Raw genomic sequence first — 144,179 nt, forward strand, 5'->3', positions numbered from 1 at the left:
TAATGTTACACAAAAAAAATTATTGCAATGAATTTAGAGTGCATTTTTTGGCTTTAGCCAAAAATTCTTTGGAAATTTATAGTTATTTCCTTTGAAAGATTCTTTAATTGTTGGAAATTCGGCTTTGTAGGCAGGCCGAAAATATTGAGAATACGTTTTTTTTTAAACTCATTTCGTAACAACGAAGTTAAGAAAATTCGTAGCACGTGCAAACAAAAAACAAACAGAATGCGACAATCCACGCTCGCTGAGTAATTCCCTTGCTGCTGAAGCGAACGCGAAAAAAATAATCTGGCGCCCACAAAGAAAAGAGTGGGAGAAACAAGTTCAGCACATTGGATTGGCTGGTTAAGCGGCGAGTTGGGAGAACCCGCAGGTTACTGGATTCGAAGTAGTCGGTACTTGGCGGTAAAACACAATGCAATTGGCGAAAATTGCTAAATTGGCGAAACATTTTTCAATTTCGACAAAAATCACTAAAAACACTTGAGAAAGGAAAAAAAATCGTAAAAAATGGATTACGATCGTAAAATCGTAAAGACAAACGCATTTTCGTAAAAATACGAAAAATTAGTAAAAGTTGGCAGGTATGGGATACGTATATGCTCTCATTCACAAAGCAGAAGTTATCTAATTCGCAAGGTTTTGTTTTAGATATAATCTAGAGAAAATTCCTTTGCTTGGGACGTCCAAAATCACTTTTTTTTGTTCATATAACAAAGTATAAAGCCAAGTTCCATAAAAATCGTGAGAAATTTTAAGAATAAGAAAAAGTCGGGAGACATATATTGTAAATCGTGTTGGCGGGAGAGCAGTCGAAAATCGGGAAAGTTGGCAAGTCTGCAAAGGCATACAACCGTAACCACTAGTGTTATGGTGTGGGGTACTATTTCTTATGACAGCAGATCATCTTTAACAGCTCAATGATATGTTGATACCATCCTGCGGCTGATTGCATTACCCTTCATGGCATGTCATCCTGGGGCCATTTTCCAACAAGATAATGCCAAGCGACATACCTACCGCTCTGGACTGTCTCTGTGCGGTTGATACTCTTCCTTGGCCAGCAAGGTCACCAGACCTTTCACCAATTGAGCATTTCTGGGATATGGTAGGCTGCCAGACACGGGCACCACAAAATATCGCAGATGTGGGACGAAAACTGATGAATGCCTGGCAGGATGACATTAGGAACCTCTACCACTCCTTGCCTCGACGAACTCCAGCATGCATTGCTGCCAGAGGCAGTTCGACCAATTACTAATTTGAGCACTCAATGGGTGATCGTGAATAGGTACTATGTATGACCTTGATTTTTTATCATTTTATTATCTGTGTATGAGCTATACACATATTAAATTTCATCAAAAACAACCACTTCCTTCATGGTGCTTCGATTTTTTTTTTGCAAAAGAGTGTATATTAAAAAAATTGCTTATTTTGTGAAATAATATTTGAAAGCACTAATGAAATTATTCTTAAGGTTTAATTGACAAAATTCATTAATAAAAAATACAATAGAGATTATTTACAGGAAGTAACAAAATTTAAAGTGAAGACTGAGTGTGGTAAATCTCTAAGCACGGAGTCCTATATTGCATGATCCACAAGCATAAAATATTGCTTTTTTCTTTGTTTTACCACAGTTCATTCACCTTTTTGGGGTTTCCTCACTCTTTTCGTATATACAGAGGGTACGAAAATTGGATACATGCTGATATAGACCTAACAGTAAACCATTTTACTTCTCAATAACTTCCATAGTTCTCGAAAGTCGACTCATTCAGTTTCATTTTAAATTGGAGAAATGGCATTTTAATGCCATATTTTTGGTAAAAAGGAATGTTGGAGTTATATATTATCATTTTCATCAGTCCCAAAAGCAATTTTTTGTACCATTTTACTAATTTTCAAGAACATGAATAGTGTTCTCATTTTGAATAGTGTTCTCATTCCACACCACCCTCATTTTTGTTGTAATCTATAATACATTTAGGTTTTAAAATGTTCTCTCCAGTAACTCTATCTATTCTGTCAGATTTAGCCATTTTTTGTTAGCATAAAAAGACTTTTTTTTTAAGGGAATGATGATCATGTTATCTTGCTGCATTTGCAATGAACTCATCCTTTCCTAGTTTTCTTCCTGAAAAGTCATTGGGCTTTCTTTCTTATGTTTTTAATACTGTTCCAAAGTATTCCACAAGTGACGGGACATTGAAGAAATGATCCAAATATAAATTACACCCTTTCTCATGTAAATGGCTCACCAATGTTTACACTACTTTTTCTCATTAATACCCACTGTTGCTTAACATTTCTTTCCCACAATAAATTATTAAATTCCATACATAACCAGAAGCAAAAGGCTTTCATCGATGCAAATATTTTCTTCAGGTGTGTAGCTTCTTTTAAATTTTCTATGATTAGTTCTAGTTTTACCAAATTTTTAGCACTCTATCTGAGGTGAAATGCAAAACTTTTAAATGTTTAGGAACATATCTCTACGCATGATTTTATTGAAAAATGAAGTAGCAAAGCTTTCATTTGCAGTGAAATATATTTTCGAATTAAGACTTCTTGATAATGCCATCAGTATTATCATTGCAAGAAACACTTTTATATTCTCGGTACATACATTTAAAAATATGGCTGGCTTAAAAGTTGACAGAGCACTTCTTTGAGCAAAACTCTTTCTTTCTTCAAGAATCAAATTATTAGATCATCATCAAAGAAGATATTAAAGAAATCAATTTCTTGCTCAGCATTCACTATAAAATTTGTTCCCAGTGTTCCAATAAATATATGAGGATGTAATTCCTCAAATGCTAGAGTCCAACATTAAGTATAGATTTAACGGGGAAGCTGAAAAGATGTACTCAGTGAGCCCTATCTCTGACAAAATGTCTGTATCAGAATCACTAGAAATATAACTTTCTAATCCTTTAGAAAATGAATCATTATGCTTATCTATGTCATTAATCGACTCATTTACCATGGAAGTATATTCTTCCTCTTATAAATAATAACACTTCTCACCATAATTAACTGGAAACAAAGTTTTTTGAAATAAAAAGGAAGGTACCAGAAATATAAAAGCAATGCAAAGTGTAACAGAACCCTAGACAGTAGTGGAAAAAAGAATAAAAAAAGGATTCGGATTAATATGAGAAGCGCAAATGCTTCTAGTATAACATGGCGAGTTAAAGAACAAAGCTCTGTTTACATTACACTTTCTCTCCTCCCTAGCAACAGCTGATGAGTAAAATAGCGAAGTCTAACAGAAGATATATACAAAGTGAAGGTCAGTATCATAAAACTACATTCAGTTAAAAAGTAATGGACACAGGGTGCAATCTAGTGGTCTTTAATAAACATTCCAGCTTTAAGTCCAAATACGCACTGCTTGTCCTTTGAATTCATTCTCGAGGAATGCATGGTTGGGATGCCATTTTGCATATATGAAACACCCAACCAGAAAGGAATAATTCCTTAGACTGCACTTCAAATCAAATAAGTTTTATAGATCCATTTTTGTTTTTTCCCTAATTTTCATGTTTACATTTTAGCTGAGATTGTGACCTTTTTTTTTTTTTTTTTTTCCCCAGTTTTACAGATTTGAAAGCTATTTTATTAATGTATAATGTAATTTTTCTCACAAATCTAACTTTGAAGTCTATGAACATGTGCTGTATATGAAAATCAGTGCCAATATTTTAGTTTTTAACCTTAACATTTATTTTTTAAATTATTATACCAATGCCTGTCAGTCAGTACAATTTCTCCTTTAAACTTGCTATTTTTCAAACAGTAAAGTAATTTGTTTAGATGCAACCCTTTGACTATGAATTTAAAAAAAAAAATACCCCATTTTCTATTCAAGTAAAGAAACTATGTCATTAAATAAGGTAAATTTAGCATTTGGGAATTTTTTGAAAAAAAGGTTTTCAAGCCAAAGGCTGGGCTACACATGTCCCACATATATCAATCGACTTACTATAAGCACACTATTATTCTGAAAAACTTTTTTACATTAAATAGATTTTACATCATATGGTACAGGGTAAAAGCATTCTTTACATAACCCAACATTACACATTAACAACTCATATTTGTTCTTTTCTCTATGTTCATTTGTGTACAATGAGCACAGTAGTGTCTTGATTTTCTAACTATTGGAAGATGATTACTAACATTCATGAGACTGTACATACTTTTTACCCCAGCAATAATTTTTTTACTTTTAGTGGGACATATATGTCCCATTAGTAGTCAAAGGGTTAAAAGACGAATTATCTCTATGTTTTACAAGTATAACAGTGCAACTGATAATTAAATATGTAAATTAACTTTTTTGTATCAAGAATACATGCTATTAATACATTGAAATGATGAATTTTCAGAATGAAATAAAAATGTAAAATGAATTGTCAGATTCACGGGTGAAAAGAAGTTATGCTTTACAAAAAATGGATGTTTTCTCTAGCTTATTGGGTAAAAAGAACTCTTATTTTACAATTACACAATTATAAAAGCTGATCTTTCTCTAATGATATGCGACATAATAAGGTATCTGAATGCAAAAGTATGGCAGTATATGTACAGCAAATTATAGCAAGCTTTTATATATACATTTAGTGGTTTGCATTTAATATACTAAATTCATACTTAAAATTATAGACCAAGCCATATTTAGTAGCAATGCTAAATTCAAAATATATAATAAATGTTTATTTTTTTAGCTTATCATCACAATTTGTCGAGTCTTCTGAACATTCATTTTCATCACTAACTGTAGACCAACCACCATCGTCAGACTGTGATAAGGCACAAGTATTATAGTCAGGACTCTGCAGTTTTTCACATGATTGATTTATGCTACAAACAGATGAATTTAACAATTCATTTTGTTCAGTCACATTGGAAATATGACCAGATGATAGTTTTGAGTCTGCTTGTAAATTTTCAGTGTTACACTCAGACTTCAAGACAGAAGAACTTTTTGTTTGCTCACTATGTATGATTTCAGAAAACTCCTCAGTGTTCTCATCTGCACCAGTAGGCACATTACCAGGCTGGGTACCACAAGCAGAATCTTTGATATCTTCATCACACAAATGAAGTTCAGTCAATACTTCACCTGCAAAATCGGTGCACTCATCACAATGTAATTTAGAAAGCGGTTTCTTATCAGGCACTGAGCTAGAAAATTCTGTGCTTTCTTCTGAATGGTCTTTCTGAGTAACTTTTGCTTCAGCATGCCCAGACAAAGTCTTAGATGTAGAACAATTTTCGGAATGTTCAACTTCAGCTGCAGGTCCTGTAGTAACATGTGTAGCAAGTAAACTATGACTTTCAGATACTGAAGACAATTCAATTGACAAAGTTGGAGATGCATTTTCATCTTTTTGAACAGTCAATTTATTTGCATACACAGTTTCATTGTTTGCGTGAATAAAATCTGAATCTTTAGAAGTTTCAGATCTGAATGTAGTGTTTTCTTCTAATGGCACACCTTTACTTCCTGACTCATTAAGATTTGTTTTGATACATTCATTATCATTCTGTATTGAACTTATCTCTCGCTCCTTTTTCACAACTTCCTGCTGGAAGTTTAGTGATTCTGCTGCATTAAGAGAAGCAGCACTGAAATTTTCTGTTAAATTATTAATGTCTTGTGTGCATGAGGAATCCACTTCAGCAGCAACATCATGCTCAATATTTGGATCAGGCAAATCTACAAATTTATTTTCAGGTTGATAATCATACTCTGTATCAAAAGCAATATTTTGAGCATCTGATGAATCCAAAGTTAATTTTTCATAATGCTGGTTGTCATCAGCCTCATCTTTATTTTTCTCAAAGAAAGCAGTTTCGTTATTCCAAGTTCCAGAATCAGACTGATCAATATTGGCCCATTCATCATCTGTATCAACAAGAGCATTTTGGGCTTTACAGTCATTAAGATTTCCTCGAGGGGAATGCATATCAGGAGTTGATTTTTCCAAATAATGTACATCACCATCAGTTCCAGCCTTATTTTTATTCAAGAAAGTAAGTTCTTCATTCCACATTCCAATATTAGATTGTTCAGTACTGGTCCATCCATCATCACAGGACTCACTCACATTATTCCACGATGCCTCATATGATGTAGATTCTTCCACATTAACAGTTTTATTACTGCCATCTTGCTTAAATTTAGAGCTTCTTTCATGACTGTTACGGTCCTCAAAACGAGAATACCCTGATCGTTCATTATGGGCTTTATACCTAGATTTACCATAACTATATGATTCAGAATTCCTCTTATCGGACTTTACGTCTTTCCCATAATATTTATCATTTTGAACTTCAGAAGTAAACCCAGGTTGCCACCTGTTTCTTTCGTTGAAGTTTTTTCTTCGGTAATTACCTTGTCTTACTGAATCTGATTCAGCTATTTCTTTAAAGCTTTCTCGAGTCGTATACCTATTTCCACGAGCATTATAGCTCCCACGTCCCCCACGTCCAGATTTCTGTCCATCAAATTTACTTTCCCTCTCTCTATATTGTGTTTGATCTCTAAAGCCAACATTACTTTTGCCTCTTGTGGGTAATTCATTATGCCATTCATTTTTAAAAGAATGATCACGTTTTCTGTCTTTATCGTGGAAATTTCCAGATTCATATTTTCCATGAAATTCTTTGTTAGGCTTATCATCAACCCATCTATTAGGTATAGATTTTACCCACTTTTCAACCCTGCTTTGTTTTTGCTGAACATCTGTTATTTCAACATCGTCCCATACAGAAGAATCAATGAATTTTGATGTTTTGGCAAGATTTACTTCAGGTTCTTGCTCAGAATCACTAACACTTGGAGATGAGGAACTAGCTGCATAAAGATGCTTTCTAAATACATTTGTTTCAACATAATCAGATTTATTTCTTGAATCAAACGGCCTAGTCTTTTGAGAAGATCTAAATGGTGGTGGTCTGGAAGGTCTAAAAGACCTTCCTCTTGATCTTCTGGAATTAGAGCTTGCTTCAGAACTGTAGTTGGATTCACCATATTTATAGTTATTATTGTTTCCATAGCTTTTCTTATCAGATGCCGAGTCTGATGCAAAGCGCCGCCCAATATCTCTATTTACATTTGACTGAGGTCTCCATGCATCATCTCTCCTGTCAAACTTCCTGTCTTTATAATCTACATAGATAATAAAAAGATTAAATTTCTACATAATTCACAAAGTAAAATTTAAAAAAATACAACCAAAAATATTTCTAGTAAAACATTTAGGTTAATTTTGACAACAATCTCATTTAAAGTAAACCCCTAAAATGAAAATATTGTTTTAAACCATATTGATCTTCACATTAGATGATTTACAGCCAATAGATAAACAACTCATTTCAAAGGCAAAACATTATGGTGATAGATCTAATATGAGCATCCTGCACCTGTTGCTAATCAGTTTTTTACCTAATGAAGTACGGATGCTGCCAAGATTTCTAATTTTGTCTGGTTTATTTGACTATGGCAAAGCATGCTACAGCTGTCTATCTAAGGGAAGATTCAGCCATCCCATTCGCCTACAATAAAACCATGTCAAACTACTAGGATTTAGTAATCTTTACCATTTGGCCACTGATGAGAAGAAAATTTTTTAAGTACCTAATACCAGCAAACTGAATTAGCAGTTCCAGCACACCCCACACAAATAATGGCTTGGTTTTTAAGATATCTGTAGTCTAAAATAATATGAAAAATCTATGCTTCATATTTTGTGAACCATTCTCAAATGATCTGAGGAGCATAGTAGGATGCATTTCCAGGCTGAAAATGTGTATTTATGAGGGAACAACACTTCTGAAAAATGAGAAATCTGGTCTGACATGTATGCACATAGTAAACAGCAAAATGTACTACACACATGTAAATGGACTCACGATTTTCTAATAAAACATAGATTGCCAATAAAACTGTGCTTTTTTTTTTTTTTTTTTTTTCCCCCGCAGTGTACAGTTTGTGTGGCTTGGGGGCACTTCAAAATATAAGTGAACAGATATTCCTCTCATGAGATCGAATAGTAGAAGAAGAGAGGTGAGAGACTGCCAAATCTGTTCATGTAAATTGAGATGGAAATTCCCCTTTCTTATGGGTGTAATTTGGTTGCTGCCAGTAGTGAACCTTGGGCAACATTCTCAATAAGATATAAACACCAATTTATTAGTTCATAAATATTATGCAAAAATGATTTAGTTTTTATCAAAATCAGATATATGCTTAACAAACTGAACCACAATGTCAGACCAATACATTTCTAGTTCTTTTTCATGATCTAAGCTACAGGTGTGGTTCAGTATGTGCTAAACATGAAAACTTAACAAAATGCAGTTCATCATAATTTACAAAGAATAATTAAACTCCCCCAATAAAATCACAAATTTCTACTTTAATTCTAAATTACGGCATGTGACGAAAGGTAACTGCATAATTTTTAAGACATATGCAAGTTCGAGAATTTGATAACATTGGAGAAGTTCTTGTATACATTACTACAAAACTTAAACCTCATTATACAAAGTTATAGATACTAATGTGATGACTATACCTTCAATCAAACTGCATAGTTTAAATAAATATTTATTGTAATTCAGTCACCATCTGGATAATGTTACAGGCAGTAAGATTAAAAAGCTACATGAAAGCCTCACAGAACCAATGTGGAATTTGGGATCAGCATTATTGCCAGGTTTTGGACAATATTTCAAACTGAAGAAGGTCTCAGTCCCTCTGCAATTGTTCAAGATTGATATTAATGTAACCTGATATAATAAGCCAACTTTGAAGGTGCAAGAAAAAATATATGCCTCCATATGATAGCCTGAAACATAAGTTATGCAGGGTTACAATACTGAAGACCAACCATCTGTACAGGCCCACCAGCGGCTGAGCGGTAAAAGCCACGGAACACTGGTAGTTTAGTCTGGGGTTCGAGTCTCGGGGAACGCGCTGGCTGCATGGGCGTTTTCGTGGTTTTTCCCATGTGCAACATGGATACAAACAAGTCTCCGTTTGAAGGACCTCCACTGGGCATCCCTCCCCTTCTGTGTAGTGCATAAGAGCGGAGCACGTAATACACAAAGACAGTATGTGACGGCATCAAGATTAATGGATTTCTCAGCTACAATGGTACCATGATAGACCATTACTATAATAAAAAGATTACTGAATGCCATGTTTAATTATTTCATAATACTACTTGCAGCACTCTTTTTAATGGCTGTCATGTCTCACTTCTCTGAACCAAAACAGTGAGCAAACTCTCGGAGAGTTCACTCCTTAAATGCTGTATCTGGCTCACACACGGTCGACCAATTTGAATGATTTTGTCAGGCTCGTATGTCTTTTGCACTTCATAAAACAAACCAGCAAAAACTTTTCTGATTTTCAGTTTTGTTATGCTACTTTATATGCAGAAATGATCTCAGATGATTTCAGAAGTCCTGAAAATTTAACTTTACATTAACCACTTGCCTGATTATCCCCAGTTATCTCGGGTTTGTATATATTGCAGTTAATTATTATCCCGAGAAAACTCAGGCGAAGCAGAATTTGTTAGTACGATTTCTTTTATCACAGTTTTACTCGGTCTGGAGGAAATGAAAGGAAATATTCAGCTTTGATTAGCAGATTGCCAAATTTTGTTGGTTGTGCGGTTCTTTTGGAAGGACTGCTCGTGTGTTTCCCTATTGTATAGTATACGTTGGCTTGTGGATTAGTAATGTATAAAGAAGGATGCATGCGTTGGAAAAAATAAAATAATGGCGATGATGGAAGATAGCGAAAGCGATGACTTTTCAGATAGTGATTATGAAAAGGTGGTGAAAAAATCAAAAAAAAATCAAATCCAACGAGACAGTGTACTCTGTGCTCCCGTGAAAGTGATTTCAGCGGTAAGCCAGTAAGAAAAGAGACCAGATACCAGTGTAGAATGTCAGGTATCACTCTGTGTTGTCCCTTGTTTCAAAAACGATCATACAAAGATTAATATTTAACTTTTTTCGGTTTGCCCGAGATAACTCGGGATAGTAAAATAATATTAAAAATAAATGCTTTTGCACCTTCAAAAAAATTAAAAATTCAACTTTAAATCTACATATTTTGATTTGTTTTGTTGTATTTAATAATAAAATAAAAAAATGTGATGATTTTTTGCAAGGGAAGCGGTTAACAACTACTTGTTCCAGAATGAGCAGAAAAAATTTTCTACAGCTTTTTTGCACTTACTTGTTATCTCACATATTTTATTTAAATAAACAGCATCTTTACAAAAAAAGATGATTTTAGCACTGAAAAATTTTAACAGACTTTCTTTTTCAGAACTCCAATGTTGGATCATGTATGCCATGTGTCAGGTTTTACTATATACAGAAAAATTGTTAAATAGAGAAAACATCATCATTGATCAGGTAGTATGCAATTGTATGTAAATAATATGACCATCTTGCATGTCAGTAGCAAAAATGATTTATATTGCACATGTAACTTTATAATGTAAATGCATGCACAAAAGCTTTCCAGCTAATCTTGTGCGTACAAAGCCAGCTAAAAATAAGCAGGAAATGTGTATAAGCTGTTAAATATTTTTAAGCAGCTAAAAAACTTAACTTCACAAAAAATATGCTAGTAATGATACCAATGGATTCAGAATTTTGTGAGCAATATTTAAAAAAAAAAAAAAAAAAAAAAAGAGAGAGAGAGAGAGATTTTTGAAAGAATTTTGTGAAAAATACACTGGTGTGCAAAAATTAAGGACGAGACGGTTTTTTCAATATAACTTTGTACAAAAGCTTTCGAAATCAACACATTTAATACCGTAAGATCCCCAATACGCAAGGACATGAGTAATGTAAGCAACACTTACTAAAAGAGAAATCAGAGGGATAAAAAGAAGCTTTATTGAAAAAGTAGCATGGAGCACAATGCGACTGAAGGCCGAAACATCCCCGTTATGGGTGTCCAGCAAGAAACATCCGGTCTTTAATAGGGGATATGATCTCCCCTGACTGTTAGGCAGGTTTCACAGCATCTGCCCATGCTGAGAATGAGGGTGTCAATGAGTTGTTAAGGCATTGCTGCCCATTCGTCTTGCAGCGCCAATCGAAGCTCCAGAATCATTACTGGTGGTAAGGTACGAGCTGCCAAGCGTCTGCCTAGAAAACCCCATACATGCTTGATGGGATTGAGATCCGAAGATCGTGCCGGCAAATCCATACGTTCAATATCCTCACTCTCTAAGAGCTGTTCGGCAGCTACTGTGCGATGACATGGTGCATTGTCGTCCATGAAAAGGAACTGCGGACCCATAGCGCCTCTAAAAAGACGCACATATGAAAGAAGAATCTCGTTACAATAACGGGTCCCGCTGACTGAACCTGCGTCGAAGATGTGAAGGTCTGTACGACTACCAAGCATGATGCCTCCCCAAACGAGAACACCGCCACCTCCATACCTGTCCCTTTCAATGATGTTGGAGGGATGATTGCGGCCTCCCCGCTCTCTCCAGATGAGTATGCGATGAGAATTGCTACTCAGACTGAATCTGCTCTCATTTGTAAAGAGTACTCGTCCTCATTCATTGTCTCTCCAATTCCGGTGTTCCCTGCACCACAGAGAACGCCTTCTCCGATGAAACGTTAGAGGTACACACCGTACAGGGTGACGTGCAAACAGACCACCACCATGCAGTCTTCTGGCCATGGTAAAACGCGATATCGGTCGTCCAGCCGCCTGTGTCTAGCGATTTCTCCCGCTGTCTGCCGCCCGTTTCTTCTCGCCTGTAAGGCAATATACCGGTCATCTGCGGGTGTGGTTCCTCGTGGACGACCACTACTAAACCCCCGGATAGCTGTTCCTGTAGTTTGAAATTGTCTCCAAAGTCGTGAAATGATGCTGTGAGCAATTCAGAACTCTGCAGCCACACTTGTCACGCTGCGGCCTTCCTCCAACTTCCCAATGATTCGACCTTGGGTAAAAGCATCCAGATGTTGTCTAACAGATTGATTATTTGCCATTTCTCGCTGAGGCAGTAACTTGGTGTGATTTTAACTGCTATACGGCGTGCAATCTCTTTGCCAGAAATACTGATCTTACACCGACAACATGCTTTATACTACTCAGACACTCCCCCATCATTACGTCTACCTGCATATCTGCGCATGTGCTACCGTACATCACCTTACTTAATCTCCTGATTGGTCTTTCTGTCCGCTCTGCCTCTTCATTTAGCTGATATGCTAATTTTTCGACTTCGTCCTTAATTTTTGCACACCAGTGTATGCAAGAGTTGAATGGTTAACCCTTTGTTGCTCAGTATTCCACTACATGGAACACGCAACTTGAATCGCTTCTGAAACCGTTAAATTCAACCATAAATGGATAAAAATGCCTTTATAATATACTTCGAACTTCTCTTTTTAAATAGTAGATGACAGCATATCACAAGGAGACCCAGAATTTTCATTCATGATGTGTCATTTAAATCCACTTTTTTCCTAGTAAATTTCTATATTTGTTTTGTGATACAAAAAAATTTGTTTGAAAAAAAATTCAGTGTAATTTTGATGGCTGTTCTCTATATTATTTGTTATATATTTTATGACATTTTTCACACAAGAAGCATGCGCAGAATCGTTGAATAAAACAGGGTGTTCCATTAGTGGGAACACTGCGCCTTTAGCAATCTCATGCTGTTACGCATCAGATCATCTGAATCAGAGCATGAAGATAGCAGTGATACTGAGATATACATTTCTGAACCACTTGTGTAATCCGATGATATGTCGGATGAAACTCATTTATTTGATGAGAAGGTTGACAATCCATCTCACCCATGCGTTCTACACAGGCTAAAGTTTTTACTTGGAATTCTAAACATATTGTTGCACGGAACAGAAGGTGCACAAAACAAGTTTTGTGTTCAAAACCTGCAAAGTTGGTTTGTGCTTTTATCAATAAGATGTGACATGCTTTGAAAATTTCACGAAGCAGTGAAATCGAAAAATTTGTAAATATTTTTGTATATAGGACTTGTGCATATACATATATTTATCTCTTTTATCCATATATATACAAGAAAGTTGTGTATATGCAGAAAACCATATATACAGCTATAATACAGTGTTTTTTCATTAATATACATAAGCTTCTACTCATTTCCGTGCTTCACTGCAATGCTCGCTCAGTCGCACTTTTAAGAGCTCTGGTGGTGCAGTGTTCCACCTCATGGAACACCCACAGAATTGAAACAGTAAATGCAATTTTTACAAAATCTTACCTATATACTCCTTTAGGCCTAGATAGACTGCATAGAACTTTTCTTGTTGAAATACCGAATTTAAGGTATAGTGCACCACAAAGGGTTAAAGGTGTCTGTCAGTTCAAAAGACCTGCTTGCTCCCCACATCTGAGGGACATAATAGATGACACATACGAGATATTATAAAAACACCAGCTGCCAGTCTTTTAGTAGAACACAAACACAGATGTAAAGTACTAATGGAGCAATATGCACTAGAAGTTCTTAAATTACTTAATAATATGTGTGCGTTAGTATTATGATAGTTGCATCACAGTTTGAGTCACACAACCTCCATTTCAAGATGTTAAATTGCCTCAGTATTGGAAAGAACTCTTCATTCATTCACTACTTATGCCAAACACTCATGTATAACCTTCCTCTTAAGAGAATTGCTGCGGTAATGTTCATTATGACATTTTACTGATATTTCACTAAGATTTACCAATTACTCATACTTCAGTTTTCAAATGCTTTATTTTTTTTTAAATTAAGCAAACAACTACACAAATAGAAATTGAGAGTCTTTTTAAAACTAAAAAATAATAGTGTCTCCAAATCATAACTGAAGAATGTCATTATTATAACTTCCTTTCTAGTTGCTGTGAACACATATTTTTTCAAAAAGGAAAAAAAAATCATAATTCTAGATCTACACTATCACTTCTCTGGTCTGTTATTTTTCATGGCTGTTGGCTATTATCTTGCATTATGTATACATCAGGAAATAAACAGCTTGCCATATTTGATTCTATATATGCAGTTTTCTTTACACACGTAAAACAGTCATACAGCTTTAAGTTAAGCACACATGAAGTGCGAAACCACACAAAATTAAAATTTTCTTTCAATTTTGATTTAAAAAAAAAGAGCTAAGCCCAATACTTAAATAAGAATAAATGCATAAACTGAATTTTAAAAGAACTACACTCCCAAATAATTAATACTTCAAACTGGCATCTGTTGACAATTAAGAAAAATAAAAAAATTCATCTGCAATTTATTTATATACTGCTGAACACAAATCAGCTACAAAATTATACATTAATTTACACATCACATAAAAATCAATATAAAATGAATGTCCTTACCTTTCCTGTTTGATCTAGACTGTAAACCACGAGGATTTGATGAGTTCCAGTCTCTAATGAAAAAGAAATACGTGCAAAAACTTTTATCCTTAAATATCAGTATACTAATACAGTACTGACATTTCAGTATTTATAATGATTGCTATCAGCATGGCTTTTCACTTAGTACTTTACAATATACACAAAAAGCTTTAAAAGACAGCAACACAAATGATTTAAGCATGAATGCAGTTTATATTTCCCTGACAATTTAATACAGAATGACTACTTTAACCTTCCAGCAATCATGTAGGTCTCGTGGACTATGATCAATACTTGCTGCATTAATTTCATGAAAATTGTGGCAAAATTTTTTATTTTCTTGTAATCTATTCTTAGTTGCATACAGTTGTAATTGAAACTTTACTGTACATTTTCTAGCAATTAAAATTCCACCTTTTTGGGTAGAAAAACTGGACATTTGGTTTTTCCAAGTTGAAGCATAGTTTTCAATTGCTAATATTACCCAGGATAAGGCTAAATTTAACTATCTTGTTCCACAACTGGAACTCAAAAGTAGTTGAAAATATATGGGATATAATCCAAAGGGAATTAAAGATAAATATGAAACAGCAAAAGAGACTTTAAGTACTTTTAAAGAAAGCGAGGGGGAAAAGTATAAAATTGCTTACAGGAATTTCTCTTGGCAATATGAAACCAAGTCAATTACTGTCTAAGATGAAATCACTTGCTGGAACAAATATAATGTATAAAGTTCTGCAAATCTTGCAGCTTGGCAAATTGCCAAAATAGACAACTTATCGATAAGGGCAGATAAAATATTTGAAATAAACTCAACGACAGAAATCTATTCTACTGGTGCATACAATTTTGAAATGAATACTGTGCTTGATAAAATCTCTAACTTAGAAAAACAAACTTTGGATCTAAATGTTCACAGACAGTCTATGAACACTCTGGCTGTAATTCAAGCAAGGGTCTTAATCATTGAAGGAAGAAATATAATCCCAATGGATTATATTGATACTATCACTTTAAATTTGGTGATAAATGTTATGGTAATAAATGTAACAGCCCACGCTGCTGGAAGGCATCAGAAAACTCCAAACAGCAGAAGATTCAACATCAGGTTCTGCTGCAGATGAATAAAAGTTTGCCGAAAATACTAATTATTCATTACTGGTAAAATAGGCTGGTTTATGCTTTCTTGTGACTTATACATTATTCCGGCAACATCAAACTATAAAATATGTAATTCTTAATTATATGCTGCAAATGAAACAATAATACCCACTTAGGTTTCAAAATTTTAACTCTAGATTTAGGGCTGCATTGGCCATTCCAATTTCCTTTCGAAATCGCTAAAGTGGATCGAGCTAGTTCAGACACAGATATATTAAGCAAATTTAAATTGCTTATTGATATACATAACAGAAAGTTAATAGATGGCATCACTAATTTATTCAAAGTCATGTTATGTGCATAAAAGGTATGCATATCCATAAGCATGATTGATAAAAATACTAAATTTGCAAATTTGCTATTACAGTATCCCAATCTGACAAAACCAAACGATAATATACAGCACTATATCGCTACTAAAGTCCATCCTGTTTTTTAAAAGTTTGCCGATTAGATGGAAATAAACTAAAATTGGCTAAACAGGATTTCAAATTTATATTAGAAAATGACATAATTAGTACTTCAAAATCTCGATGGGCCAGTCCACTTCATTTAGTTTTCAAGAAGGAAAGAAGTTTTCGATCATGCAGGAACTATAGGCATTTAAATACACAAACAATTCCTGAATATTAGCCTATCCCCAGAATAGAGGATTTCCAACATATATTAAAATAAAAGAAAATATTTTCAAAGCTGACTGATTTAAAACTTACTTTCAGATTCCAATTACGGAAGAACATAAAAAGGACATGATAATAACACCATGTGGGCTATACGACTTTAAGGAATGCCCCATTTACGTTTCAACATTTCTTCAATGAAATGTTGTTCGGAGTCCGAACATCATAATCAGAACATTATCATCTCGCATATTTAGATTTCTCATATAAATTTGAATTTAGAAAGTTCTCATCAAAGCATGATTCCACCATTGTGTAAAAAATACATGCACATTTGTCTGTTGTAATTTCCCAGTATTTCAAGAGCTCACAAGTAAGTCTCAAGTTTGTCATAGAAGGATATAATTTTTAGCTGGATTATACAAAGATCATTAATTTAAACAACTCACTGACATATGCTTTTACCAAAATGTCATCTCTACCCAAAGAAGCTTTTAAACTATCTACAGCCTTTACATAATTTACTCAGGTGGTAGGAAACTGGAATTTGTTTTAAAAGCCATATCATAATCTTTATGAATATGTTCAAATTGACTCCAAAAAGGACATCCATTCTTTTAAATTGGTATCAAACTGTCTGAAGCAAACTTTTCTTTGAACTACTGGCTACTATAAACTTAGAACTACTAGTCTACTATAAAAATACCATATCATATTGTAAAACTTTCATCATATATAAACACTGCCTTTTTAAAATTTAAAATGTATTTTTGACAATCATACATATCCAATATGCATACCTGCCAACCTCTAAAGATAAAAATTCAGAAGAACATGAAGAATTAGTATCATGCTTTGATATTAAAAAAAAATAATTTATACAAATAGAAAAAAGAAAATTACTTACATTAGTAAATCTCAATTAAACTTACATTAGTAAATCTCAATTAAGTAGTAACTAAAAAATTTATTAGGAAACCTAAAACAGGAACTTAATGTTACACAAAAAAATTATTGCAATGAATTTAGAGTGCATTTTTTGGTTTTAGCCAAAAATTCATTGGAAAATTTCCTGTCATAACAATTAGTTTCCTCATAACATTTAGCAATTAAAATGTGTTGTAGAGATTTTGGTGAAATTGAAGAACGAAACATAATTTTGTTTTTCTTCACAACACTGAAAACTCTCTCGCACTCAGCATTACTGTGTGGAAGTACGAAAATAGCACATAAAACTCTTGCTAGTCTATCATATTTTGCTGTTCCATCAGCACTTTACACTTTCTTTCAGATAGAAAAACACATCAATCCAGGGTTGCCACTCAAACAGGAGAATGAAATTCCCTGACTTTTCCAGGTTTTCCAGGTGTGTTTCAAGAAAATTCCAGTCTATCCGCGTAATGTACATTGGCTGTGCTAAGAGGTAAATTAATTATGGTATTACTTGTATTGTGTAGCAAATTCACTTAATTATTCAATAAATCCCAGAGGACATTTATTCTTAATTATTCTTGGTATACTTTGTTTGATAATTTTGTTTAGTTTTCCACTTAAGAAACTTAATAAAATTTAAGATATATATATATTGGATAACAAATGTATGTTTTATTTAATTATTACTCATGATCATCACCAGTTTAACATGAGGTTAATCCGGTCCTTATAAATCACAACGCAATGCTAAATAGTTAAGTTAGATTTTAGGTAAATTTAATTTGCGTGAGGTATGTTCTTAAAAGGCACCTTAACACTTGAAAACACAAATATAATTATAATAGTTGTTGCTTTCTCCACTGAAGATTGAGATTAGAATCTTCCCAATCTGGAATAAAATAAGGCTTTTTTTGCAGACATTCTGCAGCTAAACGAAAGAAAGAAATCTATTTTAATAAATTGAGGTATTTTATATTTATTTCGCAGCATACATAAGGAAAAAATATGTGCATTAAATTTCGTGATGGTATGTCATCATACTGCTATAATTAATTTCAGGATTATGCCAGAGAAAATTTCCTGAAATTTGGAAATATTATTTACTAATAATAAATAAATTTAGAGGGAAGAAGCAACATTAAATTATATGAATAACATAAAAATAATTACTTAAAAATTGAATTAGAATAATCAACGATATTTTAGGGAATATAGTTATATTACATGGCTAGCCTAGATGACTGATTACTATTTTTTTATTTTACTGCAAAGTGGCAAAGTATTTATTAAAAAGAAAAAAAAAAAAGGTTTAAAAAGATTTTGCGGTAAAATTCTAGTATACAGTAAGGCTTTGGCACGATTTTGAAAATTGTCGCCAAAACCAAAATGACCCATTTACTGCGCATCAAGATGTCGCCAAATCCCATTATTATCTAACCAAAGAACGTCTACGTAAAGAAGAAAAGGTTCCATACAAGTAAAATGCTATTACGTCGCTAGAATGCGGAGGGAAAATTTGCCAAGGGATTTGGCGACGGAACCTGGCGGCCAGAATTTCCCTCTCCGCGAGGTGTACAGGAAATTGAGAAACACGTGTTAAGAAGAAACGCTTTTTGACAAAAAGAAAACTACGAAAATCCGTTTTTAAATTATTGCGAAAAAATCCAAGAAGAAACGTTTTATCAAAGGACGTTTCTTCTTGGATTTTTCGCAATAATTTTAAAAACGGATTTTCGTAGTTTTTTTTTCCCCTGAAAATAACTAATCCATGAATTAATTTACTTGCGCCAAAAAATATTTTCTTTTCCTTTAGAGTTTAACCACTTGCGCTAAGACTAAACTTCACGGTGCGGTGCCGTGCGCTACAATATAACAAGCCGTAAAGTGTCTTATTTACGCCGTTCCTCATCTGCGAGTGCAATCCAGAGCTGTAACTCGAGAAATAAACAATCTCATTGTTAGGCGTCGTGTGCACCACGTTATTTTCATTTTTGCGATAAATGCTTATCGACGTGGTGTTCACGTCGCTCGCGGTTCGAGACAAAAGCATCTTGACATGCGTGGCACGTCTTTTTAAGCGCAAGTGGTTAAAGAAATTTTAAACGATATTCATTTTATGAACTCTTGATAACGTGACCTTCGAACTTCGACACCGGTTTCGAGCTTTGGCAACAGATATATCAGACATGCACAGCTGTTTTCCCTCTATGATGGAACGGAGCCACAGCCACGTCTGCTGCAGAGAGGTTTTCCTTCTTTACAATACATATTCTTTGATTCTAACCTCCATGGTACCGTATACTAGGATTAAACCCATTTTGTTTTATACGAGAATAGGTACTTTCTTTAGTTCATGCATTGCACATGCGATTCTCGAGAATATTGGAAACCAAAAGTTGCGGGAAAGTTGATTTGCCTTTCTAAAAGACAATCAAATTGGAGCTGCGAAAATTGGCTCTATGCCAGCTACCCGAATGACACTCACGTGATACATAATTCGCCAAAAAAGTTACCTCTTCCGACGACTTTTCCAGATTTTGACAAAAATAGTTAAATTCCCTGACTTTTCCCTGAATATTTTGGTCAATTTTCGAATTCCCTGACTTTTCCCGGTTCTCCAGGTTTTCCAGGTAGCGTGGCAACTCTGTCAATCAGAAGCTGGTCAATATTTAATGGTAAAGCAGCTGCAGCTTTTTCTGCTACCAAATTAATTAAGTGGCATGGGCATCCAATAACAATTAATTCATTTTGTTCTTTTTTGAGGAAAGAGGCTACACCCATTTTGTCATCCACCATGACATGAGCATTATCTGCACCAAATGAAATGCAGTTTGATATTGGGATGTTAAGTTGTTTCAACTCATTAATTACCAAGGAGGCAAAATTTCCCCTCGTAGCATCTCCATTTAACAATGGAAGACTCAAAAGATGAGTTTTCATTACATTAGAAACATCACAGAAATATGTAACAACGATGGGGTAAAGCTTCCAATGAATTCTGGAGTGCAGCTATCATTTTACTTGTGCATCGCAAGCAATTTCGTTCACAATAAAAGATGTTTTCGTGCGAGCACAAGCATATTTCTGAGCAATCTTGGAGTCGGGAACATCCGTCTCAAAGTTGACCAGCGTGATCGGCAGTGCTTAGCGGCACGTAGTGTTCGATGAGGAATGCAGTAAACAAACACTCTGCCAAAATGACATCGGCATTCAAATTCGTAGCTGAATTTGAAAAAAAAAAAAAAAAAACATCCACTTTCTTTGACGTTGTCGAAGCATTAAATTCATGCTTTGCTTCACAATGTCGCTTCTTCCACCGTGACTTATTATGAGATCACACACGCACACGTTGCAAAATGCATAGTTATTTCTTTGAAGGATTCTTTAATTGTTGGAAATTCGCCTTTGTAGGCAGGCCAAAAATATTGAGAATACAGTTTTTTTAACTCATTTCGTAACAACGACGTATTAAGAAAATTCGCAGCACGTGCAAACAAAAAAAAAAAAAAAAAAAAAAAACAGAATGTGACAATCCATACTCGCCGAGTCCAAGCTAAGTACCCTTGCTGCTGAAGCGAACGCGAAAAAATAATCTGGTGCCCACAAAGAAAAGAGTGGGAGAAACAAGTTCAGCGCATTGGATAGCCTGGTTAAGCGGCGAGTTGGGAGAAACCGCAGGTTACTGGATTTGAAGTAGTCGGTAGTTGGCGGTAAAACATGATGCAATTGGCAAAAAATCGCTGAATTGGCGAAAAATTCTAAAATTTCGACAAAAATCACTAAAAACACATGAAAAAGGAAAAAAATCGTACAAAATGGATTACGATCGTAAAATCATAAAGACAAACACATTTTCGTAAAAATTATGAAAAATTCGTAAAAGTTGGCAGGTATGAATATGCCTAACTTAGCTTTCAAAATAGCCATCACATTTGAGCACCTATTCCTTAACTTTTGCATTAAAGGGAAATATCTATCATCTTTTACCTCAAGGATGGCATCAGAAATATTTAATAATACTTTTTGCAAAACATCTACATATCAAGCTCAGGCATGTGATGCAGTTTAAAGATGAACAAAAAGTACTACAAAAGAATGTAAGTATTTATGTAGAGAACATAAATACTTTCATTTGTTTCAATAAGCTTTTATGTTTCCTGTAAAAGATGTTATTAAAAAAGGCCTTTGGAAGTTAAATACATAGTTTAAAATACATTCAAATCATCAAAAAATGGCATCTGCAAAAATATGCATTTAATTCTTCATTTATAATCTACAGTACTTACTCCTCAGTTTTTCCACGGTCCCATTCTCTTTCATGAACTTTAGTTTCAGTTACTGCCACATTATCAGTTACACATTTCTCTTTTTTTTGACAGACCTACCATATATATATATATATATATATATATATATTTGTAAGTATTAACGTCAACTTCAGATTAAAAAAAAAGTTCAAATTTTCATGAAAAATAATTAAAAGTATATGCATGAAAGTGCAAGTTGGCAAAAAAAGCTGAACAATGCGCGGGCACAAAAACTAATTGCGCGCGACCTAAATAAAACACATTTTAACATTCATTAGTAAAAAACAAATAGCTGAAAACAAAAAACTTATTTTACACTACAATGAAGTCTGCAATATCATTAGTTTAAAATAACATATAGCTGACTATCATAGCAGTATTTATTCAAAAAAGGAGGGAGGGATAATGCACTGTATCTGGACTCTATTCTTGCTGATTTGAGATAAACAATATCAGTGTCTTCTTGGATAAATCATTAAACAAGCCTTCAAAAGGTTGTTAACTAGCTGATTTTGCACCAGAATAATTTTCGAATTCAAACATGTATATATAATTTTAAATATCCTTTAAGAATACTTTTAATCGTGATTTGTTTGACAGAACAAGATCATCCTTCATCTGAAACAATCATAATGATGCAAAATGCATTGAATTAAAAAAAAAATTAAAGGAACTCACTTGATCAAAACAGCAAATGATAAAAACTTTCTGCTTACAGTAGTTTAATGGTAAGTAATAAAGTCGTTAAATATTTCCAAAGCTGGGAAAAGGATTGCACATGCAAAATTAAGAAATCAGTGCCATACAGTTATAAAGCACAATGCTGAAAAGAAAGAAAAAAAAAAAAAGGAATAAGTCAGCAGAAAATGATTGGGAATGCAATAAATAGCTACAGAACACATACGAGTCCCTGATTCTAGTGTAAACCAAACACGGAGGATTACCAGCCTATAGACAAAAGGAAAAAGAAAAACAGCTACAGACAGCATCTACCAAAATACCACATATATCACTATTAAACTATTCTTCACGGTTCGTACACATTTCCTTATATGAAAATTAAGGACTTTTAAGGACCATCAAAGAAAAAATTAAGGACCTATCAGCAAACAAAAAAATGAATATAATAAAGCAATTATCCATACAACCGACTTCATGCTTGTAATTTCACTTTAAGAAACTAACAGAAGTGTGTATTATGCTCTATTATTAAATTCAATTTAATACTTACCATAAAACAATTTTGAAAATTAAACTAACTCCCTACAAGTTATGAAGTAGATAACATTAAATTAGGAACATAATTTCTTTAAAAACATGTATAAGTGTATTTTACGCTAATAACAGTCACTATTTTAGAGATTTATATGATTATTATTTAACTTATTTGATATTTATTTAAACACAGTCAACTACTATTATAATCACAATGTAAGAATATTTTGCAGATTAAAATAACTGATTTGTAAACATACAATTTATTTCCTTGGTTTTTTGAAAGATACTAGAATAATAAACTGTACAATAAAAGATACAACACATTTGTGCTTTTTTTTAAATCTGAAATCTTTTCAGCTATTTTAACATCTAATTTATTTATGTCTATTTCCTTTTCTTTAACTATTCTTCTAAGTTCATTTGCTTTGATAAACAAATCAACGTTCCTGCTGGTCTCAGCTTCATCTGCTAAAGCATCTACATCTTCATTAATACCTTTAATGTCCCTTTGAAGAAATTTTTTCTTCTGCTTCATATAATCAATTTCTTCCTCAATAATATTTCTTTTCCTCTTTGAATTTTCAAATTTAGTTAAAGATTTTTGTCCTTCTAAATACTGCATATATTTAGACCTTGCAGAAGCTGCTGCTGATCTCATTTCTTTATTAATTTCGATATTAAAAACACCTCCAGAAAATTTTATGTAATCAAATACTGTGCATTGAAAAATGTATGATGAGTCACTTAAATTTTCAATTTCAATTGCTTTATTTACAGAGAATCCCCTTTCCACAGAGGACTGTTCATGTGACAAGATAAGAATACTTGTCACAGTGAATACTTGAATAGTGAAAATATACATTTTTTACTATATATATATATATATATAATTTATTTCCTAAACAATATTGATTAATTGATTATATTATCTCCTAAGTTTAATTAAAGTAGAATTATTTTAAAAGAGTGAATCCATACTGGTAAGTTATATTTTGAAAGACATATCTAATATATATATATATATACAGTACAAAGTCCGAGATCCGGACATCCAATATCTGGACCTCAAAGCCACCACCAAACAATTTTTTAGGGCTTTTTTGAAGGGAAGGGGTATGCTTTACACAAGTGCATTAGATTTTTTTCCTCATCACAAAAAAACATGTCGGAAATCCCGATTCTTAATTTCAGTTTGGCGCTAAATAAAATATCTCATTATTGAAGAAATAATTATTTTAGCATAAATTTGTGTGATTAGTAACTTGACTCCATAGCTGCGTATCTGCTTGGCATAATCTCGAACCGAAACATTTGTTAATTTTACACCAACTAATATTTTATATCCTTGATGCCGAAATCGCGAATCATTATTTATTGTATTTTGCTTTTATCACCGCATGTTTTCAATGGCAACTTGAGTGGTGAATCATGCAGCGACGCCAAATAACAGAGTATCATCCAATTACAGATTTAAGTTTAATGCGCTAAAATATTGACAAGGGGAGATTTAGCAGAAATTTATTTCCTTATGCTAAAAATAGATTTTGTTAATGATACTCACAGGACAAACGATTATATTTAGTGCTATTTGAATTAAGAATAACTGATTTGTTATTCACATAAAGCCAGAACCAGCGCCAGATCTCGCATGGCCGCACCAGGCGGCAGAATTTAGCGAAGTTAAACAGAAGTTTTTCATTGCGATGACAATGCCCAATCATCAATCAAATAACGGAGGGCGAAATCTGTAGCATGGTTCTAAATCCAGAAAAATACAGCTACCGATAGTGAAGAAAGTAACAGAGAGGTTACTGAACGAGAAAAAATTTTGATTGACAAGTTATTCGGAATTCTCGACACAGCAATTACAGGACTTGAGCAATGGAACTTAATAACTGAACAAGAAATTATATGTCTATAGTATTAGTCTAAAGTATTAGCAGAGAAAACAAATCAAACAACTCACACTGAAAGAAATGTTTAATAAAGTAAACATATAAATATTAAGCTCTTTTCTTTTGTAAATTTTGATACCCTTTAAATCATAAATGCTTCATTATTTCATATTTTCAATTTTATAATTTCTATGTGCCATCTTAGTAGATTTAAAATGATCTAATATCCAGAAAAATCTCAAATCTGGGATCGCCGAAGTCCCGACGAGTAAAAACCTTGGACTTTGTACTGTATAAATATATATATATAATATGGAATGTATATTTTCAGTTAAACTTCTACCCAATAACTTTAGTAATTCATGAAAGTTAATTTTGCGTCTAGTTAATTCAGGAAAATTAGTTTCAATTAGTTGTTTTCAGCTTTAAAAATATTAAAAAATTTTTAATTAGTTAGTTATTATCAACTAATAATTGTATCGCCATTAGCAAAAATTATGCATTACTATCAACAACATAGGTTTAAACCAAATGCTTAATTGTCTATTGAAGCTTCAAAACATATTTCCGAACTTCACTTTTTCTTGGCTAGCGTTACCGAATTTGCCCTTGGCGACCTAAAATCGAAATGGAGCCAACAGATTTCCCGCGAAATCAATAACAGACCCTCTGCAGAAATAAACTCATAATCCCGATATCCCATACATTTTACTATATGTGCAAAAGAGAATAAACTCCGTAGAAGGTGATAACAAATTAATTTATGGCTTAATTGAAACAAACACAGAAATTAAGCTAAGCAAAACCATGTAAAAACAAATTGAAATGATAAAACGAAACTTAATTTTCATGTGAATTTTCAGCGCTGACTCTCCCATTCTAGAAATTTCAATTTGTTTCAGACAAAGACCACATTTAAGGATTGCCATCCATCAATATCCAGTCTTTGTAGTCAGCTTGATGAAGCCACAGTTTATTGAAAATGCACTTTCCAGGCATCTCGTTCCTATTGGCGTCGGAAGGGTTGTGGGCTTCCAGGTTGGGATTGCTCTAATTTTGGCAAATATTTTCAGAATCCCCCCTTATTTTTTCTCGAGCACCTTCATCATCACTTTCGCCTCTTAAAGAACTTCTGGCTTCATGCTTTCGTCACAATCTGCCTAAATTTATGGATAACACCTGTTTCGAAAGATTGGGTGAATAGCCAATCAGACACCGATACTTTCATTCTGGTAGCTAATTGTTTTTTTTTATCGTTTGCAAGGCAAATCCGCCAACAGATCGGTTAAGAGCCGTGTAATTTTAATTCCATATTCATGAGAAATTGTAATTCACACTTAGAATGGCAATCATTAGAAATGATAAGGAATGTCAAATGAGCAAAATTAAGGACCGTTTATTCATTTTGGCCAAAATTAAGGACTTTTAAGGACCAAAAATCATTTTTGAAAAAATTAAGGACTTATAAACCGTACAAACCCTGTTTCTCGGTTTTCGAAAGAAAGAAGGTTGAGCTTAGCTTAGAGTAAGATTTTTAATCTGCCTGTTTCACTGATAAGAGTGACCATTGGGGTGATATTACGTCTGCCAGTTCGGCTGTCTTTCAGGTGTTTATTTGGCGGAGTTTTTGGCAATGCGAGAACTAGTTGTTGAATCAACGCTTTGAAAAGTGAGAAACTTTTGCAGTGCGTAAGGCAGTGGGTGTAAAAACAAGTTTTTTTCACAAATTCTGGCATGAGTGGGGAAATGTGGCAGACTTTCATATCTAAAAGGAAATGTTTTCTGGAAATTCACTCTTTTCACATTTGTCTCTTGGATAAGGTATATGCTGTCCCGCTTAGCTTCAGCTTTGGGAAGCTGAAATGAGACTTCCCGATATTACTAAGGCTTCTTTGCTCGTTAAACTCTGTCAGGAGGTTTCATCTTGTTTTGCCATGAAAATTTAACAGTTTCAACCTGAGGTTCTCACCTGTTGAGGATACGGCATTAGTCTTATATTAAAAATGTACTTCTACAGTGGCTTACTTCACATTTCAACAACAACGAATTATGTTAATCTTTAGAAATTCTGCTTCACCTTTAACAACCAATCATAGTCAGAGAATGCTTGCCTTTAACATCGGACGACTGCATCGAACATCTAAGTTTATCGAATAAATAGAACAATTTTAGCGAAGGCCTCATCATTTCTTAACCAGCTGCAGATTCATCATTCCATCTATCATGGAGACCATCGGAAGTTCACCTTCTTTTTACCATCAGTTCCAGTGAAGTAGGAGGTTAGAGGCTCTGTAGAAATCAATTCCATATGATGATTAATCTCTATGTTCCCGCAGAAGCGAACTTGTTTCTAGTCTTCAGATGCAGTGAAATGTTCCGATTTCCATACATTTCAAGATTATTTGTTTTTTTTATGCTCTTCTTAAACCTGTCTTGCAGCTAAAATCACTAGGAAACAAAAGGGCATTGTTAAATTGGAAGACGTGAAGAATGCCAACATGAGTAAAAAATCGAAAAAAGGTGAGCTAAAAAAATCTGGATATGTCAACACATATCCAGATATCAATATCTCAACACTGAAAACCATAACTTCTGACAGATTAAAAATAAAAAGAACAGGAGACTACAGAGATCAACTTCAAGAACGTTTATGAGATGTTCCAGTGAATATGTCCAAGATAATTAAGAAGGGAAAAAATAGGACTGGAAAGGTATTTTCTCAGCTGGATGCTGACGTAAATTTAAATTGTGCTATGGATTCTCACATCACGCCAGAAGTGGAGAATCCAAAGATCGAACTGAATCCTTTAATGTTGATGAATCTCGTCTCTTTATCATTTCAATCCTCCAAGAAACTTGGCCCTTAAAGAATGGTGCAAGGTAGTGAAGAAAGTAAAAGATTACCTTACTATTTTTACTCGGTGCAAATGCCGATTTCTTAATTTTATTTTTTTGCCTTTATATCAATAGCACAGCTATTAGTTAACTGAAAAGCATTCAAGCCCATCCAATCAACAAAGAGCTACATGGCTTGATGTCAATGGTTGACCAGCACAATTTTCATGAACAGAGAGCATTACCTGACCCCTCCAAAAAATAGACTTAAACATATAAAATTACTAACTTTCATTTTCAATTTTCCTTTAACTCCCACTTTTTAATACAGTTGTTTCTCCATCCTGTCCTAAAAAACAGCAACTGCTTATAATAAATGTCTCTAAATTGCATCATTTCAAAATTAATCCTCCTCACAACAGTTGTACAATGCTCATGACACAGACACTTGAATAATGCTTCAACAAATAGTAGTATAATTTGTGAATTGAAATGCTAATTAGCAAATCAAAATGTAGCTGAATCAAAACTTAATCTCTTCAGACTTTCAAAGTATAATCTTCACATTTATCTGTTCTGTCTTTAAGGTTGCTACCAGCGGCTCTCTCTATATAAAAGATATCAGTGTAATTAACAATTCAAGAATGAGATGATATCTTGTGCCAGCTTATTGTGCATGTCTCCACTAGAAATGTTTTGTGAATTATTCAACTGGCTAATGACTACTGCACCATCTTCACACATTTTCAACATAAACTTTTAAATTATTGGTTTAATTTATATTCCCTATCATTAGCAACTAAATTATTTCATTTGCTTTAGATGCTGATGATATTTTTCTATATATAAGACATACATAAAAGACTTACACTTGCACAACTAGTAACAGACGAGTTCTTTGCTTCTGCTTTGATACGATCTTCTTCTACTTCCTAAAAAAATTAGAGCAGATTTTTCATATTTCAATTTAGAAAATTAACAATTAGAATGGTTATCTAAAAAAAGCACTGTAACTAAAAGTTCAGCCACTATTTAAAGATGATAAAATTACAATGATAAATACCTTGACGGTACACACGGAGGAAAAAAACAGTTTCTGATAATCATTTAGTTCAATATGAATGACAAAATTTAAGTAAACATGAATAACACAAGTCTCCAAGATATCACAAAATGTGATTATAAAATAAGTACTAACTTCGGAAATATATTTCATTCCTTTCTATCAAATAAGAACTGAATGTGCTTAGTCAGTGATGACTTTTTACGTATTGGGGGTGAGGATGCTGATGCCACTGTCACACAGGTTTTCTTGTGTTTAGTACGTGTTCTAGGCCCTTTGACAAATGCTAATTACATCAACATCTTTTTGCCCACCAGTGGCTAAGCAGCTTGAGCTATTGAACACGAATTTCATTCCAGGTTCTAAAAAGTCTTCACAAAAAGACTGCCTATATGGAATTTTCTTCTTGCATGACATGAATATCAACTGGTTTCATTAAAAGTACTCTGCAAAATCATTACTCCCTGACAGATAGCCCCACTTGCTTAATTAAATTCAACTAACAAATGCCAATACTAAATAATTTTGTCAAAAATTATGAAATTTAATTTTTTATATGGTTCCTAAGTTAGTAAACGTTTAGACTCACTACAAAAAATAAAACATAAAAAGGTCCAACTCTCATAAAATAATAATTAACCCAAAAGTTTCAATTTTGAAGTTTGACGTTATGTTCAGAGTTCACACACAAATTGAAGGGGAAAAAATGTTTACAATTGTTTATGCAATTAAAAATTAACCCCTTACTCGTTGCACCCGTTTTCATACAAGCTCTACTTCTGCAATAAAAAGTGAAGGTAATTCCAATTTTTATTGTACTTGTATCAATTTTATTTACACAGACGGCTCACGGATGGCAGCACAATACTTATAAGGTGATTAGATAACAATAGTATGTAGATTAAGAATATTTTTTCCATTAGAACATATTTCGAAAGAAAGGCACAGGTTTCAGTGCTCATCACTTTTTTTGTGTTTAATGTTTGTAAAATGAGTAGTTCAAATGAACAAATGGATTTAAGTCTTGACGAATCGGGAAGTCATTCAGAAGGCAGCTTTTTTCCAGATGCTTTTGATTCTGAATATAGTGACAATCTTGCGCAACTTTTACCATGGTGCCAATGGAATCAAATTATGCCGGATGTAACAGATACTTGGCCTACATGTTTTCAGTTCAAATTGTTGCTTAAAGCTAATATTTCATTTCAAGCCAGTGCAGGCATTTTACAATATTATGAGCATTTTATAAATGATGAAATAGTGGATATAGTTGTAAAGAGAAATAGTGGATATAATTGTAATTGTTATGCTGAGCAATCAGGTAATGTTGTTGGGAAAAGGAAACTAAAAGGTAGAAGAGAATGGAAACCCATATCGGCACATGAAATGCATTTGTTCCTTGCACTTTCAGTTTTACAAGGTATAAAAAAAATTGAAGAAAACGTGTTGAACTAAGAAGACATCAGTAGCAATCCTTTTCTCCTTAAGATTATGTCATATAATCGATACTGTGAGATGAAAAAAATACTGGCATTTTGTGAACAATGATTCTTATGATCCAGAAAATCATGCTAACCTGAAACTCTACAAAATTTGGCCTATCTGTGAGCATCTAAATAAAGTATATATATTAAAAAAAAATTACTCCAGAAAGAGATATTACCATAGATGAAATGCTGATGCTGTACAAAGGACATTTATCCTAGCGCCAATATATATCCTTGAAAAAAGTAAAATTAGGTATCAAAACATACATGCTAAGCGAATCTAGTTCTGGCTATTATATGGTCATTTATTATATAGAGAGGGAAAGGTACTTTGTTTCATCCTAAATTCCAATATCTCTGAGTATCTTCACAAGTTGTTATGATGGCATTATTGAAACAACTACTGCATCACCCTAGATCATTATTATACTTCGCCAGGATTATGTGATATTTATTTGACTTATCAAACAGATGTGGTTGGAACTGTTGGACAAAACAAAAAGGATTTACCTTTAGCATTGAAAAATAAAAAATTAAAAACTGATGCAGTTATATAATTTAGAAGTAGCAAAATCCTTTCTCTCAAATGGAAGGACAAAAAGGAAGTAACATTATCATCTTTTCAAGATTCTGAAACTGTTGATATAAAGTAAAAAACTGAAGTCAAAACCAAATGTAGTATTTGACTACAATAAAATAATGGGAGGTGTGGATCTTGTAGATCAATACCTTTTTAGTTATCAAGTAGCAAGAAACGGTGGGGAAAATATTCTTTCACCTTTTAGACCAAGCCGTTTTCAACACTTTTCAAGTTTATTAAATAGGAAGGAGCAAAAATGTTTTAGACTGGATTTAACCACGGAAATAATTGCCAAATATCATACTTTTATCAATTTTTCAAGACAAGGTCCATCGAGTGAAGCACCATCCAATCGTTTATTTCAACATTTTTGAAGCCTATACCACCTACATAGAAAAAAAAGAAAACCCTTCCAGAGAGTGTAAAGTGTGTTCATCAAAGAAGAATGCAAATGGAAAACGAATAAGAAGAGAATAAGGAGAGAAACAAGGTATTATTGTAAAGATTGCAATGTATACCATATTTCAAACTTTACCATACCCAGAAAAATTATTAAATTTTCAAAAAAATATTACAGCTGTCATTGATGTTGAATAAAAGCATCACCCTCTTTCAGATAACAGTGTGTGTTATTTAAACATATGTGAGTTTTCTCTCTCCAAAATTTACATGCAATCCTAAAAAGGCCTGTATTTAAGCTTTTCTGCCTAGCTGGAATGTAAGTCAAATATAAAGTAAAACAAGGTAAGTTAATAAAAAAAAAATACATTTTTTAAAAAACTGTTCAATTTACTGAGAAATATAGTGTTTATTATATGAATTTATTTTAAATTTCATAAGCATTAAAAAATTAATAATTTTTGAATAAATTCTATCAAAATTTTGCTAAGAGTAAGGGGTTAAATAACAGGAAAAGGTTCCTGTCGTAAGTAGATTACGTGACAAGCATTGCTATGCAGACTGTCATGAAAAGTACTGATGAATATAATTTTTTCCCAAAAGCAAACTTGAATATTGGTACATAGTCAACTTGAAACACAATTTGCATAAATTAAAAATGAAAACATATCTTTAATTCAAATTCTTTCAATGAAGATTATATCATGATTCTATAGAAATAAAACTTCATAAAAAAATAATATATTTGTTATGTTAGAATGACAAATTACTTGTGTGAAAATTATTTTGCTTTACCAAATGTAACAAAATTACAAGTCTATCACTGAATAACATTCAAGAAGAGAAATCAAAATCAATCTTAAATTATTCTAACTTATTTTTTATAAACTTCTCAAGTTATGAAATTAAATATCTCAGTCAACTTTTGTCACATGAGAATCAATTTTTTTATGTTATATTCCTTATAATAAGTATAAACTGTGACTAAATATAACTGCAAGGTTAACTAAAAGTCACATTTTGCAATTTTTACAAAATGGTCTTTTAATTTAAAAATGACACAACATGAATACTTGTGTTACTTAAAGCATTTCTGTGACTGGAAGTATATGTCTACAAGCAGCAGTTCTGAAAATACAGGCTATATAAGAACCTTGGTGCACATACTACATGAGAACAAATCTCATAAAAGTAGTCAGCTCAGAGAGCTAAGATTCAGACGTGTACCTACAGGTTAAACAATCTCATAAAAGTTCTCAGCTCAAAGAGCTACGATTTGCATCCACCTTATATAGGCAAGCTCATTAAACTGGAAAAGTGAAAAAAAAATTACTGAACCAAATCCTTAAATCTTAGAAATTACTGATTAAAATGTCTATTATTGAAAGAGATGGCTAGAAGCAATAAAACTGGCTAACAGCACACATGATCTTGATCCTGACCATTTAGCTACTCATCCCTGGGTCTGCTTATTGCTAGGCATTCTATTAGATAAACTTCAGGGTGGGACACAAAAAACTGACCTACATGGGTACACAGACCAGATGCTAACTTAAATTGCCTGCGTTGTTGTTGCAAATATTGTCTACAATTCAACTGCCAGAACAAAAGCCATAAATATGCAGGAACAAAAATCTAGTGAAAATGCTCAGTGAAATGTATTCTCTTCACACAATAGTGCAGATTTGTAGTACACTAGACCAAATCAATCACAACAGTGGAGGCTTTCAGCTGGCAGATGGAATGGTTTTACTTGCACTACCCTAGTTCATTGTATATGCCTATCAGTACGTTCATACGTTTGAATTACTTGCCTCACACCAGTTTTCACATTTTTCTTGTCTTCTAAATTCAGCCATTATAACAGTATAAAGTCCAGTCCAGAATGATCTAATAAATGGACCTAAGGACCATCAAGTAGCAAGAAAAATTCCTGTTTCTACATACAAAGTCTGCAAATAGAGACTACTAAAAAAAGACAGCAGATGTGCTGTAAATGTGATTCAGATGACATTAATTTCAGCATCGCTTTTACATCCTACATTCATGTAACATGGATTTTCTTTATCCCAAATCCAGAGGTAAATGTAACAGTTTATTCCTGAAATCAAAATAATTCAAGAATTAAAAATAATTTCTGATACAGTTTTTAAAAATATGAATAAAAGTAACTCACACGATGTCGTTGTTTAATCTTTTCATTCATTAGTTTCATTTTTTCCATGCGCTCTTTGGCAAACTCCTCTTTTTTCTCACGGGGCCATTCAGAGAAAGGCTATCAAAATAAAGCTACTTATAAAAACTGCAAGTCAAAATTAAAGGATATTGACACCAATAAAATCTTCACAATTGTTCACAGAAAAATGAAAACAATTTACACAAACGCATTACTAAACATAATTTGGCACTTTTGTTTTAACGCCACTGCAGCTGCAGATTAGGTGGTTTTTAAGTGCCGCCAATCTACACCTAAAATTTTTGCAACAAATCATAAAATAAAATACTTTATTTAAAATCAATGTAGTCAATTGGATTTCGGTGGAAAATGGGCCAATATAGAGATCACCATAGATTTAAAACAGTCTATTTTCTTTGACCTTATGCTGTCGCCATATGAACTCTGTTAAATAAGACTCTAAATGATGTCTCGCTGTCCCCCTACATCTCGTTTCTCCATTTACCACTGCCCCACATTCTCTCAACTGTTTGTGTATGAACTCTTGTATAGTTCGACCGCCTCATCCGCGACCATGAGCGCAAACATAAACGCACCATTCGGACCGAATTATTCTCAAAATAGGGTGGAAGGATGGGGACTTTCTTTCCCTCCAGCCACTGGAAAGATTTCCGCTTTCCTGAGAACAGAAGACCTTTTATGTCACAGCAAGTAATATCGCCCCTTTTGGACGAGCCTATGTGTTTCGGCAGAATGCCAACCAGAGTTGCGATTGAGACGGTCAAACTATATCAGGATCAATAAAATTGTATTTATGATTACCTTTAGCATGTGGGAATCCTTTTTTTCTATTCTATTTGTTTGGTAACCTTTCCAAATGTCAGAATAAATTGTGCTACCATCTGCAATGTTTTCAATAATTTTATTAAGGAGGGTAAAGTCAGTTCTATTAGGAACAGTGACAACAAAAAAATCTTTTGTTTCTTTACATATACCACCAAACACCTGCCGTTCAGGTAATACTTGACCACAATTATTTTTATGCTAAGTAAACAAACTTTCATTAATTTCCACAATGCAATCTGGTCCACCTACCTTCTTGTTTGGTTTATTCTCCATATCAAAGACACATAATTCACACACGTAATTGTTCCAATCTATAACAGTTTTATCCAATAAATCAAGTTGCTTTTCACAAAATTTAATCAACGTCAACTCCTCACACCAGCAGTATATGAATCTCAAAGCTGAATAAAATGGAATCCTGCTTCATTCAAGCCAGTTGTCTTTTCTAAAACCCACTTGCTGATCACATTGCCTTAAATTACATTTCCAAAACATATGTTTACCAAAATAAAGTTTCATATCATGCGAATTGGTACATTTTCATTTTTTAGTAAAATATTTCGCCACTGAAAAAATAAAATTCCATCTTCCGTTTTTGGCAAATCTCAAAGACGCATTTTCATAGCACTAAAAAATGGCGTCAAAAATCAGCAAACAACAAGGCAAAACGGAATCCGAAGGATAACTGCACGCGAACAACAGGATTGCTCTTTATTGGCGCATTAGCTTAACTTCTGCTGTGGTGGCGTTAATATGTAAGTACCTATAAATTACTATATTTGCCAACTAAAAGTCAAATTTATGGAAATTTTAAAAAGATGAAAAATTAACTCTATTGTTTTCCAACAAATCTTTCTTTAATAAGATGTCTTGTCACCTCTTACAGAAATATAAATCCTATGATTTCATACGAATCATTAAACTGTCAATTCTTGTAGAAATTTACACCACTTTTCAGATAGTAGAGTATCTAGACAAGCATTTAGTTCATGCCTATCCAGCAGTTTAATGTACCTCACATGTTTAATTGTGTAAATCTGGCAAGTTGACCTATCCATTGAAGTGATAATTTTGGTTTCCGAATATTCTGATACTACTACAGATGTTCAATAAGAATGAGCATTGCTACCCATTAGCAAAAAAAAATCCAAAATCAGAGATCATCTAAACAGCCTTGCATGCAGTTCCACTACCTTGTCCATAGAGGGTTGGAACTTTAATAGTGGCAACACAGCTGAAAAAAAACTATGCAACAAAACCAAAGAATATTGCGTATACCATACATAAACTACATACCTAACTTACCTCTCAGCAAAAAGACTCGTCCTGCCTACGTCACGCGCATGCAGAGTGATGCGAAGAACGAATCCTTGTATTAACTCGCGGTATAAAGTAAGTGTTGTCAGGATGTTTTCAAAACAAGAACAATGATGTTGGATAAAAATTGAATGTGCCAGAGGTCGTACAGCACGACAGTGTCATCAAGGGCTTCAAGAGGCTTGCGGGGAATCTGCATTGCCTTACAGAACAGTAGCAGGATGGGTGAAAGCATTCAATAAAGGACGCCAAAACGTGGCAGACATGCTGTGGCCAGGTCGTCCGAGTGTCAGCGATACAGACGTGCAAGCTGTTGCCGCACTAATGGACAGTGATCGCCGCCAAACGATTCGTCAGCTGGCCAGACAAACAGGATTAGCACATACGACTGCGCTGCACATTCTGAAGGAACGCCTGTCTATGAGAAAAATTGCTTCACGATGGGTTCCACATCAATTGACAGAAATGCAGAAATGGCTACGATACGATGCTGCCTGAACCCACCTGTAGCGCTATGAGCGTGAAGGAGATGCTTTTTTACGCCGTATCATTACGCTGGATGAGACTTGGGCCCGGTCGTACCAGCCAGAACTGAAACGCCAATCAAACGAATGGCGTCATCACGGGTCACCACGACGTTCGAAATTTTGTCAGAACCCCAGCAATGTGAAAGTTATTCTCGTGTATGACTGTGATGGTGTTATCCTAACACATACTGTCACTGCACAGTATTACTGCTCATTTTTGGAGCACAATCTCAGACCAGCTTTGAGAAAAAAACGACGACACTTTCTGCAGAATGCTCCTCTCATTTTGCATGACAATGCTCGGCCGCATGCAGCACAAGCTGTGACTGATTTGTTCAATCGATGGGGCTGGGAAATGCTTTACAAAGCACCATACTTCCCAGATCTAAGCCCTTGTGACTAAATTCCTAAGATGAAGGAACCACTTCGTGGCATTCGCTTCCAAACTGTTCCTGAGATTCTTGCGGCAGTAGACCGGTCCATTCAAACTATCAACAAAACAGGCACTGCTACAGGTATTCTGCAACTATATTGAAAGACTGTAAAACATGGTGACATGAATCACTTTTGCATTCCTTGTAAATAAATAGTTGCCACTATTAAAGTTCCAACCCTCGTGTATATATATATATATATATATATATATATGACTGGTAATAGAATCTCCTTCAAAGATCAATTTGATGTAGCCATTTATTTAATATATATTTACTGATTAAACATTGCTTGAACTTTCATACAAAATTCTACAAATGTCTAGAGCAGATTAGGATGCAGCCATTATTTAATATGCATTTACTGATTAAACATTGGTTGAACATTCATACAAAATTCTACAAATGTCCAGAGCAGATTAGGACAATTCATAATCAAAAGAAATTGAAAAGAAAAAATTATGCTAAATGAAATTTGCACAATTTTAGTTTCATTAATTCAATAAATTTCATTTCCAGCTGAAAATAACTTTTTCTAACCCTTTCAGTCTTAACTGGCACATATATCACAGAGATAAGATTTCATTCCGTATTGGGTAATTAAAACCCACTTTTAGATGGGGTTTTACACTTGCAGTGTTTTTAAGGAATTAGGGAACAAATACAAAGAAACCTGGCCTATTTTCCAAATGTGTCAGGTTGCACTTTGTGAAAACTGCTTTACACCATGTTATACTTAACTTGCACCGTAAGAATAAAATATTCAGTACATTTCATTTAACTTTATTATTTATTCACATGCAGTGGTAAGGCTATTATCACAATGTCTTAGATCACTGGGATAAATAGTCTCAGAGTACAATACAACTGGATACACTGTCCGACGAGATTTCCAGGAAACTGGAAGTTGAAAAGTAGGAAATTTTATTCTACATTTAAGAAGGTTTAAGTCATTTACTAGAGTAAATAAACAATTCTTCAATCATATAATTAAAGGTCATATCACACATTCAAAATATTTCAGAAGAACAACTCTTCAGAAAAATTGTTCTACTTTATCTCATGATATGAAACAGCCAATCACCATGGATCATTTTGAGTTACCATGAAAAGGGGAAACTAGTTCCCCAATACAAATGATGATTGATGACAAAGAATTCAATGCTGATAGTTGATTGGTTGCTGAAAATGAACAACTTACATCTTTTTTTTTTCGAATGAAAGGGGGGGGGAAGTGCATCTTTCTTTCAGTGGCAAAGAAGGTAGAAATATTATCTAAACAGTTGTTTGTCTGAAATAAATGGATGTGTGATAACAGCCTAAAACTGTATATTACTTAAAACTAGTGTATAAAGAATTCATGACAAAGGAGCAAATGAATAACATACTGTTGAAGACATCCTTTTTCACTGCGTGTGCTTTTCAGTGATCCACTTAAAAAGAAGTCACTACAGATATATTCTTCACTAGGACTGCTCTACTTCAAAATTTAGTTTCACTGGAAATGTACTGTTTGATTACTCCTGCAAATATATCAAGATAAAAGTTATTAAAACAGGAAAAAATAAAAGTAAGAAAAAACTTAAGGCATGCAAAACATTCATATGCACAGAATACTGCAAAATTAATTACCAATTTTCATTATTTATTAACTTAATATTTTTTCATAAAATAACTGTGTGTGAAACTTTCTGACACTAATTTATCTTTCAAGGTCACATAACTTCCATCATATAAGTCAATATCTAAACTCAAAATAGACAAACTGTACATTTCACAAATTCTAATCAATCACTTGAGAAAATCAACAGTACAAGACTAACATAATTTTTAGACCAATTAACCTTTAAATGTACACACTTTTATTTTAATAGAAGGGGGGGGAACTGACAAATTTTTAAATGCTAGATCACCAAAAAATTGTAAGAAATACAAAATCATATTTTTGGCTCACTTTGAGACACAAACTAGCTCTAAGGTAATATGCAATATTTAGCACTGGAAATTGCCAGTATTCCTAGAACAACAAATAAATAATTTTTGCTTTCAAATAACATTAGGTATTTTTGTGTCATAGCTTTTAATGAGACAAAAAAAAAAAAGTTCATCTTCATGATTGTTGATAGCCGATTAAAAATTAAACCTAATTAACACACACCTTAGGCAAGCTGCCTAACTATTCCAGTCAACAACTGTTTTGTATATTTTTAACCGTTTCTTAGACCATTCTTACCTTTGCGTGCCACAAAGGGTTAAATGGTGTAAGAAAACACCTAAAAATTGGTTGGTGTTTGCACATCTCACCTAAAAATTTCCTTCTGTACACACAGGAAAAAAATTCAATGAAAAAGGATTTATAGGTTACTCTGAACCTTCTTTATTTATACGAGATGGCAGCACAACACAAACCAGTCCATATATTTTAGCCATGTTTAGTTTTTAAAGACCCTCATTTTTCAAAGAAATCTTCCATATCTTTTTTTAGAATAGGGCTAAATGGTGTAAGAAACAGTTAAAAATTGGTTGGTGTTTGCACACCTCGCCTAAAAATTTCCTTCTGTAAGCAAAGAAAAAAAAAATCAATGAAAAAGGATTTATAGGTTACTCTGAACCTTCTTTATTTATACTAGATGGCAGCAAAACACAAACCAATCCATATATTTTAGCCATGTTTAGTTTTTAAAGACCCTCATATTTCAAAGAAATCTTCCATATCTTTTTCAGGATATAAAAGGATTTGTTTGAAAAGAAATTTCTATGTTATTTTCTTGACTGTATGCTAATCTCCTCATTCTATATTAGTTTTAAATTTTTACCTTAAAGCCTTGCCTAAAATCGAACGACGAACATCAGATGTACACAGAAAGGGATCACTAAGAGACTAGGACAAGACCAATAACTGTATCTTTGTTTCTCTGCAAATATCCGGTCAGTTCATTGACAATAGAAAGGTGGATGATCCACATGTGTGTTTCATTTCCCGTTTCTCTCCCTCTTTTTTTTTTTTTTTTTTCTTTTCTTTTTTGGAGGGGAGGTTTGGTTATCAACTAAGAAACTGTTGGGGTGATTTTCTGAAGGTCAGGGTAATTTTATCAGTTAGCTGTTTGTTTTTTCACTAGAGCAGTTCTTTTTTCTCTTTTGCTTTAGTTCAAAGAAGTTTTGTTAACACTACGTTTGACAGTTTTGAGTTGTAGATGTTAATTTTATTTTATAGTTTATAATTTCTAATTGTAGTCATAATATTAGTTTATTTTTTCGGATTTTTAATTAATTTTCAAATGGATCAGAGAGTGCTGACCATTTCTGAATCACTGAAAGGCTTTACATATTGCTTTCAGATAGCGAATCTAATACAGATCCCCGTACATGTGCAAAACACGTAATACTGGGTTGTGCTTTTTCAATGGTGGTGTCACTTTCTTCACAAAGTACCACCATGAAAAAAATAGACGAAAGTGTAAATATGAAATGTAAATAATATAAATATCATATACCCAAGTTACTTTTTTTCCATTCATACGCATGTAATCATCATATAACCAAAAAGAGCTTTTTTAGGGGGGTGTAGGATAGCAGGCCTTCTTGTGGCACACTCTGGGTAATGCTAAATCTGCTATGGTATTCAGAATCTAGTGTTTTTTAATTGTGAGCAAAATCTCTCTCTTTTATGTGTTTTCCCGCAATGCTTGTTTCAGCACTTTTTCGAAGCTCTATTCATTCAGTGTGCCTGCTTTGGACACACCCACAGAATTAAAACGATAAGTGCTATCTTCACAAAATTTTACCTGTATACTCCTCTAGGCCTGATTAGACTGCCTACCTTTTTTTCGGGGGGGAGGGGGGGTCGAAATTGCAACTTTAAAAGGTAGCATGCCGGAAAGGGTTAAAAGATGGGAGTTTTGTGGAGAAGCTAAAGTGTTTTTAGAAATGGTATTTGGGAAACACAGTGCTTATTTCCAACAAATATGAGCCACTTATTCCTTCATCTTTGAATGATGCATCTTCAAATGCTTACATTTCTGATACATAAATGACTTTGCAATCATTTTCATATATTCAATTAAAAGGTATAAAAAAATTGCGAAGAAATACTATGCATTGCTCCACATAAGCCTGAGACATAACTAGCATAATTTATGCTACATCAGAATACAGGGAACAAAAACTCTTGATGCTATACTACCAGCAACTGAAAAGGTTAAGTTATTCAAATATGGTTCAGCAGATGGCACACAATGGCTATCTGCTTAAGGGACGGCATACATCTGTAGAGGAATTTCTAAAGGAAACTGTCTCATACTCACATTAAACATGAACCAGCAACTGCAGAAAGTGTATACAAGAAATAAGTATATTTGGGGGGGTATGTAGTCATTATTTCTACTCCTTAAATTTTCTTTCATGGAAGCAATTACAAGACAAAAGTATCTAATGCAGATTGTGCTAAAAATGTGACAAGCTAAGCATCTGCTGTTTTGAAGCCAAAGTGCTACATTTTGGATTGGATTTTTAGATCATGGCAAAGCATGCGAGCATTTCCTACTTTTATCTGCCTAAAGGAAGGGATGCCTTTGTGGAGAACCTTTTAAAGGGAATCTGTGTACATATTGATATCACACAAGAAGAAAACCATGAAACTCCCATACAGCCAGCAAATTCACCAGAATTTTCACAGCTAGTGGGAAATTACATTTTGGAAATACAATGTAATTTAGTGGTTATTTTTAAAAATATAACAAATTTTCTCTTACATTACAGCATACTATTGTAGCACTATGTTCCCAGGATAGCTGACTTCATTGACAATCACTTTCTGCATTTCTTTTCATTGCCTCGATCAAGGACAACTTTATTTTTGATTTGTATTAAGCAAGATGTTCTTTATTTTTTCTTATCAGAATATGTATAGTTTAAAAATAGGAAGATGATATTCATTTTTTGTCTAAAAGACTGAGTTAGGAAACTTTGGCATGTTTTCAATTAAGTGAAGCAACCTTGTTACTCTTTAAACTAGTGAATTTTGTTGAATATAAATGATTTGAAATTGTTTTTAGGAAATTAAGGTAAAGTAATTGTAAACACAATGGTTTTTGTAAAATATGAGTTAAAACTAAAAGTGTTTTGTGCATGCTGATAAAACAGAAATAAGTGTGCATGTATGAAGGAGAGAAAGTCAAGCTAATAGCAGAATTTAAGTTCAAAACTAGCTTGAGAGTCCATGAAATTTAAAGTTAAGCTCTTCAGCCAATACTAAGTTAATTTTTCACCTTAATTAGCACTACAGGGCTAAGAATTCAATATAGAGTGTATTTCTGAAAGCTGGCACATCAAAATTCTAACACGTAGTCTACTCGATCAGGTAGTAGTGTTGAACATGTTTTACATGAAAACATGCTCTCATTTCAGTACAACTCACTAGACAGCAGAGGAGAGATTTAAGACTTGGAAAGAATATGGTGAATAAAAGTTCCCTCATGTGATGCTAAATGAAAATAAATCCCTTTGTGCAAAACCTTCAAAAAGCTAACTGAATATGTTAAGTGTACTAAACTACACTCTTCTGCAAAAAAATAAATAAATAAATAAAATAAAATAAAAAATTTTTAAAAAATCGAAGCAAAATGAAGGAAGTGGTTGATTTTTATCAAATTGAATATGTGTATAGCTCACACACAGATAATAAAATGATTAAAAAATCAAGGCCATACCACCTGTTCACGAACATCCATTGAGTGTTTAAATTAGTAGTTGGTCGAACCGCCCCTGGCGGCAAAGCATGCTTGAATTCGTCAAGGCAAGGAGTGGTAAAGGTTCCTAATGTCATCCTGCAACACATTCTGCCAGGCATTCATCAGTTTTCACTCCAGATCTGCGATATTTTGTGGTGCCTGAATCTGATGTCCTACCATGTCCCAGAAATGTTCAATTGGTGAAAGGTCTGGTGACCTTGCTGGCCAAGGAAGAGTATCAACCTCACGGAGACAGTCCAGAGAAATGCGAGCGGCATGTGGCCCAGCATTATCTTGTTGGAAAATAGCCCCAGGATGACGTGCCATGAAGGGTAATGCAACTGGCCACAGGATGGTATCAACATATCGATGAGCTGTTAAAAATGTATGGAGCATGACTAAAGACGACCTGCTGTCATAAGAAATAGCAGCCCACACCATCACACCAGGGGTTATGGCTGATTGGGACCGCTGGCCACATCCTTTCCAGATACAAACACGGTGGTTATCTGCTTCAAGAGTAAAGAGGGATTCATCGCTGAACACTATACGATGGCAGCCATGATGATCTAGTGCAACACCACTCCAGATGACTCCCAATGTTATGGGGTCAAAGGCAGTCTTAAAGGCCTCTGTGAAAATAATCCCGCCTCAGACAAGCACTGTGAGATGGTGGACAGTACCATGGGAGGTACAGACGTGGCTGTAGTGCACTGAATAGTCAACAATGATACTGTTGGGGTAGTTTGGGCCTGGCGAACAATTATCCTATCTTGCCTCACATTTGTGCTTCTTGGCCTTCGAGGGCCTTCATTTTGTCGGCAATTACCTTGTAGCAAGCAGTGCTGCCAACATCTTTACACAGCAGTGTCTGTACACTGCAGGTGGCGGCCTATTGCTCAGTATGATAACCCAGCTTCATGCAACCCTACAATGCGACCACGTTCGAAGTTTAGTTGTCTGTAAGGTCTTTGATACTGTCGTAATGGCATTTTTAGTTGCTTCTTTACGGCAATACAATGGCAGCAACAAAAAAAAAAAAGATAAATTTTCCGCCTCTTTTACTGGTTTTATACTTTGTGAATTGCACACTCGAAATGCACACTGTGATCGTAATTTCTGTTCATTTGCCTTGGAACTTTGATAATTTGCAGGTTCAATCAAGATGCTTTTGCATACCAAGCTTCGTCATGATTGCAAAAGTCCTTGGTGCTTCAATTTTTTTTTGCAAAAGAGTGTATTTACCTTCCAGAGGACTGGAAACCAACAGGAAAAAAATACTAAGAAAAATGCTGCAGATGTAATGAAAATGGTACGATTTCATCCGTGAAAATTATATTAAGAAATTTTAAGAATTAAAATTTGCAAAGGTTGACTCAGGGTTAGAGTTAAAATTAAATTATCTTTATCAAGGTCATTAAAGACCATTTTGGTGGTGATAATTAAAAAGTTCTAGCGGGAAAAAATGCGAGATATACTATTTTTACCAATAGTTATTTTAATATGTTAGCCTTTTCTGTCCTTTCATGATTCCCTCACGAGGATATAAAATAAGTGAATGAGATCGTATTTAAATTGAAGTAGTGAAAATTTAGTCAGAGCATGTTCTCCCTTCTGAGTGCCCACGTTGTTACTTCTACCAGCTGTTTAAAATGCTGGTGTAGGGTGAGCCAACCTGTTAGTTTAAATTAATTTGTGTATTCTTAAACTACCAGGTAACCTTGTAATTTATGTTACCATTAAGTTCCTCACCCACGAGAGACCGACGAAATTGTAACCACGTAAGTCCATGCCATGTGTAAAAAATTAAGTTCAATAAAAGGGTCTTTTCTACCCTTTCCTTGTTGTATTCATCTTCTTGTTAAAGCAATAATTTGCTACACAAACTTTCACATAGGTCTAGTAGCAGTGTATGCTTACCAAGAACACTAGATGCTACACATAATGCAAGCATTGGCCAAACACAACAAAGCAAACATGAACTGGCATTCAGACTACAATTCCACGGAGTTAGCAGCACATTCACCTTTTATAATTGTTTATGGATGATTTGAGGCTTAAAGAGTCAACAGGCAGAATCAGTAAGATTCAAGTGATAGGAAATTATAAATATAACTGGTGCAATAATCAAGTACAAAAACTGGAAAGCAATATTTGCTAGGTAATTATCAGTTCAGAAATGTTTCTTTATAATACTTTGTAAACACAAAAGGATTAGCCAAGTTCAATCAGGGACCATTCAAGAGTCTGTAAAACTGGAACACCCTAAGTTTGGGATAAGCGTCAACCAATCAGAGTGAAGCTAAAACGAAGCGGCGTTCTACAGAAGATTTCGCTGTCACAAAACAAGCAGAGCGAATGCGGGAAATCAATCGAGCAGGAGAACAGCGCGGAAAAGTTGTAGACACATTCACGCATGCGCAAATTTAGCATTTCTCATTGGCCACAGCTTACATCCCGTTCTTGCAAGTGTGAACTGAATTCCCGTACTTTATGCCCTTATGACTACGTCTGTATGCCCTTTACGCCGCCATCTGAACACAGCCTTAAAGGCAAAAAGCCTCCCAAAAGACACTCTTCGACAAAATCTTTCCGATTTAGCTTCCGACCAAGCCATCTTCTGATGCAACTGTGCCTCACTTGAACTTGATTGGTTAATCACAGTCCATCACAATCTTTTCCAAACCAATTATAAACAGGCAGCAATTAAAATTAGGCACTGCACATATTCTTGTATCAGGGGTGTTTGTGGGACCCCAAAAAATCCCCTGAAACTTTTACAGACTTACTACCGACATTTTGGTGTTTCGAGAAGGGGGGGGGAGAGAAATGAAAAATTACAATTATGAAGTATTGAATGCTAATTATAAAAGTTCAATGAATTACCTTTTTTGCAAAATTAATAACCATAAATTTTCAAACATATAAACTACTACATTTTATGTAAATATTTTAAATTACCTGAATTAATTCTTTAAAAAAAATTATCTAATTTCTGCTGCTTTTTTTTATTTTCTGATGTTTGTGGGCTTGTCTTTCTTTTGTGGTGAATTTCATAATTGCAGGAAGGTTGACTTTTATTTTCCTCATTTACAGTTGAAGAAATTTCCTCGAGAACTGCACATGCAGAGGTAGAAGCAGTTTGCTTTTCTGCTAATGTAGAAAGTTTTTCAGAGACTTTTATAGGTGACTCATCTGAAATACACGTTTTTAAGTCCTCTTGATATGTTTTCCAACTTCTGTTCATATTCAGTAAGAGATCTTTGTGAATTGGATCAGTCATTGGATTTTTTTAGCCATATTTTTCACATGAGGTTTCTTTAGAAGCCATTAAATCATATTTAATAGTCTGCACTGCATCTAGGGAATCAATCTTAAGATAGGTTCTATAGTCAGTGACAAGTGTATCCATTAAGTTGAATGCACTTTCCACTAATGGGCCATGGAAGCAGCTAAGGCAGGCTTTGACCAATTTAGCCAATGTAGGATACTTATAATCATTTGTGAAATCATCTTTTATATTAAAAACTTTAGACCAATATTTATCAATTGTACACTTGACTTGATTTCCACTTTCATCAGATGTGTAGAGCATTTCTTTGGTGATATCAATATCACTCTGGCATAACCTTATTTCAGCTTCTACTTTTGACTTTTCATTATCGCTAAAAATATGGGACATAAAAGATGATAATTTTTCAAAAGCTAATATTGTACTGGTTTTACCTCTTAGCTCTGGATCTAATGCTGTAAAACTAATTAGATATGAATTTTTAAGGGGTAATTTCTGTTTCATATGCTGTGCTGTATTAGTATAAGCTTTCATCAGAGAAATTTGGAATTCTTTTGCTATTGAATGACGTTTTGATAATTTCTTCAGAAGAGTGGAAGCTTCTGCACCAGTAAATATTACTTTGCTAGGTAGATGGAATTCTGGATTTGTGACATCAACCTTTAATAAATCATTATAAGATGTGCACTCTATATTTTCTGGCTTCATAAAAAAAAGAGAAAAATTCTGCCATCAATTTATAAACACTGGAATGTATTAAATGAAGCATTGGTTTTTTTGTTTCAAATAATTTAATATATGTGTTGAACTCTGGTAATGCTGCTGAATATAATGCCATATGCAATAAAGTTTTGTTTTGCATAACAAATAACCCATTTAGTATTCTTTTTTTCCCGAGCTAAAGCATCCTTTGTGAGTTGTTGGGAATGCAAGCAAGAACACCCCTTCAACAATTTTTTTCTGAGCTGCAGAAATATTTCTTTTATTGTATACAGTTTCAACATAAGAAAAATAATCTCCCTCATCAGTTTTATACAAGTAGTGAAAATAAAATGCAATAAGAGCATCCCACAGATCTTCGATTCTTTCTAAAACACATAAAATGTACACCCACCTATGGTCTGGTCTCTTCAAGGGCTTAAGTTTTTTAATGGCAAGGGATTCACAGATTTTGAAAAAATTTTCTCTTTTACTGCAGCTTTTCATATCAAAATAGATGTCATCAAACAAATCTTCTAAGTATCTATCAAAACATGAAGCAAATTTTTTTTTGCACATTTATTAGCTGTGTGACATGTGTCACCATCAATATCTAATAAGTGGGGTGCTTTGTTTGATCGTAGTCTGGTTTCAACACCCTTTTTTTTTTTCCACGCATGGTGTTACATGAGTCCATTAATACACTAATTAAGTTTGCCCATGGAATATTATTATCTTCAATAGTATTAACAACTGCTTTAAAAACAGCTTCTGAATTGCAAGATTCCATCTTTAGAGATGCAAAATGATGAACTACAACTTCATTTTGATTGTTGTCATAAAACTGCACCAATATTGCCAGTATACTTTCTTGAACATTGCTAGTACTTTCATCCAAATTTAGAGAAAATGGAGTCTCCTTTAAAGTTTTAATGATATTTTCCTTAATAGTTTTTGCGAGCCCATATTTCATCTTATAACATGCAGTAGTCCTGACATTTCCAACAAGTTTAGTGCTGTCTGATTGCGGCTCAACTGTTTTCAGAGTTCAATTAAACTGGGAGCTACACTGAAAGAAAGAGAATTCTCGGCGATAAACGAAGTTATTAATACCTCTTGGCGTGCTTTTCTTGTCACTATATCCAATGGCCGAGCATCAGTCTCCAGTAAGTCATCAGTATTTTTTGAATTAGCATAATTACTTAAAGTCATTGAATGTCTAATGCACTTTGAATATTTTATGTGCATCACAGTTTTAGAATGATTTGTGAAAGCCTTGAATCCTTCCCCACCATACTTCAGCAGTGAGTTACAAAAAACACAATATGCTTGTCCAGCAACATTTATTTTCTTGCACCATGTGCCAATGGTATCCCCATTACCATCTCTCCGTTCAATCCAATTCCACCTAAATGCATTCTGGACACCTTCTTCTAATTGTATAATATCACTATTTATATCGAGAAATTTCATAGTGAAATTCTCTTGCGTACATAAATAAAAAAATATTTCAATAAATGAAATGAAAAATTTACACGTGCATCAATAAATGAAACGAAAATTTTACACAGCGGAGAAAAAAAGTTGAGAAGCGATCAATGACAATTAGCTAATACGGCGAAAAATCCCCCTGCGAATTATTTTTACAATGTTGATGTGAGTTTTTTTACGATGACCGTATTTAAATGTCTTTTTGAGGGTTTTTTTAAAACTTCCGGGGTCTGGACTCTCGCTTTCACAGGCCCCTCTACTCGTTCAAAGCTTTCTTTTCAACTTCTGCCTTCTGGGTACGCGGACGGTTTTTTTTCAAATTTCCTTTTTGGGCCTTGACCTTCGAGGTTCGATGAGTTAGCTTGATAGCTCTTTCCTCCATAAGAGCGGTTTGCCTTTCTGGTCTGGTCATTTGAAGATTGCCTTCGGGTACTTTGAGAATACGATGCCCCTCTAACTTTTTCCGCTATTCTGCGATTTTGAAACTTCACCGCCAATTCGAAGAGCTCCTGCAATGTGCTTGGGCTTCTAATTTCGAAGTAGTCTTGAACAGCAGATAACAATCTTGGTAAGATTATTTCAATAATCTCCGCGTCGGGTTTCTTCCCATACAGCATATCCGTCAGCTTAATTTTTTGCAAAATAAAGTCCGTGAACTCTTCTATATTCCGTTGATAGAAACTATATAGTTCGGCTTCCAGCCTTGCTCGATCTTTCACTATGGGGAAGGCCTTTACTAACGATTTTTTGAAATTTTCAAATGCATATGTCTGGCTTCCAAATTCCCCTAATAAAAATTTGCCTATATTCTTCCACCATATCGCGGCCTGTCCTCTTAGTGCAGATGTGGCAATGGCAACTTTTTGTCTTTCAGGCACAGGGTAGAGCTGAAAGTGATTTTCTAGGCCTTCCAGAAATATCGTCACCGAATTTTTTCCGTCGAAATTGACGTTTGGCTTGATTGACGCTCTCAAAGTCTGGACCAGGTATCCAAATCCTTCCAATTGGCTTGCCATTTCTTGGTGTTGACCCGCGGCTTCCATCCGATTTTCGGCCATTTCAGTTCAATAAGTGTTCGGGCGCCAATGTAGAGTTGCGCGCCTCCAATTTGCACGCAACCAAGAGGTGACTGTTGAAACTGGAAAATAGACAGAGTCTTGCTAAGGGTTTCCAAATCCTTCCAATTGGCTTGCCATTTCTTGGTGTTGACCCGCGGCTTCCATCCGATTTTCGGCCATTTCAGTTCGATAAGTGTTCGGGCGCCAATGTAGAGTTGCGCGCCTCCAATTTGCACGCAACCAAGAGGTGACTGTTGAAACTGGAAAATAGACAGAGTCTTGCTAAGGGTTTAAGTCCCTTTTTATTCAACTTAAGAAATTACAATTGCGTGCTCTTGACGCTCACAAACTACGCCGACCCGGCGGTAAAATAAAAATAAGAACCTGAAAAGAAAATAATAACAAGACTCTAACTACGAGGCTCTCTAAAAGTAACTAACCTCACCGCGTTTTACAATACCGCTGCTAATTCAGCAAACTTTGAATATCACGTTGAACGATTAACAATTCTCTGAGGCAAGCACACAGGCCGAAACGCGAGGTTCTTCAATTTCTGGCTAACTACCTCCGCGCTCGTGAAGTACGAACAGCACACCTCGAACTCGTTTCCTTTCTATTTAACTCAGAATACTTCCGCTGATAATTTGAATCCTTGCGCGTTCTACTAAAATTTACATATTCTGGCATTGGCAGTTCCAGGGGAAAGTAAGGCTTGACAGGAAAGACAGTTTAAACTTAAAATAAATATAAACCCTACAAAATAATACTGTGATAGTTATTTGCAGTTTATCCAACATTTTCATTTGTCATGTTTGTACCGTAGCCGCAGCTTTTGGTTGTTAAACCAGTCACATAATATTTACCTTCTCGATTTTTGGATGATAAAATTATTTTAAAAAGGGAGGAAAAATAAACGAGGATATATGGCACTTTATGAGCAGCAGGCAAAAGCAAGGTGCCACGAAAGTTGTGGACTTTAAATCACCCTGTACAGTACAAAGTCCAAGATCCAGATTCGTCGGGACTTTGGCGATTTCGGGACTTTTACAGATATTATATCATCAATAAAAACTAGTAAAATGGCAAGTAGAAATTATAGAATTAAATATGAAATCACGATTTATGAAATAATGAAGCACTTATCCAAAGGGTAACAAAATTTACGGAAGAAAAGCTTAAAATTTATTTGTTTTAGAGTTTATTCGCACATCTACACTTTATTCCCCACCATTTCTGGCCTCGTATTTCTCCATGTTCAATTAGCATAATTTTTTATGTCAATTTGCTGTCTATAACAGCAGGTATTTTGTCTTCTTGACTAAGCGGAAAAGCGATGAATCATAGGTGACGAACGGATCTAGGACAACCTACTTGCCCTACAAATATTGAAAAGAAAAGAAAAAGTTTTCATAGAAAATATAATGAAAGTTTTTTATCATTCGGGTTTACTTGGAATGTAGATGAAATGGACTTTCAACCAATGTATGAAACCATCGTTTCTTAAAAGACATCCAGAATCTAAGCATGCCAATTTAAAGAATAAATCTGAAGAATATTTTAAGAGGAAATTATAGGAGTTCAGAAATAGTAAACAACTAATGAAAGGTTTTCTTACTTCAAGTGAAAAAGCTTCAGAAGCTAGTTACCTAGTAAGCCAGGACTGAACAGGCTCATACTATTGGAGAAAACCTTATATTACCAGCAGCTAAAGATATCATTTTAACATTATTCAACAAAAAAGGCTAATGGTTATGAACTTAATAATTTTCTATTACAGTAAGTCAACAAATTCATGAAATGGTAAATTCCATACAAGAAATACTTATTCAAGAACTAAAACGTGAGTACTTCGCACTGCGGTTAGATGAAAGTACTAATATAACAAACTCTGTTGAATTATCAGTTTACATACTTTTTGAAGAAGAAAAATGAATTGCCAAAGAGTATTTATTTTGTGAATCTCTTTATGATAGAGCAACTGCAAATAAAATTTTCAACGTAATTGACAATTTTATGTCTGAGAATGATATTCCTTGGAATAAGTGCATTGCCGTATGTAGAGATGGAGCTTGGGCTTTAACAGGAAAATATTCTGGTGTTATTCCTCAAATACAGAAAGTCACAAGTAACTAAATTTACTCACTGCTCTATTCATCGTGAAGCTTTCATTGCCAAAACAATCCCTAAATCGTTTTGAATGAAGCTGTGGAAATTGTTAATTTCAGTAAATGCTGAACCTTAAATTCAAGAATATTTACAATTTTATGCCAAGAGATGGACAGTGAACATGAAATGCTTCTGCTTATATTCCGAAATAAGATGGTTATCAAGAGTCAAAGTTTTAAATCGTTTTTTTTTTGAGCTTCAATCAGAATTTTAAATTTTCCTCTGTGATCCAAAATTTGAACTGCAAAATTGTGAGTTATGGTTAGCACGTTTAGCATACTTAGCTGATATTTTTGGAAAGTTAAATGAGTTAAATTTAGGATTACAAGGACAAAGCATTACTTTGTTTTCCATTAGAGATAAAATAAATGCAATGATAAAAACAAATTCGAGCTAAAAATCAAAGAACTGTATAATAGAGTACAAAATCCGAGATCTGGACTTCGGCAATTGCGGACTTGAGATTTTTCCAGATATTACATCATCAGTTTAAATCTAGTAAGATTGAGATTAAAAATATGAAATCATGATTTATGAAATAATGAAGCATTTATGATCTAAAGGGTATCAAAATTAAAAAAAGAGCTTAATATTTATATGCTTACTTTATTAAACTTTTCTTTCAATGTATGCTGTTTAAGTTGCTTTGTTTTTGTGCTAATACTCTCTCTTTAATTCTATACACAGATATAATTTCTTATTCAGTTACTACCACCGTGTCAAGAATTCTGAATAACTTGTAAATCGAAACTTTTCCCTTTACAATAACTTCTGTGTCACTTTCTTCACTATCGGTAACGGTATTTTTGGTTCTAGAACCATACTACAGATTTTGTCGTCCGTTAATTGATTGATGATTGGGGCATTGTCATCACAATCAAAAACTTCTGTTAACACACGGTGGAGACATATGAGCTCTGGCGCTGGTTCTGGCTTCATGTGAATAACAAATCAGTTAATCTTAACAATTGTCATGTATTTTCGTGAAATTTTTCTAATTTATGAGAAAAAAGCAGTGTACATGGATATAGTGAAGAGTGTGCGCAATGCCATTTTTGTGCAATTCTGGAATGTTTTTTAAGTAAAAATAAGTCGACGTGTACATGGTTTAATTATATTTTAATTAAATGATAATTATTTTGTGAATTATATGTTTGTAGCAGTTTGGTATACGTTTCAGTGGAAGTAAACGTGCAGGGAAATAATTTAAATATTCGACACTAAGTATTTGAAACCATTTTTAATATTTGCATTATAAATTCGTTGGTGACGTTTATAATACATAATTTAGAGGTAAAAGTTTGGCTGATCTTTGGAATATGGTAACTGGTAGTTTGGCGACATTTTGGAGGCGATAAAGGTTACTACCTAGGACTTTGGTAATAATGTGAGAAGCACTCAGTTCCGATTACGCATTATTTTGTGTGAGGGAAATGAGAGATTATGAGATATGTCATGTGACATTAATGGACGAATTACAGTTCTTTAATCGGAAAAGGGGGTTAATTTGGAAAAGCTTCATTGTGTGTTGTGTGAAATAGTGTTGATTAATTTTCGGATTGCATGGCACTATGTAAAGTGAATTCCAAATTTTTAATGCATTTATCTGATAATAATAATAAGTTGAGATTGTGTGAAAGGAAGGATATTACAGTTAAGTTTAAATGGCAAATATGGTGAAAATGGACATTTTGTGAAAAGGAGTGCAAGGAAGGGTACGTGGTTTGCTGAAAGTAATTTGAGTATAGGTGAAATTTTATTAATTTCTTATTACTTGGTGAATAGACTTCCAGTTGACTACTGGATTTAGGATTTAGAAATTAGCAGTAGTACTGCAGCCACGTAATGAAGATTCTGAAGAAGATTAGGTAAGTTAGTATTTTTAATCATTTGAGGATATTATTTTTATGCATTGTTCTAAATGTAAGGAGTAAATAAATTAATGTGGTATTATTGGAAAATTGTTATTAGCAATGATTTAGTTTAAAGTAATTAGGACTGTAATCTAACTTTTATTAATTTAATGTATGTGCTCATTTATATTTTAAGTAGTGTTTTTTAATTTAATTATATTTTAATTTAATGAGCGTGATTTTGTGAGTTATATATTTGTAGTATTTTGGAATACGTTTGAGTAGTATACGTTGAGTATTTTCCTGCATTTTCGTGAAATTTTTCTAATTTATGAGAAAAAACCAGATTTAATGGATATAGTGAAGAGTGTGCGCAATGCCATTTTTGTGCAATTCTGGGATGTTTTTTTAAGTAAAAATAAGTCGACGTGTACATGGTTTAGTGATATTTTAATTAAATAATAGTTATTTTGTGAATTTTATGTTTGCAGGAATTTGGTATACGTTTCAGTTGAAGTAAACGCGTATGGAAATAATTTAAATATTTGACACTAACTATTTGTCACTATTTTTAATGTTTGCATATAAATTCGTTAGTGACGTTTATAATATAATAGATAATTTACAGGTAAAAGCTTTTGGACATTTTATATGTGGAAATGTTCATCCTTGAAAAGGGTATGTACTTTTCGCGATCAGGTAATTTCATATATGTGCTTTTTATCGAGTTTAAAGATTAAGAAAATTTTCCTGCATTTTCTTGCAAATTTTTGTAATTTATGAGAAAATAGCAGTGTAGATGGATAAAGTTAAGAGTGTGTGCAATGCCATTTTTGTGCAATTCTGGGATGTTTTTTTAAGTAAAAATAAGTCTATGTGTAAATGGTTTATGTGTATGTGCTATTCTGAAAAACGCGCAAGGAGTTTGCGATTCTGCACTTTTTCCCAATTTTGCAGTGAATATTTGTCATGATTAAGCAGTTTTGTTACATAAAATTTCTAGCATCAGTGTAATTCGGCTAGTAGATTGTTGGAAAAAGTGTTGAGTAAATGAAAAGAAAAGAAACATGTCTTTACTTCGTGAAGACAAAATGGCGGCGAAAAAAAAATAGAGGGTTGCTGTAGCAGAGTTGGTCGCCAAATTTTCGCCAAGTTACCATAATCCAAAGATCAACCAAAAGTTTTTGTACATTTTATTTATTTTATACATGGAAATGGTTCATCCTTGGAAAGGGTATATATTTTTTCGCGATCAGGTAATTTCATACATGTGCTTTTTACCGAGTTTAAAGATTCACAAAATTTTCCTGCATTTTCGTGCAAGTTTTTGTAATTTATGAGAAAATAGCAGTGTAGATGGATAAAGTGAAGAGTGTGCGCGATGCCATTTTTGTGCAATTCTGAGATTTTTTTTAAGTAAAAATAAGTCGACGTGTACATGGTTACTGTGTATGTGCAAATCTGAAAAACGCGGCAAGGAGCTTTGCGATTTTGCACTTTTTCCCAATTTTGCAGTTAACATTTGTCATGATTAAGCAGTTTTGTTCCATGAAATTTCTAGCATAAGTGTAATTCGGCTAGCAGATTGTTGAAAAAAGTTTTGAGTAAATAAAAATAAAAGAAACATGTCTTTACTTCGTGAAGACAAAATGGCAGCGGGAAAAAAAAAATAGAGGGTTGCTGTAGCAGAGTTGGTCGCCAAATTTTCGCCGAAAAGTCGCCAAGTTACCATAATCCAAAGATTAACCGTAATAAAAATTAGATTACAATCCTAATTACTTTAAACTAAATCATTGCTAATAACAATTTTCCAATAATACCACATTAATTTATTTACTCCTTACATTTAGAACAATGCATAAAAATAATATCTTCAAATGATTAAAAATACTAACTTACCTAATCTTCTTCAGAATCTTTATTACGTGACACGCACACTTCCCTACAGAAATAGTTCCAATCGGCTGCAGTACTACTGCTAATTTCTATATCCGAAATCCAGTAATCAACTGGCAGTCTATTCACCCAGTAATAAGAAATTAATAAAATTTCACCCATGCTCAAACTACTTTCAGCAAACCACGTACCCTTCCTTACACTCCGTTTCACAAAATGTCCATTTTCACCAGATTTCTTGCACCGACATTCAAACTTATCTGTAATATCCTTCCTTTCACATAATCTCATTTCATTCCCACATTTTGCACATTCATACTTATCCGCAATTAAACCTACACTCATACACCATTACATCAGTTCTTTTGAATTATCAGATAAACGCATTAAAAATTTAGAATTCACTTTAAATAGCGCCCTGCAATCCGAAAATTAATCAACACTATTTCACACAACACACAATGAAGCTTAATACAAAATAATATAGTACTACAGATATTTTTCCAAATTTACCCCCTTTTCCGATTAAAGAACTATAATTCGTCCATTAATGTCACATGACATATCTCATGATCTCTCATTTCCCTCACACAAAATAATGCGTAATCGGAACTGAGTACTTCTCACATTATTCCCAAAGTCCTAGGTAGTAACCTTTATTGCCTCCAAAATATTGCCAAACTACCTGTTACCATATTCCAAAGATCAGCCCAATTGGATTTTTGTCAATTTTCTTTTACTTTTTAAGTGTAGCTCAATGTGTATATAGATAAAGTCAAGGGTGTGCGCAGTGCCATTTTTGTGCAATTCTAGGTTTTTTTTTAAGTGAACATAGGTCAATGTGCACATGGATACCAAGTATGTGCAGTTCTTAAAAACGAGTCAAGCAGTGGATGATTCTGCACTTTATCCAAAATTCTATTGCCAACTTTTCGTCATGGGCAATTCCCAAATTGTTAGGATCATAGGATATCAAAATTAATTAATAAATAAATAAAATAAAAAATATATAAAAATTAAATCAAAAAAGGATTTAAAAATTAAACTAGTATTTCAAAGGCGTCTTAAGAAATATAGAACTAAATAAAGTTACGCAATCTGAAATCACCGCATACGCTAGATTTGGCGTGCTGTTAAATGGGCACGTTGCTAGATTTGGCGCTTTTGTGCATATATTTTCGCTGCAATTTTTTTACGGCCCTCAAAACAGAATAGTACCCAATTTTTTAAAGCATTTTTTACATAATTTTAAAAATTACTTTTATGTAGATATTCATAGTGAACACATCAAAACAAATAATATAGTATCATACTGTATTTTTGTGCATTTAAAACTTGCATGCATTGCAGGGAAAACTGGTGATCAGTGGACGGAATATCACGCATTTGACCACCCATACATCCAGGAAAAACAATTCACTGTCTAAAATATCTTGCATTTTTGAATTTAGGATAGAAAATGTATTAATTTTCAGCAATTAAAAAAAAAAAAAAAAAAAAAAAAAGCCCTTTTTGGGTCAGAAATTTGAAAAAAAAAAAAAAAGAAAAAAAAAATCCAACCAAGAAGGGGTTAATCAGTTATTTTTAAACTCATATCTGTTTAATATCATGCTATGTACCAAATATGAAATTTAAAACACTAAATCTGACTTATACATCCTTTATATCAAAACTTAACCATATATCGCTAAAACCATTACCACTGGCATGGTGATACCACATGACTAGAAATTCATTTACCTCCAGAGTTAAAAGAAATAACCAATTTACTTTATTTAATACGTGTTGCTCAATTAGTATTCATTTGACAGAGGTACTTCGTGAGAGTCAATTAACTAGTTAATATCTTCGTTATTGACATTCCCGTTTTTTTCATTCACTAGGTTCTATCTGTTACAATTTCCGAAGTTTCTTTAGTTTTATGAAACCAGCCACCATTTGTGGGCATAACTGTTTCCAGGCATCATTTATTATTGACTCTTTCACTTCAGCCAACTAGTCTCCAATAATTTTTATTACATTCAATATACTATAGTTTTGCTGAAAATCTTAATGTTGGCCCACTTTCCTTACCAGTTACTTGCACTGATGGCTTGATTCATTACTGTCCCCAGATAATATCATTTAAGTGTAGATCCATGGGCTGCATGAGGCAAGCAGTATTGGAAGGAGGAAACACAACAATAATTTCCGGCTATAAATTCTGCAGAGATTTGGGGTGTCCTGGAGCACGGTCTAAAATTAATACTACTATAAATTGTATAACTGCTGGAATTAAATCAAAAGTGAGCCAGTCTTTAAATATTAAACGTAAACGCTCGTAATAATAACAGTGGCTTCAGTTTTTTAATCACTAAGTTTTTCCACGTGCTAATCGGTTTTCAGAAAGTTTATGTTCCGCGGCAACTGATTCTTCCTTCAATAAGAATGTAAGATTATTCTTTTTATCATTTAATTATTTTTTTTTAATATACTAAAACTTGAGAGAAAATAGAAATAAAAACTAGGTGCAACTGCACGGAAGTGAAAAATTTTTGCAACATCGGCACAATTCTTTAAAAAATTGAATTTTTAAAAATGTGCGAAAATCGAGGGCCACCTGTAATCCAAATTGATAAGATAAATATATTAAAACGTTTAAGTACATTCAGACACGAAAAATATTCACAAAGGTACTTTAGAAAAAGATATAATAAAGATGACTTACTTACAGTAATACTACAACGCACGTTGCAACGATATTCTATGCTACTCGACACACATTCATAATATTTACTACTTCATGTCAAAAGCAATCCGAAATCACGATTCAACTCTAAACAAGCATTCCAGACAAGATAAGGGTATCAATTGTTGCCAATTTCTAACTAACCAATTTCTAACTAAACTTTTCAATAAGCATTAACATGTAGTAATTCTGCTGTGTCTACCCGTCCGACGTCGAAGAGTTAGTTCAACGGTCGGCGCTAAATCCCCGAACGCGCAGGCAGGTCACGTGGTCTTAAGTTTATGCGTATGCCGACATCACGACGGAGCTCCGCCCAGTATCAACAACAACTTCGATGGATGTAAACATAGTTCACAACGATTCGAAAATATGAAATAAGGCCTTGTATCTGTGAATATGTATGTCTGAACGATTTCGAGCAGTCTGGTCTTGGTTATGTTCTCCGCCTCTTATGAAAGCAAAAGAATAAAAATAAAATAAATAAATAAATAAAAAAATCCGAAAGCTTTCAGACTTTAAATTACGTCCAAAGGTTCGTTTTCTTAACGTTTTGTGTGTTACCTTTATTTATTAGATATCATGTTCTTCACAATTAAACGATAAAATTCAGTTCAATAGCCATGTCGCAAAATAATTTTAAAATGAGACTATCTTTAGAATTTCCAATACACAGTTCTGCGCGCTGGAGATAAAAAGTGTTTTTTTCCCTCCCATAGAGTGTTGCCAAACGTTTTTTTCCTTTCCCCGTAGATTGTTGCCATTGCTCGCATTCAAATCGTTGAGTTTGTTATTCAAAAATTCGTTACAGTTTTACAAAATATGAAATCGACAATAAAACTAATTCAAAATTTCGGCTTCCACATGGCCATATTCGCAGTAGGATTACGTCATTCAAAATTCGATGGCTCTATGTACCGTTGTTTTATCAAAATGCAAGAAATATACATACATATATGCAGATTTTTCATTATTTAATTTCTTCAAATATAATGCAGGTGGCAACAGTTTCAAAAGTGAAAAGGACATTTATAGTGATTCAACGCAAAACGAAAACAATAGTCCTTCAGGGACAAAGCATCTTTGGACTAATTAGTGATAATTTTTAAAAATGGTTTAATATAGAAAATGTAGTGTACGTAAAAAAATCTTCTGAAAGATACTCTAATATCAGATATTTATAATAAAACTGATTCATTCACACTGGTTCCTCCTAAAACCATCCAGGGTTCCATCCAGGTAATAGACCAGCCGGACCTTATCCCAGCCATCCAGGTAATAGACCTAAAGCCATCCAGGGTTCGAATTTGAGTTGAACCATTGACATTCAACAGTTTTATGCACTTAGACAGGTGTAAATTTTTTTTAACTATTCTGCTGATTTCTTATTTTTGCATGGTACGATTGCTTATTCAAGTTCACTGATGAAGCCAAGTTTATTAAAGCAAAATTAACCTGTAAATTATTTCTTTCTAAGAATATTCAGAATAAAACTAGGATTATTGTAATTTTACATTAAGAATAATAATTTAATTCACTATGGAATTGTGTTTGAATAAGAGAATAAAAATAAATAGTGTTATGTGTTAACCATGAGACCATAAGAATGAATTAATCATACCATAAGACATTAACCAGACCATAAGAATAGAGTCTAAGATTTTTGAATATTTAAATTTTTTTTAAAAATTTAATTTAACACTAGACTTTACATTGCTTAATTCTCAAAATACTTCAGTGGTATTTTTCCTTTTAGACCTTTATTTTAATTGCTAACTTTTGAATATGTTAACCAACTGCCTTTCCATATATTTGCTATTCTTTTTTTCCCCCATATCACATCATTCATCATCATCTGCAAACTTGTGAATAAAATTTATAAAGTTACTACTAAAACATCTGTGTATTTTATTGGATTTATGATGCATGCATGATAGTAGATTCTCGTGGATCATTATAAATAGTTATCTGACTTTCATAACTATTTATAATGATATCAAAACCATTAGAAACTAAATTTCTTTGCTCAAGGCAAACTGCAATTTTTTTATTGCTTTAAAAATCAATAGTTTTTTTGCAAAATATAGGCACCCTTTAAAATTTTTTACTCGGTTTTAAATACTTTAGTTTCTTTGCCAGTACACCAAAGTTTAGAAAAAAGGAGACAGTTTCCATTTTCTGACTTCGAGCATCCAACAAATACATTAATTAGAAATTACAGAAAAATTTGAAATTTTTTATTACAAGCTGAAAATTAGGTGCATTTGAGTAAACATCTTAGCAACTACTCTGATATGCGCCCTCAAGTCGCCAAATATTTTTGGCGAGAAACTTCACGCTGCCATATTACTATCTAAATTTGTTGTCTACATTTCGAACTTTAAGCCTAAAATGTCTCCAAAAACATGGTTTTCGCACATGCAAAAACTACGTTTTGAACACACGATTTGAGCTAAAAATCCGAAACAAAAACAAAATATTTAGATAGCAAAAACGTAAAGTTTCTAACCAAAAATATTTGACAAGAATCCATGTACACAGCGACATGTTTTAACTTAAAAAAACATCTAGGAATGGCACACTGTAGGCAACGAACGAATCTACGAACTACGTACACCTCGCTTTAATAAATTAACATAACAACAATAAATTTCAAAGAATACCATGTACACAGCGTTCTGTTTCAACTTTAAAAAACATCTACGAATTGCACAATCTACACTAAAAACAAATCAAGAAAATAAATTAAAATAAATTTCAGACAATTCAAAAAACAACAATAAAAACGGAAATTCATACAAAAACAATGAATATAACATTCTACAAAATAAAAACTATAAAATAAAATGCACTTACCATAATGAAAGCTTCTTTTAAAAGCAGAAATATCTTTTCCCCCCCTATCTTCTCAGATACAGAGCATACAATGTCCAAAATACATTCGTTAATAAAACTTCGCCAGTCACACAACGTCTGTGAAGAAAACTTCCACGATTTTGCTATATCACATGCCTTCCTACGATTCAAAATTTCGAAAGTAACAATAAAAACTTCCTCCAACGTTAACTTGCTACACAAAAACCAAGATCCAAACCTTAAACTCCGCTGACACCCACATACTTTATTAGCAACAATTTTACTGCAAACCCACACAAGTCTATCAGAAACACCTTTTTTCGTCCGAGTTCTCATATCAGCTCCGCATTTCGAACACGTCAAACTCCGTTTTAAAAGTCCCGACTTCCACAGAAATTCCAAAAATACACTACGATGCCCATAAATAAATCCGTGAACAAAAGACTCGTTAACAACTCCAACATCGTACCTTTTCATACTAAATTTACTCTGCACACAATCTAAAATACGCGGCTGAAACCTTCCCACCACGTCTTTCATCGCAACATAGGCCATTTTAAAAACACACGCGACACGAACCAACTAGCAATTTAAACTACTCCACCAAAAGACTTTTCAACGTCGACATGGTTGCCATACAACACGCAATCGCGCCAAAAACCAGCTCAAAACACATATCGCCACATTTGGTGAAATTAGGGCGTTTATCAGAGTTGTACCATATCTTATTATATGATGCAATTATAAATTAAAATGAGTAAAATTTCAGGCAAACATCTTGTAAATACTATTTGCATCATTATCACATTTGTCAAACAAAACGCTCACAAGTGTTAAAAAATTCAAGCACAATGTTAATACTAAAAATTTTATGCTCATTTTTTCTCTAATAAGTATATGTCAGTGTACTTTTATCATGCATCCTAATACTGAGTGAAACTGTTGCAATTAATCAATATCAGATTTTATATGTGGTTCTCAACACACTCTTGTTTTGCAGCACTGCCTCTGTTATATTTTTGGCTGCACTTCTATATGAAAGACAAATGTAATGTAGATTCTGGCAAACTTAGAAATAATATTTGGGAGCGCTATGAATGTGTTTCTTCTACATATATCAACAATTCAACATACTTTCTGCATTTTCTGCCTTCATCTTTATTTATTACCACCAATATTTCTGTCATTGAACTTTATTTATCATTTATCTATTATTTTAACGCTCAGATATGCATATATGGAGTTAGTTTCCTTTATTAAAAAGATAATTATAAAGTAAAAGGCTTGCAATTATATATTGCTAAATTTTAACAAACGTACATATACGTAAAAAGCAAATTTAAAGTTAAAATAATTAAAAAATGTGCAAACATATATCATTTAAATTCAGATAGCATAAGTAAATCAAGTGCAAAACCAAACCATGAAAATAAATTCACCAATTTAGCAAATTCAAATTAATCTAAAACTTTAAAAAAAATGCATAAGTGAATGACTGTTGAGCAGGCAGGAGACAGATTTGTCAAGGGGAAGTTGCCTCCAAACCTAACTCTACAATCATTCAATTCGTGTTTCGTCATTCATGCAGACAAGGGTAAAAGTCAAAACCAAAAGTAAATACATAGTGAAGAATGTCCAAAAAGAAATACCAATAAAGTGGTACCTTGAGAAATTAGCAATTAAAATAAAGGTCTAAAAGGAAAATACCAATGAAGTATTTTGAGAATTAAGCAATGTAAAGTCTAGTATTAAATTAAATTTTTAAAAAAAAATTTTAAAAAAATTAATTTTTCAGAAAAATTAGAAACCAATGCATTATTGCTAAAGATACACAAGACAAATGGAGCTAGATTGGCACGGCACACTGAAAGTATACTAATGCACAGATTTCGGAAACATGTTTCTACTCAACTAGTCGGATTCATTCTACTGTGGAATAGTTAACAGCCGGACGTCGGATTGGTAGACGCTTTGGCTAATCAACGGCGAGATCCGTCCGTCTACGGACCTTGAATCCACGGCGGTACTAACTCTCAACGAGGCTCCTTGCTTACTCTGTTGTTAAATCAGAGAACAGCCTGCCATCTATCAAGGAGGTTAGAATAGAAGGAGGGAGGGTTCGCAGTTTCCTCCACTATCGGGGAATGAAACGCCACCGAACAAGCGGCGTCCACTTTAAAGCATTGCATTACGGTAGTGAAACGTGCGTGTTTTTAAGCTGTTCCGTGCATGTATTTTCCACTAAAAATATGTAAAATTTATAATGAAATACTTCGATATTGTATGTTTTTTGTTTTAAAGTTATAAAGATGATATTCGTAATTTACTACGTACAATCATTAAGAAATAGTTCGAAATCTAAATGCATGTGCATAACATTAAAGCATTTAAAAATAATGTTTTTGCATATTTCAAGAATTTGCTTAGGTTTTATTAGCAACCTTTTGTGTGTACTTTCCAGTTTTTCCTTTAAGAATTGATATTTCTGATTTATTCACAATATTGTAATTTATTAAAGAATCATTTTAAATATATTTAACCTGAAATTAATAGCAGATAATTATCTAAAAAAATAGTCACAGGCTGCATTTTCTTTTAAATGAAAGTTTTAAATAGATTCTTTTCACAACCAAGAACCGTATAACAACAAGAAAATAAATATTAATAACATAAAACAGATTTATGTGAATTCAGTGATTTCAGTTTATGCGCGTTTCATATTTATCAATCTGAAAAAAATTGCCTTGAATTAAGCTGAAATACAGAAATATACCTACACCTATATTTTTGGATACATCTTTCCACATGTTCAGTTGTGTAAATATTTGGTACTTACGTATTATCGCAACCAGGTTGACGCGATTTGTAAGTTTGAGTAAAAAAGTATGAATAGAAAGAAAATGTACATTTATTAATTACAGATAATTTTTAATACAGTTTTTTATATTATTTTGTTTTAAAATATAAAATAGCAATTAAACCCTTTCGGTTTCGAATTTGAATAAGTTGCAGAATTATTTTTTCGGCGGAAATCTTTTGGCTATTGCTTTTAGCACTGATTGAAAACCGTCTTCGCCATTAACAGCTTGAGCTTGACGCCATATAAATTCGATAAGGTATGAGTCAAGATGATGACGGGCTGTTCCTCTCTGTTTTTTGTTGCGCCATTTGGCTGAGCCCCACCTGCGCTCTACATGATGTGTGTGAACGCCCGTGTTGGGATCCACAAAGTTATATTTGTGATTAACAGTTCCATGCAGAAATCCAGCATTTTCGAACTCACTTGTATTTTATCCTTTCCAGCAATCCGAATAAATGATGCTTCCTTCCTTGATATTTTCGCAAATTTTTTCGATGAGGATAACGGCGCTTCTGTTAGATACAGTAACCAAAAAAGTCTCTTTCTTTTCTCGGCAAATTCCGCCGAAAACCCATTGCTGTGGTAGTACACGCCCAGTGTTATTTTTTCTTTTTACAAATAAACTTTCGTCTATTTTCACACACGTAGGGTTGCCGTAAGTAGGGTTGCCGTAAGTAGGGTCGCCAAATTTGGCGATTTATGCGAAATTTTGGCCTGGTTGCGTTAATACGTAAGTACCAAATAGTTTACTTACTTTTGTCGCTATACTGTCCACAAATTTGTAAGTTTATGCAAAAAAATTTTAACAACAGAAAAGTTAGTTTATCTTAATCAAATGCACAAATTATATTCTTAACAGTTCAAAAAACTTAAAAATGAATAATAATTAATACATAAAGAAAAGAATTACTTTATTTAACATCTTTACAATTCATAAAAATAGTAACAATTGGTGTCTTACTTTTCATGAAAATTATCAAACGAATTACCTAAAACTTTCAAATTATACAGTTTAAATCCTAGCATACATCATTGTATGTTAAGGAACAAAGATGCCAGCTATAAACAGAAACATTAAAATGTATTTAACATATATTGATTATTATTAAGTCCTTTTTTTCACATCTGGAAATAAAACAACATGACATTGTGATATTTTTAACCTTTGTTATCAAAATACATAAAAAAAAAAGAAAATCAATACTTACGCGTGAAAAACTAATCCCAGGAATCTTTTTCGAAAATCTGTTTGTGCATCCATATGCAACACAAGCTGACATGCTTCAAAAAGAAAAGAAAAAATATATATATTGCAATTACAGACTTCTTTGCACGAGTCACAGCGATAACAGGAACATGGCTGCCAAGCTTCACCGTTTAAGTTGAACCTTTCCTCCTTCTATTCTAACCTCCTTGCCATCTATATAGTGGTCGCGACTTTTTTGAACAATTTTTCTTGCTGTGCAGTAACATTTTTGTGTCCCTTCGTGAAGAAGACTGTCAGCTAAACTTTTAAAGCGAAGGAATGCATGTATGTAAGATATTTCTGGATCTTAAATGTTGATTTAGTCCATGATCGTGTGTGTGAAGTATTAATATAATGTTAATAACGTGTTACAATTCATCAGCCTTTGGGGTGCAATTTTGTACTGGAAACTGGAGTTGCCTCTCAGATAATTCTGTTCCCGAATTTGACCTGCGCTCAATACATCAGTAGTATATTGCAAAATGAATATAGCTTCCGTGTTTTCTGTTGCCTTTGTATTTGCTAACTGTATTTAAAATAAGTATGTACTTGAATTATTAAGCCAACCATGTTTCTGTGAGACAAAAACGAAACAGGATGGCATTAACCGGTGGGGGATTAATCATGGCAAAGAAAAACGATAAAAAAAAGTTTTAGTATAAATTGTGTTGAAGTTACCATTGTTCTTCCGTGACTGAAGTCATATAAAAGTGTAAATGCCCTTTAGAGGTTTAATATATTTTAACTGGATAGTACCACAAATATTTCTTTGATAAATTGAAACCACAGATTAGTCTTTCAAAACTTACAATGAACCTTCTCATATTTTTTGACACAGTTTTATCTTGCACAGTCTTATAGCTTCTGTAGTTTTAACACTTTGCATTAATAGCCTAGATTTCTTTGATTACATATTATTTGTAATAGGAAGTATTCTTCTTCTGGTGCGATATTTCTTGAAAGGTAAAGAATGAACTCTGATGTTATAAAAGTTTTGAAAACTTGAAACTCGAGGTATCTTTAGTTCGTAACAGAAAAATTTCTCCTGTTTATTCCATGAATTTAACTGTCTCACAATTCCAGCATTTATGATGGTCGGTGATAAACAGGAATTCCTTTCTTTCTGGTGGGCATGATGAAAGTCTCAGTTGGGCTGACCTACTTTACATTCATGTCTTCCATAGAAGAACTTACTTCTCTGTTTTTTGAACTGGGTTTCCTTTTTCCTGATATTTTTAAAGCTAGTATCACAGGAGTTCACAATTGCCTTAAAAAAAAAAAAAAAAGGTGATCAGTTTCTTCTAAATTAAAAAGTTTATTACACATGTTTATTACACATAAATTAAAACTTTTTATTTTTTTATGGATTTTGACCTATTTGTATGATTTATTTTTGCAGCTAAAATTCTCTTTTTTAGTTAAGAAAACAAATACACTTGATCTCCTAGCCGTGACAATATAGATTTCCACCGAGAATCTTCAAACATTTTTTACAGTATAAAACCATGTTTCTGTTGAGAAAGAAAATGAGAGCAAACTGCATTAAATATATATCCAGTGCTGAAATATGAAAATTTTAATAAAAAGCTCATACTTTATCTTTTAAAAACAAAATATCAAATTATAATTATTTTATCTTTTACAAAAACAGAATATGCAAATAACTGTGAATGAACAAGAATGTATTTAAGACATTAAAAAAAAAAAAAAAATCACAGAAAGTACATAAAATAATCGGTAAATTTAAGTATGTGGCACAGTTTTTGCTAGATATTATCACACATTATAATTATTTTTTGATGTTAATTGATTTAGGAAGTTCCTTGGTTAAGTGATGATTTTTCTATACAGCTTCTAACCTAAAAATTACAAATCAATTCTCGGTTGATCTTTAGATTATGGTAACTTGGCGATTTTTTGGCGACCAACTCTCCTACAGCAACCCTCTATTTTTTTTTTCCCGCCGCAAGACATGTTTCTTTTCTTTTTATCTACTGAACACTTCTTCCAACAATCTACTAGCCGAATTACACTTATGCTAGAAATTTTATCTAACAAAACTGCTTAATCATGACAAATATTCACTGCAAAATTGGGAAAAAGTGCACAATACCATACTCCTTACGCGTTTTTCAAAATAACACATACACATAAACCATGTACACGTCAACTTATTTTTACTTAAAAAAACATCCCAGAATTACACAAAAATGGCATTGCGCACACTCTTCACTATATCCATGTACACTGCTTTTTTCTCATAAATTAGAAAAATTTCACGAAAATACATGACAATTTTCTGAATCTTTAAACCCGGTAAAAAGAACGTATAATGAAATTACCTGATCGCGAAAAAGCATATACCCTTTCCAAATATGCACATTTCCACATATAAAATAAATAAAATATCCAAAAACTTTTACCTCTAAATCATCTATTATATTATAAACAGCAACAACGAATTCATACCGCAAGCATTACAAATACTTAGTGTCAAATATTTAAATTATTTCCATGCACGTTTTCTTCAACTAAAACGTATACCAAATTCCTACAAACATAAAATTCACAAAATAACTATCATTTAATTAAAATATCACTAAACCATGTACACGTCGACTTATTTTTACTTAAAAAAAAAAAAATCCCAGAATTGCACAAAAATGGCATTGCGCACACTCTTCACCATATCCATGTACACTCCTTTTTTCTCATAAATTAGAAAAATTTCACGAAAATGCATGACAATTTTCTGAATCTTTAAACCCATTAAAAAGAACATGTATGAAATTACCTAATAACGAAAAAGTATATACCCTTTCGAAATATGAACATTTCCACGTGTAAAATAAATAAAATATCCAAAAACTTTTACCTCTAAATTATCTATTATATTATAAACGTCACCAACGAATTCATACCACAAACATTACAAATACTTAGTGTCAAATATTTAAATTATTTCCATGCACGTTTACTTCAACTAAAACGTATACCAAATTCCTACAAACATAAAATTCACAAAATAACTATCATTTAATTAAAATATAATTAAATTCAAAACACTACTTAAAATATAAATAAGCACATACATTAAATTAATAAAAATTAGCTTACAATCCTAATTACTTTAAACTAAATCATTGCTAATAACAATTTTCCGAATAATACCAAATTACTTTACTTCCACCTTACATTTAGAACAATGCATAAAAATAATATCCTCAAATAATTAAAAATACTAACTTACCTAATCTTCTTCAGAATCTTGATTACATGTCCGATAAACTTTTCTTATTTCTGTTTCAGGATCTTTAAAATCATACTTATAGTTCACAGCAAGGTACCAAATAAAATAAATAACTTAATAAAACATCTTTACTTCTATCTCGCACAACCTTAAAGAAACACTTATTACTACCCCTTTCAATCCCACTAAATACCTATTTCGAATTCACTTTAGTTAGGCCATGGGATCCAAAAATTAACGAACACTGTTTCACACAACACAGAAAAAAGCCAAATACAAAATTTCCAGATTTTTTTCCCGATTTCCCCCCTTTTCCGATTAAAGAACCGTAATTCGTCCATTAATATCACATGACATATCCCATGATCTCTCATTTCCCTCACACAAAATAATGCGTAATCGGAACTGAGTTCTGCTCACATTGTTACCAAAGTCCCAGGTAGTAACCTTTATCGCCTCCAAAATGTCGCCAAACTACCAGTTACCATATTCTAAAGATCAGCCCAATTCTCCTCAAGGTCAGTAATTTTTAGCACTTATTTAAATTTTAGGTTAACTAGTACATGTTTGACTGAACTTGATGAAAACATATGGTAAAAATATATTTACGGCGAAAATTGGTGATTTTTGGCAGTACATGGATACCGAGCTTGTGCAATTCTTTGACTTGTTATTTTTGCTTAGTGCCGCTACACAAAGCCAAAATAACAAGACAAAGAATTGCACAAACTCGGTATCCATGTTCACATCGACCTATTTTCACTGAAAAAAGAACATAAGAGAATTGCAACAAACTTGGCATCATGCACTCCCTTGAATTATCCATGCACACATCGACCTATTTTCACTTAAAAAAACATCAGAGAATTACACAAATTAGGCATTGTGCACTCCCTTGACTTTGTCCATGTACACATTGAACTAAAAATGTCAAAGGAGCAGCTAAGAAAAAAAAAATACAGTACAAAGTCTGTAATTCGGACGTCCATAATTCGGAATGATCTATAATCCGGACCTCAAAGCTACAAACTTTATGCGCATGTGCTTTTAATGTATGATGGACGGTATAAACTAGGCTAAAATTATTTAAGGCATTTCAGTTAATGTTGCAGATTGCCCTGTTCTTTAATCTTCTAATTGGATCCGGCTCGTTTTTTGCAGACTGGTAGAACAATTTTATAAAAATTAAGCTTGAACTTTCGATTATGTCGAAAAGAGTTTCCGATTCTGGAGCTGCCAAAGGATCCACAAAGCGAAAGCATGTTTCGATGTCCATCAAACAAAAAGTGGAATTGCTGCAAAAAATGGATAAAGGCCTATCCGTCTCAAAATTATGCGAGAAGTATGGCATTGGAAAGTCCACTATCTATGACACAAGAAAAAGGAACTTTTTGAATTTTTTGTGGAAGCATCTTAAACAACTTACATTGAAAGAAATGTTTAATAAAGTAAACAAATATTAACCTTTTTTTTGTAAATTTTTATACCCTTTCGGTTGTAATTGTTCTTTATTTCATAAATTACGATTTCATATTTTTAATTGTATAATTTCTGCATGCCATCTTACCAGATTTAAATTGATGATCTATAATGCGGAATCGCCGAAGTCCCGACGCTTCTGGATTACGGGCATTGTACTGTATATAATCTCAATAAACTACATTTTAAATCAAACAATGAAATGACATAAAAAAGGAAATTCATCTTTGCACTACACAAAGGAAATATTCACTTACCTTATGTATGAATTAACATGCCTTCAGTCAAACAAAATTGCTTAACAGCATCCAAATGCTTCCTAAAATTATCTGAACTAGAATCTGTATACTGGCGTCGCCACATAAATTCACAAAATAAGAGTAAAAAATATCCTCTATAGTGCTGTTATCGTCTGACATTCAACTATACACATTACCTTCCTATAAACAAGAAACTTAATTTTGGCTACTAAGTAAACCTTCACTTACACACCAGTCGATTAATGCTCTTTTCTCCTTTCTTTCCAAATCATACACAAACATCAAATTAATCTTACCACATTAAGCCATTTTGCTGTCTAAACCACAAAACAAGCAATATACTTCCTAACCAACTCGCACCACAAGCCCTTACAAATTTACCACAATCATGCAACAGATTACGTCATAAAAGGGTTTCCGTAACATTCAACTACTCAGGCTACCATAAATGAAACAACAACTTCGTGATAATACAAGGGGTACCCTTCTCTCTACTCTAACCAAACAGACAAGCCTCTGATTGTCAGATAGAGAAAGACTAACTTAAAGTATGATTATGACATGCAGGATGGGTTTTTCTTTGGAAGAAATAAAGGTACTATTTGGTTTCGAGGGCCGTAAAAAATCGCCAAACTATTTTTGATGCCAATGCTGCCAAAAATAATTGCGGCAAGAAAGGAAGTATAATAGTAAATAACTAAGATTGATGTTTTAATTTAGATTAAAGGTTAATTTCATATAATACTTTTTTATTATTATAATATATATGAAAAAGGCTAAACATGACTGAATGGAAGCATAAGAGTAAATAACTATTTCAGATCATTATTATAATTTATATAAAAATTGCTAAACATAACTGAATGGATGCCTGCATCGCTATTTTGCTACCGACTTATCGCTAAAGCATAATTTCATCTCGTTGGTTGTTCAAACGTAATTTTCTACTATAATGAATGATGCCTTTTCTTTGAAAATATTCAGAAGTGCAGAATCGCTCACCGATTTGTTTGCCGCTTTTTACAAGGGTAAAAACAATTGGATTTTTGTCAATTTTTTTAAACTTTTTAAAATGAAAATAGGTCGATCTGTATGTAGATAAAGTCAAGCAGGTGCACAGTGATATTTTTGTGCAATTCTGGGATTTTTTTTTAAAGTGAAAATAGGTTGATGTGCACATGGATACCGAGTATGTGCAATTCTTAAAAACGCGTCAAGCAGTGAGTGATTCTGCACTTTACCCAAAATTCTATTGCCGACTTTTCATCATGGGCAATTCCCAAATTGTTAAATCCATAGGATATCAAAAAAGGATTTAAAAATTAAACTAGTATTTCAATGGCATCATAAGAAATATAGAACTATATAAACTTGCACAATCTGAAACCAGCACGTACGCTAGATTTGGCATGCTGTTAAATGGGCGCATTTGCTAGATTTGGCGCTTTTGCACAGACATTTTCGCTGCAACTTTTTACGGCCCTGAAAACAGAAGAGTACCGAAATAAACAACAAGAATTAGAGGCTTGCAAATGAAAGAAAATTTTAATAAAGGCTTGCACACTCACCACAAAGGGCAGTACAGCTCACTCCTACTTATATGGGATTGTTGGTTATAAATAATAATTTATGACTGACTGGTAAACAAGCATATAGTTTTAATTAACCAAAACTGACACTTTAATGAAAATGAGTGGGTGACAATAAACATCAAACAAACACTGTGACATTCAGAATGATGTATATAGTCAGCTTATGAATTATTAATAAGGAAGTTAATAAATTGTATTTTGTGTTAAAAGAGTAAATATTTTAAAAACAGTATTACTTTTTTATATGTTGTGCAAATATGTTTCCTATATTTGTTGCTTTAACAATCCACTTTCCCCCCAAAAATTCTTCCCTTTCATTAACTTTATATATTTCAGCTTTATGTTTAATGAAGCTTTCCTGTAACTTATATAATTATGATACAGCTCAGTCCTGAAGGTATTTTTCAGGGAGAAAGATTTTACGAAAATTCTCAGAGCATTCATAAACACTTCCATAACTCATATAGTTTACTTTATCATGCGTAGCCAGAGGTAGATTTATGGGATTATGTTATGTTAGATTATTTGAATATGGCAAAGCACATGAGGGGTGTCTGCTTGGAGGTCTTTCTAAGGGGAATTGGCTCTAGTCACATTATACATGGGGAAATCCGTGAAAGCTAATCTGCTTGCCTGGGATCGAACCCAGGTCAAACTTCTTGTTTTCAGCTGTCTTAACTACTTTCTACTGGTGGGATGGATTTATGGGATACGTGTGTCACAGTTGTGAGGGGCTCCCAACCTATTAATTACTTTATGAAAATTATAAATATACCTTTTGTTTTAAAATAAGAAGGACACTAAAAGTTTGGATGAATGATAAATAAAACTGAGAAGCACAGTGACTAATTGCATGAAAAGGTGCAAAAAAAAAAGTACAGTCAAAAGTCGCTAATCCGGACCTCAAAACTACAAACTTTCCGCGCATGCGTCGCGTTCACGCTTGCTCGTAAGACCTTTACGGCTGCGCATAATACGTTTGCGCATGCGCGTTTAATGTATAACGGACGGTATAAGCTAAAATTATCTGTTTCAGTTAATGTTGCAGGTTGCGTTGTTCTTTAATCTTCGAATTGGATCCGGCTTATTATTTTTTGCAGACTGTTGGAGCAATTTTATAAAAGTAAGCTTGAATTTTCGATTATGTAAAATAGAATTTCCGATGCTGGAGCTCCCAAAGGATCTACAAAGCGAAAGTATGTTTCGATGTCTATCAAACAAAAAGTGGAATTGCTACAAAAAATGGATAAAGGCATATCCTTTGTTTCTCTAACCATTCTGAAAATCTGTTTATCAACTTCACTCTGCTCTGCGGGGGGAGGGGGACGCCGCCGCGGCTCGCAATGAATTGGAAGTTGATCTGCCAGCACTATCCTTATCTTCAGGGCAGATGTTTTTATTTTATTTGGCTTATAATTCCTTACTAAATGTAGCATTTCATCTCGATGTACTCTGTCTTTGATATGATTTAAATCAAATTCCTCGTCATTATAAATATCACGAATACACATCAAATAGTTTTCTGGTTGCAATTTTCTAATTTCGACTAGGTGTAATGTATGCTTTATGCATGCGCACGTTGAAAGAAATGTTTAATAAAGTAAACAAATAAATATTAAGCTTTTTTTTTTGTAAATTTTGATACTGTTTAGATCATAATTGCTCTTTATTTCATAAATTACGGTTTCATATTTTTATTTTATAATTTCTGTATGCCATCTTACCAGATTTAAATTGATGATCTATAATCTGGAAAAAGCGATAATCCGGAATCGCCAAAGTCCCTACGAGTCCGGATTAAAGACTTTTGACCGTATCAGAAGTGTTTAATTATTCAAACTGTAAATTCCTTGTGGAAAGCCATTGGCATTAGTAACCCAGAGTAAGTGGGTAAATTGATTATAATGAAACAATGGTGAGTACTTAAAAATATAACAAAATGAATAACATTACTAATAAGTTTGATTAAAGCAGTTATGCATATATAAGCAATAAACTAAAATAGCTGTGTTATAAAATTAAATTATGTAATAAAAGTAAACATGAGTAAATTAATTAAGATATTGCATCAAGAGTGGTAGGTATGTAAATATCTCGAACAGTACTTTTCACAGCCAAATAAAATTGCTGATTTGGCCTTCTAGGCTATTTAAATCTTTTGTGAGTGGATTGGTACATTTCATAAATTTTCTACTTCTTGAAAAAGTAACATTTCTTCCCAGCTGTTCAATACTTTCCATAGAAGTGAAATATTAGTATCCATTTTATAAGCTTTTAGAATAAATGTTGCATGAGTAACAGGATTTTCTGCTAGTAGTATTACAATTCAGTTTCATAACAAAGTATCTAAACTCATTTTTTATTTAGAATTTCATTGCTTTTGCTTATAGCAGTATTTATACTTAGTTTAGTACTGTATCATAAATTATGGCTTGATTATATTAGGTAGTTTTAACTTGCTCCAAAATTAGAGGCTATAGGGTGAATATTCTGGATAATTCAATGTATAAAAAAATGCAGTGCGTGGTAGAAAAGCCATATTAATTGAAGAAAATTTTTTGTTTATAATTATAAAAAGAGTCATTTCATGTATTATTAACTTAAACCTGCATTTAAATTACATAAAATTTCAAAAGGAAGAAGAGTATTTCAGACATAAATGTTGAAGTAAAACATTATATTTGTTTATATGAAATTTGGCAGAGATCTCTAAAAACTTGTGCCGCTTATTTTCGCAGTAGTTTGAAGGAATTGATTCCTGTTTATTTAGTAATCGTCAAGTAGAATCAACACATTCAAATTAAGACCATAATAAATAAAAAACTTAAATTGCTTGTCATATTTTTTCAAGTTGCACATCAAATCTTTAGGCTCACCAACTGCCGAGTGGTAAATTCGTTAAACACTTCTAATTCAACCTGGGTTTCAATACCAGTGAACAGACTAGCTGCATGAGTGTTTTCATGGTTTTCCATGTGTAATGTTAGTTCCGAAGGATGCAATTACATTAAGAATATAAGGTACTTTTCCATTTTGCTGGCGCAGGTGATAAAATCGCCAATAATGGTACAACTGATGCCAAACGGAATATCTCGTTGATAACATTTTATGCCTCATTTTCAAAACAAATCATAGCTATTTTTTATCAGATTGATTGTTTCTTTCAATACTGGCATGCAATTACATAGAATTTTTATCAGAAAGTTCAATTTTATGCCTTAAGGCCATTCACGGTAATTAAGTCAAATAGGATGCAATCACACTGCTCACTCTAAGGCAAAAATATAGAAAAGGCAAAGTCAAGGGCTAAATTCATCAATTCTAATAAGAATGCACTAGTGAAGTAAAGCACTGCAGTTTTACATAATTTCTGAGTAAGCTATTCTTACAAATGGAAATAATTCTTTCATTTAAACTTGTATTCCAAATTAAGATTTAACTGGAAATTAATGTAGATAATTACTGAGAGAATTAGATTTTTGTAGTGTAGTTTACGTGAGATGAGATCACTTGGGGTCACGTGATATGAACCAGCGAATCAGGATGTTGAACCATAAAAGCATAGTAAATTCTCAAATTAATGTCTTTTTACAAATTTTAAATTATTTTATTATTTACTAATACAAAAATTATACAAAATTTTAAACAATATTAAAATGTTTATGTCTTCAAAATAAAAAATTCTTAGCTAACATTTTTTATGTGTACAAGGTTGTTCAGTAAGTTTGTGGACCGGAAATGAAGAAACCAATTTTTATTTGTAAAAATGACTTTATTTTTCAACATAGTTTCCCTCAACTTCAATACACTTATTCCAATAGTTTCTAATGTATGGATCCCTTGACTGTAGTAGTTTTTCAGCAGCTCTGCAAAATATCCATCCACGGCAGGTATTACCTCTTTGTTTGAAGAAAATCGTTTTCCACGGAGATATTATTTGAGGTGTGGGAAGAGCCAGAAGTCGGAGGGAGCTAAATCTGGTGAATAGGCTGGATGTTGCAACAATTCGTACTTCAATTCAGTTATTTTAGCAATGGTTTTTTGTGCGCAGGTGCGTTATCTTGGTGGAAAATGATTTTCTTCTTCTGTAATCCGGGTCTTCTTTCACAAATTTTTTTGTCTATTTGATTCAAAAGGTTACAATAATAATCCGAATTAATTGTTTTGCCAGTTTGAAGGTAATCTATAAACAAAATTCCTTTCACATCCCAAAAAACTGATGCTAACACCTTCTTGGCTGATTTTTTGCACACGAACTCGCTTCGGCACCGAAGAGTCGGGTTCACACCACTCCTTAGCCTCCTGCTTTGATTCAGGATCATGATGGTAGACCCAAGTCTCATCCATTGTGATAAATCGACAGATAAAATCGCTTTTATTCTTCTTAAAATGCTCCAAATGTTGCTGGCAAAGTCGCATCCGAATGTGTTTTTACTCCATCGTTAGAGAATGTGGCACCCATTTTGCACAGAATTTTTTGAAACCTAAATTAACACTCAAAATATTTCTCACTGTGCCCAATGAAATGCCTAAAGCCTCTGTTAAGTCTCTTTCAGTCAATCGACGGTCTTCTAATACCATATCTTGTATTTTTCTGATGATTTCCGGTGTTGATGCAGTTTTTGGACGTCCCTCTCGCGGATCGTCTTCAAGGCTGGTACGACCACTTTTGAATAAACTAGTCCACTTACAAACCATTGTTTTTGAAGAAGCAGATTCACCCAACACATTCACCATTTCGGTATGAATTTCCATTGCATTTAAACCTTTCTTTACAAAGAATTTGATAACTGCACGTTGCTCAATTTTATCCATACCTGAAAAAAAAGCACAACACGTTAGATATAAAGGGCGGTTAAACAACGAATAAATTAACAGATCGAAATGAAACTTTTGACGTGTGCCTAAGAAGAACAAATATGAAAATGGCGTCGAAGTTTTAGGTCTAATATTGATGAATAGATGGCGCTCCGCAAACTTATTGAACAACCTGTTATACTGTATATTGTCGCCAATAAAGTCTGCTTGGCGAGATTTGCGCCAGCGAAACGGAAAAGTACCGAATATAACAAATGAAAAGTAATCATGGATAAACTGCTGACAACTATCATAATATTATTTCTTTAAAAGAAACTTACATTCCTATAAGAATGCATAGTAATATTAACATTACAATATCTAATAAGATATCTTCATTTCTACTTCCCTCTAATTTGAATCTTGCCCATTCCTATTATTGTTTACTGCTACTCCCTAGGCCTCAAATCATTCAGTGTTGCTAGAACTGCTGTCTGCATCATTTCCTATAGTTTGCAAATCATCTTTATCATCATTGCCTATGTGACCTTTAAGTCCGTCTTCCTACATGTTTATCTTCAGAACCATCGAGAGCATTAGAAATCCCCATTTTCCTGAAGCTCAGCTTTATTGCTTAAGCAGTCAGGGCATATGCATTCAAAATCCATGAGAAAATCTGTTGAATGGATTCTCTGGATTTTTCCTGTTCTTTTCCATTTAAAAATTGTGAAAGGTGGAAAATTTTTTACTGTCTTCACTCTCTGCTAACATTATTGAGCTAGACTTCTCAAGTTCCTGTAATTTTTACTAACACTGAAGATGCCCTCATTTGATTAAGTGTAGTCTTATTGGGCATGCCAAAAAATGCAGGAGTTTGATCTGTGTCTCCTATGTGTTCAAAATCATAATGTTTTTCCTTGCTGGTTCATGAATCTTTGAAAGTCTAACACCTTTTCTTTATAACTCTATTGTGCAGGTGTTTTTCTTCATCTTAAACTAACTGTTGTGATGTAATATCACATTTTTTCGCATCATCCTCACTTGTATCATTTCATATGACACAGCTATTCATTGTATCTTTGCTCTTTCACTATCATTTCATCACTTCATTATCGGTTTCTTTAAATTTTCCGGTTTGTCTCCTGAAACACAAACGGGAATGTTTGCTATGAATGTACTCTGAATTTGTCTTCCTCAGCACATCTTTTCCTTTTCTCCAGTGTGAAATCAAAGTAGGTTGAATATCAGACTGTCTGCTGGTAGGTTAACTTGTGAATTTAAAAAATTCTAATTTAAATTTTGCTATGCAGCTACGATTATATTTTTTCGCTATGGTTCTGAAAGTCATGTGTGTTCGTAGTACACACATGTCAAATGAAACTTCTAGGCTACAAATTTTCAATCCTAAGTAAGGAGTCTAATTGAATCAATAATGTTAAAGCCGTGAATAATGAAACTCCTAATTACAGTTCTCAATTCTAAATAAAAAATTGAATTGAATCGATGATTTTGAAGCCACATAATTGAGTCAAAGTACATAGGTTAGCTCATTTACTGGGTAAAGACTGAGGGGACACCTCACATGAGTAAACCTTCACCGTAGTTCCCAAAAGGGGCATCAGAGGAATGAACAAGAAGTGGGGCAAACAAAAGAGTCAGATTTTGAAAGATCGAAAACATCAGCAGCTACATCGAGCTGGAAGGTACATAATAGGAGTAGGTGAAACCACATATTTCAAAAGCTTTTTAAGTGTTCATTGCTATGTCTGGGTAATTTAATGAAGGATTTGCAAAAATTTTTTTCAAATAATAAATGCAAGAGGAAGTAAATTGGATAAAATTCTAATATGAGTTTGCAAATACACTGAATCAAAATACAAATAATTAAGGGAATACAGTTTATCAGTAAGCTGCCTGACAGAGGGTAAGCTATGTGTAGTAGAGGAATGAGAAAAATATGCAAATATTAAAAAAATTTTCAGAACTTAGCACTAAAAAGCTGGGGGGATGCAATACATGAGGAAATACAGTAGCAGTTAACATATATCGTTTTTCACAAATAATCAACCTATTTATTAAGAATTAATAGGGTTTGCATTAAAGCGAAACTTTTACAATTGGGTTGTGATGTCATGCTTGTCTATTATTGGTCCTAAATTTCACAATTTGGCAACAGTTTTTGTTTGAATCATAGGCCTGTTTGTGCTTTATGGCAAAGTTACAAATCTCTTAATTTTTCTTTAAAAAAAGTTTCTAAAATTCGAGAGTGTTCTGGTTACTTGAATGCTGGATAATTGGGCTTTTACTATATTGCTTAAGTTATCTAAAATATGATAGAACATTGTTTGCATATACGAGGATTACTGAAAGTTTTGAAAATTTTTATTAATTTTCTGATCGGTGTGGGTTTTGCTGAAAGCCCAAATTTCCATGACAAAGAGGTATTTTCTTGATTTTAATGTCAAAATGCCCATGGTACTTTATACCTAGATTTATGTACTTTTAATAAATTGCCTTAACTTCTCAGACATATTTCAAAATGCAAGTATATAGGCTTTCTCAAAGATGTCACAAAGGTATTGGTGGTTAGAGGGTTAAAATAGATGGATGTCAAAATAATTCCTGTCATATCTTCTTAAGGTACTCTCCGCTGCTTGTCGCTCTTTAAAGCTAATACTGCTTATCTTGACGTGTAAAAATAACCCATGACTAAACAGCCCCAACAAAATAGCACAAGATTAAATAGCTCCAAACTAAATGGCTCTGACTAGATAATCTTGACAAAATAGCACTGAAGTAATAGCTAAGCCTAGTTGTATAATTATATAAATAGAGTCAAAAGTTGTTAATTCGGACACCCATAATCCGGACCTCAAAGCTAAAAACTTTCTGCGCCGCGTTGACACATGCGCATAGGCGTTTCCGCGTGCTCGTAAGACTTTTACGACTGCGCATATGCGTGTGCGCAAGCGCAGAATACGTTTTCGCGTTCGCGTTTAATGTGGAACAGATGGTATAAGCTAAAATTATCTAATTATCTATTTCAGTTAATATTGATGATTGCGTTGTTCCTTAATCTTCGAATTGGATGCGGCTTATTATTTTTTGCAGACTGTAAGAGCAATTTTATAAAAGTAAACTTGAACTTTCGATTATGTCAAATAGAATTTCCAATGCTGGAGCTCCCAAAGGATCTACAAAACGAAAGTATGTTTCGATGTCCGTCAAACAAAAAGTGGAATTGCTGCAAAAGATGGATAAAGACATGAAGAAGTTGACAGAGAGGTTAGTGAAAACGAAAAAATTTCGATTGACAAGTTAGTCGGTATTCTCGGCACAGCAATTACGGGACTTGAACAGCGGAACTTCGTAACTGAACAAGAAATTATGTCTGTTTATAGAATTAAAGAGAAATTATTATCACATAAAACGAAGCAACTTAAACAACTTACATTGAAAGAAATGTTTAATAAAGTAAACAAATAAATATTAAGCTTTTTTTTTTTTGTAAATTTTGATACCCTTTAGATTATAATTGTTCTTTATTTCATAAATTATGGTTTCATATTTTTAATTTTAGAATTTCTGCATGCCATCTTACGAGATTTAAACTGATGATCTATAATCTGGAAAAGTCGATAATCCGGAATCGCCGAAGTCCCGACGAGTCCGGATTAATGACTTTTGACTATATAATTATATTAAATTATGCTAGTGAATATTAGTAAAAAATGAATTTTGACAGTTGAAAATATTTATTAAAAAACCCTTTCTAAAATTTGTATATGAACATATTAATAGAAATTGTAAATGCAGTTTGGCAATCCTCTACAAACCTTTCTGTTCCTTACCACATTTTTTCATTTCACATATTTGTTTCATTTAGGACAGTGCTTACGGCAAAAAGTGCATGAACTAAATTTGGCGGAATTTTATGTATATAATGAAAATGTGCGTGTTTATATAAAAATGTTGTTAGCTTTGAGTTTTATACCATTGGATGATGTTATCAGAGTATTTGAAGAATTAATTGAAACTTTCGCAAACAAACTAGACCCTATTATTGCTTACTGAGATGATACTTGTATAGGACGAATAATATGCAACTGCCGAGCACAATTACCATTTGCAATACATGTGTGGAATGTTTATGAAGACACCAAATAATCAGAGGACAAATAATTCAGCAGAAGGGTGGCATAGAACATTCCAGCGAACTGTAGAAGGGTGGCAGAGAGGGTTCCATTATCCATATCTCTACAAACTTGTTGATCATTTCCAGATAGAGAAAGATATGGTGGAAATCAGCTTAACACGTCTTGCTGCAAGTATTCACAACATAGGCATTAGCAAAGCTAAGTATACAGAACTCAATCGATGCCTGGAAGCATTAGTAGAAACTTATGCAAATATGGGAACATATGGACTTTCTTAGTATTTTACATAACCTTGAAATGTAATTTTTATAAAGAATGTGGGGTAAATATTTATTTACGGTTGCGCCTTGGCAAAAATTGGCGATTTTTGGTGGTACATGGATACCGAGTTTGTGCAATTTTTTTACCTGTTATTTTGGTTTTCGATTCTTGGCGGTACATGGATACCGAATTTGTGCAAGTCTTTCAATAAAAAAAAAAATTGCACAAACTCGATATCCATGTACCCATTGACTTATTTTCACTTTAAAAAAAAATCAGAGAATTGCACATTCCCTTAACTTTATCCATGTACACATCTACCTATTTTCAGTTAAAAAAAAAAAAAAAAAAAAAAAGAGAACTGCACAAACTTGGCATTGTGCACTCCCTTTACTTTTGTCCATGTACACATCGATCTATTTTCACTTAAAAGATCAAAGAAGCACCCAAGTCTACAGTAAAGCCAGACAAAAAATACACAATCTCAATAAACTACATTTTAAATCAAAGAATAAAATAACATAAAAAAAATTCCTCATATGCATCTGAGCACTACACAAAGCATATATTCACTTACTTTATTTAGAATTTAGAAATTTCTACGTCTTCAGTCTGTGGCACACTAAATTCCTTAACAGCATCCGAAAGCTTCCTAAAATTATCTGAAATATAATCCATATATCGGCGTCGCCACATAAATTCACAAAAATAAGTGTAAAAAATATCCTCCAGCATTCAACCATATGCATTTCCTTCCTACAAACAGGACACTTATAATGCTACTAAGTAAACCTTCATTTACACACCACACACCAGTCAATTAATGCACTTTCCCCCTTTCGTTCCATATTGTACAGAAACTTCAAATTAATCTTACCACGTTCAAACCTTCTACCATCTAAATCACAAAATAAGCAATGCACTTCCTAACCAACACACACCACAAGCCCTTACAAATCTTTTTCCCATCATTCAAAATTTATGGCAGTCACGCAGCCGATCACGTCATAATAGGTTTTCCATAACATTTAACTACTCAGGTTACCATAAATGAAACAACAACTTGATGATAAATAAAACAACTTTGCGATAATACAAAGGGCACCTTTCAATCTACTTTAACCGAATGTGGTAAGGGACAGAAACCTTAAAGGTTTGTAAAGAATTATCAAACCACATTTTAAAATTTCTATTAATATGTTCATATACAATTTTTTAAATGTGTTTTTAATAAATGTTTTAAACTGTAAAAATAATAATACTGATATGTTTTAATAGAATTAATTTTATATAATTATATGAAAAGGCTGTAACAATTACTTTGGGGCTATTTTGAAGGGGTACCACTGCTTGCCATTCTTCATTTTAAATACTGACCACAAATTCTCAGTATGCCAGCACAGAACTTTGATATGAATTAGAACTTACTCCAAGAAGTTTTTCTTAGCTTTAGGAAGCAGTTAGTCCCATGAAAATAAACTGATAATCAAGGGTTTGAGCTTCTGAATCCCATAGAAATGAAATAGCCTTTCTTCTGAGAGAGCCGTTGCATTGTCGTAATGCGTTAGGATTCTTTGTAATTCATTTTTGACTGTTATAGTTTTTTTTAGTACATTAAACAAGCTTTTAATGGTATATTATTTAACAGTCACTTAAAAAAATTTCTTTTTTTAATCATCACAGTCTCAATGTTTTATCCATTTGCAGAGAAAAAAGAGCTCACCGTTTCACTCTTGTGTCGACCTCAATGAGGGATCATAAGCAGGAAAAATCTGTACCATAAAAAGTGATGTGTTAGAGTTTTTGTTCATATTGATAAAGCCAAACTCTGTCACCTGTTAACAGTGTTAAAAATCACTTTTGAGTGTCCGAGCAAAAGATCCTTTTCATCAAATCTTAGAGAAAAGTTTTTTTTTCTGTGTGCCTATCTGCTTGAGCCTGGTTTGTTATATTGCCAAGTGATGAGGGATCCAGTGACTGCTAATCCTCCTGACACTGTGTTTTTCATAAGAAATATTTATGACAAATCCAATAGATAGAGATTTTTCAGCGACAAACCAAAATCTAAACAGAATCCACTTCATAACATGTATGTCTTTTTTAAAAATGCTAGTAAGCATTCATTATTTCATTCATATAGGGTAGCAAAATTTTTTGCTTTTGAAATTAATCTGACAGCAGTTCTCTGTTCAGCATTGTGATCAGTTTTAAGTATAAACATTTCCAAATTAAATACTAAATCATTATTCTTTTTAGAATTTCTTATGCTTCATATTTTCTGATTTCAGTCTCAAAGGTAAAATACTTTAGCTGATTTAAAAAACAGAGTTTAAAAATAACCAATTTGCATATCTTGGCAGTTCTAGTGTTGTTTGTAACAAAGAACAAATCTCTGAAAAATACCTGAAGTACATTGTAATTTTGTAAAAATTTAATCTCATTCTTTAAAGGAATTAAAGAGCACTTTTTGCAAGTAATGCTTATTAATGTTATGTACTTTGGTGTTTTAATATTATCCCCCCCTCAAAAGTACAAATTTGGGACTTGTTTAATTTTTATGTTTGATTCCATTTTTTGAACTTGTAATACCATCAAAGTAATATTTATAAATGATGATCATATAAATATATCTTATCTGGATGATATTTTATCATTAAAAAAATATTGAAAAGATACATGTGGAACTAGAGAAAATTTCTAGTTTTTGTAATATTAGTAAAGTAAAAATAAAAATCAAACATTTAAATCTGTCCCATATTATTTCAGACCAAACCACTCAAAATAAAACTGAGAAGCACAGTGACTAATTGCATGAAAAGGTGCAAAAAAAAAAAAGTACAGTCAAAAGTCGCTAATCCGGACCTCAAAACTACAAACTTTCCGCGCATGCGTCGCGTTCATGCTTGCTCGTAAGACCTTTACGGCTGCGCATAATACGTTTGCGCATGCGCGTTTAATGTATAACGGACGGTATAAGCTAAAATTATCTGTTTCAGTTAATGTTGCAGGTTGCGTTGTTCTTTAATCTTCGAATTGGATCCGGCTTATTATTTTTTGCAGACTGTTGGAGCAATTTTATAAAAGTAAGCTTGAATTTTCGATTATGTAAAATAGAATTTCCGATGCTGGAGCTCCCAAAGGATCTACAAAGCGAAAGTATGTTTCGATGTCCATCAAACAAAAAGTGGAATTGCTACAAAAAATGGATAAAGGCATATCCTTTGTTTCTCTAACCATTCTGAAAATCTGTTTATCAACTTCACTCTGCTCTGCGGGGGGAGGGGGACGCCGCCGCGGCTCGCAATGAATTGGAAGTTGATCTGCCAGCACTATCCTTATCTTCAGGGCAGATGTTTTTATTTTATTTGGCTTATAATTACTTACTAAATGTAGTATTTCATCTCGATGTACTCCGTCTTTGATATGATTTAAATCAAATTCCTGGTCATTATAATTTGCTTCCGATAGTGCAGAAAGTGACACAGAGGTTATTGAAAACGAAAAAATTTCGCTTGACAAATTAGTCAGTATTCTCGACACAGCAATTATAGGACTTGAACAGCGGAACTTTGTGATTGAACAAGAAATTATGTCTGTTTATAGAATTAAAGAGAAAATATTATCACAAAACGAAGCAACTTAAACAACTTACATTGAAAGAAATGTTTAATAAAGTAAACAAATAAATATTAAGCTTTTTTTTGTAAATTTTGATACCCTTTAGATTATAATTGTTCTTTATTTCATAAATTACGGTTTCATATTTTTAATTTTAGAATTTCTGCATGCCATCTTACGAGATTTAAACTGATGATCTATAATCCGGAAAAGTCGATAATCCGGAATCGCCGAAGTCCCAACGAGTCTGGATTAACGACTTTTGACTGTATAATTAAATTAAATTATGCTAGTGAATATTAGTAAAAAATGAATTTTGACAGTTGAAAATATTTATTAAAAAACCCTTTCTAAAAATTGTATATGGACATATTAATAGAAATTCTAAATGCAGTTAGGCAATCCTCTACAAGCTTTTCTGTTCCTTACCACATTTTTTCATTTTAAATAACTATTTTTGGGATTTTTTACGAGTTTTAAAATTTGTTTCTTCAGGTAAAAAAAATTATAGCATGCATTGGGACTGTAGCAGCTATGTCAACTGAGAAACTCCAGGCAAAGGAATTAGTTCCATGCCACGAATGTCATATGAAACGACTTCCCAAAGCAAGTGAAGTAAGTGAATATGTATTTTGTATCCTGGTCTATTGATAAAAATAGTGTATACTCAGTTTTACCACTTTTTGTTCACTCTTAACCTTTTTTTAATAATTTAAAAGTATACCTTGTAAATGAGGTAAAGGTAATTTAAAAAGTTAGTTTTTAAAAACGAGTTATTAAAGTGTTTCTTGTCAACTTGCCAAAACTGGCACAGTAAAAATATATTGCTTTAATTGCCTTTATTTCTAGAATGCCCCTCTCCTGAAATCAATTATTTATTCCTATGTTTAGGAAAATGTTCTAGTTTCTTGAAATAAGAAACAGGAAAAATGTACAATGCCCTCATTGAAATTCAAACTCTGAATCTCTTGATTGCTAGTTGGACGAACTTCCAGCTACACCACAAAGGCTAGCCCGATTGCTAGGCCTATCCTTTGTGGTGTAGCTTCTGCTAGGCCGATTGTCGAAATTCAAATTGCGGTTTTTATGGCTCTAACGCGCGACTTAGGATATATATTAGATATATATATATAATATTGTTCTAACAAGCATTCTGACTCAAAATTGGACTATTTCTAAAATAACCCAACAATTTTTTTACATATTTCGATTCTACAACTCAAATTATGCAAATTAAGTTTTGTAAAAAAACCCATGTGTAGTTTTTTAAAAATTAGCTCTCAAAATTTTAGCCCCTCAATGTTAATTGAATTTGGTATATCTCTTTCTTTATTGAACTTTTTTGATTCTTCCTTTCACATTTCAAAATTTAGGTTCATTCCAAATAAAATTCACCAATTTTTTATGATTTATTTTTAAAATTTGTATTTTAAAATAATTTTTATAAATTTTTTGAAAAAATTTTGAATTATAACCTGTAAAATTTTTAGCATCATCTTAAAGTAGATGTATTTCTAAGCATACCTGCAAAAAGTTAGTTTTTTTATTCAAAATTGTCTTAAGATGTACATGAATTTACATAGTGGGGCATTTTGAAATTTGGCATCTTTTTTTAAGCGATTATAATGCCAAATGTGGTTTATGGATTTTGTTACAGTGAATTGCCACAGCTATTTTTAACTTTAAATTTCAAATAAATTTTTATGGAGAATTAATTATATGGAATTTTTTCCCTCAATGATGTGCAATAAATATTTATTAATGCTATACAAAAAGCTTTTTTTAAAAAATGATACATGATATTGTTCAAATTCTTAAAATTTTTTAAATTTCTTCCTTACTTCCTTTTTTAAAAAATATTTGTAAGAGTAAATTTTTACATTCGCCATGTTATCGTGTGCTACTGTACTTTAACTTCATTTAAATTCAATTGTCTAAAATTGAGAATGCCCGTTTGATGCCTATTTTCTCAATGTCTTTAAGCAAAGAGGACATTGGAATAGTTCTGCGACATTTCCAATCTGGAAAATCGTTTAGGAAAATAGCTGAAATCACTGGCTATTCTAAAAGCAGGATTCATAGCATTTGACACAACTGAAATGCATTTGATGCAACTGATATTTTTAAAAAATTGAAAAGAATGCAAAATTTACGGAAATGTAACAATTGAAAAATCTTAGTTTTCTTGTATCAATGCTGAAAACAAATGTAGAAGGAAAGAAGAAAATTAGGAGGAAAAAAAAAGCAAAAATTTGAATGGCAATCTGCTTTAAAAAAGTTGGGTGTTCAAAGAGAAAACACTTGGATATGTACACCAGCAAATACCAGAAATTGAGCTTGTGCTAACGGAAAAGACAAAAACAATATCATTGCAGATTAAAGTGAAGAGGGACTGGTTTTCGACTAAATGGTTGTCTAAATTTAAATTACGTTATAGAACATCATATCACATCATAAACAGAGAATTCCATGATTTCTCAGTCGAATTATTTGAAGATTCAGGAATTTATCCAATGATATATATGGATGTCATCTAAAGACACTTTCCCTCTTGATGAAATCAGTCTTTCCTTTCATCTCATGCCTTCAAAATGCCTAGCTTTTAAAGACTGATAAAGGCTGTGACCAAATGCTAATGAAATGGATTGAATTGGATTATTAAGTTACAACAAAGCAGGTAACTTCATGAAGAGCTTTCTAAGGGAAACTAGCTCGTATACATGTTACACATTAGAAAAACCATGAAAATTAGAAAAACCATGAAAATGCCCATGCAACCAGCCCGTTTGCCAGGATTCAAACCCCAGAATGAAGTACCAGTATTCAGCGACTTTACTGTTTAGCCATTTGTGGTCCCTTATAAAATGGAAGGTAATAACTTTATTTAAGATGAATGTTAGAAATATCAAGATGTTTAAAAAAGTTTGATGCTTTTTTAACATGCCGGAAGAAAAAGAGCAAGCCATTAAGAAGAAAATTAATTTTTGCATAAAATTTATTATTTTTTTAAACATTTAAAACTTTTTAAACTTTAATCATATTTGATTCTTGCGATTTCAAAAATAAAATATTTTACTAAAATATGAATAACATTATAAGAAACTAGTAGGATGATAAAATTGTGTAAAGCAATGGGCACAATGATGAAACTGTTTAAAGCAATGTATGCAAGTCATTCTAAGTTAAAATGTTGGTTATACATCTCTCTTATTTATATATCTATTCTGAAAAGCATGTTAACTGCATTTTCTCTTTTAATATATTCAGTTTTCAAATGCATCGTAGTTTGGGTCACAAAGTAGTCTTTCGAAAGAAACACAATTCAAATAATTAAAATGAAATTCTGGAAAATTTATATGAAACAGTATTTATGTAAAATAGTATATTTAAAATGTGCAGTACGAATGAATAAATAGAAAATTTTAAAACAATTATCTGAAGAGAGAATGCAACACAATTAAAATAAAATTAAAAAAATTTAAAATTACCTAAATGAATAACTATGACTAAAAAATATATTATAAAGAAAACTATTTGAAAAAATATATGACACACTTTTTATTTAACTATGCAGTTCGAATGAGTAAATCGAAATTTTTGAAACAGTTATTTGAAAGAAATGCAGCATAAACAATTAAAATGAAATTCGAAAAAGAAAATAAATTATTTAAAATAATAACAAATATAATTAAAAATATAATATAAAGAAAATTATTTGAAAGAAGGAATGATGTAACTTTTTCTCCGCTCACGCACAATGCAAAAAGGGAAAGAAAAACAGGTTGTCATATATTAAGAAGTTTGCCCTTGGCACAAACTGAAAAAAATCTGCTGAGATTAAATTTTGAATTTCTCTGTACATTTCACACCAAATTTTACAAAATTTAATTTTTAGGCATGATTTGAGTCAGAGAATGGAAATATATAAAAAAAAATTGTTATATTGTTACAGAAAAAGCCCAATCTTGTGTCAAAATGAAAAACACAATTTGAATTTCGTCAATTGGCCCAGTAGAATGGGAGATGTAGAACTGTCCCCCCTTTTTTTTTCCAGTGTACATACATTTTTTAAAGTCTTTCTTATTTCAGTATTATGTAGCTGTTGGAATTGTTTAAAATTTTCCTTCCTTTCAGACATCTTTTCAAGGTAATAGTAAATATCAACAATGTGTTCATCTGCACTTATTGGTAAAGAAGCTGCCCCCTTTTCAACTGCTCAATTTGAGAGGTGACAGGTGCACCTCATAATTTGCAAATCTGAATTTTCTTTTTTTTAAGACCTTTTTTGAAAATCTTGAGAAATTTTAAGAATAAGAGAAAGTTTGGAGAAATATGTTGCAAATTGGTTGGCAGGAGTTGGCAGAAATTAGGAGTCTCTCAGCTAAATCGGGAGAGTTGGCAACTCTGCTATGTACATACATTGTCTTGTTTACAAGGTGGACCAACCTTCAGTAGCTTTACGTTTTTTTAATTAATTGAAGCACAGTTAATTTACAAAACTACATTTCCTAATGCTCACCTCCTAGCACATACAGAATGAACAAAAACTTTTTATATTCATTTCAATTGTAGGCAACAATTATTATTGGTCATAATAACTACAACTACTTCTACTAGATAATGACTGACTACTAGATAATGACTTACTTTCACTTCACCTTGAGTTTCAGTTTAGTTTCAGAAGGTTGTCATGCCATAAAATCAGTAAGGAGTTAGCGAGGGCTACAAAGAATAATAAAGATGTTATATATGGAAAATATTGATTCTTGCTTTTTGATTTTTGCTATTTAAATTATTATAAAAAGAACTTAGCAAGCAACCACATACTTGGTGACCTCGGAATTATTGATAAAGATGTCAGAAAGTGAAGAATCGGCGATTAAAGAAGAAATAGCACGGGTAAGTGTTAAAATACCTCCCTTTTGGGCTGAAAAGCCAGAGATATGGTTTTTATCAAGTAGAAGCACAGTTTTCTATTTGTGGAATAACTGCCGAGGAAACTAAATTCAATTACTTAGTATCGCAATTGGAAGCAAAATTTGTTGAAAGTTTATGGGATATTATAAGTGACAATAACAAAACCAAATATACTGCTGCTAAAGAACGTCTCTTGAACACTTTTAAAGAAAGTGAAAATAAACGTTTACAGAGACTGCTAACAGGCATAGACTTGGGAGACAGTAAACCTAGTCAACTTTTACAAAAAATGCGAAATCTTGCTACCGATGGCATTTCGGATAAAGTTCTTAAAACACTATTTCTGCAGAAAATGCCAGATACTGTGCGCAATATTTTAATCATTAGTGATGAAGATATCGAAAAACTAGCTCTGATGGCGGATCGTATCATCGAAATGCAACCAAAACAAGAACTATACTGTGCCAGCAGTATTGTTTCTCCAGGAACAGATGCTATTGCTGAATTACAACAACAAATTGCAGCTTTGGATAATAAATTCGAAAAACTAACTGTCACAAGAAATTCTTGTTCTCGCTCAAGAAATAGCAGTCGATCATCTAATAATCGAAGTAAATCTCGGAGCCGTTATAACCCTAATGGCAAGTACTGTTATTTCCACTTTCGTTTTCAAGAAAAGTGTTTTCCTGATAGATGCAAACCCCCCTGTGCGTGGAAAAACAGCTCCCCAGAAAACGAAAATCAGCAGTAGAATTAGCGGCAGACTCTGCTGCTGTAAATAAAGAAAATTGCCGTAAATTCCGCTTATTTATCACGGACAAAAAAACAGGTTTACATTTTCTGGTTTACAGTGGAGCAGAGGTAAGCCTTATTCCTCGTACTTCTAAACACAAACTTATTAGTGACTATAAATTATATGCTGCAAATAATACAGAAATTGATACTTTTGGTACAGAAGTTTTAAATCTTGATCTTGGTTTACGCCGAGAATTTCAATTCCCATTTATTGTAGCAAAAATTAGTAAACCCATATTAGGTGCAGATTTTTTAAATAAGTTCAATTTATTGATTGATATAAAGCATAAAAGGCTAATTGATGGTGTGACGAACCTTGCAGTTTATGGTGACATCGCACCCATCTCTATTCATGAAACTGTAAATACGACGGGCAGCTTATGCAAATATTCTGATTTATTTGCTATGTATCCTAGTATAACAAAACCAAATTTTCTTATTTCTACTGTAAAGCATAATGTGAAACATCATATTATAACTAAAGGACAACGTGTAAGTTGTAAAGCAAGACCATTAGACTCTAAACGGTTGGAAATAGAAGAGAATTCAAATATATGCTGGACAATAACATCATTAGTCCGTCCAGTTCAGAATGGGCAAGTCCCCTACACATAGTGACAAAGAAAGATGGTTCTTTCCGCCCATGTGGGGATTACAAAAGACTGAATGATTTAACTGTACCTGATCGTTATCCCATTCCTCGAATTCAAGATTTTCAACATATTTTAACTCATAAAACTATATTTTCTAAAATTGATCTCTTTAAAGCGTATTTTCACATTCCAGTAGCAGATGAAGATAAAGAAAAAACTGCTATTATCACACCTTTTGGTCTTTACCAATTCAATGTCATGAGTTTTGGTCTCAAAAATGCCCCCGCGACCTTTCAGAGGTTCATCAATGAAGTTTTTTATGGCCTAGACTTTGTGTTTCCATATTTGGATGATGTGTTGATTGCCTCTTCTTGCGAGGAAGAACATCGTTTACATCTTAAAACAATTTTCCCGCGTTTAGATAAATATGGTCTCCGAATTAATATTAGCAAATCAGTTTTGGGAGTATCTGTAATAAGACTTTTTGGGCTATCAAATATCTGCTGAAGGTTCAAAACCTCTACCTGAAAAAATTAAAGCTATCACAGAATATCCGTTTCCAGAAACTATACACCAACTTCGTTCCTTCTTAGGACTGATCAATTTCTATCGTAATTACATTAAAAATGCCGCAGAAACTCAAGCTCCTCTTCATGAACTTTTGAAAGGATCTACAAAAAAAGATCAACGGAAAATACTATGGACCAATGAAACCAGAAAAAGTTTTGAAAAATGTAAACAAGATATTGCTCAAGTAGCGTTGATGGCCTACCCCAATTCGGATTACCCTCTGGCACTTCTCACAGATGCATCCGATTTGGCTATTGGGTCAGTTATTCAACAAAAAGAACCAAATGGATGGAAACCTATTGCATTTTTTCAAAAAAGCTTAATGATGCCCAGAAAAATTATAGCGCTTACGATCGTGAACTTTTGGGTATATATTTATCTGTTAAGCACTTTAAACATTTACTTGAAGGCCGCGATTTTACTATTTATACGGATCATAAGCCCTTAACGTTTGCTTTTAAGCAGAATCATAACAAAGCATATCCCAGACAACTCAGACAGTTACAATATATCTCACAATTCTCTACTAACCTATGCCATATAAGTGGTCAAAACAATGTGGTTGCAGACAGCCTATCTAGGATTGAGGACATCGATTCACCTGTTGTTGATTTTGACCTGATAGCAGATGCACAAATTAATGATGATGAACTGCAACAGTTGAAATTACATTCCAAATCATTGCATATTAAACAGCACCAATTACCATCAGGAAAACTCTTATATTGCGATACCTCTACTTCTAATATCAGACCATTCATACCTCAAACTTTTCGGATGAAAATATTTAATGCAATTCATGGTTTAGCTCACCCTGGAATCCGAAGTACTGTAAAAGAGATTACTAAAAGATTCATTTGGCCGGATATAAAAAAAGATGTTAAACAGTGGGCTCAAACTTGTATCGATTGTCAGAAAAATAAAGTAACTAAACATACAAAATCAAAATATTCTCAATATCAAGCACCAGACGAAAGATTTAGTGTTGTGCACATTGATTTAATTGGGCCTTATTCACCTTCTAATGGATACACTTATTGTTTGACGTGTATTGATCGGTTTACCTCTTGGATGGAAGTGGTACTGTTATCAAATATCACAGCAGAAAATATAGCAAGAGCCTTTTATGAACATTGGATAACACGATTTGGTGTACCTTCTTGTGTTATTACTGACAGAGGAACTCCATTCATTTCGGAACTGTTTCGAAATTAGGCTTCGCTATGTGGAGTAAAAGTAAACCATACCACTTCTTACCATCCTCAGAGTAATGGGAAAATTGAACGTCTACACCGTACTTTAAAAGCAGCTATTAGATGTCATAATTCTCTTCATTGAACAGAAACATTACCAACAGTTCTTATGGGTTTGCGAGCTGCTCTATATGAGGACTGTAAGTATACAATAGCTGAAATGGTTTATGGCAAAACTATTAAATTACCTGGTGAATTCTTTGAAGAATCAAACATGCCAATATCTAATGATAATTTTGTATGTAATCTTCGAAATCAGATGGCCCTTTTAAAGCCCTATCAATCCAAATCCAAATGTAAACAAAAGATTTTCATCCCAAAAGATTTGTGCACATGCTCGCACGTGTTTCTGCGGGTTGACAGAGTAAAAAAACCTTTGGAGCCCCCATATGAAGGACCCTTTTTGGTACTGCAAAGAACCCCGAAATATTTTCTTCTATCAATTAAAAATAAACAAGTTAGTATTAACAAGTTAGTACAAGTAAGTAACCAGCTTATGTGTTACAACCTAATGAACTTTTGTCTCCAACTTCAAAAAGTGATCATACATCTGTGCCAAGTAAGCAACTAGAACAACCTAAAAAATTAACACGATGTGGAAGACAAGTAAAACTTCCAGTTCGTTTCAATGACGTTATTGACTCTTTTTGAACTTATAACTCTTTCATATTAATTTAAAACTTAATTATGTTTTTTTTGTGTACATAATTTCAATTTATATATTTGTATCAGTGTTATTTGTATAGATATTTGTATCTTCTCTCCCACCATGTTTTCAGAGTAACGTAACTTTGTTACTGGTAGGGGAGTGATGTAGGCAACAATTATTATTGGTCATAATAACTACAACTACTTCTACTAGATAATGACTACTACTTTCACTTCACCTTGAGTTTCAGTTTAGTTTCAGAAGGTTGTCATGCCATAAAATCAGTAAGGAGATAGCGAGGGCTACAAAGAATAATAAAGATGTTATATATGGAAAATATTGATTCTTGCTTTTTGATTTTTGCTATTTAAATTATTATAAAAAGAACTTAGCAAGCAACCACACACTGCAAAAAGTGCCATCTGTTTCTTTTCAATATTCCCCATCTGTGAACTCAGGTTCACATACAAAACAAATGCATAATAAATGAATATTACTAAATAAGCCACAAAATTTTAAACATCAAATTGCAAAAAACAAAACAAGTAATGTTTAATTATATTAAAGAAACTTGTAGAGTTAATTAGTAAATATTTGAAGCATTAATCAATTATACTGGAATAATAATTAGACTTTTAAAAAAATCTCAGTTAACAACAGTCATCAAGATAATCAATAAATGATAGTTATGTTGCTCAACAAAAATTCAAATTATTACATAATTCTCTTTATTACTAATAATTATAAACCCCAGGATTGTATGACGGTTACACTAATCTCTAAGTTACGTATCTTTATAAGAAAGGAGAGAGCGTGACCATCTCTCCCAAAATAGTTTCTGCTATCTTACCTATTGTTCTTATTGTATTAGTAATACTAATTCCAAGGGAAGCAGTTGAAATGTACAAGTACATCATTAACATTAAACTCACCAACCATTTTAGTAGGTTTACGGAAGTTCATGGACTTTAAAAGCAAATAATCCTTTCTCTAACAATTCTAGAAATGATTTAACAAGGTTTGTTGATGTTTATACTTTTTGATCAAGGAATTTGTAGACATAATCAGGTCTTCTCTGAATACTCGTAATCAGTCTCGAGTTAATTTTGGCTTCGATTTAAATGAAAACTGTTTCTAGCTCATTTAAAGGGAGACTAAAGTATCCAACTATTTTTCATAAACAAGTTTAATCATTCTAAAATGCTTCTCCTGGAATCCTCCATACCATGCTCCGTTTTCAACAATATAGTTTCATTTCATACAATTGGGTAGAAAACAAATTTTGATTATGATGATGTATGCATTTCCCAACAGATGGCTGTTGCATACATTTTCAAGTTTTTCTCAAAAAGCCACACTAGAATGTGTCAGCATTGTCAGAATGTATTGTTGAAAACTTGACAAGAAAAAAAAATTGTGGTATGCATGCATAAAGTTTTTTATGTTCTGAGAAGGGATAAGTTCTAAATGTAAAGCTTGAGTGGTAGCACAGGTAAGTATAAGCAGGTAAAGTCTTTGTTATTGCTACCCTTTGTGAAGATGGGGGCCAGCATAATGAAGTCCGGTTACTGAAAATGAATTTGATTTCAAAGCATAATCAAGTGGTAAAAAGGTGATTTCTTGAGTCCTGGCACACATGTTACATTGTTTACACAAAAAAGCATCTATTGAGTGTGGATTTGGCAAATTGTTGACCTTTCATTAACCAAAACTTTTCTCTAATTTGGGCTAAGGTAGCTTCAACTCCAGCCTGAAGCCGTCCATTATGAGACTGTAATTCACCATTTCTATCTGTGTAAGGTAACAGCCATGAATGTATTTCGGCAAAATCTAGACCAGAGAACTGAAATCTGCCTTTTTAACATAGATCATATGTACCCAGTTCTGTGTTAAGACTGTAGATGTCATATCCAGGAGCCTTCCACTAGAAAGAACTAGAATCTCTTTTGCAAATTTTTTTTTTTTTTTGTATAACTTTCACCCAGTAGACATTAGCACTTGAAATCTTAACAGAGCATAATGAACCTCAGAATTTCACTGAACTTTATTTGATATTATTTATAAACTGTGTTAACATAGGCTGTAATCCTGTACAATTTTGAGCAGCCTGCTGGCTTGAGTTAAATCAAATGATGTTGAAGTTTCTTTGTCTTAACAGAAACTTGAAGATAGCTTATGCCTTTTGTGCTTTTCTTGTTCAAAACACTCTCCTCATTGACATCCCTTTGATGATTCCTGGGCTAAACACTTTCAAGATGATATAGTGAACTAGGTCTATTAGTAACTCTTTTATGAAATTCTTAGTACACCACAATTTTGAAACTAGCTGTTGCCTTTCACATATTAGGTTGGTGGAAAAATTAGTCAGCAGCTTGGGAGATGGGATGTGAATAAACAGAAAGTGACAAAATATCTAACTAAGATTATATATGAAAATCTTCTAGCTTATCTAGCTTCTTGGAAAAATAGGATAGTTTTTAATGCAAATAATTATTAATTTAAAATGTTTGCAAAAATTTATTAAATTGACTGAAGATATTCAGCATAATTTTAGTGTGAACAGAAAATATTAGTCAATTACACTATTATACATTACAGAAGCAGATGAGTTCAGGCAGTAACATCCGAATCTGTTTCTGGTCCACTACCTTGAAATGCTTCTGTTGACAAAATTAAAACTTGAATCAAATTGTACTCTCCATTCAGATATTCCTATTGCTCAAATTGGATTATGCGAGTGATCACAGATAATTTTATAAAGCTTAATATTTTCTTGATTTATGTATATTTTTATTAACAGTATTTATTTTTAAATTTGAGTTATATGTATGAAGTATGTGACAATTAACTTTGATGTAGTTATTAAAAAGATACCATTTTATCTTTGAGGATTCTGAAATTTCTACTCACTAGTCTGGTTCCAAAGACTAGCTAGAATTCCGGAATATAAATGAGGTACTCCCACACCTCCTAAATCTATTGCAGCAGCTAACATCTGCTGATAAGGTTTTTTTTTTTCCCTTATTAATTTCTAGTGATGTATGTATGTGAGTACTCAAAGTTTATGCTTTTGCAGTTTTTCATTAAAAAGGTGTATTTCAACATCTACCTGACAAATAATATTTGCATTATATGTACTTTGTTACTTGTTAGTTTTGTTGTTTGTGGTATGGTTATGATGTTTTGCCATTGTAATGTGTAATAGCATTGTTAATGGATTTTTTTAACCCATTATTGCCTAAAGGAAGTAAGTCACATCTTTAGTCTTGTCATATATCAGAAATTGAAGGTATCCTGTTTAATTGCAGTTGCCATTGTATGATAAAAGAGGGGATCAGAATATGGAATGTGTTCAAGTAGCTGAGATGTCTTTAGTGTCAGAGATATCAATAATAAGAAAACAAATGACTGATTACATAGCTTATTTTGATGTAAGTAAATTTTTTCCTGGAATGAAATTTATGAATTTTATATTGTTATTATGGATTTTATACTGTTATGGCTGTTTTAGCATTTTGCTGAGAATAATAGTTTCTCTTCATTCAATCAACAAAATTCACATCTTTTTTTTAGAGTTTCCGAAAAAAAGCATTAAATGTATATGAAACTGGATTGGCCCACTCCCAAAGTATGTCTTTAATGTTTATTACTTTAAAAAAAGTTTAAGAGTAGAATATTAAATGTCAGAAAATCACATTGTCATAAATTGTATGACAAAAATGACACGTTCAGAATTTAGTACTGTAAAATTATTGCTATAAGCTTTTATTTATTTCAGTCATGATATTTGTCACTGTTGTCAAAAGTTTGTTATTGATTTGTAAACTATTTTCAAGCTCATATTTTGCTCACATTTAGTGGTTGATAATACAACTAGGTGAAGCAATATGTTTCAAAATTTGATTTAGAAATATGATATTTTTTAAAAATTTAATATTGAAATGATTCTTCATACATGTCTCTCTTTGATGAACAAATATTTAAAAAATATATTCAGGTAACATATTACTTATCTTTTATTTTTATATCAGAAGCACATATTTATTTAGTTTTGTCTGCATATGCAGTATTAGAATTGCATAAAATTAGTTATTGGTATTTTAGAATTGCATAAAATTAGTTATTGGTTAAAAAGTCTTTAACTGAACGAAAATGCAAAATCATCATTATATGTAAGCACTACACGCCTAGTACATTATGAAAAATTGCTCCTTTTAAACATCAGTATAAAAATTATTGTAATTTTTGTGCTGCATTTTTACATTAATTTTACTTACTTCAAATTAATTTTTGTCTGTAATTTTTATTCTTCTTCATCTAGGTACCTTTGATTATCTGAAAAGTGAAGAGAATAAAATATCTCGTGTAATGCTGATTGCATCAGGAGGTTTACTGGGATTCATAGCTGCTAGGAGAGGTAAAGTTGTTAATTACAATTATTAGAATTTCATTCACCTACTCTTATTACCTTAGTGCTGTGTGTATAAATCTGAATCTCTTGCAGGTCAAATAAGTTACTTTTAACAGTTTTGCCCACATGTGATATAGGTCACCATTTCTTGCACAGCCTGATTTGCCCATATTTAGTACAACACCATTTTAAAGTTTTATAATTTGAGTAACCCATATTATTTACTTTCCTTTTTTATTGTATGGTGTTAGTGACCATATGTTTTATTCTTCTTTACCTGACAGTAAGTACAGTTTTCTAGGTTTTATTTCTCTTCTTAACCGTTTGACTGCTACATGGCGCAAAAGCACTGCGTTCATTTGTCTCGAAAACCGCGACACAGCGCTTTTGTGCTGCAAGTTTCAGTGTGTCTTTGTTGCTTTATAATACGAAAAGAATTATTAAAATTGATTGATATTTGTCTAAATGAGAGTGTTTTATTTGACAACATCAAGTCAAATAAAACCCGCAGTTTTCATGCGTTCTTGCAAGAATTGCTTAGCAGTAAAACGGTTAATTTCGTAGTGCGAGTTTCAGTGTGTCTTTCTTGCTTTATAATACGAAAAGAATTATTAAAATTGATTGATATTTGTCTAAATGAAAGTGTTTTATTTGACAACATCAAGTCAAATAAAACCCGCAGTTTTCATGCGTTCTTGCAAGAATTGCTTAGCAGTAAAACGGTTAATTTCATAGTGAAAAATCTACGATACACAGCAGATGCATTTGGTGAAGGTTTCACTCAGTAAAGGTTAATTGCCAATTAATAAACTTTCATAATCTTCTTATGAAAAGCATATAAAATAGTTTCAAAGTTATATTTATTGCAATTTGCATGTTCTAATTTTCATTTGTTCTTTGTTTTAAAATGTACTGAAAATATCCTTTCAGTTCTGTTCTTTGTTTTAAAATAGACTGTGCTGAGATAAAATATTAAGTTACAGCTAAAATTCCAGGTTTGTAATAATAAATAAATGTAAAGCTATGTAAAATATTTATTACTACCTGCATATGTGAAAAAAAAAAGGGCCAACATTCTAGGGATATTTTATGTAAAATAAGCTTATTACTTATACTAATGTGTGCACAAAAAGCCATTATTACTGGGATAATTGCTGTTGGAAAATGGGATACGAGAGAGTTTCATGTAGATAAATCACGTCTGAACATGTCTAGATTGCAACAGGTAAGACTGAGCTGTGACCAGGATTATGACTGTAGAAATGTACACTATGCTTCTGCTGATCAAAGTAAAAAGACACAAGAAGATAGTAGGGAGTATTGAAAATTGTGGCAGAGACTGAATAAATAACATCATGAAGTCAGTAATATATGTTATGCCAATTTGCAGATGTTTTTAGTAGCAATAATGGCAGTGTGAAAGTTGCTGAGAATTCTATCAGAATTATTCCTGTGTGTACTCCAAAAAATTACACTTATTTTGAATCCCTATTACATTTCAAGAAATTGGTCAGCAAATTAATGAGTTGATTTTAGATTGTTGAATAAATTTGCAGTTCCAGATGCGTAGTCAATGAAACATGTGACAGAATTGCTCTATGAGATTGAGTTAGACTATATTAGACTTTACGAAGAGATACTGGCAGATCTCGAAGAGCGAAGACAATAAGCATTTTACAGTATTCACAACTCTCTCGTCAGAGGAGATTATTACTATTTGAAATGAAAAATGTAGAAAATGCATTTAAAAAAGTAGTGAACAAAGTATTACGCCCACACAAAAAATACTGTCTCTCAAACAATGATAATTTGTCAATTTTTTCTGAAGACTGGATGCAGCACTTAAAACATGTAAAAGAATTATGCAAGACATTATGAAGAGTAGGTCTTACTATAAATCTAAATCTAAAATCAGATCAATTTTAGGAAAAGGAATGTGAAATTTCTTGGCCATATAATAGGTTCTTGAAAACATTCAACAGACCCTGAAAAAAGTGGATCTATGAAGATGTCTAGACCAACCAATAAAAAGGAAGTGTGCTGTATTTTAGCACTTGGCAGCTGCTGCCATGATTACATTCTGAATTTTGCCATTTTAGTGTTATCCTTTTTAGTGTTATCCTGTTTAGTGTCTAAGGGAGCATCCACTAATATCCCATGGAGCAGTGAAGATGAAATAGCTTTTCAGAAATTAATGCAGTTTCTTTTCAACATGGCTATTCACTCCAGTATTAAATAAATCTTTCCAACTATATACTGAAATGTCAACGACTGCTCTTGGTGCCTGTCTGTCTCAAACAGGTAATCAAGGGAAAGAACATCCAATAGTATTTTTCAGTAAAAAACTAATGTATTATCAAAGCAGATGGTCTATAGTTGTGAGAAAAGTCTACAATGTTCTGTCAGCTCATCAGAAGCTGGTATATGAATCTCAGAAGTTCAGGTCATATCTGACCATAATCTTCTTACATGTCTAACACAAATTGATTCCCACAGAGCCAAGCTTGTGCATTGGGCATTGTCTTTACAAAGGTATAACATAAAGATTTCATGCTGAAAAGGATGACAACATGCAATGACTCAGTTGTAGAGACATTATATTAATTGCAAAAGCCAGTGAGATGAAAAATTAGCATCCGCCTTTGCTGGGAATCAAACCACGGACCTCTGGAATGCTGGCCCAGCTTGCAAACCACTACACCATGAAGGCACGCTAGGAAAGTGGGAGAAATACATTATACAGTGACTAGTATAGTGACATTGTATACATCTTATACAGTGACATTGTATAGAGAATAGCTTGAGTTAACATAATGTCTGTAACTTTTAGAGAAACATCCATATATTGTTAGTATTATTGTATTTTTATAATTGTTAAGAAATACTATCAGAGTTTAATGTATAATTACCATGGTAACTAAATGCTACTGACTATTCTGTATATTGATGTCAAATATGCTAACTGAAATTCGGAATTTTGTCATGTTAATCATGTAAGTGTTCATTATGCAGTGGTTTATGTATATATGATCTTGTGTACTCCAGTCAGATGGCACATTCTAAGTAGGACTTTGTGAGTATGGTCAGGGGTGCAGTGGTACAGTCAATAGAAGAATACACGAAGAATAGAACTTTAATTCTGACTATGTGTATGATCTCAAAGTGATATACGAGGGCTATCCAGAAAGTAGATTACGTTTTGGAATAAAAAAATAAACAAAGTATAGGAAACAAATTTTATTATATACAGATGAAAGCCACACTCAAATACTACTTTTCTACATAGTCACCATACAAATTAAGGCATTTATCGTAGCGATGTACGAGCTTGGAAATTCCTTCGTCGAAAAATTCGGCCGCCTGCGCCTTCAACCACTTCGTTACCTCTTCTTGCAGCTGTGCGTCGTCATCAAAACGCTGCATAGCCAGCCACTTCTTCATTGCTGGGAATAGGTGGAAGTCGCTCAGTGCCTGGTCGGGACTGTACGGCGGATGAGGAAACAACTCCCACTTAAAAGATTCAAGAACTTTACGAGTGACATTTGCCGTGTGGGGCCGGGCGTTGTCGTGAATCAACAAGATCTTAGAGCTCAACATTCCTCTGCGCTTCTTTGAATTGCTCTTCTGAGTTTTTGGAGAGTTTGGCAATACCTTTGAGAGTTTATTGTAGTGCCTCTTTCCAGGAAGTCCACCAAAATTACACCTTTTCTGTCCCAAAAAACAGTCGCCATCATCTTCCTTGCCGACATTGTTTGCATGCATTTCTTGGGTTTTTGGGGAGAACTTGTGTGCCCCCACTGCATTGATTGCAATTTCGTTTCACAGTTCACATGTTTCACCCATGTTTCGTCACCAGTAACGATGCGATCGAGTAAAGAGTCACCATCCTTATGGTAAGCGTCCAAAAAGTTCAACGCTGCAGCCATTCGCTGATTTTTGTGGTCCTCTGTCAAGATTTTTGGAATCCATCTTGCACAAAACTTGTGGTAACCAAGCTTTTCGCTGATGATTTCGTGCAACAAACTTCGCGAAATTTGTGGAACACTCAAAGAAAGTTCCGTTATTGTGAAATTTCGATTTTCACGGACTTTAGCATCAACTTTTTCGAGAAGTTCGGCGGTCACTATGCTGGGTCTCCCACTTCGATCTTCGTCGTGAACATTGGTTCGGCCATTTTGAAATCTTATGACCCACTGACTCACTCCACCTTCAGTGATAATGTTGTCCCCATACACTTCACGAAGCTGCCGATAGATTTCTCTCGGTTTACAGTTTTTTGCAGTCAGAAACCTTATTACTGAGCGCACCTCGCAGCTCGCGGGATTTTCAATTAACGCAGACATTTCAAACCGTCACAGTATCTGAACGGAGCACAGCACGAACCTCTCACTAGCACGGCTAGATGCAGACTGAGCTGCGCAACGCTCTGACCCCAAGATGGCCGCGCTAGCCCCGCCCCTAGCGGACACAGATGGAAACGTAATCTACTTCCTGGATGGCCCTCGTATATGCTTACCAAGGAGAGATGTGAAAGATTAAAAAATAAAAATAAATGCCAAGTAAGCAAATTTCGACAACTGTGGACATTGGAGGCACCGGTGAAAAACTTCACCACAAAGAACAGTTGAGTTACTGTGGATGAAAAGGCATACGAACAATCCACTATCAGCACAATAATCTGCCAGTAGTTTTATATGTTAAAAATGTATGCCTTTTTTTTGCGTGTATGTTAAATATAAACATGTTTTCATGAAGCTGGTATCTTCGTTGAGTGGGCAATTTGAAGACCCTTATTTTATGGATTATTCAGCTTTCTACGTGAACTAAAGTAAAGGTGACGAAGTCAGCAAAATTGAAGTATGCATTAAAAAATGGTATACTGTGAAAAATGGTTCTTCAAAGTATAAATAAGCATCATTTCATTTCATTCCTTATTGTATACAACTCCATTTACCTGCAGTGATAGCAGTCACTTTATTAGAAGGGCTGTCCACTTTATTTTAGTATTTTACTGTTGAAATATTTCTGCATTTTTGTAGGAGAGTAAGTTCTTAAACATTAATGTAATTTTTAATTCACTGGTATGCTGTGGAATAAGGTCTGAAATCTAAGTCAGCCAATCCATTTCCTCATTATTCAAATTGGAAAATAATGTGTTTGTAGTATATGTTGCGTGATTTGGAGTCTGATCTGATAGAAGTAGGATGATCTTCACATCAAAGTGTGACACACAATACAGGTGTGCTAAATTTTTGAAATGTTAAGATAGGTTGCTTTATTCAAATTTCTCCTGAAGATCATAATGCTTCTTTCACCAAATTTGATTTGTGGAACAATCTGTTTTCATAAATACCATTCTCTTCATGCAAACACAGCTGCGAGACTTCCAGATAGTATACTGAGGTTTGATGTTTTACATAACATATTGCCATTTCTGGAACCTGCTGTAGACTCAAGCTTTGATATTCTCTGCATGATCTTGCCATAGTTGCCTTGTGACTATTCAGGTCATTTGTGATTTAAAGAATTGAAGGCAGAAGTTGTCAAACATCTGGCCATTTTGTCTGCCCTGTTTTTAAATTGTCAGCAGCATTTTGCCCAAAAGAGTCTTCATTTGACAATACTTTGGTACCAACCAAAAGAAAAAAAAAACCTTTTGACTTGAAAAACACTGAAATGGAATTAAAGAAACTCTCTAGAAAACATTTTACGGAGTTTGCTTGGAATGCCTGGAAGTGACATCATGCTGTATTTGTATTTCATAAACAGTCTAATCAAACTGGATTGGGCAATGATAGCCAAGTGTGCCTTTCTTCATTCAATAAAAAGTAAACCATTGATTGACTGATTCATGAAATATTTACTATCTTTATGTAAGGTTAGATTTTGGACACCAGCATTTTTCAAAACATATTACCTGGACTTTTCAAAATTATGCCAAATGAAAAGTTTTAGAAAAAGAATGTGTCATTTTGAATTTAAGAAATATGTAGGGAATCTCTATTAAAAATGTGAATGTAAATTTAAAATGATATGTGTGTGTTTATTTCTGAAACTAGCCATTGAAGCTCTGAGGGGGGAAAAATTACTAGCTTATATTGCATCCTTTTGTAACTAACTGTACCTTTTGAAAATCAAGAAGAAAATAATCATGCAGTGTCTACCAAATCTGAGGATTTCATTTAATACTTTACTGTTATTTTTTTCTTGCATGATGTACTTTGTTATCTGTCCATATCATGTACGTTGTTAATGTAAATCAGAAGTTTTCAAGTCGTATGTTAAAGCACTATGAAGGAAAAGTGTGAGGAAGATGAATAATGCAATAAAATAATACTTCATTGAATTATTGTGCATTTAATGAGAATGACAACAAAGGTAAATTTAAAAAATAGTTTTAAGTCTGTTGGAACTTAACCTATACCTGACATGCATTAATAAATAAAATTAATATATATGAACCATCAAATTTCCTTTGCATAATTATTTTTACTTATTAAATTTTAATGGAACTTTTCATGGTATTAAAGAAGCAAAAATTAGATGATGCGTCATCAATTTTCCTGCAAGTACTTATCTGCTAAAGGAGGAGGGGGGGATGTTATTAGGAAAGCAGCACATTTATCATGTAATTAACTAGAGTCAGTTTTATTAAAAAATATCAACCCAAATTAGGTTGAAATGCATATAGCTATGTTTGTATATATGAGCCTTTGACAGTTCTGTCTTGAAACAAGAGAAAAATTGGGTATCTATATCTAAAAAAATACATCATTTTTATTGTTTTAATTTGTGATACAGCCAAGTTATCTTTCTGACCATTTGGTTGATCATTCTGTTAATCTGACTCTTAAAAAACATGAGGCATATTTTTTCATGTATCATTAATACTTTTTTTTATGTATCATTTATATATTGAATTCTTTTCTTTGTCTTAAAAAACAAGAGGCATATTTGTTCATTTAATTAAAAAAATTTCATTTATATTTTGAATTTTTTTTCCATGTTTAAATTGTGCATGTTGTTTGATAAAAAGCTTTGGTTATGTATAATTTCTTTTCCCTGCTAAACGTAAAATTTGTTCTTTTTTAGGAGGAATCTTTCGAAAAATATTTTATTCATCTGCGGGTTCGGCCATAATTTTTTCAGCTTTTTATCCTTCATTGACCAAAGAATATTTATTAGTCAGCATAGACTACACTAAAAATCAAACAAGTTCTATATTGGAGAAATATGGAGGTAATATAAAATTAATTTAGGAGTCAAACAACAAAACATTTAACCTAAATATGTAATATAAAATTTTTTTAGGTAATTTTTCTGTTCTAAGATATATATGTATGTATGTATGTGTGCGTGCTTGTTTGTATGTGTTAGTCACCTAGATGACTATAATATCAGATATATGTAATTTTACATTAAAAATGATTTTATTTGAAGAAAGAAAAGCTTTTCAGATTTAATCTCTTATTTTACAATCCTTTAATTTATAGCCTTCATGTTGTATAAAATTCATCTTACTCCAGCTCTATATTTCCATATTCAAATCTTTAGTTTTTACTTCTGTTTGGCATGCGGAAATTGAGTTTTTTCTGTTGGGGGAAGACAAAAAATAGCTTAACATGGGTTACAAAGTGTTCAGATGAAAGTCTGGCTTCAGTGTATCCTGTCTAGAATTTGTGAAAATGATGTTGTGCACCATCATAATTTAATTAATTTGTATTTAATTTTAATTGATTATCTAACAGTGATTCAGTTAGTACAATTCAAAATTTTTTTTAAATATCTTAATTAACGTAGAATTTTAATAATTTCTATACTTCTATAATAGGACCTGTTCTTTCTGAATTATCTTGAATACCGTAAAAGAAATAAAGTGCTTGTAAACTGTTTCCAGACATGTCTATTTCATTAACTTGTGTTTCAGATTGGTTATGCGTAAATGCAGCCATTTAGGCTGGATATTTGTGTAGTGCATGGTAAATACTTTTTTATATTTAATATTTTACTGCACTTTACTTCCCCTCTTTGTTTGTGGGTAGGAAGACCTGAAGATAAATTTTTTCCCTTTTCTGGAGAAAATTACATTTTATTTATAGAAAAGATTACTTCTGCATTTATAACAATTGCATTAGTTTCTGTTTACAGTGCTTTTTCTTTCAACTTTGAGTTTACCCATTACTGTAACATTATTTTTTGGAATTGTTTAAAATTATTCTTTATTGCAAAATGTGTGTAATAGGCACATGGACTAGACATTAAATTATACTTAGTTTAGCTGTAAACTTTGGCAAAAGAGGTTGGCATTAATGCAGATTATTGAGGAGATAATATTAAACATATGCAAAGTGTTTATTAGTTTATGTGTGTGTGTATATATATATATATATATATATATTCTTTAGTATATATATATATATACACACACACACTAAAGAAATATTGATTATATTATCTTCTAATATAAATTTAGTAGAATGTATCAAAATGAGGAAACCCACAAGTAGGAAATTAAATTCCGAAAATTGTTTTTTAAAGGAACTTGAATGTAAATCATGAAAAAACGTTTTAAGGGGACTTGAATTTAAATCATAAATAGCAAAATTTCAAACTTTGAAAAAGAAATTAAAAAATTAAAAAAAAAAAGCAATTATCTCTATTGATCAAAAATTAGTTGACTTTTGAAAGGGAACAAACCAGCTCCCTTTCAATGAACAATAATTAATAAATGCGAATATGTTTCATCTTTTACTCAAGTAAGAATGATGATGCCAAACTGGCAAATTAAGTTAAGCCAAAATTGTAGTTCTGTGAAGTGATGGGATTTATAGCCAAAGTAGAGTATCAAAGAACTCAATCTAAATGAAAGTATTAGAAAATTTTGTTTTTGAATTCAATGAATTTTAGATCATTCAATATATTGTAAATGTGAAGTAATAACAATATGTATTTGAATGAGAAGTAACTAATATGATATTTTTATAAATGCATATTTCACAAAGCAAAGATCTTTGATTGTTATAGTTTCTATCATTTGTAAATTTGGCACTTTTATATCTTAAAAAATCATCAAGCCCTTTTATTTAGGAATTTCATTTTATTCTTTGTAAAATATGCTGTCTGTGAAAATACATGGATTTCACCATAAAAACGAGCTGTGTTTCCACTTTAGCTATTCACATAAGAAACCTAATTGTTGGAGTTTCGCACCACAGGAAAATGGGGACGCTAGAATGGAAATGAAAGGAACACTGATGCAGCAATGCTGTGCGATTATGCAGAAACAATTAGACAACACTAAGTCTCTTGATAAAGGTGCATTGCTGTCAGAAGTGCTGTGGAAATTAAGTTTTCCTGTGTGGGAAATGTTATCATCTAATATCGATTCGTAGCTTACGTTGTTTATACTTTATGCAATATTTCTGGTAACCTCTGACAGTGTCATTTTTAACCCTTTCCTTCACGTTACCTTTTAAAGTGGGAGTTTTGATTAAAGAAAAGGTAGGCAGTTTAATTAGGCCTAGAGGAGTACACAAGTAAAATTTTGTGAAGATGGCACTTATCGTTTTAATTTTGTGGGTGTGGCCAAAGTGGCACACTGATTGAATAGAGTGCTGAAACGAGCATTGTTGTCAATGAACTGACCGATGAGATGCGGAGAAACAAAGAAAACAGACTCTCAGTTGTCCTAGATTATCGGTGAGCCCAGTCTGAGCACACCTAGGGTTCATCGTTTGATTTTAGGCAAGATTTCACTGTAAAAATTTAAAACTAATATAGAATAAAGAGATTAGCATACAGCCAAAAAAATAACAGAGAAATTTCTTTTTAAGCAATTCCTTTTATACCCTTAAAAAAATCTGGAAGATTTCTTTGAAAAATGAGGGTCTTAAAAAACTAAACACGGCTAAAATATATGGACTGGTTTGTATTGAGCTGCCATCTTCTATAAATAAAGAAGGTTCAGAGTAACCTATAAATCCTTTTTCATTCAATTTTTCTGTGTATAGAATGAAATTTTTAGTTGTGTCCAGACCGGACATACTGTACTGCAAAGGGTTAATGATTGTTAGCATGTCCAAATGCATATTCTTGGTTAGTCCTGTATTTATTCCATGGAGTTTAAGCAGATATGCCTAATAAATTTACAACACATTGGTCATCAGATAAAAGGTCTGCATTTACCTGGTAATTACATGTTCTAACATGTGCTATGTTGTCTTTTGTTACTGCTTAGTGGTGTCACATACTGTTGCAGGTTACTGTTTATTTTGTGGGGCAAATAGTGAGTGGTTTTTGATAAGACAGCAACTATCAGTCTTTTGCAAGCAGCTCATGCACATTATTATGATTTAAGCAGTAACAAATTTTGTTGTTACACCTATCACCCATCTATCTCTCCATGATCATTCCATCTATTCATTCCCATCAAGAGTAAAAACCATTTGAATTTTGTTAATACATCCATAATAACAGTGTGCACCATTTGGCAATTGATCAGCTAATGCTATTTGAGCATGCCCAGCTTTAATATTCTTATGTAGTGTTGCATGATTCATACTAATTTACTTTTTCCTGGAGTTAATAAGTTGTGTTTTATATTTATAATTTTTTTTGAACACCAGTCTATTGCAGTATGTTTCCAACAAATAACAAGTAGATTATTATATGCCAGAAAAGTAAACGGCCATAACTTTCAAGCCAAAGTACATTTGTTGAAAGCTCTATTAAATGAGAAATACAATTATGACATTCTTGCGTTAAAAGGCTAATTTTGTTCACTGCACAGTATGTTCTACTCAACCAGTATTTAGAAAAATCACCTGGTGTAATAAATACTATTTATTTCAGAAATTATTTGTTATATTTATTTAAAAGTATCTTTATTGTAGCCTTGTTATAGAAAGAGTAAGTTCAGCAGTAATTAAGATGCTATATTCTATGCATTTTCTAGTAAAATATTTATGCCCTTACATTCCAAAGTTTAGTTATTACATTCCAAAGTTCCATGTCAAGTTAATAAAACCGTAGAGTTTCCGTCATATGAAGAATGAGGCAGCATCAAAAGTTATCATCATTATTATTTAAAAAGTGTGTCAAGTTCTGAAAATTTCCCTAAGATGGTAAACATATGAAATATGTACATATTTTCAGAAATCTGTAATAAATATTAATGGCAAATTTTGGTTTGCCTAATATCATAGAAGAACTCAAAAGTTGCATGCAACCTACAGGCTGTTACTGATATTAAGCAAATCATTATAGAAGTAACATTTGCAATATTTGGTGTGTTCTTAGCCTTTTTCTGATATGATTGCTGTCAGTTCTATTGATATAATTCGTGCATTTGCATGCCTGTATCTTTGTGGTACAATATAGCATCAAATAATATTCTTTTAATAACTTTAATAATTATAAAAAAATGTTGTGTGCATACGGGTTCATAATAGATTCAATGCATACAGTTCCAATGATAAATTTATAAACACTCGGAACTCACGTTGAGCGAACAACTACTGAGAGCAGATGCTCTTAATGGCCTTTTATAGTTTCTACCCTGCCGCCAAGATATTTCTAATTCGTAATATGAGGTTCAACTGGATTAAGCAGCTCATTTTTCACTTCAATCCTGGAACAAGATGAGCAGCTTTCTTGGAATGGTCTTCGACATTTCCCTGTAGACATTTCCCAGACAGGGCATCGACATTTCCCTGTAATGATCCTTTCCAGTGACAACTAGTTATATCATATTCGTAGAGTTTCAGCATATACCTAGCTATATGACCTTTGGTATTCTTGAAATATAAGAGTCAGGTCAACAATGCATGATCTGTGTGGAGCAGGAATTTTCTGCATTAGACATAATGATGGAAATATTGTACAGCTTAACTATGGCAAGCAACACTTTCCTGGTAACTCAGTAATTCCGTTCTGGTTTAGATAGACACTTGCTCCAGTAGGCTACGGTATGTTCGTGACAATTTATTTCTTAGGACAAAACAGCATCAACACTCTCCTTGCTCGCACCTGTGTTGAGAATAAATGGTTTCTTGAGCTGAGGCTAGGTTAAGGTTGGAGCAGATATTAAAGCCTCCTTTAGTTTGTTAAGTGCATCTTCACATTCTTTGGTCCACAAGTAGCTTTGCTTGTTCTCTGTAAGCTTATGAAGAGGTCTTGCGATGCAAGAAAAGTCCTTCACAGATCTCCTATAGTAGGTGGAAAACCCCAGGAAAGTTCTCAGCTGATGGACATTTTGGGGTGTCTCAATCTAATTCCTGTTTCTTTTTCTGGGTCTGTACATACACCTTGGGCTGAGATGACATGTCCAAGGTAAGTCACTTCCTGTCTGAACATTTTACATTTGGCGGGATTTTAGGTAGGCTTCCTTCAGTTTCTGAACCACCACCTTTCTAAGAATTTTTATATGTTCTTTAAAACTTTTCCTGACAATGATGATGTCATCCAGGTGTATCAGCCAGGCTTCATAGGAAAGAGCTCTCAACACGGTCTCCATGAGGCATTCAAATGTTGCCAGTGCGTTACATAGTGCAAACGTCATCACCTTGAACTGCCAAAGTTCTTGTCGGGTAGTAAATGGCATCTTTCCCTGGTCATCAGGGTGTATCTCTGCCTGCCAATGTCCACGCTTTAAATGAATGTCAAAAACCACTTGCTTCCTGATAGAGTGTCCAAAATATCGTGTATTCTAGGAAGATGGTAGCTGTCTTTCTTTGTAACCTCATTGAACTGGCAATATTCAATGCTAAATGTGTTGAACCTTATTTCTTCCTGACCAGGACCATGGACTTGCTGATGGCTCAATATTGCTTTCTTTCATAACCTGTAGAAGTTTTCCTACCTCTTCCTGTTTAGCAATCATTAGACATCTTGGATGTTGCTTGATTGGTGGATGATCCCTAGTAATGATTTTTTGCTGTATCAAACTGGTTTGACGTACATCAGAAGATGAGCGAGAGAAAACTTCTTGAAATTCTTGAATGATGCATTCGGCAGCACTCCTTTCTTCATTGCTTAGTTGTTTATTTTGCAATAACTCCAATGTTAGACTCTCCAATGGCACAGATTCAGGAGGGTTACTATTTTGTTTCGTGCAGATCACAGGAGTACATGCTGCAACTACTTCACCTTTCCTAATTTTTGCCTTATCAATTACATTGGCAACTAACTGTCACTAGGATAAAATTTCTCAATAGTTTGATGAGTGCCAAGGTTACAGTTTTGGGGATATTCCATTATACCATACTGAAAATTTCTGTTTCCTGCTATGAATCCAGGAAGTAAAATTATGCTTTTGCTGGTACTGTGATAACGTCTTAGGCAATGATTTGGTGGACAGATTTAACTCCCTCATCATTAATTCCAAATAGGGTTATGTCCTCAGAGGCAGACCTCAATTCGTTATTTTTAAAGTCTAAGGAAAAATTGTATTTCTTAGGAAGTCCAATCCAAGTGTGCTACATATGTCATGTGATGGTAGGTGTCATTTCCATACATGATGTTGACATTTAATTTTTTCATCCTTGTCGATCTTCTCCCCAGACATAGTCTGGAGGGTAACACAGGGCGGTGTCCAGGTGAGTTTACCTTCCAGCTGTTGAGCCAGATCTATTCAAATGATGGAAACATTTTCCAGCTGTTTTTATAGTCATATTGCAAGGAACTCCATTGATATATCCCATGATGAAAAGGCCATTACTGCCACCACTTATTGCAAAAATCTGAATTGCTTTAAAATGGAGCTTCTCGTTACCTTTCCAAATCTGCTGTGCAAAAGGGCCAGTAATTTGTTTCTTGCATCCTTGCTGGAGCACAGTCTTATTTTCCTTGCCCTGGGGTGTTCTTCATTTCCTCCGTACATGGCTTTCAGTACCACAGTTCCAACATTTTTCAGTCACTTTGTCTCTCCTGTTCCATATTAAGAGATTGATTTGCTAGGTTAAATTGTCTAGATGAGCAGTCAGATGATCAGTCAGATGGCTCTTGGGCTTGAACAGCTCTGATTTGGTGGTGATCTGAACAAGTTGCTTGCTGGGCTGCCTGAAATTTCATGGCATATACCAGAGCACTTTTATCTCTTTGACATCTGCCATTCTCAGGACTTTCTGTATTTTAGAATCCCAGATGCCATCAATGAAGTACAGCAGGAACATGATTTCCCTTGTTTCTGTACGGCACTTCAAAAAGGCGAGATGAGACAGCCTTTCATCATCCATGGCAAGCTTCTGGAGTGTTTCCATGGTCTTCTATTGACAGGATTTTAATTTAAGCTTTATATAATCTTTTAAGCACTTGTTTCCAAAGTGCAGCTCCCATGCACTTGATTGAGGTTCAAAATCTGGCCTCTGGTTTTCGGGAAGAGTTTAAAGGATATCCGCTGCATCTGCTCTCAGAGATGCGCGGAGATGACAGGCCTTAGTTTGGGAATCCCATCTATTTGCCACTATAGAAAATTATGTCTTATATACTTGCCAGGGGGGTCTTACCATCATGTGTGGATAGCTTCAAAGAGGGAAGAGAAGTCATGGGTGAAAATTTAAATCCATGAGAATTGCTTCCTGCTTTTGCTATGCATTTCTTTAAGGTGCCAAATTTTTTGGCGATGTCAGCAGAAATCCTGTCTTCAATGTGTTTGATTTGTTCTTATAAAGCAGAAACTCTTTCTTCAGTTTGGGGTTTCACCACGGAAACTCTCTTGAATTTTTCCAACCTTTTCTTCAACTGTGTTTATTCTGCTTTCCATAGCCTCGAATTTGTTTTTTTGTCATGCAGGTAATTTCTGTTTTAATTTCCTCTTAATATGCTTCAATCTTTTCTTGAACAGTTTTCATCTCTACTTTAATGGATTCTTGAACAGTTTCCATCTTCTCTTGAGTGGATTCCATTTTTTCTTGGAATGCAGCAAAAGCAATCACAAGCTATCTTAGTTACTCATCCATCCCTCTTGTCACCAACATTCTGACACCAAAAAGTGCTGTGTGTGTATGTGTTCATAATAGATTGAATGCACACAGTGCCAATTATAGGTTGATAAAATTTTGTATCAAAAGAAACACTGAAGAGATCTGGAACTTTGCACTAAAATAGTTGTATAACTATTCACAATATCATGGAGTATAACCAGTTGTTACACTTCAAAATACTATGAACATTAAACACATACCAATGCAAAGCACATCTATAGAGTGAAGTTGAATCATCAATAGTACATGGAATTCATGCAGAGCTAACAGCCAACAACAACTATAACTGAGACCAGATACTTTCACTAGCGTTTTGTAGTTTTCACCCGGCTACTGAGATATTTGTAGTTTTTTCTGCTTCTGGAGATTTCTGGAAGGCAATATGATGATCGAATTATGGTTGCAGCTAATAATAGTGATCAATTACATATATCCAATTACAATACTTGTTACGGTGATACAGGGACTGGACCAAAATGTCGCAAAATGGTCACCAAGCTCGGCAAATTACCGAGATAGCCATTTAATCAATGTTAAACAGACTTGCCCCCGTATTCTTACTTTTCCGGCATGCCTTCTCTCTCTCAATTTTCATGTTACATTATACGGAAAACTACATTTTCACATATAATTGCATTGGAATCAATTGTCTAGGTACAAAATTTGTAACAATAATAATTTTGTGAATTCATTCTCATTATTTAATAGGTGTTCTTTAGAAAAAGGATGGTTTGCTGAATATGGTTAGTATTAATCATTACAGCAAAGAATTACAATAATGCATTTCCAACTTTCAGTCATTTTAAGTGCCTTCTTTGCATACTATAACTAAATCATGCATGTGTAAGCACTAAATTAAAAGAAGCTTAGAAATTTTAAGTTTTGTAAGTTAACTGCAGAAATTTTGTGTGAAATATTAATAAAATTTAACATACTTCCATTCCTGTGCTTAGCAAACCATTAAACGATTCTTTTCTAATAATGAAACGAAAGAGTAAGCAAATTTTGAAAACAGTTGATAACATGTAGCAATATATAGAAAAATGCAGTAAGTATGAGCACATATTCAAAAGTGTTGCATGTTTCACTAGTAGTAGTATGGTTTGTCAGCTTATAATGTGCCAGTTTATAACACTGGCCACAGTAATTGTCTAGAGTTGTATGTTTATTTTTATTAATGTCAGAACTATGACAGACAGTTGATTATACATGAATGAATGATCAACTGTCTGTCCTATGCAAATGTGATGTTGAGAATCAAAGTTAGAACAATTTTTCATGCAAATAAACTAAGATATCTTAAAAGAGTGTATATGTATTAAATGTGATGATAAATAAGTAGAATTTGATTTCATCTTTAAACTAGTTAGGAGGGAGAAAATTTACATTTTCTTCCTTCTGATGACTTCATATAACAATTAGAAGAGAGTAAACAAAGTTTGAAAAATGAATGTGCTAGCATTATTTGTATTAATAAAACATTTAGAGGAACATCTTATGCTTACATTAGGCTATTAAATTCATTAACCATTAATTAAATTTCTGTCTAATTTTTTAAAATTCTATTTAAGCATAAAAACCTGTTAATAAGTTATTTGAATACAATAAAATGATCTGTTAGTTGATATTAAGTTCCATTTATATTTTAAGTTTCCAATCTTTAGCTTTGCAGAGCCACGGGTTTTCATATTTCATATATAGAAATAAATAATTTTTATGTTTCATTTTTGCAGGGTATGATACAAAAAAGATTGCAGAGGAAGCAAATGCAAAGGTTGATTATCTGAAATCTGTTATGATGTATGAAAGTCTGATGGCCAAATTAAATGAATTATTTTATAGAAGGAAGAATGTAAGTGCAATTTTGATTTTAGGAATATAACAATGAATGTGATTTATATGATCCTTTATAAAAAAAAAAAAAAAAAAAAAATTGTGAAAAAGTCATGTTATGCATAAAACTTGGAATAATTGAATTTGGCTGTTAGAGGGTATTTATTACCATGCTGTCTGTAGAAAACATGCATGATGTGAAAGTCATCTGAAACAGGGACATTTTTGGTGTACAAACAAGGTGAAAACAACTTCCACATTTCCTTGATCAGAAACCTACCCTTGCCATTCATCAACTACCTCATTCACTAATTTTTTAATTTTGTTATCTCACTTTTCTTATCATATCAAGATGCTTCTATGGGCTCAAGGTTTACTGATAATTCAAACTAACAAAAATTACACATGGCTACTCTGTGAACAGATGTCAGAAGGGGCATTTTCCCAATGTGTCAAGGAATTGTTTGTGAGGTTGCAACCATTTATGCTTTTTATATTACATTTAAATATCATTTTTTCCTTGGGACCAGGAAAAAAAGGACTTATTTATTGGAGTGACTAGAGTCTTAATAGGGATTTTGAGGTATAACGGAATAGAATGTTTAAATAAAGTGAAATTAAATGTATTTCAAAGCATCTGTTAAGAAGAAACAATGTATGACAGTAGCATAATTAGTAGAGACTAGAAAAAAAATGACATATTAATTGGATTGACCAGAAATATAATAGGTTTTTGAGGTATAACTGTACAGAATGTTTAAATAAAGTGAAATTAAATGTATTTCAAACCATCTGCAGTACAAAGTCCTACATCCGGACTCGTGAGGACTTTGGCGATTCTGGATTTGGGATTTTTCTGGATATTAGATCATCAGTGATGATCTAGCGAGATGACATGCAGAAATTATAAAATTAAAAATATGAAATCGTGATTTATGAAAAAATGAAGCATCTATGATCTAAAGATTATCAAAATTTACAAAAAAAAAAAAGCATAATATTTATTTGTCTATTTTATTAAACATTTCTTTGACTCTAATTTGTTTAAGCTGCTTAATTTTTTGTGCTAATACTTTCTCTTCAAATGCTGTAGACAGACATAATTTTTTGTTCAGTTACAAAGTTCCACTGTTCAAGTCCTGTAGTCTAACTTGTCAATCGAGATTTTTCATTTTCAAGAACCTCCCGTGCCTTTCTTCATTACCAGTAACGGTATTTTCTGGATCTAGAACCATACTATAGATTTAACTGTCCGTTAATTGATTGATGATTGGAGTATTCCCATCACAATGAAAAATTTCTGTTATATTATCATCATTTATTACCGCTTCTTCACATTTCTTTACAAAAAAAAGCAGATATGCAGCTATGGAGCCAAATTATTGATCACACAAATTAATGCTAAAATAATTGTCGCTTCAGTAACGATGTATTTTATTTGGTACCGAAGTGAAATTAAGAATCAGGATTCTCCACATGCTTTCTTACAGGAAAAAAATGTGCATGCATAAAGCATTAAAACAAATTCCTAAAAAATTTTTTTGTTGGTGGCTTTAAGGTTCAGATTACAGATAATTCTGGATATTGGATGTCCAGATCTCGTACTTTGTACTGTATTATAAAGAAACAATATATGACAATTGCCATAATATTACAGAGGAATATATTTTCAAAGTAATAGTTGATTTCTGGATAAGTATAATAAATATAGTAATAATAGGCTATAATTATAATAGCTGTAGTATAATAATAATAATTTTGACTTGGTTTTTGACAACCAGTTAAAAATCCTATGCTGAGACAGAATTGAGGATGGCTGCTTTGGGTACTACTGGAGAAAGATTATAACACACTGGTTGCATGTATACACCGATGATTCTGCTATAGGTGCTAATAGTAATGCTGGTGCAGGGGTTTATTCTTGGCTTTTTAACTTTGATGGGGCTGTTGGTGCAAATTGTGTCAACTATGATGAGGCTGAAGTGGCTGTTGTCTAACTGGCCTTGACTGAAATCAGTGAAAGAGATGATCAGAACATTGTGATATTTATTGATTCACAGGCCACTATTAAGGCAATTTCTTCAGTCTTACTTTCAAAGAATGGATCTGCTCTAAATTTCAGCTTGTGATAAATTTTCTAATAAATAATGATTGCAATGTTACTCTGTAGTGGATCCCAAGTCATTGTGCATGGGTAATGAATTTGCTGACACCATGGCCAAGACTGGATCTGTCCTTCCTCAACCCAATTCTCCTGTTTGCTATCACAGTGCAAAGAGGATCATTGGAACCAGATGTGGAGCTCATTTTTTAAGGGGAAGATTTCCCTAATGGAGAATCCCATTCCTTGCAACCTACCTAGACCTATTGGTGTTGCTAACTTTAGATTAAAAACTGGACATTACTACCTTATGAAACACCTACACAGATTTGGTTTAGCAGATTCTCCATTTTGCACATTATGTGATATTGGCAAGAGTTGTGGTGACCATTTGGACACTTGCTCTAGACTAAATGTCGTGGCAATGGCTAATGCTGTCAAAAATTATTGTACTTTTCTTAATGATTCTGAATTGCATTGGATTGCCCATCACTGTCTAATTGCAGTCATGCCTAGATCTGGTGTAGGATAAAAAAAAACTATATAGTAATGGAATTGAGTTATATGAAAACATTTACCATGCTATAACAACTCAGTGCCAAAATCTTCCCTGTCATAAATTTCACATAAGGTAGTTTTTCATGTAAGTTAGGTTGGTAGAATTATTACATGTAGGAGTTATTTCAAGTGACAAGATTTCAGAAAATGAAGGGAGGTTCAAGGTTAATTCTTTTGCAGTTTCAATCAAAGAATTCTAAAGTAATTTTCTGTGTTGTTTTATGTTTAAAATTCTTCAGGCATATGTACTACCATTCTTAAATGATGAATTATTTACAGATTTTAACAAGTTCCAATCAAAAAAGCGAGAACCATTCTGACAAAGCTCCTGATGAAGATATGTACACTACACGATGACTGTTACTCAGCATTTGTACTTCAAAAAAAAAAAAAATTATTATTCATTTAACTAATTAAGCCTTTTAGTTAATTTAATCATTATCTGGTGTTTAAGTAGTGAATAAATATTTATCATATGGCAATATTATGTGTATTTTTATTAAGATAATGATTATAAATTTGGATGATTCTTTTAATCAGGTGTTTGTATTTTAGGATTTGTATTTTAGGATTTTAGGGAGTGAAAATTTTGTTTTATGAGGTATTGACTTTAGGTGTAATTTTTAAAAATGAAATATGGAATATGGTCTAGTTAATGTGAATTGAATCACTATGGATACTTCTGAGTTTTTAAAATTATTATTTTATCAAAATTGCAACATACATGAGCCTTAGTTTATTCACAGTATATTTATATGGTTTTCAAACATGGTTACCACTGGCTTTATTTCCTATATATATGCATTTGCCCAGTAAAAAGGTCTTTCTTTTCCAGAGACTTTTTCTCTGACCTCAACACACTTGCTCCCCAAACTAGTATTGTGATTTTATAAATTATTTCCTGTGGTTTTAATTTAATGTAAATATACTTTGCTATAATTAAAAATAGAAACCGCTTCCAGTTTTATTTAAATTAAAAATACTTTCTGAATATTTTGGAACAAAATATGAATAAAATAAGTATGAATGGGAAACAAATGATCCGTACCAAAGCCAAAAAGACCAAGCCCCCTCCCCCCATTAACATAAAAAAACCACAAATTTCATGTGCCATACTAATAACGCTAAACTAAATAATACTGGACATATACCAGTGAAATTTAGATCCAAACAGTGTACATTTTGTAGCACAAGGAAGAAACCTCATAGAAGATGCATGTGCGAAGCGTGCAATGTGGGTCCATGCATGTACCAAAAAGACAAAACATGCTTTGAACAGGCTGACAAAAAATAATTTGTTCTTTGAAATTAAAAAAAAAGTACTGAGTCTCTTTTTTTATCCTTATTTTACTGAGTTTTTTTACCCATTTAGCCAAACGTCCTTATTATGTAGATAAAGTAAAATTCCAGAAATCCGCAAAGCTTGGGACCGGAGGTTGTTTGAATTTCAGGATTTTAGGGCAGAAAAGATAAATCATAATATTCAGACTAAAAGTACAAAATAAATAAGGCGTATTAGATACATTTAATTAAATTATTATATACATTATTGCAGTAACTTATTGTATGCATTAAATTATTATTACATATATAAATTGATTGTATTATTCATTGTATTATATATACATAACATCGAGGTTTGCCGATTTCGCCTCGTGCAAAGATTTCTGGTTTCGGATTCTGGTGTTAGAATCACTGTTGCTGTAAAATTTCAACAGCTTTTCTTTATTTTCCCATATATCATACACAATCGTATCACAATTTCATACAATTCTGCTATAAACCGAGGAGTAGCACCTGTCTCCATCTTTTGCAGAATTTGCACTTTTTGCATTACTGCCAATACAACGTGTTTACGTTTTTCAACGTTGCAAGCAGTAAAATCATGAGTGCATTTCTAATCTGTAATTGTATTAAAAAGGGCTGAAATTTAAAATGTTCTTATTTATCCCCAAAATATCCGTATAAAAGAAAAGGCAGTACTAAATAATCTCGTCAAATAACAAAGCACAGAAAATACAACAACGTGAATTGTGAACTTGAAAGAAGAGTTGAGTAAATCGTCTGCTTTCTTACCTTGATGCAGATTAGAGGAGAAAAAACTTTTATCATGATGTCAATAATTTGGTATTTCTGTTATGACTCATTATTATTTGGTAATTATGACGTCATTATTCGGTAAGTATTTTTTCTTCAATATTTTGTACTCAAATGTTGCAGTCTCTGGAACCTATAAACTGAATGTTTATATTTTGAGAGGCAACTGGGATTTCAGAAGTTGGTGAATTTCAGGTTGGCGGATTTTCGGTATTTGACTGTACTTATATTTTCACTGCTATAGAAAAATTACATAAATGTTTATTTTTTAATTTCTTCTGATTTTACTTTGTAAAAACAGAAGAAACTGTTTTTACTTTCTGTTTCTTCTAATTTTTACTTTGTAAAATAATGTAAAAAAACTACATGTAATGCAATTCTTACATACATTTTTTTTTAAATTTGTAAATTTTGTTATTTATTGAAATGCACACGGAGAAAGGTACCGTAATTTCCGAAAGAAACGCCGCAGCGTTTACGTGTTTAAAACTTAAATTTTCAGCATGTGTGGCGTTTCTACCCATGCGGCATTTAGGTGCACTAAAAATAAAATATTTCCTACGATGGTCATTGTACATAGTTTGGATGGCTTTGTCATTGTGCATAGACTGGTGCTATTCCCACACAAAAGACCACTCAGTTGCTTTTTGCGAACGTTATTTTGTTTACATTCTTTCCTTTGAATGGACCTACATGCCTTATTCACCCTAAACGAGACCTCAGAACAATAACATTCTTCCTCCTTTCAAATCAACATTCTCATCAGTTTGAATAGTCTCTCTTCTCTGCTATTCGATGAATCTTCCAGGACCCATCCTCTCCCCACCCCTGCCTTTTCTGCAATTTTTTTCAAAGGCGGACGCGATTCCACCTGCCTCGACCCAACGAACTCTGACGTATTTTCCCTTCAGCATGAATGGATTTTTCTTGGCATTCTGCCAAATACAGATCCCATCAGTTTGGGTACAAGTACTTGTTGAATAGTTTTTAAGTAAGAAGGCAGCGGAAAATTTTTGAAAATGTCTCTAAACGGCACAGAAGCTATACATTTCTTACCTTTAATTTATTTTTGAGTTATGGTTTCATTTCATGCATTTTTCTTAACTGGTATGTCATATATCAGGACTTAGGTTGAGTTTTTGCATCTATACGCCCCACGATGATGTCACGCGCAATTTAATCTATTGCGGCGTTTACGCTGATGTGGCGTTTCTGTGTAATTTTAATTTTTTCCCGCCATTTTTCTCGAGTGCGGCGTTTGCGCTGATGCGGCCTTTCTTCCGGAAATTACAGTAAGTTCTCCCCTACTACCTCAGTAAATTTCAAAGTCCTAGACGTGTGGTGGTTTCACAATGCGACCACCACCCACTGAACATTGGGCAAGAGTAGATTTTTTTTAAATTCGTATATTATTTGTCTCTAGGATCTTAATATTCAATTTCTAGATTTTTTAGTTAAAAAAAATATAAAAATAATATTGCACACGTCAAAGGGTTAAAAGAGTCAAAGAAAAATGACAAACATCCCATTCCTTTGACAGATGGAACAACTGCAGCTTTTGAAAAATTCAAAATTAATCTAACAAATTCAGTGATACTTGGGTTACCATGCCCCTGGTCAGCAGTTGTCATTGATAGTCAATGCCTCAAATGTGGCAGTTGGAGCCATTTTGCACTCGCCGCTGTCTTCTTCAGCCACTGCCTTTTTTTCTTCCCTAAACTGAACTACAGCTGACACTAAGTACAGCACATACTATAGAGAATTAGTTGTTATCTATGGTAAAGTATTTTCGACATAATCTCAAGGGACAAAAAAATCAGATTCTACAGGACCTGGGTAGATTAGGCATATGAATTATATTGCCCAATTCAGTACCGACATACAGTATGTTCCTGGACCAGAAAATATTGTGGCAGATACATTGTCAAAAATTACTGTTACAGTAGAATTCCAGAAATCCGCAAAGCTTGGGACAAGAGGTTGTGCGGATTTTAGGATTTTGCGGATTTCAGGACAAAAGATAAAGCATAATATTCAGGCTAAAGTGCAAAATGAATAAGGCGTATTAGATACATTTAATTAAATTATTATATACATTATTGCAAAAATTTATTATATGCATTAAATTATTATTACATATATAAATTGATTATATTATTCATTGTATTATATGTACACAGCATCGAGGTTTGCCGATTTCGCCTCATGCAAAGATTTCCGGTGTTAGAATCACTGTTGCTGTAAAATTTCAACATCTTTTCTTTATTTTCTGTATATCATACACAATCGTGTTGCAATTCTATAAAATTCTGCTATAAATCGAAGAGTAGCACTTGCTTCCATCTTTTGCAGAATTTGCACTTTATGCGTTACCGTCAATGCAATGTGTTTACGTTTTTCATCGTTGCAAGCAGTAAAATCACGAGTGCGTTTCTTATCGGTCATTGTATTAAAAAGGGCTAAAATTAAAAATATTCTTAATTTATCCACAAAATATCCGGATAAAGGAAAAGGCAGCACTAAACAATCTCGTGAAATGAAATAACAAAGCTCAGAAAATGCAACAACATGAATCGTGAACTTGAACAAAGTGTTGAGTGAATCATCTGCTTTTTAACCTCAATGCAGATCAGAGGGAAAAACATATTATTTTTTTTATCTTATTTTTTTAAAACTTTTTTATATCAATAATTTGGTATTTCCGTTTTGACTCATTATTATTCGTTAATTATGACGTCATTATTCGGTAAGTATTTTTTTCTTCCATATTTCATACTCAATGTTGCAGTTTCCTGAACCTATAAACTGAATGTTTATATTCTGAGAGGCAACGCAGATTTCAGGAGTTGGCGGATTTTCGGTATTTGACTGTATTAATAAGCTGCATGTAACAGGTTCTTCACAGATTGCTGAATTTCAGCATAATGATTCGGAACTGAATTGTTTGCTGTCCACTGAAAGTAGCTCGTTAAAACTACAAAAGAGGGAATTGTTTCCTGGGCTTAATGTATATTGTGATGTAAGTGGTGACAAGATGCATCCTTTTCCCAGCCAAGTCCAGAGCAGAAGTTTATTCTCTCCACAGACCTTTCTCATCCAGGTATACAACCGATCAAAAGACATACATTCTTGTTTATTATGCCTTCACTGTCAAAGGATTGTGTTGCCTGGACTCGTTCTTGCATCAATTGCCAGAAGTCCAAAGTTATACATTCTACGTCCATTGCAGTTGTTTACCGTATCCAGTCAGTGTTTTGAGCATGTGTATTTGGATATAGTTGGGCCTCTGCCACCTTTGGAAAGCTACTACTACCACCGTTTAACCCTCATCGACCAATTCTTTGAATGGTCGGAAACAATACCAAGGAAATATATTTTAACAGAAACTGTTGCTTGAATGTTTTTCACCCATTGGAGTGTTAGGTTTGGATTTTGCATCACCGAGTATCGATCAGGGTATTTGAGTCGTTTATGTTCACTACTCTTAATAAACTTGTAAGTCTTCACCAACTCTGACTACCTCATACCACCTTGCTGTTAATGGATTGCATGTGAGATTTCAACAATCACTAAAATGGATATTGATTTGCCATAATAGTGTCCAGTGGACGGTGAATCTTCCAATTGTACTTCTCAGTTTTCGATCAACATAAAGAGAAGATTTGGGTAGAACCTGCTCGGAAATGGTCTACAAAACTATTTGCCTTCCCACAGAGTTTCTGAAACCCACCCATGTTTGTAATTTTGTTGACCCGATTTCATTCTTACAGAAGTTGTGTGAGGCAATGAGAGAGATGTCATCATTGCCCACTGAGCTGATTTTAACAATAAGTATTTTTTGTATACAGTTTTAGAGTCGTGCACTCATAGTGGGGTATGATGCACTGAAACCACCATTGACTTGCCTGTATAATGGGCCATTTAAGGTAATAGAAATGTTGCTTACAATGGTTTTATTAAATGATTAACTGAAAAAGCATCTCACCAAACTCATGTTTGGTGTTACTCCTATTCTCTAAATTTAGTTTTGGTCAATTCTATGAATAGTGTTTTGGAAGGAACTTCTCTTTTCTCCCTAATAAATGAGTGTGGCAAATTCTTTAAGGAATCCTATTAAGACTAGATGTATGGAGTGGAATCGATGGCAAAACCAAATCTAGGAAGCTTCATCTCATCCTTGGAACTAGATGAGTTTGAAATACTGTGCCTAAAACAAATTTTTGGCACGTTTGATTGCAAAGAGAATTGTTTGTACTCGTATGTAAAATTAATACTTGTACTCAATAGTATTGCTTCCAGTGATGTACAAAATGCACAGATACAACAAATGGCAAAATCTATTCTGGTCAAAATATCAAATTTTAGAATAATTTTGTCAGCTCATGTATATTTGAAAATATTAAGTAACGAAATATTTGCAGACTAAAGGATTAGATTACATCCTAGCATGACATATGCTTAGGGAGGGCTACAGGCTCTTTAAAAGCTATTTCTAGAAACTTTGAATATATTTAATGCATCAAGATCATTTGCAATGGATTGCAATAATAAACTAGAAAGGTTGGGTTGTGATATAATTATAGAAGATGAACTACCTGCTAGAAGATGCCAAAAAGTGAAACAAATGGGCAACGAAGAATTGTCCGACTATAATTTTTATCAAAGAGTTCGAAGTTACTGTTTTTAAATTTACAATGAATAACACCATTTTACCAATGGAAAGTAGGTTTAAAGGGCATAGGAACTTGTATGAGGACATATCTCTTCTCAATCCCAAAAACGTTTTGAAGCCATTTTTGCTGAACTCTTTCGAATATTTATCTATATTATTAGGGCACTATGTGCAGGTGTAACAATTGATAATCTTAAGGATGAATATCAGGACCTATTAAGTGCATGGGAAATACAAAAAATTAAATTGAAAGTCATTATTTTGAATCTGGTACCAAGTCAGAAGGAGAGAGTGCTCTATCTATTAATGAGCACAAAAATTGCATTTTGTGTGTATATTAATCACTCTTGAAATATAATTTACATAGAATCGCATACTTCGATGTCTTTTGTCCTTATAAGTTGTACTCATCCTATCTATAATGCAAGTTGAATGTGAAAGAGCTTTACAAAATTAAAAAATGCAAAAGGACTATGAGGCAAGCTAACTTGGAGTCATTGCTGTTGATGAATATAAGAGAAGAATATTTTGGCTAAAGCAAAAGTTGGAGATATAATGGAAATATTTGCCCAGGTGGCCTGAATTTAAAAATTATTTAAATGGCTAATTATGAATCAATCACTGTTTTGTTTATATAACTATTTAGTCGGTGTTATTTATTGTTTGTAATTTATTTGCATACACACACACACACATATATGTATATCCGTCACAGTTGACCTCTCTCCACGTCATCAAGCATGGCTCATAGGAAGTATTGCTCTCCTATTGGCTGACATAAACCCATCAAACGCCAGCAACAAGTGCATACTTGTCTAGACGAGTTCAGTTACACTGCAGAATAAAAAATATGTGAATCAAAATTATAATTTAAACTAATGGTAACTCTTTTAATTCTCCCTCTCTGTTCTAAAATTCATAATAACTTCTCTTGTTTGCATCATTTCTAGACCTTTCCTTCTTGGCATGGCCTGCGCAGAGCTGATGACGTAATAATCGGAAACTGAAACTTTAAACCCAAACCTTTCTTTTTGTGTGCTCCCATCTTGCTTTACTACGCACTTCAGCTTCGCTCTCTGTCCTGCTAGGATGTAATTTCGCTGTCTTGCTTGCTATCGGTATAATTTCAAAAATGTAAATGTTCTTGAATAGTGCCAAGTAAACTGTGGCCACATATGTCAATTGGAAATAAAAATGGAATTAAAACCGCCTCGACTGCCAATTTCTTTAGATATTACCAAGTCAACATACGCCGCAATTAGAATTCTTCCTCTTCAATATGGATCTACATACGCATCAGCAGTGATATCTACATACGCATATCTACATACGATCTACATACGATCTACATACGATCTACATACGCATCCGGTTTTTCCTTGCTTTTATTGTAACATATATATATGTAATGATAGTTTAAATCAATTTATTAAATTAAATTCTAATAATATTGCTTAATAATGTGTTGGCGATTCTCTACCTAAATTGCATCCCTGTTCCTAAATTTTGGCGAAATCCTTTCTTTAGTATAAAATATATTAACCTGTTGGCGCCCGCCAAATCGCCAAACTGATAAATCTGTCATATTACATAAAGTCCTTTAGAACACTCCTGATGAGAGGATAGCGTCACCTCGTGATTTCAATTAATATTGCTGATTGGAGGAGCCTCGTGACGCACACATAGGTATAAATAGGGCTTCTGCTCAAGGTACAAAAACGACGCTTGTGAGATGGATGCTAAAATAAACCTACCACTTTATATTCCAAAATTTGTCTCATTCCTGTTGCCCCGGCTGCACAAAACAAATAATGTATGAGAAATTACATTTTAGAAAGCCGGTAGGATACCACCTTCAAAGGGATTATCTAAAAAAGAAGATACCCCAAGGATTATACGGATAAAATGTTACGCACTTAAGATGAATTTGCCGCTGTGCGACTTCTATGTTTCTACATTTTTCTCTAGGCGTTCTTGCTTCAAGAGAATCATCCTTCTGTTACCTGTATTCTGGTATTCTGCAGATTATTTTACGTCCAGAGAAGCATCCTTCTGCCCCCTGTGATGCGTGATCTGTGTTTCCATCGAAAGTTCGTCGTTCATCAAATGTGCTCTTACCGTTGACCTACTTTTGAAGATGGAAATCTTTCCCTACGTCTACGCCGTTCTGTGTTGCTCTCGAGAGCTTTGTGCTTGTGTGGTGATTGATCGTGTTTTGCGAAAATCTAATCAAGAGTGTACAAAAATGTGTATTTTCGTGTCGATTTCATCACTCGTATTCTCGTCACAATAAGTCAAACAGAAGCAATTAGTAAAAAGATTGGCGATGCAAATGATATTATTACTATTGAATTATAATTACTGATTTAACAATAGTGTTTTTATTTTGAAAATTTTAAAAAGTATTATTTTGGTATAAATGTATTTTAAATTTGGTATTTAAAGGATGTATTTTGGTTATAATATTGTTTTGGGAAAATTTAAAGAGTATTATTTTTGAGTTAGTTTTATTTATGAAAGTATTATCAAGAGAATAATGGCTAAGGAAAACATCTCTGATCCTGATGATTCATTAAGGGCAGCTAGCGCTGAACCTGAAACAAGTATAATTCCCTTTGACGTGCAGAATGATATGGATATAAATTCATGGCTTGAATACTTTAACAAAACTCATTTAGATAAAGATGAAACGTGGAAGCTTAATAATGTAGCTCAATATCTAAAAGGTAATGCACTTAGCGTATATGTCAAAAACTGCCATAAAATTACTAAATATGTGGAATTAGTCCAAATTTTAAAGGAAAATTTTTTCGACCCCACTTTAACTACGTTTGGTGATTTTGCCAATTACAAGTACAATCATAAAGAGGACATAACGCAATATTTTCGCAAAAAATTAGATATTGGTAAAAAATTAAATCTAACTCATGAAATGATCTTGGAGGGTCTGACGGATGGCCTTCCTATAGAATTAAAATCCTTAATGACGATCAACGCACCCTCTGACCCCATCTCTTGGCTTACTCATGTCCATAAGCTTATTAAGATTAGCGAAAATCAACAAATCAAAAGTGCACCTCCCAGATTTGTTACTCCGATTGGGAACAGTCCCCAAGATTACAATCGATTTAATAGAAGTAGAATTTCAGCTTCAAGCTATGAAACTACTGTGAGACAAGATTCTCCTAGACCCAACAATTTCCAACGTTTTCAGAGACCAAGTAATTTTTATAATCGGTTCAGTGGTCCAGGATTTACAAGCCATCATAATTATAATTCTCAAAATAGATTGCCATTGCCACCCAGTCCCTGTAGACTTTGCACACGGAACGGAATCCCAAATGCTTTTCACTGGTTTCAGGTTTGTCCTTTCAGAGGGGAGAGATCTGATACACCTAATGTTACACCCCTTGCAATAAAACCAACCCCAGAAACCCCTCACAGTAGTTGACTATTAAAGGTGTCGGGATATTTGTCCAATAAGAAACGTCTAGAGTGTGTTGTAGACAGTGGTGCCACCATATCAATAATTTCTTCCAAAACAGCTAGACAATTACATTTAAAAGTACAAAGAGTTAGATCATTTTCAGTAACCCAAACTAAAGGAAACATAATCTTCAACAAAATATGTTGTATACAAATGAAAATTGGACGGATTAGTAACCAAATTACCTTGTTTGTTCTTGATAATAATTTGAATTATGTAATTTTAGGACCTTATGAATGCAAATTATTTGAGTTGAGTATTGATTGTACTAATTTAAAAATTAAACAAAGAGCTATTGTACTTAATGATGACTGCCATTTTGACAGCCGACCCATATCTCTACACCTCCAACTTCAAGGTGGTACAACAAATGTTTATCCATGTGTTAATAATGATGATGATGTAAGAAATTTTCCAACCTGTAAATCTCGGACTACAAATCCAAAGGAATTAGTTTCTCAGTCTAACATTTATGTGAAAAATGCTGTTTCTAATACTGTCGATAACAAAGAGTATAACTTGGAAAATTGTTAAATGATTATTCATCCGTGTTTTCTAAAAATAAGTATGATGTAGGAAAAATTAATATTGAACCTCAACGAATTAATTTAAATTCTGATTTGCCTGTATCATTAAGACCTTATAGAACATCCCCTATGGAAGAAGAGGAAATTAAGACCCAAATTGATCAATTATTACAAGCAGGTATAATTAAAGAAAGTTGTAGCCCATATTCGTCCCCCGTGACTTTAGTATTTAAACGTGAGGAAGGTAAGAAAACTAGATTGTGTATAGATTATCGAAAATTGAATTCCCTGGCTAAAACAGATGCAAACCCTCTTCCTCGCATTGACACTTTGTTAGACAAATTAAGTAAAGCAAAAGTATTTTCTACAATTGATTTGAGATCTGGTTTCTGGCATATCCCGATTCACCCTGCATATACTGAGAAATTAGCTTTTTGCACGAATTTTGAATTATTCGAATGGTTAAGACTCCCTTTTGGTTTCAAAAATGCTTCTGCAATTTTTAACAGAACAATTAGACGAATATTAACAAAAAATAAAATTAATTTCGCTTGCAGTTACTTTGATGATATAATCGTTTACTCTTCCTCTGAGAAGGAACATTTAGAACATTTAAAAATTTTATTTGAGGTGTTTAAAGAGGAGCATATTAAATTGAATCGAAACAAGTGTGTGTTCGCCAGAGATCGGATCACATTTCTTGGCTATGAAATAAAAAATGGTAGAATAATTCCCGATAACCATAATATAGAAGTTATTAAGAAACTTAAAAACCCCAGTAACACCAAAGAGTTACAAAGAGTTTTGGGAAGTGTGAATGTATATCATAGATTCATTCCGAATTATGCAACTATTAGAGCTCCATTAAACAGACTCTTGAAAAAAGATGTCAAGTGGGAATGGGATGACCAATGTCAAAAAGCTTTCGACGAAATGAAACGAATACTGATTTCCAAACCTGTTTTACAATTGTATGATTCCAGTAGGCCATGTCATGTTTTTGTTGACGCTTCTCAAACTGCTGTTGGAGCTGTTTTGAAACAACCAGATGAAAATGATGTCCTTCACCCTGTATCATATCATTCCCGAACTTTAAGAAATTATGAGAAAAATTATACGATTACTGAGTTAGAATGTTTGGCCATAGTAGATGCCCTAGACAAATTCTATTACTATCTGCATGGACAAAAATTTGTTATACATACGGACCATGCGGCCCTCGTTTGGCTCAAAAATGTTAAAAATTTAAAAGGTAGACTCTTCCGTTGGTCACTCAAACTAAGTATGTTCAATTATGAAGTAAAGTATCAGAAGGCCTCTACCAATATTGAAGCTGACATGCTTTCTAGACATCCTGTTTCACAGCGCCTCCAACATTATGTACATTTACTTGATAGAAATGAAATAATCCAACAACAAAAAAACTGATAATGTCTGCGGAAAAAATTACCAAGAGATAAATGATATGATGGTAATTAAGAAAAAGAATATTTATAAAATTGTAGTACCTAAATCTTTAAGATTAAAATTGTTGAATAAAACCCATGAAAATTTTGGTCACCCGGGAGTTCAAATTATGCTTAACTTAATCACCCCTCAATATTATTGGCCTCATATTAGCGAAGATATCGGAAATTTTGTTAAACATTGTCATACTTGTCAACTTAATAAAAAGAAAAAACAGAAAAAATTTGGTCTTATGCAAGACGTACCCCCGACCGACAAACCTTTCGAATGTCTCTCTATTGACACTGTGGGAGGATTTAATTATTATAATTTTACAAAAAAATATTTACATATAGTTATTGACCATGCAACAAGATATGTCTGGGCTTTTTCCTCTAAAAGTGTAACTTCAGAAACCTATGCCAATTGTCTAAAACAAATATTTCAAATACAAGTCCCCGAAAAAATTCTGAGTGACAGGAATGCAGCCTTCACTTCCTCTAGATTCAAAAAATTTCTTAAAAAGCATAATGTTAAACAACGTTTAACTTCATCTCACCATCCCCAGACAAATGGTAAAGTAGAAAGAGTAAATCAATCAATAGTAAGTCGACTAAAATGTAAAGTAAATTCTTCTTCTAAAAAAGTACCATAGACTAAAGTGCTAGAGCAAGTTGTTATCGAATATAACAACTCCCCTCATACGGTAACTAAGTTCACCCCAGCATACTTACTATTTGGTAACCTCCCTTTTGAATCTCTAATTGATCAAAATAAATACCCTTAGACTAGAAGAGAAACACGCTAATGTGACAATCAAAACCGTAAAAAACAACCTTATATTTAGCGTAGGTATAATGAAACACTCAATCGATTTCGAGGGCAGCTAAAGGTCCCTCCTCATCAGGAGAAAGAAATACATAGAAAGAAGAAAATAGGAATCACAGAAACACGTGGTGCTTATCAGCACTGCACGTGGTTATAACTAGATTTTTAATCAGAGTTGCACTGGCCGCCTACTTTTACTGAGCCAGGCTGTCTGATCAAGCATAAAGAAATATTAGCGAAGTTAAAATAGGGAGCGAGGGGCAAATGCACATTACGCTCAAAATCTGAACTTCAAATAATTTGAAGTTCAGATTATGCTTGATCAGACAGCCTGGCTCAGTAAAAGTAGGCGGCCAGTGCAACTCTGATTAAAAATCTAGTTATAACCACGTGCAGTGCTGATAAGCACCACGTGTTTCTGTGATTCCTATTTTCTTCTTTCTATGTATTTCTTTCTCCTGATGAGGAGGGACCTTTAGCTGCCCTCGAAATCGATTGAGTGTTTCATTATACCTACGCTAAATATAAGGTTGTTTTTTACGGTTTTGATAAATACCCTTCTTTAAATGAAGCAAGGGCTTTAGCAAAGAAAAGAACTATCGAATACCACCGAAAGAATAAAACTAGATACGACATCAGATTTGTAGAATCTAAATTTCAACCTGGAGATTTTGTCCTTTACGAGGAATTCGAATACCCAAATACTAGAAAATTGACTTCACCCTATTCAGGCCCTTATCAGATTATGAATAAATTATCTGAAGTTAATTATGAAATCGACAGGGAAAATTTTCATACGAAGAAACCAACTGAGATTGTACATGCGTCAAAATTAAGGTTCTATTATCCACCCGAGAACTTTAAATTACATCATGAATAAATCAAAATTTATAAATCAATAAACTATCCATAACCCTTCTTTTAGTTTTCATCCTGTTGTCCCCCTTAATAGTTGATTTATCTCTCAGTGTCTGAAAAGTTTGTCTGCCCTTTTCTTTTACTGGGCTCCTTCAAACTTGAGTTTCAGGTTCAATGCACTTTCCGTGTGGGAAACACTCAATTGAGGCTATACTACAAGTAGAGTACTATACTCTCACATTTCCTTGAGCTCATGTTTTCCTATGTTTGTGTTATAAATTGTAGCAACAGTTGAAAAAGTTAAATTTTAGTTGTTGAAACTTCTGAATTTCATTTTATGTTTCTGCAGCATCGTGTACAAAAAACTGGTATGGATGTTGGAAGTTAAATTTTGTTTTGTTATCATTAATAAGAGAAAAATAGAGTGACAAAATATGTTAAAAACCTAGCAAAATGCGTATTTTCAACAAGAGTATAAGAGCTCTAGTATCGTGACATAAAAACTCAAATGTTTTCAGTGCCAATGCTAATCCACGATTCTAGCGCTAATTAAATGATCCGGAGATCTCCAAAGACCAGTAAAAGATTGAAGATGAGCCTGAATGACAACTCTAATGATTGTACGGACTCATACACAAACTGTGAATGGCATGCCGTAAGATATAAACTTACAAATTCAGTTATATTACTATTTCCTATTGCCGCGTAGCTAACCAGCAATATGTTATTAGTGCTTTATTTGTTCTGCACTTAGTTACTATATTATAATTTCATTAATCATTTATTATATTTTATATACTGTATTAATTATATTCAAATATTTTATGTCATATTTTATGTAAACATTTTGTGTGCCTTGAGGTAAATCCAATCAGTTTTCCTACTCACTTAATTTCCTAATAACTAAAATTTCTGCTCTCATTACCTGGACTGTCTTGGGTCGACGGCCGCGACTGCAAGCCTTTTCAGATGGGGGGGGGGTGGATAATCTGTAATGATATTTTTAAATCAATTTATTAAATTAAATTCTAATAATATTGCTTAATAATGTGTTGGCGATTCTCTACCTAAATTGCATCCCTGTTCCTAAATTTTGGCGAAATCCTTTCTTTAATATAAAATATATTAACCTGTTGGCGCCCGCCAAATCGCCAAACTGATAAATCTGTTATATTACATAAAGTCCTTTAGAACACTCCTGATGAGAGGATAGCGTCACCTCGTGATTTCAATTAATATCGCTGATTGGAGGAGCCTCGTGACGCACACATAGGTATAAATAGGGCTTCTGCTCAAGGTACAAAAACGACGCTTGTGAGATGGATGCTAAAATAAACGTACCACTTTATATTCCAAAATTTGTCTCATTCCTGTTGCCCCGGCTGCACAAAACAAATAATGAATGAGAAATTACATTTCATATATGTTTATTCGCCACAGGTGACCACTCTCCACGGCATTGAGCATGGCTTATAGGAAATATTGCTCCCCTATAGGCTGACATAAACCCATCAAATGCCAGCGACAAGTGCATACTTGCTTAGACGAGTTCAGTAACACCAGAGATAATGTAGTGAGATGTGTGTCACTCTGAGATAGTGAAGCGCATTCGCATGTGGAGTCCGACTTCTCGTTTGTATACAGTGTTAAGAGTGTTTAGTCTTTATTTATATAGGAACTGAAACTTTTACTTATGTCTGCCTTTGCCAGTTCTCGTGCACTGCTTAACAGCCCGATTCGTTTTGTTATATATGTGGCAGGTTTACTGTTCCCACTCATAAGTTAAACATTGTACATTTGTCAGCGAAGCCTATTTTGCTTTTTCTTAAAGTGAAACTATATGAAGATGAGCTATGAGCCCTTCATAAAGCGTGCAGGCAGTGTGTCTGGAGTTTATGGATGTGGATGAAGGATACAGTTTCTAAATTTCCATTTGGTGCATCTAGTGTTACGAATTTGGTATATATGTAAATAATTTTATTGAAACTATATGTGAAACTGTATTATCTTTTGCGTAATATAACATGAAATGCTTGGAAAACGAAGCTGTGCCAAAAAAATATGGTTATAGGGGTATGTCTACATATATTCAGGTAAATGGTTATCTCTAAATCGGTGAGATATCGCCTAGCTGGCGATGATATCGGCTGGGATCAGCCAAGATCGCCACACTTGGCAATATTTTATCCGATCCCTGTATAACTATAACCCTATATTTAACTGTAACCGTATTCGATCTTTATGTATAACTGTAATTACCTTCCAGTAATTTCGATAAAAGACAAGGACTAGAAATTTTCCGGCTGTCAGGGGAAAAACTGTTCCGGACAGTTTTTTACTTATATCTCCATCCGAGATTCACTCTTTCCATGCTCTTTCGGTTGCGTTTAACGTTCTTGGTAGGTTAAAGTGGTAACTGCTGATTGTGCTCTGGGATTCCGAGATGAGTTGTACGCGTATTTTTGTGCAAAGTTCTAGAATTGTAACGTTTGTGCAAAATAAATTGTATCAAGCTAACATTGGTTCTGCGTGCATTTAATCCATTACGAACCACTAGGCATGGAACAATTTTTAATGTCAGGAGTGGTAGAATGCCGGTGATAAGAGCGATGGAGGAGCTTTTAAGACTGTTCTTGGCAGCTTTGCTGCATTCAAAGAAGAGATGAAAACGCGCTAAGGAAAAGTGGAAGGGTCCATCATGTCAATTCAAGAAAATAACGAAGCAGGCCAAGAGGAAATAAAAAGAGAAATTACTGCCATGATAGAAAACAAATTCCAAGCTATGGAGAGCACAATAGACATAGTTGAAAATAAAGTTGGAGAAACTGCAGAAACAGTTTCTGCTGTCAAACAACACATCGAAGAAAGAGTTTTTGCTGTCGAACAACAAATCAATGACAGAGTTTCTGCTGCTGTCGTAATAACAAATCAATGACAGAGTTTCTGCTGCTGTCGTCAAGGACGTTGACGGCTTGATATGGATATTCCATAACGACAGCTGGTCACAGTTCTGGGCCTTTTAATTTCCTACGTATGCCATCCCGGCTCTCTCTAAAGCTATCCACACATTATGGAAAGACCCCCTATCAAGTAAGTGTGCAAGACTCAGTTATCTACAGTGGCAAACGAAAATGGATAAGATTCCGAAGCTAAAGCCTACCGCTTCGCCGCTTCTTTGAGAAAGACGCAGAAGATATCGTTCAAACAACAGAAACGAGGGAAATCCTTTCCCTGCAGTATTTCATCGATGGCATCCGAGATCCTAAGGTGCAGAAAGCCCTACGAATGACGGATGTCAAGGATTTAAAATGCTCTTTATTGTACGTCATGAAATTCTAGGCAGCCCACCAAGCAACCCGTAGAGACCGCCACTCAGAGCTCTCATATTCAGGAAAAAGTAGAATAACTGATTGCTCGTCTAAATAATTTAACCATGGAAATTCTCGTTTAAAGCGGAATAGGAGTGACAGCAAATCGACCCTGAAGTGCTGCAACTGCGGTGGTAAAGGCCACATAAAAGGGAACTACAGAACACTCCAAGGCATGGAAGCTAACACCGCCTCCCAGCAAGGAGGCAGAAAACAAATAGTGACCATCTCGCCGAGCGGGGGTTGGCAGATAATGAGAAGAAGCTTTTTAACGAGCTTTAGAGAAATGGACTTTCATGTTGGAACATATAATTGGAGTTCCGTGCAATACGATCATGGGTACATGAGCCAATTTTACCCTTATCCGTAAATGTTTGGCTCAACAATTGGAAGTAAACTTATCTGGACGCCGCCTTGCGTTACCTTACAGACTGTGTCTTGTGAAGAAATCAACATCGATGGAAAATTAAACGTTAACATCATGTTTGGAAGTACCGTCTGCCACCACACGGCATACATGCCTATTACAGACCCTTGCATATTCGGATTAGACTTTAAAAGAAAATAAACTTTTCTTTTGCCTTTAAAAATAACGAACTACATTCTTCCTTAGAGGACAACACTATTCGGAATTAAAGATGAAGGAGTTAAATCCGCCCAGCGAATCATAGCTCAAGACGGTATCCTAATACCAGCAAAAAGAGAATTTTTACTTGAAACTGTATTATCTTTTGCGTAATATAACATGAAATGCTTGGAAAACGAAGCTGTGCCAAAAAAATATGGTTATAGGGGCATGTCTATATTCAGGTAAATGGGTATCTCTAAATCGGTGAGATATCGCCTTGCTGGCGATGATATCGGCTGGGATCAGCCAAGATCGCCACACTTGGCAATATTTTATCCGATCCCTGTGTAACTATAACCCTATATTTAACTGTAACCGTATTCGATCTTTATGTATAACTGTAATTGCCTTCCAGTAATTTCGATAAAAGCAAGGATTAGAAATTTTCCGGCTGTCAGGGAAAACACTGTTCCGGACAGAGCGTCAGTTTTTTACTTATATCTCCATCCGAGATTCACTCTTTCCATGCTCTTTCCGTTGCGTTTAACGTTCTTGGTAGGTTAAAGTGATAACTGCTGATTGTGCTCTGGGATTCCGAGATGAGTTGTATGCGTATTTTTGTACAAAGTTCCATAGCTGGATCCATAGCTAGAAATAGAAATTTCCGGTATGGCATAAAGGAGTAACCTAAGCAATGTAACATTTCGAAAGCAGTATTAGCATTATTAGTCGAGGATCGTTATCCCCATGAGATTTGACATCGTAAGTGATAAAGCGAAAGTGGTTGCAGCATATACTCCAGTGATCTGCATTAAACGAACCAAAAGTCCTCCTTAGTCTGTGCCTTCGGAAAGCCTAACATCGGTGTTTTTACAGAATGCGCAACTAAACGATTAAAATATGAGTTCTGCAGAATGTGTGATTCAAGAATTTGTAGGTGTTTTCTCCCGGCTACCTTGTAACTTAGATCGAACGAGTTCGGTATAGCATAGATTTGATACGAGGAATCAGCCACTAATGAAGCAACAACCAAGACGTCTACCGATTGCCAAACAGGAGAAAGTAGGAAAACTTCTAAAGGACATGCAAGAAAGCCATATTACGGAGCTTTCAGCAAGTCCTTGGGGTCTCACATCATCTTGGTCTGAAAGAAAGATGGCCCGATTAGATTTTGCGTTCACTATTGCGCGTTGAATGATGTCACGAAGAAAATAGCAGCCTTGTTCCTAGAATTCATGATATTCTTTCTCTGGAAGCAAGTGGTTTTCGACGCTTGGTTTAAAGAGTGGACATTGGCAGGTAGAGATACACTCTGATGACCGAAAAAAGATGGCATTAACTACCGGTCAGGGACTTTAGCAGTTCTAAGGTGATGCAGTTTGGATTACGTTTAGAAAATTTTGGAAAGGTGCTTCAGAGACTGAAAGAAGAAAATCTAAATTAAAGTCCTGCGAAATGTAAACTATTCAATGAGGAAGTGACTTACTCTGACATATCTCTGGCGAAGGTGTGTGTAATATGTTGCCATCAGCAATTCATGGCCCCCGCGATGTTCAATAGGCGCTTCCCTCGGTTGTGTTTCTTCCAGCCCCGCGCATTCTTCGCAAGACTGGCACCGTCATTGCACCGTCAGGCCTTACATTACTCTAGTAGAAGCTCTGTCAAACTCTACTGCAGTCTTCATCATTCCGAAGTGGCCTACTTTTGGGCAGCTGTGTAATTCTTTACTGACATCTGTGATCTTGGGAGTATCAGCTGGCATCGAATTGACTTTTCATCATCCGATTCGAACTTCCGGTACAAAACGTCATTTCAAATACCGATTCTGTTCGAGAAAGCCCAGTATTGTTTTGCCGTAGGACTATAGATCGAAATTTCCAACCAGGTAGCTTTCCTCTTTGAAGACTTCATTAATTCAATTAAGGGTTTAATGTCGCTGTCTTCCAACTGGTCTTTCCTGACTTTTTCGTCACTCCGTAGATCTCGAGAAGCCGCTGTCGAAGTTGTAACTTGACGTGCGACAGCTGACAGCTCGTATTTCGCTTCAATCCTGTAAAAATATCGGGAGCTTCCTGGGCAAGGTCTTTTAGAAAGGACACCGGTGTTTCCTTGTGATCATCTTCTCCGATCAAGGATAGTGATGACACATTCCTGGAGTCAGGGGCGTTCTTAGGCATAGGCCAAGTAGGCGCTCGCCTAGGACCCGGTTTTTTGCAGGGGCCCCAGGAGGCCCGAAGACAAGCGTCTCTCATTAAATGGCCTGGGGCCAGTTGGAGGGCAGATAATGATGCGCCTGCCAGGGCATCGGTGCACAGCGCATCCTTCAGCTATAAATTAGCCGAAGCAAGATGCATCTGAAACCATTTCGCAAAGCGGCATTTCAATGCGTGGTTCGCTTGGTGAGGTCGTCCCCATCTGCATTCTTTGCTGTGTGCGCGTTCAGAGTTGTATAACTAAGTGATTAGTCATCACTGATTTGCGGAAAGCTCGATTTTGATTTTGTCTTCGGGTCCTCCCTGTTATAAAATGAAGCGAGCGACACTACTGATGGTACTTCTGCTGCCGGTACCTCATCAAAATCAAATGCAACAATGGTAGTAAATGATGATTTTGCTGACGAAAGATTACCCACTATTCTCGATGAATAAGTGAGTCAGCAGCTGGGCCACTGCAAAGAAAATGAATGCGTACAACGGGATAATAGTTCAGCAACAAGCTATAAAGTCCGACTCGGCAAGAGTGACAATAAGCAACAAGAAATGTTGGTGTCAGGGTTCTCTGTATGAAACTGATGAAACGATTGCTGGTAGCAGTGCTGGCATTTGCATTCGCTGCCAGTACAGTATATTGAACATTGTAGTGAAGAAGAAGAAATAAACAACGACCATGTCTCTCGAAATGTTTCATTTGATTGGAGAGATTCAGGACCATGGCCTTCATCCATCCATGAATCCGAGCGAATTTTCGTAGCTGAGAAGGGCCCTTTCAGAGAGGTCCATGCGACATATCCTCCAAGTGAGGATTCTTCAGATTAACGTCATTTTTTCTGCCACGTTTTTCTCGCGCAAGCTGAAAAACGGCAGGACTGTGAACCGTACCTGGCTTGTTTATTCGAAAAAGAAAAATGCAGTCTTTTTCTTTTAGTTGTAAGCTGTTTTGTGATTCAAAAATAAAACTGACTACCGACGGAAACAGCTACTCGAGGAATATTGGTAGCACCTTTTGAATCATCGCCAAAGCAGATGAACGCTGTTCGTTCATGGCATTAAATGGCACTAAGACTAAATCGAGCAGCAACAATTGATAAAAAATCTCAGCTGCTTCTACAGCGAGAATGCGATCATTGGAATAACGTCATAGAAGGGTTACTTCCTATCGTACAGGTTCTTGCATAGAGGAATTTAGCGTTTCGTGGCAGCAGTAACCGTCTCTGGGAGCCTAATAACGACAATTTTTTTGCACTTGTCGAGCTTTTAGTTAAATTTGATCCCTGCTTACATGAGCATCTACGCTGTATCAAAAACACTGAGATACATGACAGCTACAGAACTGGAGATGGTCGAGAGCGAAATAAACTTTCCAACTGCTCAGATCGCTGGACGTAGGAGAGTTCGGAGGCAACTCGATTATGAAGCTCGTGATGAGCCGATATGTGGTCCTTACATGATTTATGTGCCGAATTGTGCAACTTAGCAGGTTTAGTGATAAAAAAGTACTGGTGCTCTAAAAAAGTCTGCAATTCTCATACGAGAACAATTTGCAAGATTCATTCCCAAACGTCTCTGTTGCATTTCGTATCGCTTTGACAGTTCCTGTAACTGTCGCGTCTGCTGAACGCAGCTTTTCAAAGCTCAAGCTGATTATGAGTAACCAACGAAACAAGCATGCAAGAGCAATTGAATGGCTTAGCACTAATATCAATCGATCACAAAATTGTCAACTCTATTGATTATACAGACTTAATAAAAGATTTCGCAAAAATGAAAGTACGCAAGGTGTTTTTACATTAAGGTTTGAATTGCATATCAGGCTACAATGCTACATGTACATAATACAGTAGGTGATACTCAGTTACTCAGTACATTAGGTAATATTCAGTTATCCTGAATCCTGTACTATGATATGGAAGAAAATCGAATTGAATTTTACTCACCACTCCAGCGACTAAACGCAACTATGGGAAACCTGTTTGCTCTTCCCCATCCGGGGGTGGGGTCTTTCCTCCGTATGTAGCGGGAGAAAAAGGTCTGATTGGAATGGTCATTATTGGCTCGTAAGTGGTTTTGAATCCACGTGAACACTTGGTCTTACTTCTCCGCATTAGGCATGGAGGTAGGAAGTTAGATGGAGTGGCCCTAAACCGGTTTCCCCATACCCTGCTTTGAAGCACTTTCGATCCCTTCATTGGTGACCAGGACCCTTTCCTATAGGAAAAGCACTTTTTTTGGCACGAACACATACTTCACAAAAGGATTCTTTTGCAGGAAGATTCATTAGTTTTAATTTTTGATCACAGCAGTGTCCTAATCTTCTCTAAATAAATCATCAGTCTTTACTGATAAAGCTGTAAATAGGTTTGGTGAAAAATCACTAAAATATTGTCCGCATTTGTCCAAATATCCAAATCTAAAACGCTTGTTTTTGTTTTCAATATAATCTATTTCATTTTTAAAAATTACGCTCAAACCTGCTGCTTCAATATTTTTGACAGAAATCAATTGTCCGTTTAATTTTGGAACGTAAAGAACATCTTTTAACATTATTTCAACACCATTCTTAGTTTTACCGCAAATATCACCAATTCCTTCCACTTCTAAAACCGCCGACTTAGACGCGCACTTAATAGTTCCAGTCTTAGGCTTAAGTGAGGTAAACCATTCCTTGTGAGAAGACATACGAGAAGTTGCATCAGAATCAATAATAAATTGATCATGCACAATATTTCCAGCCATAAAAGATATTGCAGGGGATGCATACCTATTGCTATTTGAATTTGCCTGCTGTTTACAATTATCAAAACATTCACTTTTGAAATGACCAGTTTTTCCACAGTTATGACAGACGCAGTTCTTTTTCCTACAAAATTTAACAGAATGTCCTTTTCTTTTACAATAAGTACAAAACAATTCTTTACGAGCACTAATAAAAACAGAGTTATCCGTTAGTTGGTTTAGAATACTTATTTTTACTTTTATAATCAAACATAAGAGATTCACTGTAGGGTTTATATTTATTTTAAGTTTAAGCTATCTTTCCTGTCAAGTCTTTACTTTCCCCTACAATTGCCAATGCTAGAGTATGTAAATCGTAGTAGATCGCGCAGAGTATTCAAATTTTAGCAGAAGTAAATTGAGTTTAAATAGAGGGGAAACGAGATTAAAAGTGTGCTTCTTGAATCGCGAGCGTGAAGGTTGCTAGGTAGAAATTTTAAGAACCGCGCGTTTCGGCCTGTGTGCCTATTTCGGCAGTTCGTTGAATCTTTCAACTTCTTAATCAGTAAGTTTGCTGAATCTCAGCTGTATCTTAGAACGGTTAAGTTAGTTGCGATTATAGAGCCTCGTAGGTAGTGATTTCGTTATTATTCATCCTGTCATTTAGTTTTAGTTGTACTTTTCTATTTTGTTAAACCGCCGGGTCGGCGTAGTTTGTGAGCGTCAAGTGAACGCAGCTGTGAATTCTAAAGTGAAATAAAAAGGGATTTAAACCCTTCTTATGAGTTTGTGTGATTTACAGTTCATAGCAGTCACTACTACTGTTGCTGACAAGTTGGGACCACGCAACATTATATTGGCGCCCGAACACCTTACGAACTGAGATGGCCGAAAACTGGATGGAAGCTGCTGTACAACTCCAACAACAAGAAATGGCGAACCAGTTAGAAAAATTTGGATACCTGGTCCAAACGATAAGAGCATCTATCAAGCCAAACGTCAATTTCGACGGAAAAAATTCGGTGGCGATATTTTTAGAAGGCCTCGAAAATCACTACCAGTTATACCCTGTGCCTGAAAGACAAAAAGTTGCTATTGCCACGTCTGCACTAATAGGACAGGCCTCACTATGGTGGAAGAGTATAGGGAAATTTTTATTAGGAGAATTCGGAGGCCAAACATATACCTTTGAAAATTTCAAAATATCATTATTAAAGGCCTTCCCCATAGTGAAAGACCGAGCAAAGCTAGAAGCCGAGCTATATAGTTTTTATCAACGCAATATAGAAGATTTGACGTACTTTATTCTGCGAAAAGTTAAGCTGACGGATATGCTGTATGGAAAGAAACCTGACCCGGAGATAATTGAAATAATCTTACCAAGATTGCTACCTGCTGTCCAAGATTTCTTCGAAATCCGAAACCCAAGCACCTTGCAGGAACTCTTCGAATTGGCGGTCAAGTTCCAAAACCGAAGAATAGCAGAAAAATCTAGAGGGGCATCGTATTCTCAAAGTCCCCGCAAGCAATTCTCAAATCAACAGACCTGGAACACAAATCGCTCTTATGGGGGAAAGAGCTATCAAGCCAATTTATCGAAGCTCGAAGGTCAAGGCCCAAAAAGAAAATTTGAAAACAACCGTCCACGTACCCAGAAGGCAGAAGTTGAAAGGAAAGCTTTAAACGAGTAGAGGGGCCTGTAAAAGCTAGGGTCCAGACCCCGGAAGTTTCGAAAAAACTCTCAAAAAGATACCAAAAATACGGTCGTGGTAAAGAATTCACAATTACCGATTATACAAGTTCTGGTTGGCGATGTACCAGTAGAAGCCCTCGTTGATACAAGGGCAGAAGGTAATTTGATGAGTGATACATTTTTCAAGAAGAATTTTAATAGGTTACGATTATTTAAAAATAAAAACACAGAAATTATAGCGGCGCAATGAAAAATCTGTCAATGTATCGGGAAATTATCATTAAAAATACAGGTAAAAGATGAGAGCCTCAAAGTATTAATTTTTGTTGTGAAAAATTTGCAGAGTCCAGTCATCTTAGGCATGGAGTTTTTAAAGGCCGCGAAAGCCAAACTAAATTTTCAGGAGAATTCGATTATGCTGGAAATGGATCGGAGGGTGGTGGAGCCAGTGAAACAACCGCAGGTAGACATTAGCCATTTGAATGATCATGAAAGCCAAGCCATCCAGCAAGTGGTGAGTACGTTTTCAAACTTGTTTTCAGAACGGCCTGATAATTGTCAAATTGTAGCGCATGATATACAACTAACTGCCGATAAACCCTGTAGGACTGAACCCTACCGGTATGATAAACAGAAAGAGCAAAAATTCGAAGAACACATTCAGGAAATGTTACAGAACCAGATAATAACGCCCATAAATAGTGAATACACGAGTCCAGTCGTACTATGTAGGAAAAAAAATGATTTCCCTCCTTCGGATAAAAGGGCTTGGAGGTTTGCTATCGATTACAGAAAGCTTAATAGTATTACTAAGTTCCCGGTTTACCCTTTGCCGGTAATAGGGTAAATTATTAGAAATATTAAGTCTACGAGATACATGACTACGTTGGACTTAACGTCTGGCTACTATCAAATAGCTATGAGACCTGAAGATATACATAAAACCGCGTTTATAACAAAATCGGGCACTTATGCATTTTTACGCATGCCCTTTGGGTTGTGTGGGGCCCCGTCAACATTTCAGAGAGCTATGGAGATTGTTCTAAAGCCTGTACCAGGAAAATCGACTTTAATCTATCTAGATGGTATATATATAACGAGTAGTACGTTGGAACAACATATTAAAGATTTGGAAGAGGTTTTTAAATTATTAATAGAGGTCGGTCTTACAATTAACGCATCAAAATGCAAGTTCGCGACTAAAGAACTTAAATATCTGGGTTATAAAATTTCGCGAAAGGGTATAGAAACTCAGGATTCAAAAATAAAAGCCATCAAGAATTTCCCACCTCCCAATACCGCGAAGAAACTTTCTTCTTTCCTTGGGTTATGTTCTTATTATCGGTCGTTCATTAAAGATTTCGCGAACATTGTTGAACCGTTGCTAGTAATTAAAAGAAAAAAAGTAAGTTTACGTGGACAGCAGAAGCAAATACAGCATTTGAAAGGTTAAAAGAAGCATTCATCAATGCCCCTGTTTTGAAATTCCCGGAAGGGGATGAAAACCTGGAAATTGCAGCAGATGCGTCGGACTATGCCGTAGGTGCGGTTCTCATGCAGAATGGCCATCCTTTGGCATTTTTTATTAAAACTTTAAATTCTACGCAAAGGACTTATACAGCTACAGAGAGAGAAACATTAGCCGTATTAATGGCTGTACACAAATTTCGAGTTTATTTCGGCAAAGAGGCAGTAACAGTCTTTTCGGATCATGCGGCTGTTGGTAGACTTTACTCGGGGGAAAACCCAACGCCCAGGTTAATAAGATGGGCTTTAAAACTTCAAGAATATAACCTAATAATTAAATATAAACCGGGTAAGGAAAACAATGTTGCTGACGCACTATCTCGAATAAAACTGGACGATGAAGGCAATGAACTCAAATGCGCTATGTTGATTTCAAAAATTTTAGATTCTAGAGAAACAATTATTGCTGAATTGAAAGCGGATCCAGAATTTGGAAGTATCTATGCGTATTTGAAAGACCCCGAAAGCTTTGAACACACAGATATCAATGCAATAAGAAGTAGAGCAGAAAACTATGAAATAATAGATAATTTATTGTTTTATACGAAAGCAACAAACGAAAATTTCGAATATAGACCAATCATCCCATCCTCGCTACGATTAAGCATTTTGAAGGAATTACACGACGCGAAAACAGCGGGTCATTTAGGGCTCAGAAAGACTCTAAAAAGGGTGCGCGAGGCGGTATATTTCCCGCAATTATACAAAATAGTAACTGCGTATGTCAGGTCCTGCAATCAATGTCAATTAATAAACGATATTAATTACAGCCCGGCCGGGTACTTAAATAGCATTCGCGCTACATTTCCGAATGAAATTTTAGGCATAGATCTTCTTGGTCCTTTCCCCCAGAGTGAGTTAAATTAAAATGGTTTTCTTTTAGTAATTGTAGATCATTTTTCAAAATGGACAGAAATTGTTCCACTTAAACGCGCGTCGGCCAAAAACAGTCGCAGATGCATTCTTACACAGATACATTTTAAAATACGGTGCACCGATAAAAGTCATTAGCGATAACGGTAAACAATTCGTTAGCCAAAAATTTGAAAACATCTGCACTAGACTTGGCATACGCCATATCAAAATGGTTCCGTATAGACAACAGGGAAACATCGCAGAAAGAGTTAATAAAAATATTGTAAAAATAATTCGAAGCTATGTTAGCACACATCACAAGCGCTGGGATGGCTACATAAATGAGTTAGCTTATGCTTTAAGAGCAGCAAATCATGACACTACGGGAAAAACTCCAGCAGAATTATTTTTAGGACGGAAGTTAATTACGCCACTAGATAAATTATTCTTTGTGCAACAAAGATGTAGGGTTTATATTTATTTTAACTAACATTTATGTTAAGTTTAAACTATCTTTCCTGTCAAGCCTTATTTCCCCCTCGAATTGCCAATGCCAGAGTATGTAAATTTTAGTAGAACGCGCAAGGATTCAAAATAGTCAGCGAAAGTTTCTGAGTTAAATAGAAGGGAAACGAGTTCGAAGGTGTGCTTTCTTGCTTCACGAGCGTGGAGGTGGCTAGTTAGAAATTGAAGAACCACGCGTTTCGGCCTGTGTGTTTGCCTCGGCAGATTGTTAATCTTTCAACGTAATATTCAGAGTTTGCTGAATTATCAGCGGTATTTTAGTACGCGGTGAGGTTAGTTACGTTTAGAGAGCCTCGTAGTTAGTCACTTGTTATTATCTCTTTTCAGTTTCTTATTTTTATTTTACCGCCGGGTCGGCGAAGTTTGTGAGCGTCAAGAGCACACATTTGTAATTTCTAAAGTTGAATAAAAAGGGATTTAAACCCTTTTTAAGACTTTGGGTCTACTTTCCAGTTCTTAGCAGTCACCACTATTGTTGCGTACAGGTTGGAAGCGCGCAACGTTACATTGGCGCCCGAACACTTGTCGAACTGGAATGGCCGAAAATTGGATGGAAGTTGCTGGACAACAACAAGAAATGGCAAGCCAATTGGAA

The 144,179-nt window shown here is 33.8% G+C and overlaps 2 protein-coding genes across 4 annotated transcripts; one reads left to right on the forward strand and one right to left on the reverse strand.

The window, feature by feature from the left end:
* Nucleotides 1–4,706: 4,706 nt before the first annotated feature.
* LOC118199913 (uncharacterized) lies at nucleotides 4,707–57,385 on the reverse strand. Of its 2 annotated transcripts, none has more exons than XM_035371785.2 (7): nucleotides 57,152–57,385; nucleotides 37,645–37,779; nucleotides 33,133–33,231; nucleotides 28,297–28,359; nucleotides 21,459–21,553; nucleotides 14,438–14,490; nucleotides 4,707–7,189 (listed from the first exon to the last, which is right to left on the reverse strand). In XM_035371785.2, the coding sequence occupies exons 2-7, from the start codon at nucleotides 37,654–37,656 to the stop codon at nucleotides 4,728–4,730; spliced, it is 2,784 nt and encodes a 927-aa protein (XP_035227676.1). In that variant the 5' UTR covers nucleotides 37,657–37,779; nucleotides 57,152–57,385; the 3' UTR covers nucleotides 4,707–4,727. The 2 variants fall into 2 exon arrangements, with proteins under 2 accessions (XP_035227676.1, XP_035227677.1); XM_035371786.2 differs by having other exon boundaries at nucleotides 57,148–57,385.
* A 6,874-nt stretch (nucleotides 57,386–64,259) lies between these two features.
* On the forward strand, nucleotides 64,260–116,684 carry Mic26-27 (MICOS complex subunit 26/27). 2 transcript variants are annotated; one of them, XM_035371787.2, is made up of 8 exons: nucleotides 64,260–64,412; nucleotides 84,037–84,156; nucleotides 95,627–95,749; nucleotides 95,892–95,946; nucleotides 96,640–96,735; nucleotides 103,822–103,968; nucleotides 113,444–113,562; nucleotides 116,482–116,684. In XM_035371787.2, the coding sequence occupies exons 1-8, from the start codon at nucleotides 64,407–64,409 to the stop codon at nucleotides 116,557–116,559; spliced, it is 744 nt and encodes a 247-aa protein (XP_035227678.1). In that variant the 5' UTR covers nucleotides 64,260–64,406; the 3' UTR covers nucleotides 116,560–116,684. The 2 variants fall into 2 exon arrangements, with proteins under 2 accessions (XP_035227678.1, XP_085664872.1); XM_085808746.1 differs by having other exon boundaries at nucleotides 64,274–64,415; nucleotides 84,039–84,156.
* The last annotated feature ends 27,495 nt before the right edge of the window (nucleotides 116,685–144,179 follow it).

The sequence above is a fragment of the Stegodyphus dumicola genome, chromosome X2 (genome assembly GCF_044657685.1).
Source record: "Stegodyphus dumicola isolate Sdum_Otavi_A_Nest chromosome X2, ASM4465768v1".
Lineage (NCBI taxonomy): Eukaryota > Metazoa > Arthropoda > Arachnida > Araneae > Eresidae > Stegodyphus > Stegodyphus dumicola.

Coding starts and splice junctions, on each gene's coding strand:
- LOC118199913 (XM_035371785.2), bottom strand. Junction 14,491..21,458: donor GACCGTGGAAAAACTGAGGA/GTAAGTACTGTA, acceptor CTTTTTCATTAG/AGACTGGAACTCATCAAATC. Junction 7,190..14,437: donor GTCTAGATCAAACAGGAAAG/GTAAGGACATTC, acceptor TTATCTATGTAG/ATTATAAAGACAGGAAGTTT.
- Mic26-27 (XM_035371787.2), top strand. Junction 95,947..96,639: donor TGGATTGGCCCACTCCCAAA/GTATGTCTTTAA, acceptor TTCTTCATCTAG/GTACCTTTGATTATCTGAAA. Junction 113,563..116,481: donor TATTTTATAGAAGGAAGAAT/GTAAGTGCAATT, acceptor AATTATTTACAG/ATTTTAACAAGTTCCAATCA.